The 144,179-nt window shown below is 38.6% G+C and overlaps 1 protein-coding gene across 1 annotated transcript; it reads left to right on the plus strand.

The window, feature by feature from the left end:
• The first annotated feature begins 10,658 nt into the window (after positions 1-10,658).
• On the plus strand, positions 10,659-82,209 carry LOC122806363 (lectin-like). The gene is made up of 6 exons (XM_044076714.1): positions 10,659-10,755; positions 19,124-19,193; positions 30,638-30,738; positions 43,493-43,624; positions 60,598-60,715; positions 81,518-82,209. The coding sequence occupies exons 2-6, from the start codon at positions 19,136-19,138 to the stop codon at positions 81,577-81,579; spliced, it is 471 nt and encodes a 156-aa protein (XP_043932649.1). The 5' UTR covers positions 10,659-10,755; positions 19,124-19,135; the 3' UTR covers positions 81,580-82,209.
• The last annotated feature ends 61,970 nt before the right edge of the window (positions 82,210-144,179 follow it).

Genomic DNA, 144,179 nt, shown 5'->3' on the forward strand with positions numbered 1-144,179 from the left:
TTTTAGGCTTTTTCCAAATATCTTGAGCTATGAGGTGGAGAGGTTTGCAGACCACTTAATTGCTGCTCCTCCTGCCATTGCTCGATCACCCTTAGTCTTCCCAACCACACACACACACACACACACACACACACACACACACACACACACACACACACACACACACATAGCAAGCATGCATACACTCACACAGACAGAAACATAAACAATACACAAACACACACACACACACACACACATATATACTTTTCTTTCTTTTTAATGCTTATTTTACTTTTAGCAAACCCGTACAAGTCACCCTGGAAGCCAAAAAAAGAAGAAAAAGATGTTCTGTGGCTAAAACCACAGTATTAACAAAATATTTTGCTAATTAATACTGTGGTTTTAGCCTCGGAGCATCGTTTTCTTCATTTTTTGGCTTCCCGAGTGACTTCTACATGTTTGCTTTTGGTCTGGAGGTTCACCTGTTATTCCTCCTTATTGCTTATTTTACTTTTACACTCACTAAACAGCAAAAGCACTGCTTATTGAGTGCAAAATAATGACTTGATTGATCTCACTCGCACTCTTATGCACACATACACTCACACACAGACATAAGCAGACACACACACTATTCTATTTTTTTATTAAATTTCTTTTTTTATTTTACACTCACTAAAGAGCAAAACTGCTGCTTAGCCAGCCTAAAATAATGGCAACCTTTAAGTTACTTTTAGTCCGAGCTCCATGACAGCTTAACATGTAGACTAATAGGCATTATGCGCAAGTAAAACCCTGCTGGCACAGCTCCACACTGTACAGAGCTTTGCAGAATGTCCGGATTTTTGCTTCATGTATTAGATCTGTTCTTCATAAAATTTGTGGTTTGCTGGCAAGTAACTACTGATTGAAGTCTCTAAATAATGACATACATTTGAGTTTCAGACTTAATGTCTTTCTGGGAATGCATGCTGACAAATATTATTAATCTGGCAACTAAATTTATAAGAGCAATATTTAAAATTTGCCCGTTTTTTAGGCCTTTGTCCAATTGTTTTTGGCTTTGTCCAGATTCTTGACCTAAGAGGTTGAGAGGTATGCCGGCTGGAGAATGTTTGTTCATCAAAAAAGAGCCATGAAACACACGTGATAACAACAAAAAAAAAAAAAATGGCCAAGCTACTGAATTTTGAAAGTTTGCCGTGTAACTATTGATAGGATTAGTGCAAGGACAATTGTAATACATAACTGTGACTACGATCAAAGCACATTAAATATCTACCAGTAGAACGTGTTATCTAAAAAGGTTAATTGCATATGTAATTAAAGGTAATTGCAAGCAATCACATTAGGGAAGATTAAATAGTCACAAAAGTAGGCACGCATAACTGTATGTAGTAGAAAGGTGATACAACTACCATATCACAGAAAAAGTATTTCTTACTTTAGAACACTGGCTCCATGATAAGCAGGTACAAAATGTAATCCTTCAAGAAAATAGATGTGTCCGGCAACTACACTTAGGAGAATAATTCCCATACTTGTTCAGAATCTCATTTTTATCTGACGCTGAAGGCAAATTAACATATCTAATGCATAGATAATTAATGGAGGCATTTCCTAGGCAAAAGGATTGAAACAAAGCATTTTGTTGGTGGTCTTTTGGCAGTAACAGAGGAAAAAGTGGGAAATAACAAAACATATTATTACTAAGCCATTCCAGTGCCCTTAGAGTTTCTGCTCTTCTGCGAGATTGTTATAAGCTTAAAGATGGCTCACTGTACCAGAGCTGTAAGAATGGGATATGAAAGAAACATTCAAAATGAGGATTTAGTGTAGCAGTCTGACTATTCTACATTAGTACAATCAAAACATATGTAAGAAAAGCATTTTGGAAATAAGGAAACAAGCAAAGAAGGATGTAGTGGTCCTTTAATGGCAAATGTGGGGGGCTACCCTGATCCCAGTATTAACCTTTGAAAGCTGTGTGAGTTAAACCAGTCTGCCTTAGATAACTTCTATCTGTGTTTATAACAGAATTACATTTGTACTTGAGGCATCACTCAAAACACATGACTGTAGGATTCTCAGTACTTTATACTGTGTGAGTTAAACCAGTCTGCCTTAGATGACTTCTATCTGTTTATAACAGAATTGCAACATTTATACTTGGGGCATCACCCAAAACACATGATATTTTGGAAGATACCCTGCCAATACAATACTAAATCCAGGCTCTATTCCAGTTTCTTTCCACTATGCTGCTATTATATATTCCTCTGCATGAAGTCTGAGATACAGTGCAACTCTACTACTAATTAATCCAGCTATGGCCTCTAGATCTGGGGATAGGGCTTATAATAACTACACACCTCTTCTTTGGATCAAACTACTTAAATTCAGTAGTTTTCCTCTCACATCTATTCTATATCTACTATCCACTGCCACTGAATTTGAATAATCATCAGTACCTTTGTTACCATGTTGTATATAAAATCAGTAAACTTTAGTTTCTAAATAAACTTGCAGTGGGCACTAGTTACCAACACCCTATGTGCCTCCTATGCTTCTATTAATCATTAATCACACATTTAATTTGCAATCTGTTAATTACAGGCAGTGAAACTGGTGACATTCATCCTTGCACTCTCCTCAAATATTTACTAACATGGAATGAGTAATACATAAAGAAGGTAGGGAGAACCCTTCTCTCAATATTATTAATACGCATTAATTAATTTGCATTAATATCATGCATGTATGTCATGACAATGAATCAATTGTTTATTTGTTGCAGATGAAGCCATTTACACCAAACTCAATGAGAATTAATCCTTTGGTATCCGCTTCTGCTTCCCATTTTTGACCTATAGACAGCTTGACAGTGACTGTATAATCAGTGAGGGATAGTCTGTCATGGAAGTGTCATGGGAGCAGATGCAAACTTAAATATTAGACAAGGTAAATTAAACATTGGATCATGGGTCCTGTGTAGTGCCCAATTTCTAGGGGTGGTAAGTGTAACATCATACAGGGTTTTTGTTGGATGGCTACAGATTCCATGTTCCTTTAAGCTTAGGGTTATGAATACTGAGCTCACCTACTCTGTTGCCACATTTGCCCCAGGGTTATTTCAACAGACACAATAGCACTAGTATACATGTATATCTGTAATGTTAGGCAGTCACAGCAGAGTTGTAGTAGGAGTTGTCATTACTAGTGAGCATGTACAGGCCAGCTTCAACCATACAAATTTACAAATGTTCAGAACTGATTATATAAATGACAGTCTATGTACTAGAACATTATACTGCATGTGATTCAAGAGTAATTAGGTTTTACACAGAACAGACCACTTTACCATATAGAATACTATGGTGGCAATTATTGTAGAGAGTAATGAAACTTAAAATAATGGAGGCACAGCATGCTTAAACTTAAATTACTGAACGCGTAATATCTAGCTCTGTATATAAAGAAGATAGAAATGTCAACCTAATTCCACAGTCACACAACACTGAGGGTAAAGGACAACCACAATACATGCACATACACATGCAACATGTCTTCCCAGAAATAAGGAGTCCATGGGACCACAAACCTAAAACACCAGCACTACAGAGAATTATGAAAAGGTCTCCTTCCACAACCAACTTATTATGAGGTCATGATATGGATGCCAAGAAAATGATCAGAAGGATAATGATAGGTTCAGTAGATACTTGGCCAAGGAGAGGACCTGAGACTAGATGATGGTCAGCTCTGGTAAGCCAAAAGGTAGGGCAGAAATGTACTTGTTCTCTTATAAATTCAGGACCCTCTTCTGTATCCTCACAATTTCCTCATCTTACAGCTTATCAAATTGTCTCTTTTTTGACCTCTGGTTCTAAGAATCTATTGTAAAATTTGCATCAGCCACATCTCATCTTCAAATAGTGTAATGTCTTCATTTTCCTGTTCTTACTTCCCACACAGGTTCCACTAACTTAACAAATACACTTTTATACAAATTAAGACTTAGATCATTACCTACTGATATTCTTCCCTGCATTTCCTGAGAGTTACTGAGTCATAAGCTCAGTCTTCCTTGTAATTCCTGAACATTTCTGACAGTCATAAACTCAGTTTTCCCTGTAATTACTGAGTTTCTGATAGCTATAAGCTCATTCTATTTCAATTCTTATTTGTCAGTCTAAGGAAAAAAATATTGTTTTATGTTCTGTGTTATTAAACTATTGCTGTACTTCTCCTTCCCAGATATGATTTTGGAAAATGTATTCATTTCCTTTCTCATTCGCTCGGCATGGTTTCTTACTAGTTATGGGACTGAAGTGTGTTGGGAGATATTAAGTATAATTAGTCTATTAAAACAATAGCAAGGTTGAAAAATATTGTCTACCAGCCTATCCAAAGCATTGGACAGCATTGTCCATGACCTTCTGTTTGATCACTTTGCTAGTTATTGGTTGTGTTGATAGATTATCTATTAGCTATAATGGAAACTGGGTTTAGTTTTTCATATGGGACAATGCTGTCCTCTCTCTGCCAGTAACTCATGGTGCACTGCAGAATTTAGTTTTTGGTTGCCTTGTTTTTTACATCTCTTGCCTGCAAGATAACATATTGCATCAATGCCAAGTTAGCACAATATGCAAATGATTTTACCACCTTGCTAGAGTCTGACAAAGTCTCCTTTGTGCCATCTGATTTAAATCAAACATAGTATGTTTCTGATATGGTTACACTCTGAATAGCAACAGTTAAGAGCAAACTACAAAAAAGTTAGTGTAAGAGGTAAATAGCAATCCATACATAAATAGAAAAATAAAAAATGATCTGTTGACAATAAGCAATATTTGAAAAAAAATGAGTTTTATTATTCAAGACAAATCTAGTAAGCATTTTCACTCTCAAAGGCATTTTTATCAGATTAACACAGGTCTCTTGACACCCCACAAATATTTATACAAAAATCATTACAGTGTAAAAATAGTACAGTTGTGTAAGTTGAACTTACCATAGCAGTAGATGTTTGAATGATCACTCCTGCAGTAATCATACCTATATGGGTTATATCCTGCCAAGGATGTAACAGTTGGCCAGCTTTCAAAGCTTCAGGGCTCCTTCCACACACCCAAACTGATAAGTGGGTTGAACTAAGCTGACTAAAAGACAGGTTTAGGTGCGAAGCTCTTCATAGCTTTCCTGCCAGCAGAGAGAGGGAGGCTGAAATAACAAAAAAAAACAAAAAAACAAAAGTCCACACCCTGGCATAAAAAAAAAAAAAAAAAAAAACACAAGGGGGATGGAGGGAGGAGTAGACAAATTTAAACTGGACTGACAAGTTGCACATATCTTAACAACCCATTCAAATTTATTTTTTAAGTATAAACAGCAGCAAACCCCTAAGGCCAACATCAACAGTTTGTATTACCATAAACTTCATCACTATCATTATCTTTAACATGTTTAGCCAAGGGATTGTGTTTCTTTATTGATTTAGTAAACGTTAATTTATCTGTTCTTTAATTAGACACAAAGAGTGTAAACTTGTTCATTTATACTCTAAAGCAGGGGTGGGCAAACTTTTTGATTCGTGGGCCACATTGAGTTCTAACATTTGACAAAGGGGCCGGAACAGGAGCAGATAGATGGCATGCTTTGAAAACATCACCTCATTGGGGGAAAAATACACATCTTGGGATATGGAGAAAACATGTGCTTTAATTTCCAATGAAAATGAAGAAAAGCATTACAATAAAATCTCTGACTTCGAAATGAGTCTTTAAACACTGAAAATCAAATAAATGACCATTTTATTTTAAAGCACTGAAAGTTCTGTTATCCTTCAGGATATCACCATCACTCTCCTCCTGACTGTCTTTTTTTTCAAAAACGGTAGGAGATGCAGATGTACTTGTCCTGTTCCTTTTATTCAATTTGTTTCCCCGGTGCCAAAAGTCAACAACGACCAGTGAAGGACGAAACAGTTGCAGCAAGTCAGTCTGTGAAGCGTTATATTTGATCTGCACGCACTGTTTATTTTAACAACGTGCGTATCACGGAGACGCACACATTTTAATGGGAGCAGTGTTGTTGGTCTCCTTTTTTAGCCAGCGCATCAAAGTCTGGAGTTAGTTTTGTTGTGGCGATTCTCAGGATGGATCTGAGGTGTAGGTCTGTTAACTTGGATCTGTGGCTGGCTTTGTTGATGTTCATGACGCTGAAGGTCTGTTCACACACGAAGGTAGAGCCGAACAAAGCCAACATCATCTGTGCTTTTCGTCTTAGATTTGGAAACGCGGCATCATTGAGTGAAGCATAGAAGTCATTTAGTTTCAGAGAGCTGAACTTCTCTTTTAAGGCAGGGTCGGACTGAAGGTCGATCAGTTCGAGCTGAAGCTCCTCTGGAGCTGTTTCGGGGTCTTGTGACAGAGGAAAGGCCACCAATTGAAGTTACTTGTCAATTTTGTCGAAATCCAAAAACCGGCGGCAGATTTCTCCATGCAGTGCATCCAGTGACTCACTGTATTTCTTTACTTTTGCTCCGGCCTCTTTCAGCGTGGCTAGTTTAGGAAAATGAGTGAATGACTTGTTCAAAATCTGCCTGGAGAATAAAGCCAGCTTGGATTTGAAGGCTTTCATGTTTGTGTACATGTCATGCACAAACTGCTCCTTCCCCTGCAGTTTCACGTTGAGCTCATTCAAGTGTGAAAATACGTCCGTAGCAAACGCAAAGTCACACATCCAGCTCTTGTTGCTCAGCTCAGGAAATTCATCAGTCTTCCCCTGCCGCTCCAAAAACATGCCAATCTCCTCTTTGAGCTCCCACACTCGTTGAAACACTTTGCCCAAACTCAACCAGCGGACACGGGAGAGCTTGCTAGCATAATTAGCGTGCTTTGTGGCAAAGTGACGGCTAATATTATACTCTTTAAAAACCGCCACAGTTTCTTGGCATATCAGGCAAACAGATGATCGGTGTTCAGTGAAAAAATATTTAGTTGTCCACTCCTTATTGAACACTCGACATTCTCTGTCCACTTTCCTTTTCTTGGGTCGGCTCATCTTCATAGAGGGGCGGTGGGTCAAAGGGTAAAGTGCAAACATGGAGCAATAGGCCTACGCTTCACCTCAACAAAGCCAATATATCTTGAGTGCGCCATCTAGTGAGGAAACATCATAATTGCAGGGGAAATAAAACATTAACAAGGTTAATTTATTAAATTTTTTCAAGTTTGACGGGCCGAATCAAAACGTTTAACGGGCCGCATGTGGCCCCCGGGCCGTAGTTTGCCCATGCCTGCTCTAAAGAGTCACATTAGTTTTACCAACATAAAACCTGTCATAGTTGGCAATGTATACCAAATTCTGAGTGTAACAGATAGCGTAACGATTGGAAGTACACCACTTACACACATCAGGATATGCAAAACAGCAACTATTAACAGACAAGTACAGTAATGATAATCACACTTCGATTTCTGACATGGTTTTACTCTGAATGACTAAATCTCAAAGACAACGAAATTAAGACCATGGTATTCACTGTTAGCAACCCAAAGCCTGACTGCATATGTTTTAGTATTTACAATAACAATAGTTTATGGTTCCTCTTGGCAGCATTTTCGATTAAAAAGTCACTTTTTTGAAACTTCTTTGATTAATCTTGAGCAATCATCTTAAGTCTGATAAACATGCTAAAACTATAAATACACAAATTAATAAGCCAGGAAAGCTATACCCATACAAAATTCTATCTTTTTCCAAATGCAGGATTCTCTACTGAATCCACTTATCTAATGCCCTCTTTTTGTACTCCATCTATTTCATCATTAAAATGCAGTCGGTACTTTATTTCCAACTCGAAAAGGACAGCATATAAAATGTGAGGTTTAGTGCTATTTTCCAGTCTAGAACTCATCAGAGATTTGCCTTGTAGGCTTGCATAGTTTGAGACTGGTCAGCAATTCTCACTTCACATTTGTATGAGTGATACATTCCCTTAGTTGCAAAAAAATCTACAGTACAGACTCAGGTTGTCCTCTAGCTGCGTAACACAGTACTTATCCTAACAGTGCCAGCTTTCCTGTATTTTTGTGAGCCTTTCTTCCCCCTAAATCATTGCTTTCAGATCATCAGCAATCCCATAACCCAAGTGGCCCCTTATCCATGGCACAGTATCCAAGACAGATACTAAAAGCAGTCTAGCAAAGAAAACTGTCAAAAGAAGTCAAGAATAAAAATGTATTTTTTTAAATATATGCCCAGGCTATAACAGAATAAGTGTTTTCTCAAGTGCTGTAAACCTTCAAAATTAGATGAAATGCATAACAATTCCAAGTCACAACACAGAATTTAACAAATAAAGTTAAGACCTGTTGTACATACTAGATGGAACCTTAACATTTCAATAACCTTATTTTGAATGTATGTTTAAGAACACAGGCACAATTTAATCCAGGTGCTGGATTGATACTGAATACTATAATCTATTAATATTCTTATTTCCCAGTGAAAGTAATCAAATAACCACTCTTTTACATCTAATAACTTTTAGCACATTAAATAAAAAAAATCACGATTTGACCTGATTGCAACAATGTCATGCGGGTTCAGGAAAAAAAAACACTGCTGGAGATAAGAACTGTAGACAAAAAGAACTCTCCATGACGCAGGAAAATGTGATTCAGAGACATATTATTTACAATGAGGAAATACCTTATTATTGGCTAATTTACATATCTCTGAATCAGCCACAACTACTATGAGTACAGATTAGCACTTTTCTGCCATAGTCACCACTGGCAAGCCCGTGTATTGCGTTGTCAGAGGTACCATCATTTACTCTCCCACTCACATGCACACCTTCAAACACACACAGACACGCTGACATAACTCTGACATGTCCTTTAGTGCACCAGACATCTTATTTTTGTCGCTGCCAATGTAAATCACAGATCCTTAGTCAGTGAATAATGCCAGATAAAGTATCATTGTCTTAATGTTTGCAAAGTGCATTGTGATGCTAAACCTGTTGTTCTGTTAAAGTTTTCAGTGAGTCCATCTCTCCTTGGTGTCATATAGTGGTCCTCGCAGCTTTGTCTCAAAACTCCCCCCCCCCCCAACAGACAAAAAATGAGAAGAAAGATGGAAGGTGTGATTTAATGCAAGCAAATGCAAAGTACTGTACGTGGGTAACAAGTTAGTCATTAAATATTAGCTTATGGAAGGACAATGGATAAGCTACATTCCTGCATTACCTATTTATCTGAACCCTGTCAACTGAGACTGTTTGACTTGGGATAAATTCAACAGCAAATTTATTTAGGGGTAAAGCCTTGCATACCCTCCCCACATCATGCTGAGGGACTGTGACCCCTGATCCCACTGACTTTTACAAATATTGTCAAAGCCACCAAACACTGGGGCTAAATTAAAGTTTCACAACAAGTCCATTTCATTAGTCAGTATTGAGAAAATGAGGTTTGAGGGAGCAAATACTACTGCATTGTCCAAGTTATGACTGCAACCAACAGCAAGCAAGGAAGAAAAGAAGCAGGTGGTGTCTTACACCTGGAATTACCACAGAAGAAGGTCGAGAAAGCTGTGGCAGTAATGAACAGAATGCTGGTTTACATCATCAGGTTGTAAGATTTAAGAAACAAAGGTAGTAATATTCCCCCTCCTCATCTACCAGGCCTTAGTCAGATCATAGAAATACAGCACACAATGGTGTACAATAGGCCATACAAGGAGAGGCAACACCAAGCTTCAGGAAGGAGTTTAAGGAAAGTGATCAGCAGAAGGTTTGAAATGAGAGGAAAGGGTGCTATAAGAATCTAGTTTATCCGAAACTCTTCTTACAGCTCATAAGGGACAGGAGGATATGTGTGCTGTGCACATGATAATGTCACTTATATGTGAAGGACTTATCTTAAACAGGAAGGACATAAGTGAGGAAAGGGCACAAATCAGAAATTAAGGGCATATTCCTCAAATTATCTCTAAATGTACTTCTTTAGAAAAAAAAAAAACTTTAGAAAAAAAAGTTGTAGATCCATAGGAATAGACTATTAGAAGAGGGGAATATATGGAGTCATTTGAGAGGACCAGATCAGTTGAAAAGGAGTAAGGGGGAAGGAAGACCCCTAAATATACTAAAGGGCAAACTAGATAAGGAAACTCTTTCAATCTGATGTTAAGAAAATGCAATGTTGTGTTAACCTAAATTACTTGTGCATGCTTATAATCCAATAAAGGTTTCTTTCAAAGGAAATTAGTGGGTAGTTTTACTCTGTTTTTTGAAGTAAGATCAAAGGCTGTAAAGAAATTAATCATGATGTTAGAAGGATTTCACATTCCACAGAAAGAATATAAGGAATCTCACAGAACAGATATAAAATATACGAGTACAGCAAGCAGTACAGAAGCTGAAACTGTGATCTTTTGAGAGATACTGTAATGAAGAACTTGTGATAAAATTTATGTACTCTGTACCAGAATTTCAAATAATAGTCCTACACAATTATGTAAATGGATATCGTGTAACAGTACAATGTCAAAACACATATAACACTTTTATCAGATCTTGCAAATCAGATAACTGGACCAGATACATGAGGATGTAATATTGACGGTTTGTAGTCAGCTGTCTCACAGGTGTAACACTTCCCTAAATTAGCTCATAAAATCCCTCCAAAAAATAGAATCAAGCATTGGTTTCAGCAACAGACAGACACACACAGTGCAACTGAAGAGTGTAGGATACAGGTAAGATGCATTTTTTTTATTAATTATTCCATTGACTTTACTAGGACATCTGCTTCTAGAATGTGTACTACTCACCATTTCTTCAACTTCTGTTCCTGTTCCTTGTTTACCCACTTGGACTTCATGGGGGCCAGTCCCCAGTCTGAGTGGGCAACTTAGTATTTTAGTACAGCTCTGGGGACCACAGCAGAAGTTATTTCTAGAGTCTCTGTTACTGCACAGGGAGTTGACAGCTTAGACAGTTTATGGCCTAACTACATAGTGTGCTGGGTCACATGCTACAGGTCTACATACAATGACTACTGTGTTGCTATGGTGACACTCCTTTGTTTACCTACCTACTATGCTTTCCGGCTTATAACTTTGTTTAAGGTCCCCCTTGTCTCGCACAGAGACCATAAGTGGGACTAACACCCCCTTTACCTCTCCCTCCAAAGGAGACAAATAAGCACAACCTCATCTTTCTTCTTACACCCCACATCTGCCCCTCTAACACCAGAGCCACTAATCAAATCCAGATCATCAGGGTCATAGTCAGTGCTCCACCCATCGATCTATGTCATGGAGATGACAACAATGCTGGAACAGCTTTGTGTTGTAAGTGGTAGACCATAAATTACAAATAAAAACAGTATAAGTGTCATGGGAAAGCAGTCTTAGGCAATGGTCAACTGAGAATGAATGCAACCATATTGTAAGGTGCAGTTATTTTTGTCATATCCTTTTCAAAACTAAGTAAACTGTTTTATGAAAAGACTTGGAATAAATTGTGGAGCACACCTGAAATGGCAGTGGTGTACACACAACTTTCCTTCAACGTACACAATAGTCATACATGGAGCACACCTGAGACAGCACTGCTGAAGATGTGGCTTCCCTCACACATATACTAGTCAGTCTGTCTGCCAAAAGCTGATTGCAGGTTCATGCTGCACGTAAGGGGACTGCCATTGCAAGGGGGACAAATGTTGCCCTTCTCCCAAACAATTACAATGTGAATGGACGTAGAGAATGGCACTTTAGAAGTCATTACAACTTTAATGCTAACTAACCCTGCCTATTCAATAACATAAAAGAACATATATGAATTTCAAGCAAAGTAATTCACTTTTCTTGCTTGAAATAGTTAAATGTTATTTGAAAATAATATTTAGGATGGTCAGACAACCCCCCCCCCCCAAAAAAAAAAATAGCTGTCCATTCGTTGTTAGGAGATGGTAAATGGAAGCATATACAATATTGTAAGACAGGCTGTAAAAAAAAATACAGATTTAACCAAAATAATCCAAAACACAATCCCTTTCTTTGAAGCTGCCCAGTGAAAGTAATGCTCCATCTCTTTGTTCTCTGCACCCTCTGTTTCCAATATTACTGGTATTTGATATTCTTTACTCCTCAGATGAGGGTTGAACGAGGTGGCACCTATCAGCCTTTTTGATCCCTGTTCTTTCACAATCCATTTACGATCAGGTTTTGTTTTGGGAAGCCCCTAGAATGAGCTCAGGAGATGTAGTTTTCATCTGAGCAGTGCCTACCTTTCTTCAGGAAGTATAGTACATGGATACAGAAGTAATACATAACCCCAGGGGGGCTCCCAAATATATCTGCTAATTCTGTTGTATTTTCTACATGGCTGCATTAAAACCAGACTGGCTTTTACTGTGTCTCAAATGTGTGGCAGCCTTTCCTTCATATTCCTACAGAGAAGGAGACCTGGACATTTTCTGTTCAGTCCTAGAGTTTGTTAATCCACAGAAAGACCTTGCTTGTTTTGAAACATTGCTCTCCAAAATCACAGATAGACAGGATTATGCTACATGAATACACTCATTCAAAAGCTATTAGGCTAAGCTTGCAGAGTTTGAATGAACAACATTTCATATTATTATTAAAATGACAACATTCAGTCAACTTTAAATATAGAAGTACCATTATGTACCTTCACCTTGCAAAACTAAGCTTAGGAAACTGCAGTTTCACTACAGGAGGATAGACCAGTTTAAGTCTGTACATAATACAAATCATACTGCTTAAAGCCATTGTGATTCTTTTCTGTGAGAGAAAGAGGTGCGTGCATGTTTGTATGCATCTGCAGCACAATAAACTGGACTTGTAAAAAAAAATACATTTTTTTCAGATTTTACCAAGAGTATCAAAAATTAGATATACTCATCACACTTTTTCTTAACTAAACACTACTAGATTATTGCTGTGTATATGTGTGTGTGTGTGTGTGTGTGTGTGTGTGTGTGTGTGTGTGTGTGCACGTGCGTGCATGCGTATGTGTGTGTATACACACACACACACACACACATATATATATATATATATATATATATACACACATACATACACACACACACACACACACACACACACACACACACACACACACACACACACACACACACACACACACACACACACACACACTACATACATAAATAACACTCTGCAGTGTTAATCATTTTTCCTTCCACAGAGTTACTTATCTACAACACATTATGAGACAATATGACTTAATTATTTAACTATTTTTTTTTTTGGAGGGTAACTTAGTCACATAGATCTGATTAAATGATCCACTTGAATTCATACATTATGCACATAGCAGATGAAGGAATTGAACTTAAACCACCTCACCATCTAGCAGATCAGTGATGAGGAGATAACACTTTTTTAGAAAGCACTTTAGAATGAGTCAGATTTGAGCTCACAAATTTTAAATGAACCCTGATTAAATAATGGAGTTTCATTAAGACCCAGTAGAAGAACAAATGAATGAATGAACGAATGAATGAATAAATAAAGGAAATCATCTCTAAAAAGAACACTACCACCTGAAGCAAAAGCAATTCACAGAGTGAAGTCAGGCAAAAATAAACCTGTTCCAATTGTTGATGTACAATGTCTGTTTCCTTTGATATTCCTAGTGAGGCTATCTAGTGAAAAAAGTATTTTCATGAAAGGGGCATAAGCAGTTTATGTAGAACTTGAATAACCACACTATGCACAGAGGAAAGCAGACTCTAGAGGTGTCAAATGGTACAGAAAACTGATTATAGACAGATAATTTAAGCAGTAGTAACACTACTCCTCACAACAAAGGGGGGGGGGGCACTATGTAAATCTGTTGTTCAACACCACTGCTGTCTGAATGGTGAGTAGGATAAGCAAACCCCAGGAATAAGTTCTACTCATACCCTTCAAAAGGAATGTAAATATAATTCCAAAAAAATAAAGATTCAAGTACTGGAGGGTTGTAGTTCTACTATTTATTTATTTATTGGCATTTTGTGACTGGGAAACTATAACTGGGTCAAAAACTCATTTTCAGTGGAACCCTGGGGGAAAAAAGCTCCAATAATGTTTAATAATAACATTTTACATAGTAAAATATTACATACATATGTAGAATTGCAAAAATTGTTACAATAATATGTAACAATAATGAGTAACAATGGAGGTGCTGAAATAGCATGTAGAGTCAGAGATGTGATCTAACAAATATAAATGAAAGACATATGTAAAAATACATTCGCTTGTAGAGTATGAGCAGATTCAAGAATAAGTAATGTAATTAACGTTTGATATTAATTGGAGAAGGTGAAGGACATTAATAGTGGTAATGAAATGGAGGCCTAGAGGAGATAGTAAGGAAAATTTGGATGTTTGACAGATGAGTTAAGGATAAGTCAGTAGGAAAGTAGGCGAAATGGGGGCAAGAGGGAGTTTAAGATAAGAGTTAGTGGGGGTTACGAGGGATAAGAAGTATGTAGGTGGTAGTTGGAGGTGAGTGAGTAAAAATAAAAGAAAAGGGACATATGTGGATGATTGAATAAATGGGAGAATGATGACTATGAAAGGTTAAAAGGGAGAGGTGTGGGTTATATGTTTGTTTTACAGCATAGGCAAGTGTATGATTTAAGAAGATGTTTTTTACTGTAATCTTGAATTTCTTGGAATTATCAATACTAGTAATTTGTTCTGGTAAAACATTCCATAGTTTAGCTATAGCACAGGAAGAAAGACATTGGCCACCTCTCCTATTAGGTTTGTGTACACTTACTAGTTGTTTGTCTAATGAACAGAGAGTTCTGGCAGTAGTGTAGCTGTGCAGAGTAGATTTTAGGGTGGGACAGGAATCTGGTTATATTTTGTGTGTGATAGCTAGTTGCAGATAGTCAAGATGGTGTGAGAATTCAATGTTTACCATCATAAGGTCGACCGGTGGATGGTCGAGCGAGTATATCCAAAAGGATTGCGGCAACATCCCACAATTGCAAATGCAGATGTTGCGAATCGCAAACTCCCGTCCCTTTTTTGACCTATGTTAGCACTTGTTTTTGGGTGTAGAGTGGTTCAAAATGTTGACTTTGGTGTTTTTGCGACATTCCGACAGTTCGGCATGCTAGGACTTGCTAATAAAATTCACATATATACAGGTTTGAGCACCTTGTGCTCGATCTTATGATGGTAAACCGAATTCAAGCCAGTTTAGCTGTGTAAGTGCTTTGCAGTGGTGGAAGCGGTATGATAAGCCTTTGGCAAATTTGGTGATCTTGAAGTAGCAGGACTGAAGTGTATTTTTTAGGGATAAGTGCAGGTTGGTGAAAATAGGAGCGCCATATAGCAGACAGTGGATCAAGTAGGTATTAGCTAGTACTCTTCTGGTAGAAGGATCGATGAAATTTTAGTGTCTGCAGAGTGTCCCAAGTTTGAAGTGGATTTTTTAATTGTGTTGTGTATGTGTTGTTCAAATCTGAGCTTGTTGTCAATCGTAATACTTAGTAGCTTAACGTGTGTTACAACTTTAATCTCTGTTTTGTTTTGGGAGTAAATTTTAAATTCAGATAAGAATGTTTTTGGAGTTAAAAGCAGAAGTTTTGTTTTGTTGAGGTTAAGCAACATTTGTGCTTCATTTAAACAAGATTCTATTAAAGTAAAGGCATTTTGTGTTATTTGCAGAAGATCTGGTATGTTGTTAGATAAGGAGAAAATGGTGGAGCCGTCAGCATATTGGATTAATGTGCTATGCAGGGAAGTATTGTGTAGGTTGTTGATGAAGTTATTGAACAGAAGGGGGTCCAAGTGTGGATCCTTGCAGGACTCCTGTTTTGTTAGTCTGGTATTGTGATAGGTAACCTTGCCATTTAACACATTGCTGTCTATTGTTTAGATAACTGTTAAACCATTATTGTGAGGGTTGTGAATATCCTAGTGAAGAGAGTTGCTGTAGAAGGTTGTCATGTGATACTGTGTCAATGGCCTTTGATAGGTGTAGTAGTATTACTGAGGTTAACTGTCCAGAGTCTCCAGCTTTGTGTACTAGATCACTAAAGAAAATGAGGGCTGTTGTTGTGCTGTGTGCAGGCCTAAATTCCTGTTGAGTGGGTGTAAGAAGGGTGTTATGGATAAGGTAGTTTAGTACTTGCAAGTGTATACACTTTTCAACTAGTTTTGATAGAGGGGATAATGTAGAAATGGGGCTGTAGTTTATTAGTTCATTTGATTCATCTCCTTTGTGAAGAGGGGATATTATAGATTGTGTCCAGAGGTTTGGGACTTGGGATTCACTGATAGATTGATTGATATGTATGCTGACATATAAGCAATAGATTCAGCACCAAGTTTTAAGTATCTTAATGGGAGATCATCCGAGGAAGAAGAAGAAGAAAGTTTTAGTTTGAGAAGGAGTTTGTGTATTAATGCAGTGGATACAGGTTGTAGAGAAAAGGGAGGAGACTAAGTGTTAGGTGGTGATGTCACCACAATGAATTAGGTTGAGGAGATGAGGGGAGTATTGGTTGTTGTTGGTGAGTGTTTTACACAAAAGTAATGAATGATAAAATTGTGAAATGTGTTCTATGGAGGAAGATAGAATTTTTGCTTAGAAAAGTGTAGAATGTTTGACTCAGGCTAGATGATATTTTTGAAAAGCTATTGGCATGTTTTGCATAGTGAGTCAGAAGAGTGGGTGACTTTGGGGGCTACATTGATTTGTGAGTGTTTGAGGGAAGTAATATGTTTTAGTAGTATAAGGGCTGCAGACACAAATATGGTGAGGCTAGTAATAATTTTTAGTTATGACATTTTGTGGTGTTTAAGATAAGGGAATAATAAAGAAAAAAATTAAGTTGGGTGTGTGAAGAAAGACTGAAAAGTGTGGGGGAGTGTGGGACTAGAGATATGTGGCTTTTATCTAAAAAAATGTGTCCTGTAAGAGCTACGATTATTAGGTGGAGGATTGTTACTACAAAATGGGAGATAGATTAGGATTGGTCAGGGAGGAGGAGCTTTTGAATGCATAAATGTAATTAAAGTGAGGGTGAGTGGAAATGGGGGTGGGGTAGGGGAGCAGAATGAGCCCGAGTGAAGCAAGGGCGAATGGAGCGGGTTGGACCTGGACCCTGTTCACAGTAATCTTCAAGCAACAATCAGTAGTATGAAGCTAAGAGAAAATGCTGTAACTTAAATTATTTCAAACTCTAAGCTGCTGAGATTGAGTTGTAAAGTATTAGCTGTAAAAATGTAAACTAGAGGGAGAAAATACAAGAAACATGTGCTAAGTATTAGACTGCAACTGTTGTTTGATGACTGTAAGTAGTCTCCTGAGATGGGAAAATACCGTTGGCAACTGGAATCAAATGAGCTGTAGTTACAGAACCATGGGACTGGCTAAAAGCCAATAGTTTTATTTTAATAGGTGATTAATAGTTAACAAATATTAAAAAAGCACTACTTTGGGAAGGACATGCTAGTGGAAGAATACAGAGAAATATTGGGAGGAGTGGGGGATACCAGAAACATCCCAATGATGTGCAGAAATTGAATACAGGACACACAGTTAGTGTTAAAAAGCAAACATACATTAAACTACTATGACAGCTGTAGCTATGTCAAGGTGCCGCAGAGTACTTCAATTCACACAAAAATTCTCTCACACAGTCAGGGAGCTTTGCAGGAAAAGAAAAAGTTAACTGGCTTCAGACCTGTAGATAAAATAGGCGCAGGTATCCAGTACTAACACGGGGTTGCAAAGATCTGAAGATCTTATTTCTGAAAGTGGGTGTGTAAATTAAAAGTGGGAATGGAGGGTCCTTAGCATAACATTAGCAGAAATAACTTTGAGTTATATGGTCAGCATGGCAGGCATTTTGGGGTAGGACCCTTAAATGATGAAAACATGATAAACAACATTTCTAAGGAAGCCCAAGAACTCAGGAGGAAGAGTTAATCATCAGACTGTTTTAAAATGATTTCTCTCTGTTTCTAAGAGGAGCAACTTTTAAATCAGAGAGGGTGGACTGCTGCTCTGCAACTGGAATGCTAGAAAGACTACACTGCAGTCAAATGCCCTTTGAGTGGACTCATCAACTTCTGTGATGGGGTGGATATGTACCCCACATTCCCAATGAATCACCCTGCTTATGTTGTAACATATACTGCATGGCAGGGAATGACACATCCAGAACTGCATTGCAATGCATGCTACCTCACTGACATTTATTACTGGTCTCACTTCTTACTAGTGACATCTGAGATAGAGGCATTTACATCTGCCAACTATCTGATATCCTGTATGTTAGTAAAAGGCCAAGAGTAGTAGCAAAACTCATTGGTGCATTGAATTCTAACAATTCTGTGTCTTTCATTTAGTTGAACTTAAGTAACAGATTATGTTCTTTATTTACCTTAATAAACTGCTACAATAATGAACACTTAATTTATCTGTTGATTATCAACTGGTGAGCAATAAATTCAGCAAGTGTTATAGATTATATGAAGAAAACTTCAAAATCCAGAAGGAAACCAGTGGTGTAGGATTGGAGTTCAATCAATGCAAGCTGTGCAACAGCAACATAAAAATACACACATACATGCATTTACCATATATGTACGTATACATACTTACAAACACATAGATTTATATTATACATTATACATTGTACAAATATATATATATATATATATATATATATATATATATATATACACACACACACACACACACACACACACACACACACACACACACACACACACACACACACACACACACACACACACACACCTATGAACCTATGAACCTATTGGTGTGCTTTCCAACATTTTTTTACCACCACCACTTATAAATAACAAAAGAAGGAAGTCCCTATCAGTATGCTGGAAAGTTCATGTATGGATTGTATGGGATACACTTAACACCATTCACAGAAAGAATTTCAAGAAATTATACAAACATTTGAGCTATTTTTAAAATGGTCCACAGAATAAATGATATTCGTTAAGACAAAGCTGTCACCTTATGAAAGACCTGATTTTTACAAGACAAAACACACATTTTTAACTTTCTTCTTTCTTTCAGCTGAGAGTCAACATGAATTGTGTGCTTCTCCTTCTACCACTCCTAGCTGTTGCATGCTGTCATTCTACAGGTATGGTCACTGCACTGTCCACTAATGCTGCCCACAAGGTGTTTGCTGCATGTACTGGCCCTATGCTAATATATTACAGTTTTACTGTAGAGCATAGTCATTGTACAGATTAATGAATGTTAAAGTGTTGTAATTACACTGCTCGATTAATACTGTTGTAAAGATACAGTCACCATACTCATTCATTGATAAGGTGTCTGCCATTTTACTGAAGGTATTAGAAACAGAACACCACATAAACACATAGTTAACCAGTGGTATGCACAAAATTAATCTGCATTGCACTATATGCGTGCATGTGTGAATGCAGGAGTGTCAATGTGGAATTCCAAAAACACCAATTCTCTTGTCAGTGGCCAACAGTGCTCCTTTATATTTTATAACATATGATCATTGATTTACTAGTATTTATTCATTTGCCACAAGTCTCTTATCAGAGTTGACCTGGAAGCACTGTCTGCTTAGATGACATACATAGAATCATACTATAGGCAAATGAGGTTAAAGGAATCAAACCCTGGACTGTGGAATGAAGTGCATTAAGGCTTAGTTTTCTGTACTGAATTGGTAGAGTTGATGTTACTTTTTTATCTTTCTCATTATGTCTGGAAAAAAAGATTGTGTGGTTTAGAAGGCTAGCCCGAGTGATTAAATAAAGCCAATCATGGGTAAATCTTAATATACCACACCACAAAGTCGGTTATTGCTATTATACAATGACATTATTTAAGAAAAAAATACTTTTATTAAATAATGTCTTTATATAATGGTGCCATGGTGTCCTTCTGCTTCTGGTACATATCCTGTTGCCTTTTTTGATGTACTGCACATGCATATGGGACTTACGTCCCCATGGAGAAAAGAAGGTCTCTGTTGCTCCTTTTTTCTTTCTCTTCTTTTTTTTTTAAATAATAAAAAAAAAATGTTTTGGACAGTTAGGGGTAGGAGAGAGACAGAATGGAGGAAAGACAAGGAAAACCAGGTATGTGTCTTTAGTTTTGAATAACGCTCCTGATTTTCGTAGTATTTTCTCCATCCTGTCTCTCTGGTATGTCCAGAGTCTGGATTTCTGGTTGTATTTATTTATTTTTGTTAAAAAAAAGAAAAGTTACATCATATACCAATGGAAAAAAGTCCAGGTGACCAGACCTTTTTCCATTGGTATATGATTGGATTTACAACAGGCAGCCTGAGTGGGATGACCAATCAGCGTGCTCGTTTTCGAATATTAATGGACAGTCATTGCATAAGATAAAACAGTAAGGCAAATAAGCAACCCTTCATGCCAATTTAAAAGATTTGTTTTCTCATATTTATACTTACTATGACTCAAAGCTACAGACAGTTGCTGTCTAGCCTGACAGCAAACAAAAATTTGACACCTAATAAAAAAGCTTGAATTTCAGTGGTACAGTGCCTTATTAACATGTGTACAGTTTTCCTGGTAGTACAGGCTTAAAAATATTTACAATATGAATCAATTTGATGGCAATTCCAAGAACTAAAAGACAACATATCTAATCAATAATGCTTTACCCTCATGTATTATTTTTCTTGAGCTGACTTGGCAGTGGCATACTTGCCTCTCTTTAATCAGGTTTCTGTGGTAATATTTATAGGGTTTATTGCAATTTTTAATATGGATATGTCTTCAGAGACACAGCTAGCAATTATGGGAACTATGGCAAATGGAAAAGATGACACCCTGTATAATTCCCCAATCTGAGGCTCCCTTCAACTTTTTATGTTGGGGCAAAAACAAACAAACAAACAAATAAATAAATAAACAAATAATAATAAAAAAAACCCAGCAACTGTCTTGTACAGTTTGCACCACAAAAGGAACGCTAAATTACTTTAATTCTGTCAGCAAATGCACTACCAGCATTAATTTCTGATAATGCTGGTAATGCACTAAAACTGATCAATATAACTCTCCCTACTTGCAGTTTATGGTAGTCACTGTCTGATACAGTCTTGTTCTCCTTCTTTTGGCATTTTGCTAGTTATGCAGGAAGCCTGCTGTTATGGTTTAGTTCTTGACTAAATCAAGAAACAGACTTTAAACTGGAAAGAACACAATGAATTCAGTATCTGGCAGAAACACTTTAATACAAAAAACAAAAAAATAAAAAATACAAGGATGAGCGCTTTCGCAACCCGTGTTGCTTCTTCAGATCTAGTATTAAATATAAAGTCACAGCATTTATACTTAGACCAATCAAGCCTAATAATGAAAGTCAATCAACGCTTTAAAGCCCTAGTTCTCAGGGACGGTTTTAAGGGGACATTACTATTTAGCTCCATGCCTCTATTTGCAACAAGTGTATATATCCATTTAATCTCTAAACATTCAATATAGGTCTTGACATTCCCACTTCTCTTTTACAGCCTATCTATTTTTAAAACCATAAATTTGAAAGTGTGTGAGCCTCCCTCTTTGGCCACATGTCTGGCCACAGCATTCCTAGTGTCTCCTTTATTAATTTCATAAATGTGTTTCTTAATACGATCTCTAAAGTGTCTAGTAGTCATACCCACATAATAGGGAGCACATATATCACACACAGCCAAATACACCAGATTATTACTATTACAGTCTGCAGACACTTTAAAAGTAAACAGACGTTCACTCAAAGAATATATAAAGGTATTATCTGTCCTAATATAGCTGCAGACATTACAATCCCCACAAGCATAGGTCCCGCATCTGTCCCTCATTACATCCTCATTTGACTTGTTATCAGCAAAGGATTTATAACAGAGCAACTTCTTAAAAGATGTATAATTTTTAAAAACAAATCATGGTTGCCCATCAAGGACATTTCTATACTTCGGTCCGACATTAAAACCTTCCAATGTTTTCTAATAATATCACAATAAGAGTTCACGTCAGTTGAATATGTAATGGAGATCCTAAGATAATTATAGACAGCATCCCTCTCATTCACAGTAGTATCAATAAATCAAAGTAGGGTCTAGCCCTGTCATGCCTGTGAGAAATATCATTCTGTACAAGTCCAATGTCTAAGTCTGAGTATCCCCGTTGCTTATACTCAGCAGACAAAACATCAAAGGAGGTATGCATATCACTATCCTTATTGTGCAGGCTTCCTGACCTAAAAAAAGTCCCTTCATGACATTCATCTTAGTCCTTTTAGGATGCATGCTGTGAGCATGTAACTTATTATTTACCTTATAAGACTTCTTAAAAAAAGTAGTAGTCAATGTGTCCCCATTCCTGTTAATGTGTACACCCAAATACTCAATGCAGTTGTTAGATTGGTTATACGTAAACGTCAAGACATCAGTAGTACCTTCTAAATACCTAACAAAAAGGGCAAGTTCATCTACTGTACCACCCCAGGTAAAAAACACGTCATCTGCAAAACGATTATAGTACAAAATCTTATCCTTAAACGGATTACATGTATTAAAAACATAGGAGGATTCCCTTTGAGTGAGCATCATGTTCACATAGCTGTTTGCTCACACGGTGCCCATGGCAACACCCGCTTTCTGAATAAAACAACTACCATTGAACATAAAAACATTATTTGTTAATATAAGTTCCAGTAAAAAGCACAATAGTTCAATCTTATGAGCGTCAAACCCTGAACGTACCAGCAGGAATTGTCTAATAAAATCAACTCCAACATCATTCAGAATTACTGTAAATAATGACACTATATCCATAGTCACTAAAATAAAATCCATCCCATTACTGGCTTCGGACCTATTAGCTCACCTCTTCAGAAAATGTTTTGTATGTAATAGAATGGTATCAACCTTTTCAATGAGGGTTTGAAGTTGGTTCTCAACATAAATTGAGATGGGTTCCATGGCCCAACCTCTTCCTGAAACAATTGGTCTCATGGGCGGATTTCTAAGGGCTTTGTGCACTTTCAGAAGCCCATATATAACAGGTATCCTGGGATGTTGGACTATAAAATAGTCATACATCTCTTTAGTAACACTTCCTTCTAACAATAGATCATACAAATCTGTATTCAACCTATTCACTATAGAAAATATGTCATCTTTGTTACATACAGTATAAGTATCTGGATCATCTAACATAGTATGCATATTCATGACATAGTCCGCTGTGTCCATTACAACAATGGATCCACCTTTATCAGCAGGATGTATGTATAAATCATTATGCTGAACCAAGTTATTCAATACAGTAAATGTCTCTCATCTCAAATTATAGTACGATTTATTTGTACTTCTTTCACATGTTAAATAATTCATATATTTCATCTTCACACAATTTAGAAAATGCTTCAACTAAGGGAGGGATTATAGGTATAAACTGACTGGGTTTTCTAAAAGGAACCTGCATGTTCACTGATTTCCCAAATATCAGTTTCATCAAACACTTTAAACTAGACTGTTTCAGAGATACACACATACGGGGGATATATCAGCTTCTATTTATTGACATGGTTTGAAATTACTAACCTACTAAAACAAAAATAAGCCACCGTTCTTTCTCAGAGTTTGAAAATGATATTTGACATATTTAACAATGCATTTTGTACTACTGCCTGTTGAAGTAAGAGAAAATGATGATTTTAAAGACTTTCTACTTGCTATACCTACATACACACAAGAATAACCAATAAGCGATTAAAACACTACAGCTCTTCTTTCATGTATAAAATGCAGCGAGTGGCTTGTACAGTTTATACCACATGTATGGAGTGAAAAAGCAAATACAATGCTGATATTCAGAAATCCAAGCATTTTATGCACTAAATACAGACTGGGATTTGCCGACTGTGTCCCCTAACACTTTGCACCTGAGGTGGCAGCTGCTTTTGCCTCACCTTAGCTACTACTCTGTATGTATGTAGTTGTAGTGTATTAGTTTTTGTACACCAGGTTTAAATGTATATCTTAAGGTCAGTGTGAATGATTTTCTGCTTTCTGATGAGATGAAGTCTGCTGCTTTTTTATACTTTATTTACTCTCTTCCTTTCTGCCCAGCTTCATTTCCAGTGTGTGTGTGTGTGTGTGTGTGTGTGTGTGTGTGTGTGTGTGTGTGTGTGTGTGTGTGTGTGTGTGGAGGGCTTTGCTTTTATTTTCATAAAGTTTTTTTCCTTTGTATGTCTTTTACTGTTGATCAGGTAATGTTCTTAAATTTGTGTGTGTGTTTGTTGCTTTTGCTCTAAAGTGTATTTCATAAACTTGATTTTTGTTGCATTTCATTTTTTATTTTTAATACAGATTTAGTAATGCATTTGTCATGGTACGTATTGCTTCTGTTTTATGTTTTTTCTTCATTTATTTACTTTTTGTGGAGCATTTCTGTGTTGGGTAATTTCTGTTAAAAAGACCTTTCAAAATGGCAGCAGTTGTTCTGTGAGGATTCTGTGTGGAAGGCCCTGTGATGTCCTACTATAATTTGTATTTCTGAGAAGAATCATATTTCTTAGAGGGTTTATACAGAAATAACCAACCCAGATTTTACTTTAGTAAGTCCAGTTAGGAATGGTGTTCTGGTCATTTTCTAAAATGCTACTATAGGAATGAAACTGAAGTTTGTCTATGACACAGCTATCTAAGTGTTCCAAGAATGTTACATTTTGATGAGTAACAGAAGGCGTTGCTATAATATGAAACAATATCTTATCAAATTTTTATTTTTGTACTGCATTATGGAATTATTTTGGCTGTTGTGCAAGTATTGGAAGTTATTACCTTAATTACAGTGTTATAAAAATTAACAGTTATTATCTAACTATTTCTCAGAACTCAACAATTCATCAGTTTCACAAAGATACTAGTTCTATTAAAGGTTTACACATGGTGTTGTGTTCTATACTTATCACTAATATATAAACCACAAAAACATCCACAATTCAAATGTTTACTATTATCACTATTGTCTGTAATGTAATAAAATGAGGCAAATGATTTTCTCACGTTTAATACTCAGATATTTAAAATATTTCATTTTGACATTTATATTTGAGTATTTTGAGCTCATGTGTTTAACATAAAAGACAATGTGCGTGCTTGTGTTGCAACAAACAAAAGCATTTACAAAATAAGTTTCTCCAGTGTGTACCAAGTAATTGTGAACAGGTGTAAAATCAAAAGTTGCAACAGAAGGCTAGTATATCCTGAACACCTGCATCTCTTCCTTAGATAATTCATAAGTCATGCTTTAAAGGATGCCATAATTTAAATGGTTATCCGCTAGGTAAAAGGTTTCCTCTATGGGTGAGGACAATACCTAATACCTCTCACATAAAGCTCAGCTACTGATTTCATAATTTGCTTCCTTTTGATAATGTTCACTAAAAGCGCAATTATGCACTACATTCTCCGTGAAATTTTCATTTTATCCTAAAGGAACTCAGAAGATAAATATTTCTGTTCTTTATGAGGAATCTTAACAGAAAACTGGCACTGTTTAGGCCCACTTACTACACGGATATGTTGCTTTGTCTCTTCTGGTTGGTAACTAAAACCTCACAGTCACCCAAAGGAAATCTCTCTATGTAATCCTTATTCATTTTATCTTATCCAACAACATGTTCCGGGCTTCTAGTTGGGCTTGGCTACCACTAGTGCTACACGGATGTAGTCTGGAGGAGTCCGAATGTGGTTCTGTACTGCTGCAATATATATCTCATATAAACATAAAGCACTGTTGTATTTCTTGGCGTTAATGAATTCTTCAGCTGCAGCACTGAACAGGTTTTTTGGAAGAGTGACTGCCCTTTATTTTCTGTGACACTTCTATATGAAATCAGGTGGCAGTAGTGACTCAGGTAATGTTAGACGTGGGTAGTTTACTGGCATGCTTTAAATTTCATGAAGGACATGAGTGACAAGTGTGCAAGTGCTATAAATCTGGGAAAAACTCAAACAAGTATCTGTTTTCATTTTTTGTGCTCAACTGAGAAACATTTCTTCATGCAATGCATATTTACAGATACATACTAAGTAAAGGCATGCATTAAAATGTTCCCATTTACTTGAATTGGTGTAACCACATTAGTACAGTCTCTGATTTAATTGAAGTCCCTGCAGATCAATGCTCACTGCTACCTTACTTAATAACTACTTATTGCAACATGTGCCATTGGAGAGTATGCATTCCTAGTTCCTATAAAAACAGTGTATAAATCTTAAAGTGTTAGCTGTTACATCAAGGAGCTAATTAACTGGATACCTTCTGTTACTCATCTCGCACTAAATGACGAGGTGCTAACCCTTCCCATTATTACATACCGTGGCATTCTGGTTTATATAACCTGAGTCCTAAAATTATTCATGGAAATAGTACAGTCACAGACTTCCTCAGTCACTCATGTGTGTAACTCTATGTCCAAGTAATGCCTTATTCCTTAGAGAGCTAGTTCCATCAGTGATATTATAAAACACTGTGAAATAAAGAAATGAAACAAATGTCAGTCTTCTGAGAGTCCATATGGTTATCAGTCTTAAAATGTCATTCTATTGGATAGCTCTGACATATACTTCACCTACATACTGTAATAATCAATATATGTATTCTAACCATAAATAGCAGACTGAGGGGATAATTTTTATGAAGCTTCCGAATCACAGTGACTCTCTCTCTTTTTATCCTGCAGGATGCTTCTGTCTCCAACCCTGTTCTTTATATTTCTCAGCCCACTGACAACAGAAAAGTATGTCTGTTTATGCAATGAAAAACAGCTGACAGAGCTAAAGGCAGGAAAGGAGGACTTCATAAATTCCTTGGCATGTGCTAATGTTTTTCTTGAGATCCCCATTTTACCACAGTCTTCACAAGTCTCTCTTGGCAGCTACATTTTTAAATATAGAGCAGAGCTGACTCCAGCCTACACAACTCTATAGCTGCTGTGCCTTGCTGACTTGAGACACGGGCCTCTGTTACTAATAGTCAACTTCTTTCTGATACCTACCTTCATACCTCTCAACTGTCCAGATTTTCACAGAATATTCAGATTTGTGTGTCTTATTTTTGCTTTACTCCTCATAAAATGTGTGGTTTTCTGGCAAATTACTAAGGATTGAAGTTGCTAAACAATGATATTCATTTGAGTTTCAGACGTCATATCCTTCTGAAAATGCATGCTAACACAAATCCTGTTAATCTAGCAACTTTTTGAAATGATTAGAGCAATATTTAAAACCTGTCTCTATTTCTGTGGCTTTGTTTCCCCCATTATTTTTGGTTTTGTCCAGAGTTTTTGTGCTAAGTGGCTGAGAAATATGCCTATGTTATCATCAGTAGAATGGCAGTGCTTGACTTCCTCAATCACAAACATTCTCAGCTCGATCAGGAATAATTAGCAGATGGCATCATAACTGATCCAAAAGCCTGAACAAACTAATCAATGTATCCTTATTTGATTCAAAATACTTAACAATGTAAACCACTCTAGCTTTTATGGCTTTTATTGAACACGCTCTGTCTCTGCCCTTAAGCTCTGACTTTGTTTCAGAATGCACATCTCTGTATACAAATATTTAGGTACGACTCTCTTTCTTCTTGCATTATAAGTTTGTGTCCTATGCCCATTGGTTTATTCCCACTGCTTAATGAACTGCTGAAACTTTAAGTTTTAGCCATATTCAGAAATGATATGAGCTTTTTAAATATCGGCTTGGCTTGGGAAGTGCCTTCTGTGTGGAGTCTGCATGTCCTCCCCGCGGTTGGGTAGCATTCGAAAGACATGCGTGCGTAAATGGGTGTGCCTTTGTTGAAGGTTGGGCATCAAGCTGGCACCTCGGCGTTTCGTAAAAATCTACTGCCAATCATTAGCGGACCGGAGTTCCGCTGTGGCGACCCCTTACCGGGAAAAAGCCAAAAGACAAACATAAACATTTGACATGCATTCTTCAATTCATTAATGAGTTTACCTTATGCAAATTATTTCCTTTGAAATTACAACTAAAAATCATGCCACTGTTTGGTATTCTGATTTTGCAGTACTCCCCTGTAAGTCAAGGAGCTGACTGGCCAATACATTTACACAGGTAACTACATTTAAATTTACAGATGTACTGGACAGTTAACCTCAGCTCTGTAGTCTCAGCTATGATGCCAAACAGTACCATTGGGACAGTCAACCTCTGCACTGTAGTCTCTGCTATGATACCTAACAGTATCGTTAGGACAGTCAACCTCTGCCCTGTAGTGTCAGCTATGTTACCAAACAGTACCATTGGGACAGTCAACCTCTGCTCTGTAGTCTCAGCTATGTTGCCAAACAGTACCATTGGGACAGTCAACCTCTGCTCAGTAGTGTCAGCTATGATACCAAACAGTACCACTGGGACAGTCAACCTCTGCTCTGTAGTCTCAGCTATGTTACCAAACAGTACCATTGGGGACAGTCAACCTCTGCCCTGTAGTCTCAGGTATGATACCAAACAGTACCATCGGGACAGTCAACCTCTGCCCTGTAGTCTCAGCTATAATACCAAACGGTACCATTGGGACAGTCAACCTCTGCTCTGTAGTCTCAACTGTGATACCAAACTGTGCCAGCGGGACAGACAACCTCTGCCCTGTAGTCTCAGCTATGATACCAAACAGTACCATTGGGACAGTCAACCTCTGCTCTGTAGTCTCAGCCATGATACCAAACAGTACCATTGGGACAGTCAACCTCTGCTCTGTAGTCTCAGCTATGTTACCAAACAGTACCATTGGGGACAGTCAACCTCTGCCCTGTAGTCTCAGGTATGATACCAAACAGTACCTTCGGGACAGTCAACCTCTGCCCTGTAGTCTCAGGTATGATTCCAAACAGTACCTTTGGGACAGTCAACCTCTGCCCTGTAGTCTCAGCTATAATACCAAACAGTACCATTGGGACAGTCAACCTCTGCTCTGTAGTCTCAACTATGATACCAAACAGTGCCAGCGGGACAGACAACCTCTGCCCTGTAGTCTCAGCTATGAAACCAAACAGTATCGTTGGGACAGTCAACCTCTGCTCTGTAGTCTCAGCTATGATACTGAACAGTACTATTGGGACAGACAACCTCTGCCCTGTAGTCTCAGCTATGATGCCAAACAGTACAATTGGGACAGTCAGCCTCTGCCCTGTAGTCTCAGCTATGTCAACAAACAGTACCATTGGCTCAGATCTGATCTGCTGAACTAATTCCCTTGAATGACAATCACTTCGAAGTCTCTGGAAATTTTGTGTTGCTATAGTTTGGTTTTACATTTATAGTACCCCTCTGCCTACACCTCTTAATCTGCTGCCCATTTGCTTTAAGGGAACATATTTCCTAACTGTCAAACTCAAATTTAGCCACACATTTATGAACGTACATGTATCACAATACTTAATGTACCAGACTGGTTCAGTGCCAAAAATAAAAGTAAAAGCTGCACTTGGTTGCTCCCCCAGAAATATTTCTTTGGCAGGTACCCAATACAAGTAAACATGGCATTCATATCCTCAGTTTTGCTACTGACAGCACATTCTTGTACTTTTTACAGCTAGATCCATCTGTCTCAAAGGCTTTTTATTCCATTCAGTCTTTTATTTATTTAACATTTGTTTAACAGGAAATTCCGACTTAGAACGAAGCCAATTTTCAGCAGAGTCCTGGGGAGAAATGCTCCATATGCATGTCTTTGTAATGTGGGAGGAAACTGGAGCACCCAGATGAAACCCACACGAATGCAGGGAGGACATGCAGACTCCGCACAGAAGGCACCCCAGCTGAGAATCAAACCACAGAACCTCTTGCGGTGAGGCAGCAATGCAACCGCTGCACCACTGCACTGTCTTCTTACAATTAACTTTTTAACTCTTAATATCACAATGCTAACTCTTTTGAATAACTACTTTTGTTACAGCTCCAGCATTTGTGAGTTCCCATGTGCTATTATTGCTTAGACTGCAATCTGTAGAAGAGTCCAAACCTAACAATCAGCTCTCCCTCTTTCTATGCCATCTTTACTCATTCACTGTGTGTCATTGTGTACAAGTCATTTTATTGGTGAACTAGATAATTATTTTCACAGTCATTATATACATATTAAGAATAAGGTTATTTTAATTTAATTAAGTACTCTAGAGTGAGCACTCCACCCATGACTCAATCTACAGGGGTAAAATTATCCATCCAATGACAAATATCATATTTTGTAAGGTAGGTTAAAACTTGAACACCCTGACAAACCTCATATGGACATGGGAAAAATATGAAGACAGGTGGTGAATGGTAATGTGCAATGAACCTCTGACTTTTGGGAGTTATAGCAAAAGTGTATTTATGTTATTTTTTTTTCATCAGTACAACTTGGTATCTTTTAAAGAAAATGTGTTTGCTAGGGAAACTTGAGTCAGTATTTGACACACAAATTGAAAAACAGGAAAATATAAGCATACACCAGAAAAATAAAATTTGTATTTTGTTTTTAACTTTTGAAACAAATCCCCTCTTAGATGAGACTCTTGGAAATGACCGAGACATGGGATCCACAATGACCCATAGAGGAGGGAGATACCAATATGTGAGCAAGCAAATGACCTTTCTGGATGCTGAGGTAAGCAGCTGAATATGACATACTCTTTAGCATTTTACTGGTTCTTTATTATACCAAAAAGGAACAATTTAAGATTCCTATTTGATTTCTGGTTTATTTTTTATTATTCTTTTATATTCTGCTATATCACTCCCTTACTTTCTATCAGTCTTCGGTGGTTGTCTCCTCTACAAATCCTTGGCTCAGTGGATTTAAGGGAACCAAATGTCTTAAAGGCATTATTTTTTAACATTAATAAGACCAGTTACAGAGTATAATTTAACATTTTCCACTTTATCCATGGAAGATATTATAACTATCAGATTGATACAAAGGAGATATACCAAAAGAAAGTTATGAAAAAGTTTAACGTATGAAGAAAGATTAAAACATCTAAATCTTTAAAGGTAATTTGTGCCGGGTACTTAAGGCTTCTGGAGAAGAAGTGTTAAGGGAATATTGATTTCTTTCATTCAAAGATCAGCCAGTAGGAATGACAAAAAGGGGAATTTTGTTCAGAACAAATATTAACGGAACTAAAAAAAGAGAGATGATTTTATTACCAAAAGTATAGAGAGATTGTGGAACATTCTTAATCTTCACCCAAGAATTAAGGAATCAGAAACTTTGAATATTTTTGAAAGGCAATATGACTGTTATATTGGGCAGAACAAGTACTTATATATTATGCAGGAGATTGTCATATTAATGGTCTAGTCTTCCGATGGTGACAAGGTATTAACTATGTAACTATATGCAATAATGCAACACTCTCGTTTTTTCTTGTTTCATCTTCCTGGTCATCTTTTAATGTTATATCATGTCCTCACATTTTTTTAATATTTTCTTAGAAGATACTGCATTTACAACTGTTTTTGACAATATCTTTTCTGTGAATGGGGTTTACATTCTGACTTTTGAATCAGAAACTGTATCACCTTTGTCATCTAGCTTTTGAATTACTCACACACTGCTTTAATAGTTAATACATGGTTTGTTGTGCAGAACAACGTATTTTAAAATAGGATCAGACCATTGTCTCCCCCCACCAACTTTCAATATGCAGCATACATTCTACCAAATTCTCTACCAGTCCCAAACCATAGATTGTTTTTATGCTACTAAAAATCAGTAGTACAGAGTCTTTTTTGCAATGTTCCCACGGTGGTGGTGCTGCGGTAGCATTGTCGTCTCACAGTCAGACGCTGTCTGGTTCTATCCTCAGCTAGAGCGTCTTCTGCGTGGAGACATGCATGAATGGGCATACCTTCATTGAAGGTTGTGCATCACTTATACACCAGCATTAAAGTCTGTCACAAAAGCACTTTCATGACTGTTTACTTCATTATTCATTTTTCTGTTTTCTCCATTTAAATTGATAGGTGACTGAACTTCAAAACATAAAATGGGTGCAAATCTATCTTTCCTACCTACTAAGAACTCTCTTTGTATTTCTTCTATTAAATTCTTAAGGTATCCTCTCTCAATAAACATACTTTCCAAAATTTTGCACTCAGTCTGGTAATCCTTGTCTTCTTTCATCCTGCATCCCCTAACAAATTGTCCTTTTATTATACCTTTCTTTTGTTAATGTGGGTGTGCACTAGTAAAGTACAGATAAGAATTAGAATATGTCACCTAACAATGTAAATGGAGAAAACCGAGTAGTAAATAATGAAGTAAACAGTTATGAAAGTGCTTTTGTGACAGACTTTAATGGGGATGCACAAGTAATTAAAAATATTATTGAGAACGAGTGGGCAAAATTTGCTAGTTTGGATGAGTTTACTAATTATTAAAACAAAAAAAAAGCCGTTTGTGCACTACTTACTATGAATAAGTAAATTTAATCTTTAATAAAACACAAACCACGTTTACATGAAGCACTTTTCATTTAGCTGATCAGGTACATTTCGCTTGTGTCTCTGGTGTTTAAATAAAGGTCATATGACCCACCATAATCAATACCTACTAATTAACAAGCTGTTCAATTGCATTTCATAAATATTAAAAATAAAATGATATACATAATTTGTGCTAAAACCAAAAAACTCAAAAAACTCTCTTAAATCCAACAATACAATTACTTTGAAATTTGTGAAATAAGTTAAACTCTCAAACACTTATGGTTAGAAAAAATGAATGATCCATAAAACATTTAAAATCCATGTGTTAGGCTACATACAAGAAATTTAACTAGTTTCCAGGTATTATCTCAATAAACTTTTCAATTTTAAGATACAAGTAATAGAACAAGTTTAATTTAAGCCTGGGTACTGGCAGGCATTTAATCTTAACTGCCATAATAACTCCAACCTTTCAAGTAGTAAAGAAATAGTTCCATCCCTAATGTCTGTACTTGCTCTGAACTTAAATTTATGATCTGGGAACAGGCTGCAATGTTTTGCTAATGCATTGTCTAGTTTTTCCCCTACTAATATTGAAAGTATGCTCATACACTCTCTCTTTAAGTTTGCGGTCGGTTTTACTGACGTAGAATGCTGAACAATGTTGACATGCTGCTAAGCTTGGAATTACAGTTGAATTTATTCTTTAACCAATAGGTCTTGTCCCTAATTGTAAACCTAGAACCTGTCTCTATGTGTTTACATTGATTACATGCATCACATCTATACATCCCTGGATTCCTATTGGGAGTTGGTTGTACCAACTCCATTATGTTCGCAAACTTAAAGAGAGAGTGTATGAACATACTTACAATATTAGTAGGAAGAAAATAGACAATGCATTAGCAAAACATTGCAGCGAGTTCCCAGATCATAAATTTAAGTTCAGAGAGTACAAACAGACATTATGGGTGGACCTACTTCTTTACTATTTGAAAGGTTGGAGTTATTATGGTTGTTAAAATTAAATGCCTGCCAGTACCCAGGCTTAAATGAAACTTGTTATATTACTTGTATCTTACAATTGAAAAGTTTATTGAGATAATAGCTGCTAACTAGTTAAATTTCCTGTATTTAGCCTAACACATGGGTTTTAAATGTTTTATGGATCATTCAGTTTTTCTAACCATAAGTGTCTGAGAGTTTAACTTATTTCACAAATTTCAAAGTAATTGTATTGTTGGATTTAAGAGAGTTTTTTGAGTTTTTCGGTTTTAGTACGAATTATGTATATCATTTTATTTTTAATATTTATGAAATGCAATTGAACAGCTCGTTAATTAGTAGGTGTTGATTATGGTGGGTAATATGACCTTTATTTAAACACCAGAGACACAAGCAAAATTTATCTGATGAGGTTTAGCTATCAGCTAAATGAAAAGTGCTTCATGTAAACGTGGTTTGTGTTTGATTAAAGTTTAAAGTGACTTATTCATAGTGAGTAGTGCATGAACGGCTCTTTTTTTGTTTTCATAAGTTGCCCATTTGCTGTTTATTTCATGATTTGGAAATTACTTTTGGCAAGCCATAAAAATGTATATTATTAAAGATCTAATTGAAAACTATCGGAGTAAATTAAGCAACAATAGAAAGAAAAAAGTAGGAACTTTCAACTGTGGCTCTTGTCCACAGTGCCCCTTTATTTCTAACACAGAGGATATTTATATAGGTAGCAGGGACAGGTACATAAGTGGTAGGTCTTATAACGCATGTGATACAAAAGTGGTTGTATATATTGTTTTGTGTGATAAATGCAATGCATTTGATGTAGGTAAAACTGAAAGGAAACTTAAGAAAATAATTTATAGACATGTTCATGATATTAGAAAAGAGAACCAAAAGTATGCCATTTATAAACAGACACTTTTATGCCAAGCTACAAAGTTTTTGTTCTTTGTATTAGAAGAAATAACTACTGATATTAGGGGTAGTTTTTGGGAGACTAAGATTGAATATGAAGAAGTTTACTGGCAAATTATTTTGGAAGCTAATAAATGGCCAGGTTTGAATGATACAGTTTCCCTGGCCCCTGAGTTAAAATTAAGATCAGCTAGGTTGTAAGGAAGTTTTATACATATTTTAGCATTTTTTAAAAATCTATAAATGTTTATACATATATATATATATATATATATATATATATATATATATATAAAGTTAAAAAACATATAGCTTTTAGAAGGATTTGAATTTATTTATTTATTCATTGTTATTATATTCATTCATTTATTGTTGATTATTTATTTATAATTGTATAATCAAACATATCCTCCTTAACATAATTTTAGGGATACTGTTAGTAGGGTGGTTCATAATTGGTAGTATGATTTAAATATTTAATTAAGCAATGAGAGGTTAGTTAATGATTTGGTATATAGTGAGACATTTAATTGTTGTGGTTCATCTGATGAAGTCTAACTGTGGTGGATGAAAACACGGTGATACTTTAAAGCGTTAATGGTTTTATTTGTGTTTGTGATTATTCTTAGTGATTTTACTGTATTTAATAAAGACTCAGTGCAGCATGGGAAGCAGCCTTTCCGATTGCCTTTTTTGGTTTATTTGTCTTGTTTGGCACGTTCTCCTTCTTATTTTGTTTAAAAATACACTTGAGTGGTTTGACATAACCTCAATGAGGATCCATGCCAGCTTGGACTCCACTTCAGTAGATTCCAGGCAGACAGATGTCTCTGTATATTTGTTTCATGCTTAATGCCTTCTGAGATGGTCCTGACTCACCTGTAGTGTCCATTCTCTGGGTTATTTCCACCTTCTGAGACACATCTGCTCTTTTCCAGACACCTGTAGTTTTCCGAATATTCTTTAAATCATTCCATCTGATTATACTTGTTTCTTTAATTTGATTCCCTTTTCATATTTTGAAAAGGGATTTCTTATCCAAACCTGTAAGCAGACAATATTTATTCACAGATAGTCCTCAAAAATGAGAGTAAAAGAATCAACAGTCACTTCATCAAAAGAAATATCGAAGCGCACACATCAATTAGCCTACTCATCTTAACACAACAAGATCACAAATGCACCAACAGGTTCACAAAAAATTCCATTCAGCAGCTATATGGTCAGATATAGCTAACTGCCATGCACCCACCTCAAAATTTATATAGCACCAAGACTGCATGTAACTCAAGTTAAGGTGCCACTCAGGACACTGAATTGCACAAACACTCATATTGTATCACACTCATAACTGAACTCTGATCTTACACACACAACACAAGCAGCCTACACATCCACACACTCGCACATCCAAATCTGTCAAAACTCTGGTTGTTCATGCACTCATTCACTAAATCTGATTCCACACACTCTTCATACAGCTGCATAACAATGCTTACGCTGACAAACCTCCATATGATCACTCAAAAGCCACAGGAAGGCAATCTTTCTTGATCATAAACAAAAGACAAACCATACAAACCTGTGACTGCTCACTTAAATGTATGTGTATACACATGCACACTGACATATCTAAAGACACAACACCCTGTCAATCACACATCAAACATACCCCTGCAACTCAACTGTTAAACCCTACAACTCCCCAACAGACAAACACAACCATCTCCACTCCTAAGTAGTTAATAGGCTTGCAGTCAGGGGACCACTGAGGAGCCTAGCCAAAATTCTCAGTTGCTTCAAAGCACAGTCCAGTTAAATGAATTGTTCAAAGTCACACAGTAGTCAAATGAGGGCTGGGAAAATCAGATTCTGTACCACAGGAACTATAGCTCACAGCCTTTACCTTCTGTGCCAACTGTATTAAACCCTACTGACAGTATAGAAAACATTGACATACATGCAACTCACCTTCAAGCCCTGTACCAGTCATACACAAACCCATGCAGTCCATCCCATGTAAGAATATTACATTTCCTATGTAAGACAAAATTCCTTTACATGGAGGCATCCATACTCATTGCAAATATTTTCACTCATGTGTACACTCTAAATGTATCTATTTATCTGTCTGTACATCTATCTCAGTGCACATACTCTAAAACATATATTTAGGCAGTGACTTATGTAAGCCAGCACTTGACCAGCAGGTATATGACAAAGCTGATGATACTCATTTATTTGGTGAATATTCTTTTACTGTTCCTCTCCTATGCATTTATTATTTTATATAATGTGTTAGACAACTAACGCAGTCCAACTGAAACTTTCCAGATTTTCCCTGTTACATTATCTCCACCGTCTACTCATGCCATGCAATTCCTCTTAGGTTCATAGGTTCATAGGTAGATACTGGGCTATCTGCCCTAGGGCATTTATAAGCCTAGCCAGAGTGTATTTGGCTTCCGCCTCCCTATTAGATTAGCCTACTGTGCCTCTGTAAAGTAGGTCACAGAAGGTACCCTTTTAAGATTAGTTTAGTGTGCCTGTGTCTAGCAGGGACACAGAAGAGATCCCAGGGGTGAATTTGCGATTTCCCACCCACGCGTCAAGATTTCGCTTGAAGAGGGTCAGCGAGGGGCTATGTCTAACATGACTTGGGATTCTATTCCAGAGTGAGGGGAGCCTCTGGGAAATGAATCTGTCCCTCCAGCATGTCCTATTTATTTTTGTGCTGAGGTTTAGGTCCCTGGAACGTGTAGCTCTAAGGGACTTGGATTTTTTGAGGTGGAGCATGTCCATTAATTCTGGGTTTGACATGGCTTTGTACGCCAGGCATAGATCACCTCTGAGTAGGCGGTAAGCAAGTGAATAGAGCTGGAGTTTCTTTAGTCGAGCTGCATATGACATCTGTTTGTAGCCCATGATCCTCTTGGTGAGGTACTTTTGGGGTCTCTCCAGTTGCTGCAGGTGTCGGGTAAGGTACATCCCAAAAGGGGCATTGTATTCAATTATGGGCCTGATGAGTGATGAGTAGAGGGGCACAATGACCTCTCTTGATCTAGATGCAAACCCTTTTGTGATAAGGTGGGCTATATAGAAGGTCTTTCTAACCACTTAGGCAATGTGATTATCAAAGGAGAGATTACTATCTACGTTGGTCCCCAAATCTCTAATTACTTCTTCCATACTTAATGGATTACCACCTATGTGGTAATTTGTGGGCATCTTGTTTTTCCCAAAGGGGATGACTATGCACTTTTTAGCATTTAGCTTGAGGCCGTGGCTCTGGCACCAAGCATCCGTCTCTGTGAGACCCTTTTGGAGGATGCTTATGTCAGCTGGAGATTCGATTATGGCCCCCAGTTTGCAGTCATCTGCAAACTTTGTCAGCCATAATCCCCGCGTGTTAGCCTGAACCTCAGAGAAATATATACCGAAAAAGAGAGGTCCCAGAACTGAGCCCTGTGGAACACCACTTGTAACTGGTTTGGATTCGGACATGGCACCTGCAATTCTGACCATGTGGGTTCTATCTCTGAGCCAGTTTGCAACCCATCTTGTGATATAGGGGTTGATATTTAAGCTGGTAAGCTTATTTATGATGCCCAAGTGGGGAATTGTGTCGAAGGCTTTTGCGAGGTCCAGGTAGGCTGTGTGGACTACCTTGCCCTCATCTATGGCTTTGGTAACTGTTTCAAAGAAATCAACTAGGTTTAAGAGGCAAGATCTGCCCTTAACAAAGCCAAATTGGGTAGGGTCCAGTGTCTGGAGGCTCCCAATGTCTTTGTTTATGAGTTCCATGATAATACGCTCCATAGCTTTACAGACCAGACTAGTCAGGCTTATGGGGCGATAGTTTCCGGGGTCCATTGTGGCACCACCTTTGTGGAGTGGGACCACTGTAGCTGTACACCATTCTTTGGGTACATATCCTGTAGTAAGGCTAAGTTTGAACAGTGACTTAATGTGAGGGTTCAGTTCTTCTTGGAGCTCGTTTATACACAGCCTGGGACACCGTCCGGTCCCACAGATGCTGTGTTTTTTGCTTTGGAGAGGGCAGCTTTCACCTGTGCATCTGTGATGCCAGGGAGGATACATTCAGTTGGGATAGGCATTTGCTCCTTTGGGAGGGGGAAGGGGGGGAGAAGTTTGCGCTGAATCTGTCTGCCAGGATGTTGGCTATGTCTGTAGGTTCGGTATATTTTGTACCGATATGCAACAATTCAGAGCATATCTGGGAGTTTCCGCCCATGTTCCTGACATAACTAAAGAAGGCCTTGTGATTATCTTTAGTGTCTAGGGCAATTTTTCTTTCGAAACTGGCCTTTGATGATTTTATGAGGGATCAAAGTTTCTTGCTAATACTGATCAGAGATGCCTTCCCTTTTTGGGATTTTGCTCTGTCATGTAGTAGCTTCCTCCTTCTGTTGTATAGCTTATTTATGGCCGGGGTCCACCAGACTGTTTTTGGAGGAGTGAGTCTTGGTTTTATTTGGGATAGCATGATCCATGCATTCCTGCAGGTGCTCATAGAATGCATTTGTAAAGGATTCTGCGGATTGGGCTGTATTATCCTCTGGCCCAGGGGCTTTGAAGGATTCCATCTCAGTCTTGAGAAGTGCAAAGTTGGCTTTTGAGAAATTCTTTACAGTGATTTCCTTGGCTGGGGGTGGGGACGGGATATGGATGTCCAGGGAAATTGGTTTATGGTCTGATCTTACCAATGAGGGGTTTACCTCTGGTCTGGAACATAGAATCCCCATGTTGGTGATGACCAGGTCCAATATGTTGTTCCCTCTTGTGGGAGTGGTGACCAGTTGTTCCATTGCATTAGAGTTTATAAATTCAAGGAACCGTTGGGCGAGGGTGTTTGGGCTTGAGTAGTTTTCCCAGTCAATGTTTGGGTAGTTGAAGTCACCCAATAACATAGTGTTTGGAGACCTTCATATTCTCCAGTGTTCTCAGGAATGCCAAGTGGGGTTCCTGTAATAGGGAGGGTGTTCTGTAGCAGTCTACAAACTGAAAGGCAGTTTTGCCCGCTGTTAGTTGCACATGGATGGTTTCCGATGCTTCGTGCAGTGCCACTAACCTGGAGGTGTAGGTATCTTTGATGAATATAGATACTCCCCCTCCTTTTGTGCTTCAGTCCGAGTTTTGGGGCTGAAACGCACGGTATGAGTTATAACCTGGTAGTGCTGAGGTGCTCTCAGGAGCCTTGAACCAGGTTTCTGTTACTGCACAGACATCGATTTTCTCCATACTGAGGAGAGCCTCGAGTGTGTGCATCTTGAGGTTTAGACTTCTGGCATAGAGTAGCATTACCTTTAGTTTTTTTATCCTTGGGTTGTCTATGGAGGTGGGTTTGTCCTTTGAACCTTGCCTAAAAAAGGCACTATGGGGGTGGCAAGAGCCTTGGCCAGTATACGAAAGCCTAAGGGTGACAGGTGTGACTTGTGCCAAACATTTTATTTATAGAAAATTCGTCATCCATTACCTTTAATTTATTCAGGAAACCTCTTTTCATTCTTCTAGTAGGACATTTACATCAGCGTTTTTTGATCTGTAAGTTACATTTCTCACACTTTTTTTGAAGATTTATCTTTCTTTGAGACTAAACAGTGTTCCTGCCTCAACTCTGAAAAGGCAAAAGTCTTGTTGGTTACCTGGTTAACAGATATAATGGATTCTTTGCTCTCTTGCAAGCCTGTTAAAAATTCCTAAATTAAAAAAAAAAAGTTTCCTATTTTTCATTCAACAATGGCTCTATATGTCAGAATTAAAACTTTCACTTTGCAGTCACATGATTAAAATTAGAGTAAGTGTGAAGAAAGCCCTGCCTGCCAGCAAATTATAGAGTGCCATTTACAATGCATGGTCTGAGTCTTTGTTCTCCTTATTATTTTCAGAACTTGCCCTCCTACTATACAACAATGGTTTCTGCTCAAAGATACTATATACATTCTCCTACGATATTTAACATGAATGATTTCCCTTTGCCAATTTTTATATTTAACTATTTAACACATTCCGCATAGGATTTTTTTTCAGCTTTTAACAAAGCTGATATAATATTTTATAATTTAGTCTGAAAGGCGCTTTACCAACCATTGTACAATAAAGTCTTATTTAGTATCATCTCTGAGCTCTTCAATAAACACACTTATATATCTGTCTGTTCATGTGTGTTGACCTTGGTAGAGTGCTGATCCAGTTAGACCATTTTCAGATTCAGCCTAGGAGTAAAACCTCAGCAGAAACAAGAATCATCATGTATAAATGTTTACAAATTACATTATAGCTATAAAAATATTTACCATATCGACTGTAAATACTGAAATAAAAACAATCCTTCTGTCCTTTTGGAAGGTGGACATAGTTTCCATACGCACATTGCATGTACATAGAGGGCTAATATTCGGATTATGACCCAGAAAGCACAAGTTCAAATAGCAGCTTCAGAGCTAGAACATCTGCTTAGCAGAGAGTAGGAATACGCAACTTATGCTGACTCACCATTCCTCATGGGTGAAGGTTTACATGAGAACAGTGACCATAGACTAGGGGATGTGAGTGTTGTGATCCCAAGACAGTCATGGTAGCCTTCATGTCAGGGTGAAGATATAAGATGTTTCATGGTGAAGCAATTTTCATATCAACCACCCATGGTGTGGGATTAGGTTTAAATAGATACTTCACCAAATCCAATGTCATCGAAAACAAGAGTTGCAGAGCAGGGAACCATGCTCATAGTTTCCTGTATGGGCGATAATCAGGGTCTGTCTTGGATTACAAGCAGCTGTCATAAGGGGGGAGAGTTAAGTCAGAACCTCAGCTCACTCAGATAAGAACACTGTCCCTTGGCAGTTAATGTTTAGGGACTTGAACAGGGATAAACTCCTAAATAGTTTTCTGGATGATGGCCCCCTTTGTACTGCCTTTGCTAGGGTGAGATAGGTCCCTCCCTACATTAGAGAACAGATGCATTCAAGATCTAATGGAGAACCTTCATTTTAGCTCAAGAACAGGGTAATCTTATGTGTTATGTTTTCCTCCTAAAAAATCACCAGTTTAAATTTCCAAACAAACCACTTTCCTGGACTTTACAACCTCCACCAGAACAAAGTTACATTCAGTTATTGAATGCTTCACTAACAAAGGTTAATCATGATCTGTCCCCACAAAGTGTTGTACAGTGTTAACTTTTCAATCTATTCATACAGCAATAGCCTCTCATGTTTAATTATACCTTTGTTTTATCTTCGCTTGACTCTTATTTCTCTAATGTATATCTAGGATACATAAATTAGATATCTAATCAGCTTTATCAATATATTTGTTGCATTGTCACTGTTGTAATTTATATGTACTCCTTATGCATAGGCTGCAATGTAATATATTTGTTGCATTATCACTGCTGTAATTTATATGTACTCTTTATGCATAGGCTGTAATGTAATGATATTTGCTTTTGGTCTAGGGTAGGACTGGAAGGGATCACTAGAATTAATCTTGTACCCAGCTATACTTAAATAAATTGATTAATCTTCACTATTCCCAGGTGATCATATTTTAAAATACAAGTTATTAAAACAAGGGTATTAAATTAAATGTATTTCTCTATATGGACATTTCTACCATCAACTATCACTAAAGGCTTATTAGACAACAATGTAATGCAAGAATTAACATTTCTTTCTCCAGACATGAACTTATTTATGAAATTCTGACAATCATCCTTCACCCATGTTAAATGACTGCAAAAAGAATATTCAACTGCCTCTCAGATTTGCAGTTTATTGCAAGTTATTCCCCAAGGCTATTTCACACCATGAATGATGGAACGATCAAATTTATGTTCTGATTTCTGCCGTAACTGTGATAATGGTAACTCAAGCTAACGTGACTGAAACTCGCTTGGCACCATTTCATAGGAACAATCCCTAAATGCCTTATTTTCTCAAAACTGTGAATCTGTATTAAATTGCAGCTAGAGCACATATAATTTTTTTTACCTAAATCAATCATTTACTTCCAGCTATGTATGTTGCTATGAAATGCCTAAATATTAAATGTGAAGAATCTTGATGTCCACCCATTTCCCATTCATAAAAAATAATGGCTCTTTCCTGATTATTTAGATTTTAAAAACATTGCTAATACTTATTATATAATGAATTACTTAGTCTATAAACCCCATCACTGGGATAGGGGAGGATAGGACAGAATTGCAGCTACATTAATAGCGCCAAATTTTTGGTAAAGTATTTTTCCACAAATAAGATACCTCATCTTGCTCATCTTGCTCTAAATATGGGACTCAAAGGTCCACCTCCTCATTAGACAAATGTCATTGCCTCTCATCCAGCCATATCATATAACCTGAACGTCACTCTCTGCTTCTCCTGCAAGTAACGCTCCTATTCCCCCTCATATGGTACATTCTATTGCACCAACCTACACTGCTCACTCAGATCTTTTGTTTAACATAACTTCTCCTTCCAGCTACTCACAAACTTGTCTTAACATCCTTTACTTATCTGTCCTATCATTCGCACTTAGACAACACACAGCCGTAATTATCATACAAGCACCTCACTTTCTGAGTTTTGTCTTGATTTATCACAAATAATGCATATTATGACTGTATATACTCACTTCATTTTTGTTAGCTAATACTGGTACACTATAGATGTGTATTTTCATGATACTCTTGCTGTTATTAAATGTAGTATCGAGTTTCAGTTTATTCCTGGGCTGACACTGAAATTGCTCACTTGTGCAGTTCCATGGTGAAGAAATTATTTATGTGTGTATCTGTGTGCCTGTGCATTTATGTGCACGCGTGTGTATGTATGCATGTATGTATATTAGATATATATAGTATCTAAAACATCCTGCTCAAATGTACTGCACATTTCCTTTCATTTCTCTGAGATTTGAACAGCAGCAAACCAATTGAAATCAACATGAGAATGTTTCTAATATGATCAAACTTCCTTTTTTAGCTTCACTGTAAAAGTCTTGGAGAGCAAGGCCATCTGGCATGTATCCATTCAAAAGAGATTAACGACCTGATACTTCAACTTGGTGAGAGCAGTGGCGGTCCTGTTTGGATTGGAGGCCACCGACTTTTGAAGGTAATTACTGTATTTATAGTTTTTGCAATGCAAAAATTCTATACAAATAGTTGGTCTACAATATCTCCCCAATCATTGGACATCTAAAGATCAGTGGGAATGAAATGGAGAAGGGGTTACTGAGATTGTCAGCAATACTGCAGCTTGAAAAAACAAACAGAAGTCTGCAATAGATGCCTAATAGAATACTAAGCTCTCAGTGAAGGCTAGCAAGCTGCAGACTTCATGTTTTGTTTTTGTTTTTTTTGTTCTAAATGCTTAAGCCACTGTGGAGATAGGTCACTCTGATTCAATAGAAATGGTGAATAAGCATCAGTGACTTTCAATATTAAAAGGATGCAATTTTTGCAAGAATAGTAAAGAATGTACTAGCACAAACGTTTTGTTATGCATAAATACTACTTAAATGTAACAGAATGATGTAAATCCAGAAAATGTTATTCTATGACTGCACTTGGCAAACAACAGAAAGGCATAAGAGTACAGGTCATTGTGGAGGATGCAACTAAAGCAAGCCACCCACATGGCCCACAAAGAGAATCCCATAATTCCACAGAACACAAGGTTCTTGGAACACGTGTGAGATATAGCATGGAACACTAACTCCCACAATCAAGTCGTAGGGTAGAATGATGCAACAGATATCACAACTAAAGGCATGTATTTCAGTGCACAGCCTTAAATTCAGTCTCCAAAATGAAATGTGACAGGCACTGGCTATGTCTACAGGTCCATGGACAATTGCAAGAAAGTTAGGTCAGCAGCATACAAGCTGGAAAGCAGGATGAGAGAATAAAGACCAGTAGTGCAATACACAGTATGTTCACAGAAAAGATACAGCCTGCACAAGGTATGATGCACAGATATACTGGGAAACAAAGCAAGCAGCTGGAGCAATGAAGTGGTGGGGTCACTGGGGTAACTGTGATGAAGATGGCACGTGGCATTTTTTAATAGCTTGACATTCTTATTTTTTAATGATATAAGGTTGTCACATAAGCAGGGAGACAAAAACAGTACCGGACACATTCACAGGGAAAATACAGTGATGGTTAAATAAAAGTAATAATACAAATGATAAAAAAAGTTTTGGGTGCTAGGTAAGGGTAACAGCACAAATAATTGTACATAAATTACACACATTTACTCCTGCTTCTTCACTTCACTGTTCAAGTATGACCCCGATGTTCCTGTAATCCCCAAATCATTTCAAGGTGCAGGATTATTGAACTTGTTCTCTGGCTACAGGCTACAAATTCAAGGTTTCTCACACATCTGCTAGGAGTCATACATCCCAAGGAAGCCTTCTGCAGTGATTCACCTTTATTTTCTCACCAGATCATGACCTTTGCTGCAGTATCTTGATAAACTTTATACTGCAGAGTTGGGCCACAATCCCACTGATTTACTTGGACCTCCTGCCCTGTCACCACAATAATCTGCTGTTCCATTGTTAACACTTTCCCATTACAGTTGTCTTGGACTGGAAGTATGGCCAGTCACCACCATGCCAGTGGGCTAACACTGAAAGCTAATAAAGAAATTGAACTGGACAGCTCTGCTATACAGTAGCAGGATGAATGGGGCAACAGAACAATAGCCAATAAATAAATAGGTGTAACACAATATTGTCATAGCCAGTGCTACTGAAACCTGTACTAGTAACTGTCCTCATTGATGTGAACTCTTTCTGTGAAACAACAAAAATAAGGATAGTATTGTGCAAAGTAATGTGCCACTGTTATGCTCCCTATGCAGACAGACAGGCAGGCACACACACACACACACACACACACACACACACACACACACACACACACACACACACACACACACACACACACACACACACACACACACATATGAGCACACACACACACACACACACACACACACACACACACACACACACACACACACACACACACACACACACACACACTGTAATGTCCAAAAGGTGTAACAGGGCAGGAAATGGTAGCAAAATATATAAGAAGAAATCCTGTAACCAGCCTGTAGAATATAGAAGTATACAAACCATAGACTATGAACATTACCATACAGTAAGCCTGTACATTGCATATACATCCAAGGCCACAGCTAAACCTGTGATACTCATCTTAATGGCACAGTATTCCAGGGACAGAACACAGATAAGAGCTTGATGACTCTCCAGTGTAATTTTTATTGCATCGATATCTGATGAATCCTTCAGAATATCAGAAACACCCCAACAAAGTGCAAACTATCCCATATCTCAGACTTGGATTTATTTCATTGGTTGGTTCTTCCTCTATTCCATTGCTGAGAAGTCATGGTGCCCTCTATCTAAGCTCTTGGTAAAGAAAGATACTGAATGTTTTTTGCAAATATCACAATTAGAGGAATCTAATTTTATAGACTGTAGTGGACCCAGCAGATATAAAATGTACAAGGTCAATGCAAACAGTATGGATAAACATATCCAGTAGCACGTAATGATAAAATAAAACAAAACTGATACATCATAGGTCCCATTACCACCACTGGGATCATTTATCTATGCATTGTGTGATGGCAATCCTTTACTAAATATCAATAACATTCAGCAAAGTAGTACAAATAGATCAGCAAAGTCAGTATAATTACTTTTGGAAAAGCAGTGTGGAGAGATAAGTAGTCACAGGTGGGGAGACTGCACATGTACTGTATATGATAGGCCAGACAAGGTGATAGTGAAATACATTAAACGCAGATCATCATGCAGTTGGCACAGAACCTGTTATACAGGGGACTACAAAAAGTAAAGCTTAGCCAGCAAACTTGGTGTAAGTATCAACACAATAAAAGAGTGTACAAGTTCCGTTACACTGTTAAGCACCAGTAGCCACAATGCTATGTACTCTGCAGTAAGGGCCATCACAACTGCAGCCATTACTTAAATAAATAGGACTAAAACAGCATACAGAGGGAGACAAAAAAAAATCAAGATCCCCCAAATGATATGTCTAAGTGTTTACAGGGCTCAGTATCACAACTCAGAAACTGAGAGTGTGAGTCTTGACACTGAAAAATTGATGGCAATTCAAACAGAAAGTTTAACAAAACTCATTTTTAAAACTTTAAGCATTTTTACACTCAGTGAACTTGCCCCCTGCACTCTTCAACAAAACCTTGTCCTCCATGTATCCCCAATACTTAGTCTTAGATGGCTGTACCATGCAGTAGAAGGAATACTCCGGGGTAAGTCAGGCAGACAGAGCAGAGGATTAAGGCCCCAAATTGTTAATGAGTTGCTTTTTGTAAACAAGGGGTGCAGAGTTTAATTTCTTCTACCTTCATTAGCCTATGGTATGACTCTGAACAAGTCACTTAACCAGACAACTGGACTTAGTTCTGCCTCCAATCCAGTGCAGAAAAATTGTGGGTCCAGTAGACTTAACCAGTTTGTAGATGCATTAAAAATATATATGTACACAAATAAATACTTTATGGCTGGACAGACTACTACAGTTTTTGCCAGTACATGTCAATAGAACAGGAAGCAAGAAAACAAATGTGGAAAATGGATAATGTGTTCTCTGAGGGCCAGAATACCAGATAGTCACACAGTATATATTGCCATTCAGTCACAGAAATAAAACAGTGTAATGCAATAATAATATGCATAAAGGCAGTTAATACCTCCACTGGTAGTTTACAATTTTCATTCACATAGTGTTCGGTACAATATAATGTATACGTATACATTGCCACGTTACCTTAAATCATGCCATAGACTTCAACAAGGGAACTATCACAACAAAATGAAACACTGCAGAGCAAAAAAAAAAAAAATCTGCCTGGGCTTTACAATAGATGCACAAAGTGATACTGGTGGGTTTTGCTTTACTTATGCTGTAGCTCCGCCAAGAGATTACAATGCCTCCAAAAACAGCAACAATCAAAGTATAAAAAAAATCAGGAAGTCAAAATACACAAGTTTATTCTCCTGGTAACTTGGTACCTCGGCCTTTCTCATTCAAGGGATAACATCTTACATACCCATTATTCCTTAAATAATCATATTATAATAAATTAATTAAAGAATTAAACAGTTAGACAGTCCCTCATTGATACAAAATTGTTTAGCCCTTTCAATACATACACAAATTTCAATTCTCTTCTAATACATGAATAAATAAATAAATAACATCCCCCACCAAAAATACACCAGGACCCACATAAAATCCAACATTTTGTTCCAGTTTTCAAAAATTTAAACATGCTTCTTTATTAAGTCCCCCAGGGGAGAGGGTACCATAACTGAAAATATATGTTGTTTCCTAATTGATTTAAGCTCAAATGAAAGTCCTCCCCATTCCTATAGGTTGTGCCAAAATACTAAAAAACAAAGAAGCCCCATCCCCACAGTGCTCAGATAAAAAATGTTGAGCTACAGGACTTTCCTTTTTATATATACCCTCATATAAATGTTGTCAGGAATGTGGCTATCATCCTTTAAATGAGCATAAAACTGCAGCTATCTGAAATACCCCAATACAACACACGTACAGCTTGACACAACTATATATATTTTAATAATGATGTAACCAAGCATTCCTGGCAGCCCCACTGTGATGCAGGAGTGGCACCCACATCCAGAACATATTGGCACAAGGATGACTGGGAGCTGTCCTGTGTGTAGATGTGTGCCTGTTATCCCTCTGTGGCAGTTAAAGGACCTGAACACTGCAGCTATCTCACTTACACCTCACCAATAAAGCAACATGTCACACATTAAAACTATATACAATATTACAGACTGGCTGCAAATGTATTCTACTGATGGTTTAACACAGCCTACCTGGACACTACTCTTAAGTAGTAGGATTGGCATCCACATCAAGGACAAATTGGCTGTTGCACTGCTGGGAGCTTTCCTGAAGCAATATTTGCCAGGAATTCTTCGGTGACGCTGAGGGTTTCTACTGCTGCAGGCCCACCACATGTGATGTCACAATCATGTGCCACTTTAGCTGCATGCCTCCTCACTGCATGGATCATGTCAGTAGCTCTGTGACACACCTGCTCATACGTGTGACGCTGTCTGCCCACCCTGTTGATATTTCAGACAAGGTCATCCCAGAGTTCCACATGCTCAGTCATTCTTGCCCTCCCTCTTGGCAGCAGCACCTCATGGTGTCTGAATGCATCAATAATCAGCTCATTTTCTGCCTCAGAGAATGGGAGGGTCTACGTCTTGGGTGCATACCATTTACTGAAAGACAAAATAATGATAACACATATACGGATTACATAATTACAAATTGTTATACAGATTATGCAGTAAAGGAAGGCTCCCAATGTTCAAAAGTGGATTAAACTGTACAGATTCAACATTGTGCAGTAAATAGCAAGGGTGGTTACAAAACTAAGACAGTAACAAGCAGAATATTATTTATTGTGTACTAACAGATACTGAACTATGTCCCCACCCAACATAGCATTCCACTCTAGTTTGTTCCATAGCAGGACTTCATCTCTCCCCCCAGCCCCCATAACATAACAAATATCAGGGTCAGGAACAATGTTAAGCAAACAATGGCGCAATGTTAAAAGTACTATCAAAGGATTTTTCCATGGAGCATGTGGACATAATTAGCACACAGCATTATACTTTATGCCTACCCTACAGCCTCTGTACCTCTGACATTACTGCTAAAGAAGTACATGTAATGAGTATATTTCTAAGAAATGCAAACACATTTATTTGTTATCTACATTCCAACACAGACATTATTTAGGTTGCATGATGAATGCATACCTGATGGAGTGCAATACTCCTCTGTTGAGATACAGTAAATTCGAAGAAATGTATATCTCAGTTACAATCATGTACTAACTCTCATCCACATCAATTTACCCAGCTACTCATTTGCCTTTTTATAATGGAGTACATCAATAATTGATTGCATGTGTCCTACTCTGTGCTTCAGAGATGTTGGGCGGCACAGTGGTGCAGCGGTTAACGTTGTCACCTCACAGCAAGAGGGTCTCCGGTTCGATTCTCGGCTGGGGTACCTTCTGTGTGGAGTTTGCATATTCTGCCTGTGTTCGCATGGGTCTTCTCCCACATTCCAAAGACATGCATCTGGAGTATTTCTCCCTGGGCCTCCACTGAAAACAGGCTCTGTGGAACCTAGTTGGACTTTCCTGGTCAACAAATGTTAAATTAAATAAATAAAAATAAATAAATAATTACAGCATACACAGCAGAATTGCATGGTGATCAGCCAATCCCGCGGAGCTAGTCCACAAGATATAAAAGCATTCATGCTATCTCCATTTCCTTTTTTTTGTTGACTGAGATAATACTGTAGTACAAACACAAGGTGGGCACAGCTAGATTGCCATTATCTGCTGCTTTTTGAATACATCTATCTGTAATACACTGCTGCTGTTGCTGGCAATAGCCCTACACAGAGAAGGTGAACATTTTCCAGGGCACATAGACCCTGGAGGAACCCAACAAAGTCTCTCAGCATTGACTCATAGACAGAGATGAGTGCAGGAAAACATCCCAGTGGAAAGTAAGGTATGTGTTTAAATGCTATTTGAAATCACTGTGACATTTCACAGAGTAGCAGGGGGCATACTTGGTACGTTACAGACATTACCATCCATGATCTTTAAAACATCACTGCATGATATGGTGTAACATGGCAAATGTAAACATTATTTCTGAGTATATATTCAGAGGAATGCTACAACTGTATCATGTATTGCATTATCCTAAATTAATGTGTGCCTTACATTTGTGTGATGTACACATGACAGCAAGAAATGGGGAACAGGATAGGGCCTACAATAACCATGAGGTATACAACTATAACTGCCAAGGCATGTCGAACAGCATGTGCATCATATGCTACATGTGATGGCAAACTTACCAGTTAACATGAATCCCATATGTGCCCCTCTCCCAAATGCTCAAAATGTGTGCTCTGGGGGTATCTCGCAGGCTGACATAGGGGTGGATGCCTTGGATCCACACCCAAAAAATAACAGTCAATGCTTGTTCATGCTAGCCAACATGGCTTTACTGATTTAGCAACTGAATAACATATTGCCATATAATATACTTAAACATTGTAAAGGCAATACTATAGAATTGTTTTAACACACGTTCGGTACAACAGTGCTGGTCAGATGATTGTTGACTGACCAAGAAACACAGCATGTTAGGACAGTGTTTCATATTTGGAAACAAGAATCATAACAGCCTGTGTAAAGAGGAAGTGAATTATATTCCATGTTGAATGTTTAACTACGTGTACTTCTAACATATATTACTTCAAAATAAATGTAAATTCCCTGTTGAAGTTGCTTGTGTGTTGAATGACTGTTACTGCTTGTTACAGTGGTATATGAGAGAACAACAGCTTTAAGGCAACCATGCAGTCCTCTGAATCTGCATTGCATGTTCATCTGGATTGCACATGTATGGAGGCATATTCCCTGAGTACTAACAAACTGGACTGTATATATCATAAATTATTTTTCTGCATGTTATCACTTCATTTTCTTATATTGAGCCTGTATGAACCTTAGAATGAATACAAATATAGCCACAGGCTATGTAACTTCTCCTGTGCTGCAAGGAGTTAATGTCACTTACAAGTTCAGAGGGTCCTGGGTTCGAAAGTAATGCAGCCTTGTTTTTTTTTGTAATGTGTCCTTGTTGTAGCTAGCAATGCAATGAATCCTTGACATGTATATTTACGTTCCTATTGTGAGAACACCTGTGTTTGTAGGACTGTCATAGCTAAGGTTCAGGGTCGTAATACCACAGAATCCTGTCATTTTTAATGGTGTCCCACTTCACATGATAAATGTTAGTAGTTGAGCTAGTATTTCCTATCTAATACTTATTGTCATGATGGATGAGGCAGTTTTCATAATGATATCTATATTATTTCACATATTTTGAGTAATTAGCTGTGTGCAAACACATTGTCTGTGTTTGCGCAACAGTTATCAGTCCACACCATTTTCAAATGTTGCAGATTGAAATGTCCCCCATTCTTAGTATCTGTTGTAACTGTAATTGGTGGGAAAACACATTATACATTAGTGTTCGCCCGCATTAAAGATGTCTGGCATTCAGGGAGAAGGACTGAGATTTTGTTCTCAAAGGTGGGGTATGCAGGAGTCCAAAGTGTTTGTTGGACTCCTAATGAGTGATCTTGGTCCCCAAATGTTGCAGGAGCACTATAGTGGATCAGAGTACAAATTGGATGCATGGAATAGTTTGGAACAGGATTTGTCCACTGTTACTGGCATCCCCTACACTGGTGAACAGTGTAGAAATCACTATCAAGACCTGAGGATGAGGAAGAGGGATACCCTTGAACACTGGATGGATGAATGTAGGACTGATGGCACTCCACAGATGTGTGAGTATCATTTACAGGCACTGTTTGAATGATGAAGCAGCTGCATCTGTTTCTGATTTCTGATCTTAATGCATTTTATGTCCCCCACAGCTAATGTGGAGAGAATACTAAATGTGCAGGCTTAAGAGGGAAGACTGAGAAAGATGAGAGCTTCAAATGGTATGTAAGCTTCAACAAAGGACTGGTATTTTACCATTAGGAGGAAATTCAGCTTATTGTGCTAAACACTTTTATCACTATGAGTATGCATTTGTCCACTGTAATGCAATAGTGGGCATGCATTAGTATGTTTATGAAAATAGTCCGGTATTACAGAGTAGATAGGGGTTGTTATTTAGGAAACTACACTTCCAAACCATACAGGACATGTTTCAGTTGACATACATATTGCAATGTAAATCATTACATTTACAACAGGGCCAGCGAGAGCATCTGCAGATTACCGTTATTACAGTGAACCTGTATGTATAACAGGATAAAAGGAAAGCGTGCTGGCATTCTGCTGTATTCCAAATGGAAAATACACTACTATTACATTGGTCACTGCTTGTGTTTCAGATAACACACTCCACAAATGTAAGGGCAGCTCTTTGTAATAATGTTTTAGGTTGTCTACAGTAACATTGAGTACTGCTACATATTCATAATGATAGCAGTGGAGGTGCGGACCTATATACCTGTGTCCTAGATGGCCTGCTATCAGCTGTAAACATTGTACATGCAACATGCATATGATCAAGATATGCAAACATGAATGATTGCTGGATGCAATCAGATCTGTAGTATAGTGTGTCTGTGTTAGCAACAGGGTAGTATTTAATGTAATAAAGTTATTGATTAGCATTTGGTCTTGTTATAAGTGAAATGAAATGTAACATAATATAGCACATTACTTGTAGAAAGCTTAGTATATTATCTGTGCAGTCATTAATGTTCTCTTCTTTTTTCTCTCACCCCACCCCACCCACCCCGTCTCTTATTTTTTTATTTTGTTTTATTATATTATTATTATATTATGTTTGTAATCATATTTACCATTATACTATTTATTTTGCATTTTTTTATGTAAATGTTACTTTGTACATTATTCTATGTTATATTTACTTATTTTTTTTATTTTTATTTTCATTTCATATTACTACAGCATGGCAGGGTAGGACAGTTCCCACTGGAATGCCTATATTCCCTCCACTGGCTACAGCATCTAGGCCCAGCACTTCTGAGGTGTAGCCTGGCAGCACCCCCCTGCAGCACCTGCCCCACCTGCACCCTCAGGTAGTTCTGCCCCAGATGATAGGCCTATGATTCCCTCTGGGGAACAAAGGCAGGGAAGGTGATCTTGTCACCCGAGCTGAACTGCCAGGTTTGGTGAGTACAGTTGTGCATCATACACTTGGTGCACAGCTATGCTGAGTAGAGACACTGCTCTCCATCATGATAATGAATAACACAAGGAGATGCAGATGTCAGACACAGTAGCCACTGGCACAGTGAGGTGACAGTGATGACAGTCCACTGGGTGGGGCCTTGAATCTCACTGTCACTAAACATGATGTTCATAGGCTCGCAATTCCCCCACTCCCATCCCAACCAAGGTGTTCATCCCCCCACTTGTGTCCTTCACTGACCCTGTCCATGTCATGTATGTCATCTGTCTGTAAATGCTTCCTCACCTTCCTAACCTGCCTGCACCAGACCTGCCTATGTCCTTCACCCAACATTCCACTCTCTCTTTAAAAAAAAAAAAAAAAGAGGGGACCTGTTCCAAAAAAATGTCATCCCATACATGGCTCTCCTTTTTGCAGATGTGTCTACTTGACACACCTAATTTGGTCCAATTGGCTTCACAAAGCAATTATGTTGTTGTCACCCCTCTCTCTGGAGGTGACGGTCCAAATTCAGCTTAAAATGTGCACATGTGCCCAGTTGTTACTGTTGAAGAAATGGATAGCTATAGTTCTGCCCTACTCCCCTGTTGCAGATTCCTACTTTCCTGGATACATCCCTATATTACTTGGACAACATGTACAGTGCTTACATGTGAAAGCAGGCCATTACAGGCACAGGTCTGGAGGTCCGCACTTCAAATGCTATAATGATGTTTACATAACAGAGCTATATTTCTATTCATGAAAAGCTAACACAGTATTGTAATCACTGGATTTTTATATTTGGGGAGTGTGATATTACAAGCCATAAGCAGTGTCTACTGTAATATTTTACTTTCCATTGGAATACAACATAATGCAAACTCTCTTTCATTTTACATGTTATAGACTCATGAGCACTGTTATCTGGCAATGTGCAATGGTTGCTTTGCATGTCAGACCACACCTCTCCAGCTTTTAGAGCAGGATATCTGGACATATCATTAAATATTGGGTGTACAAGGACCCATAATTAGGAACGTATTGTAAATGTTGTTATTAACCACATAGATAATTGCATAGTATTTGTATTAACATAACTTTTCAACACTCATTTATTTATTGACATCTACATAAAGTACTTGCCAGACAACCATCAACCCTACAATGACCAGGGCAAAGCAGTGATTCTTAAATCTGGATTTTCAGCAGATATTAGTAGTATTGAATGGTACTGTACAGTTATGCATTTCCAAAATCATAAAGCATGACACAGCTATTAATCCATCCATAACTCTTAAGGCTGCAGTAAGAGTGCTTTATATAATTATTCTTACTTATCACATACTTGTTTCATTGTCTCCAGTCACCTAGCATGGGACCTCACATTTGAGGCCCTCTGTTCTGTAGCTGTAAAAAAAGGGATAAGAAAAAGCAATTATGAATACCAGTGTTTACCAGAGCCAGCGGTGGTGCAGCAGTAGCATTGTTGCCTCACAGCAAGAGGTTCTCCCATTTGATTCTCAGCTGGAGTGCGGGAAGTGCCTTCTGTGTGGAGTCTGCATGTCCCCCCCGCGGTTGGGTGGGCATTCGAAAGACATGAGTGGGCATACCTTCGTTGAAGGTTGAACGTTGAGCTGGCACCTCAGAGTTCGTCAAAATCTACTGCCAATCATTAGCGGACTGGAGTTCCACTGTGGTGACCCCTAATCGGGAAAAGCCAAAAGACAACAACAACCAGAGCCAGCTTGAGTATTTTCAGGTAATACATGTAAATCATACTTACACATCCCTGAGGCGTTCTCCGCCTGACAATTCCTGATCCACTTATCAAGAATATCCCTCTTTCTCCTACAGAGGTTGTCGTAGTGGTGATGACACTGTTCACTGGTGTCGGGGATACCAGTCACATTGGTGAGTGCCCTAGCCAAACTATCCCAGTCTTCTGCTTTGTATTGGGTGCCAATATATTCATTCTGCAACAGGCATGGGCCGTGATCCCTAACCAGGAACCCAATAAAAACCTTGGACTCCTAGACACCGCAGCACTCTGCTCTAAAGTGCACGCCTTTGCCTGCTCTAGCCATTGCTGCGCAAGTCAAACTTCAGTGTATAAAGTGCAGTTCCTGTTATTTCCCCTTTAAATACCATGGTTTCCCACCACTTGTGCTTACTGAGAGTAGACACTGTGTGCAATTTGATACATTTGAAAATGGTGCACACCGTTTATTATCGCAAAACGCAATAGTGTATAAATATATGTAAAATAACAAACTAATATTAGCGTAATGCTAAGTACTACACACCTTTTTTCAAAAATACTGGTAGAAACCATCACCAAGACACTTCCACAGTTATTTCCTTACATTACTAGTTTATTTGGATATGCTGCAATGTCAAACCATCATATAAAAAAATATGCAGTCACTGGATTAGAACCCAGGACCATCTGCAATTTAGTCCAACACTTAACCTATGTTTCTATGAGGGTAGTGACATCATCAATGTAGTTTTACTAGTTGTTATGCATTCCAAGTTATGAGCATAATGCAGCTCCGCTTAATGGGTTTTGCACGTCGCACAGCATTGTACACTCATATTTATTGAAAGCATCCTGTTTCTATTTTTAGATGTCTGGGTCATGTCTGATACATGGGTGGTCCCACTACGTAAACCCAATAAGCAGTAAGTGCCACAGCATGTCATGCAAACATGCAGGAAGAGTAAAAAAATAAATAAAAGGACACAAGATGGAATAAGATGTGTGGATTTCAGATAGTCATTCGGGAAGACTGGATTGACTGCATGCTCTTCTGGTGGTGTGTAATGAGGGTGGACCATTGGGGTTTACGCGGATTCATTATCTGTGCTGTTCTGAAAAGTTTTGCAGCCAATGTTACTGGTACATGCTGTGCAACCTCACTTAGGCACAATGCGCATCATGAATATACAATAAGGGCTACCAATGATACTTCACAGCCGTGTACATGGGTACAGTCCATGTAGGCCCTACACAAAGCCTATATGGAGTTTATTGAATCCAGGGGACTGTTTTGTCAGCATATTTTGTCCTATTGCACCTTTTTATAACATTAACTGTTACTTGCATACTTTTCAATGCTACAGCCCTGTAGAAACTATATAAAAAACAGCTGCTTATGTTGAATGTGTATTGTTTGTGCATGCCTATGACATACATTTGCAGGAGTTTTTTCATTTTAAAAGATACTAGTAAAGTAGGTTTTTAGTGCACATATGAAATGGTTCAAAGTTTCAAGTAGTTAACCCATACCAGAGATGGTGTTAACTGCTTTGCCTGGGTGCCAGGCTTACATTCAACAAATTAGAGATTAAAATCCGATTATTAATGCACAGCTCCTGTGTTTTGGCCTTAAACCGCTAGATCATGATATTGTGGAGATTTCGCCATTCTCTGAAACACAGATCCCCACATCGGGGAATGCAGGAGGCAAAGAAACCCTGCAAAATACAGTGTAAATAATTTATACTTGTAAATGTTATTTTGTTTTGAAAATGCTACTTCTGTGTGATTGCAATTATGTATGTCATATCAACATGACAGTTGCTTTCTACTGTGAAGCCCTTTATGCCTCTTTCATACATCAAAATAATGTGCATTTCACTCCCTGTAAACTCTACTAGATAGAGGGACAGTGTTGTGCCAACTGCTAGAACATATACTAATATTTTTTTTTGCTTCTTCATTCCTTCACTAACAGGTAAGGATTCTAACACCTCATTAGTGTAGACCAGATTGAAATAATCTGTGATTCTGGTAGGGAGTTAATTTGTGTGCTGAGTAAATGATAGCATGGTACCATCCAAACACCAAATATTTAAATGTGTGTTACCTGTTGGACAAATAAAGACTTCTGGATATTTTATTTTGAAAAGATTAGCATCTGTATTAGTAGATGACCTGCAATACTTCCATACGGATGTCCATTGTAACATATTACAGGACAACATTTAATACACCATCAGTAAGTAACATTGTGAATAGTGTGTAGGTCTGCATTTATATCTCCCACAATAACATTGTATGTAGCATATGTTAAATATTAATTGTATCCTGGATCTCCATATACCAATTGGGCATGTTTATGCAACTCTGTCTTATTGGAGAATGCCTGGCACAAGTTGTTCATTTGTTATTTCTCAGAGTCCTAGGCCAATTCAAGTATGTCTTAGATGTCTGTAATACTGTCATATACACTGTATATGAGGTGGCAATAATCTCCTGGTAACTTAGAATCATTCACGCACACACCTACTTGCATGTCTTTAAACGTAACTCATAACCAACTCTACTAGAAACCAAATATGTAAAATATTAAACAAATTAATTTTAAAAACAAATAAAAATATGTATAACCTATGTCTAAATAATTTAACCTACCAGTAAATAAACCAAAGAAAAATACTAAAACAGCTAAAATATCATACATACCCCTTCAGTTAATTTCAGCTTTCTGTTTTAAAATATGGTTAATATTAACCATTTCATTAATACCAGGGGATTTACATGCATCTAACCAAAGTTGCCACCACAGTTTCCTACACTCCAAAAGGTTTTCCCTGACGTCCACTCAAAGGAAATATAGTTATCTTTTCCAACACAGTAAAAGGGAATTTGGAAAACTCCCTACATGTTATAGAATGCTGAGCTAGGGCAGTTTTGCCATTCTTACCTCTGATAGCATAGTCATGTTCATATATTGTTCTCCTCAATATAAGCTCAGTTTTCCTTATATAGAAGATACTACATGAGGATGAAGAAGCTACATACATCACTGCCCTACTACCACAATTCACTTTGGAAAGGGTGGCTATCTGATGTATTGTCTTAAATATTTACCCTTGTACATTAGTGTTAATAAAGGGACAATGGTTGCATGAAATGTATCTAGAGGTCCCAGGGCTGATCATATTGTGAAAGCCCTCTCTTTCAAATTTGCTCTCCATATTTACACCCCACCCAAAAATATAGGAGGAGAGAGGTCCGACGATATCCTTGATGATATCAAAATGGGTATCGCAATGTGTACTTATAATATTCTTAACCGCATTGTGCGGATATGTAAATATCAACCTGTCATTGGTACTACAAGACTTCATCTCACCTCCCTTTAAAACAGCAAATTTATCAGAACTATCAGATGTAACTTTGTTATTTTACTCCTATAAAATACCATTTGGGTACCCCGCTCTTCTGAAAAAGGTCACCAGATTTTCCACTTGATCCAAAAAAGGATGAACCTTCTCTAACCAGTCTAGAAACATGGACCATCTCACCCTTCACAACACTAAACACTAATCTTTTGCTCGTATAGGTGACAACTTTGTCAATGAAAATAACTATTAGAGAAAGTACTCTTTCTGTAAATATTGGATGAAAAACATTTTCTATTTGGATCCTTACCCTGTGTTACATCCATAACATCTATACTATCTAACACTGTAAAATAAGTAAGCCTGAGGAAATAATTTAAAAACTGTAAAACTTATCAAATAAATCCTGTGTCCCCTTCCAAATAAAATAAAAATGTCACTCGGGTATCCAGCTGCAGTTCCCAGCATTTAACATACTCCAATGAAAACACAGCATTCAATTCCCTATGTTGTAAAACAAGACTGACATATAATGAGGCACAAGAAGCCCCCATGGCAACTTCTTCAATTTGATGGCAATATTCACCTTCAAATACAATGTTTGCCTTTTAAAACAATCTCAGGAGCATCTTTAATAAGGCCTAACTATGAATTGGAGTCTAGTATAATGACCTCAAACCAGGACAAACCAATTTCACTGGGAATGACTGAGAACAAATCCTTAATGTCAATGGTGACAAAAAAAATACTTGAGAGGAACGGGCATCTGTAATGTTTTCAAGCAAGTGCCAAGAATCTTGGCACTTGCTTGAATGATATGCATGGTGATATTTGCTTGCTTGCATGGTGATATTTTTCCAAAATTCCTTTTAAATGACCATCCACAAACTTGGCCAAAGGTTCACTCTTTGAACCACAAGATCATATTATTGGTCTATCACCTCCGGTTTCACTTTGTGATGATTTATATTGTATGGCGTAGCCTTATATGGAACAAAATGTCTTTTTCTAAATTCAAACTATTTCCATGATTTCAGCGCAAAAGTACATTAGCAATTTGCAACTGGCTAATTCATTTTTTTGTCCTTATAACATACAAGTTTACTATGTGACCCTTAGTAATAATTATTTCTGTGAACAATAACATGAACACATACAAAATAGTGACACTTCTCATACCTCATGTCCTGCTGCTATGAGTAGAAACTTTAGTTAGGGATATAATTTTCCTTTAAAGCCAAATTATACGCAAACAAATATATTTACAATTATCTTTCAAAAACTTTCAGCTTGAATGCATACACTTGCAATCAGAAGGTCATGAACAGACACTTGTCTACAATTAATATTTTACTTGTGGTAAAGCCCTCTACCACTTGCTCTGAATGAGATTCTGTGCTCCTCAGGATTCTGCTACTTAATATTCTCACCTCCAAAGTCACCAAACAATGTATTTTCCATTCTGCTGTGTTCATCAAACTTGTATGAATTCAGAACTGATCAATTAATTAGTAATACATCTCCTGCTAAAACACAAAACACCCATTTCATAACAGAGCAGGTAGACAAAATTCTTTGCTGTCCTGTGCTACACCACCATTAAGCTGAACAGCTCAACTTTATTACAATATGTTGTGTGGGATCTTGAAATTAACCATCATTGCAATATGTTACATTTGTCTTTTTCTACAGTGCATGTATACATACATATATGTATGTATGGATGGATATGTGTGTGTGTGTGTGTGTGTGTGTGTGTGTGTGTGTGTGTGTGTTTGTGGGGGGGGGGGGCGAGCGTGAGTGTGTGTGACTGTGTGTGTATCCCAAAAACAGAACTAAAAGGGAATATTAAAGTAAAGCTCAGCATTTAGTCAGCCTTTACCCAGGACTTCTTAAATGTGAATAAACCATCTTGCGTTCTGTTTTACAGTGAGTATAATTGCCCTCACCATTCTTACTCCTTGAACAACTATAATGCTTGCTCCCGTTTAAAAGTTTCATGTCATTGTAAAGGTTTCATTCAGCTTTAGCTTCTTTCCTATTGTTTCCTTTATAGTCCGAACACTTTATATGGATTGATGGATCCAGCTGGAATTATAACAACTGGGCACCAGGAGAACCTAACTTTGTGGGAGGTGCAGAAGAATGTACAGAAATGTATACATCTCAACAAAGTAAGTAGAAACATTGTTTACATTTTCACTAAGTGCTCTTTTATCTTTGTTCACACAAAATATAATACACTATACATTTAATACACCACCTGGTTTGTACTCTGATTGCCTCAAACCACTGTCTCTTTGCTCTATATTATTCTTCTGAGAGATAATTGCCTGGCATACAGGGCATTCCCAGACCTTGTCTTGATGAAACTTTTGCACATCTGCAAAACAAACAGTATCAGAACTACTATTTTAAAATACCTACATTTTCCTTGCGACATAAAATAGGACATGTTGGAGAGAGAGAAAGAGAGAGAGAGAGAGAGAGAGAGGTGTTTCTCTGAGAATTCCCATTCTCTGGAACATGCTCCCAATCCATGTGAAGCAGAGTTGTTTGCTAACAATTTTTAAGTGCAATTTGGACAAATGGATGGGTAATTGGAAATTCATCCCTGGTCTGGTGCAGACGCAGTCAGTAAATCACCTCCTATACAAGTCATATTTGTGGGTCACATTGGGGTTGCATGGCTAGGCTTACAAGGGCCGTAGTGGTCATTAGTCTAGTATTCACCTATTAACCTAATTAATTATGAAGAAGTCCCAAAGCTTCTGAGCACTATCAGCTTATGGGCTCAAAGCAGTTGGTATAATTACAGACATCTCTGGTATCTTTTGGGATCACTCAGAGAGTTGCAGTAGTAGTGTGCTCTGAAAGCACTGATTCACTCGCTTCTAGAAAACTGTTTCACCTGCACCTCACTCAAAGGTGAAAAACAATTACACGGAAATAAATATTTGAATAAGTTATATACATGAAATGTATCCTAAAATGTGCATTAATAACTGATCACCAAGCCAATAAACATGAACAGGAGGAAGCTCAGTGAAGTACTCTGCAAAAATGTAGCCTTAATAGGCATTTTCTGTTCTCCTATAGGGATGGTACAGAGGTGAGCAAGTTTTACACACTGCTAGATAAGGCAGGGTATTGCCTCTTTTATTAAAATAAAAAAACACCAGGTTGCCAGCAACAAAGAAAAAACCACCAGCTAGTAGACAAACGAGTTTTATTCTCTCTCTCTAATGTCTTGACTATAACAATCTTCAAGGAATAATAACATCTCAAAAAATACACCTGCTTTAAATACATACATCACTTAAATACATAATTAACTAATTAAGACAATAAAAATGTACATCCAATAAAAACCTCCAGTTCATTTCAGCATTTAACCCACAAGGGGCTAGAGTGTCAAACTTTAAAATATATACAGATTCTTTATATAACAGTGCATTTTTAATGTTACATTCTTCAAATGGGGAATATACACTTTCTCTAATATAGATCCACACAAACCTTCACTATTACCTCCATGAATTTGTTTAAAATGCATAGCTATTGCCCCTTTCATGCTGGTATTAAGTAGTGAGATGCTAATAGGGGCATCCAGTATACAGATTTTGTATGGTTAAAATGTCAGGACCCCCCATCCTCACAACTTTAGCCTTTTCAACATTCTGATCTCATCATAACTGTCTCTACATCACTGAAACACAAAGGGATTGTATGGAAAAAATAAAGGTATCTTAGTGTGTTTTCAGCAAAGGATGCAGTCTCCTAAGGTGCTCATGTTTAGAAAACACCCCTTTGTTATCTCCAGTTTGTAGAGATCATCCTTCTTGGCCATTGGTGTGAGGAGAGAAAGATAAATAAAGGTACCAGAGGCATCAGTTGCAATAAACATCCCACTGCTAGTGTAGTGGCATAATGTGTGGCCATATAACTGGGGGTACTTATACAAACATGGCAATCTACCACATAGCACATCTATCCTTAATCCCAAAAAAATGATCCGGAAATGAACACAATGAGCTGCTTCTCATTGTCATATGCCACAAGCCTCACTGAATTTACAGGTAGCTGCACTGGTGGTGTAGCTTTGTGGAGATGGCATCTGATACAACATGTCAATTATGTAAATTGTGGAGCCATGCAGCTGCAAAGTCATTCATCTACTGGATAATACCAAGAAGAAATGTCATTGAAGACCACTCTTATAGCACATTAACTTTGCACTTTACTCCATTGTTGTGTGACTGTGGAGTTAGCATATATGTATGTTAGAAAGGTATGTGAGGTTCCCCCACAGAGGAGTATAGGGCGCTTGCCTTAAAAGTTATTTTATGATTTGCTTAAATTTTTTTTTGTTAGCTATATTTATTCTGGTTATTGCCCACTAAAGATTAATACCTGTGGTGGTGGTGCTGCGGTAGCGTTGTCGCCTCACAGTAAGACGCTGTCCGGTTTGATTCTCAGCTACAGTGTCTTCTGCGTGGAGACATGAGTGAATGGGCGTACCTTCGTTGAAGGTTGTGCATCAGGGCTGGTAACTCGGCACGTAAAAATCAACTACCAATCATTAGCGGACCGGAGTTCCACTGTGGCGACCCCTAACCGGGAAAAGCCAAAAGGCACAACAACAACATTGCCCACTAAAGATTAATGGATTATCACTAACCCCATACATTAGATGTTACTGAAACTGAAGTCAGTTGAAAAGAATCTCAGTCTTTCCTTTTTATATATCTTCTATGTTAAATATATTTTTGCTGATATGATTTATAGGGTGGTACTGTGGTTTGCACTGCTGTTTTAGACTTCTGGAATCCCTAGTTCAGTTCTTGGTTGGGGTGTCTTCTGTGTGCAGTATACATATCACTCAAGTATTTACATAGGCTTTTGCTGGGTTCTCTGGAATTTCAGAATAACATTTAACATTTTGTTTTATAAACACTCTAATTAAAATACATTTTTATAAACACCACAAAATTATATGGACTACCAGACTGTAGAGCAACAAGACACAAAGGTACAGCATTCCTATTAAGCCAATGGAAAGTCAAGTCTCGATTGCAACAAATATCAAACTGAATGTGTTATACCATGCTACGCTGAGACTGAAAAATAAGGGAAATTATTAAGGGAAATTATTTAATAATTACAATTATTTTTAAAGTCACTTATTAATGAATGATTTTCATTTAAACTGTTGGGGAAACCAAATTATGATGCTTCTGGGATTTCCTAATGATGGAATTTAAGCAAAGAAATGCAGCCTGATAAAGACTTGCTGAAGATATTACTTTGCAAAGGCAACTTATTGAATAGGGAAGCCAATCAGTGTCTGCTGTATACCCATTTGAGTGCACCTTCATTTGTAAAGTAAATTCCTTTTTATTACTCAGTAGTGCTATAACTCAGTTTCATTAAACTATAAATATGTTTATTGACAGAAAAGGGCTACAGTAAAGAGGAGAATGTACAAGTTCCTTTTTATCTTTATCACATGCTTTCAAGTATTGGAATATATATAAAGTACTGAAAAGGACAAAACAATCCAACTGAAAGATCTGTAACAATAATGAAAAAAACACATATTGGTGTTACCACTAAAATTACACAGTATATAAAATGTCAAAATAAAATACATCAGGTTTAATCACCGAGCGTACATTAGTTATTATAGCAATAACCCACGCCTGGGTGTGGGTAATGCTAAATTTACCCACGGTTGGCGTGGTTTGGTCCCGAGGCGCCGAGGACCAAACAAAGCCAACCGTGGTAATTTAGCATTACCCACACCCAGGCGTGTTATTATATATGACATTATTTAAGAAAAGAAACTATTACTTTTCTTAAATAATGGCATAGTATAATGCCTGTTTGCTGCCCTTCCGCAGATGTCTGGCATCCGCGGCAGTTCTGATGTACTGCGCCTGCGGTACATCAGAGCTGTGGGCAAAAGCAATGGAGAAAGCAAGATCTCCGTTGCTTTTTAGTGTCTCGCTATGTTAAATGAGTTTAACATAGCGAGACAGTTTAAAATAAGCAACAGACATCTCCGTTGCTTATTTTAAAACTGTCTCGCTATGTTAAATTCATTTAACATAGCGAGACATAAAAGCAACGGAGATCTTGCTTTCTCCGTTGCTTTTTAGCATCTCGCTATGTTAAATGGGTTTAACATGGCGAGACAGCTTTAAAATAAGCAACGGAGATCTCCGTTGCTTATTTTAAAGCTGTCTCGCTATGTTAAACCCATTTAACATAGCAGACAGTTTAAAACGAGTTATACTAATGGAAAAAGTCCGGGCGACCGGACCTTTTTCCATTAGTATAACTCGATTTACAACGGGCACGCTGGCCAATCAGCGTGCACGTTTTGGGGGGGTCATGGTATAATGGAATATAAACTATTCTTCAAGGCATGCAAAATTTTATTCTAATTGTAATGCTGTATATTAGTATACAGAGCATACTACAAACATGCAAATAAAATAATGTTTTCACGATTACCAAGTGTTACTTGAAAACATTATTTTTTCACTTTTATTTTCTCTTCATATTTACATGAATTTCTAATACCTAGCCCAAATAAATACATGGGTAATTTGCTTAACCTAATCAGAGGTTCATCATATACCAAAGAATGAGAAAGACAGAGAGCTACAATATAAACTTGAAATGAAAATAGAACAACCATATCCATCAGTTATTTCCCACATATTTTTAATCAAGCAATCCTACTAGGCATTAATACCTTCTTAAGGTGGTAAACTGAAAGCATAGTCTGGTTCAGTGACTTGTTCAGTCACAGGTAAGCAAAGAGAAACTGAAGGATTCAAACCCATGCCAGTCATATGTAGGCTATAACTTTCACGTTCCTTACATACACCATTACCAAGACATCATCTGGAACTTAGAATACTTAGTAATACCATTCTATATTTTTATCAATCGATTAATAGTTTTACAAATATGAAAGTAATTGTTCTACTTAGATAGTCCACTATCATGGTATAAAGCCCCTGTAACAAGGAAACAGCATGCAATCTGACTCACATGTCCAAAAGCCAAATTAATTTTCCTGAAATAGTGAAACACCAGCTCTGAGCCATACAGAGTTAAAGCCTTGCCTATTAACCAGGTGACATGGAATTAGCTAGTGATCTGGTTGCCGGATGAGTTGGTGGGGGTGGGTAGGAATGACTGACTGTCACAGATCTGCCATTCTAGGAGGAGAGAGGTGGCATGACCCACTGAAGTGCTGATATCCAGTTACAGAAGCAGGCAGTGTAAGAGCTGGGGACATGTGATTTGTTCTGTCAAATGATGTGTGGTACTGAAACCATATTCATTTCATGCACTGATGTACATATACCCTAGTGACCCAGTATGGTAGCTCTTGTCTTGGTAGAACACATCTCAAGCAACCAGGAAATACAGTAAAGGACCAAAAATCCCACAATCTGACTTGATAAGGAACCCTCTGCAAACCAGCTCTTGCCCCAACAGTGAACAAATACACCTAGGAGAAAGTAAGGAAATGGGTATTTGTAGGTGGTGGTCGGCAGCATAAAAGCAGAAAAACTTGCTTATTAAAAAATACCTACTGTTACAGCATCCATCCTCTCAGCAATCCTACTCCTTAACTTAATATCCCAACTCCAAGAATGTAGCACTTTGTTCTATGTCATATTTTGCTAACTGGAGTTTCAAGAAAATGCAGTTTCAAGCCTTCTGCTTTCAGTGATAATGTATAAATGTAAATTATTTGCAGGGTACATATATTGCATTCCCAAGGTCTTAGGCATATATCAGTCTATCACTATTTATAGATACTATTTTAGGTCATATCTGCTTGCTAACCAATATATGTCCATGTGCTAAATGTGTTCCTTCTTATTGCTGCTCGTACTATGTTAATATATTCCTGTACAAATATCATATGTTCTCAGTTAGCAGCTGTGGAAGTATATGCCCATTCAGTCTTGTGGATAATCACCTTGCATGTAACAAACATTTATCTCATCTGCATTCTTCCTCTATATCACCACTTACAGCTTTTTTGCTTTTTGGTCTGCCAGTACTGGGTTCTTCCCAAATGGAGTTTAACCTGGATGACCTATTAGTAGGTGTATCATGCAGCAACTTATATGATAAGCATATTTGAAAGTATCTAAATGCCATTTAAGAGTAAAGAGAATAAAACAATATTGTACCCACCCCATGTCCACTGACGACAAAGCTAGACACCAAATTTCATGCCATACCAATCTTGGCATTTATACTTTGAATGAACATAGAGAAAATGACATCTCCAAAAAGGAGAAATTACATTAGTGTGGCCCTGGTAACCAAACTGACTTCATTATCAAGATAAGTTTTTATTCTGTTCAGTAGCACCATTACTTGTTTACCATACCAGATAATTTCTTCACATAATATAAGGAGGATATATACAAATTAAGATAAAAATGAAAATATTTTATTGTGGACCTCCTTGCCTAGAGTTTTGCCACTAGTAGTTGGGAATCTTTTTCCTACCAAAAAAAGCTGTTCTGGATTTGTAGGACTGTGAATGAGTTAGCTGCATTTTTTACACCACAGAATAGAGATTTTCGCTAAGGACTTTGGCTAAAAAGGAAAATATCAATGAGCATAGCCTGATCGCACTGATTTTACATCCTATTTATGAAGACAGAGAGGGATGAAGAGCCTATCAGGTACCCGGGAGTGTTTTGGTTACTGTCATATTGGGTTATGGTGTAGCTGCTTTCCAAATGCCCCTTTGCAATCTATCATGTAGAAACTGACTGAATACATTTGTGTGCAGAGACTTTCCCTTTGCCTACCTGGCAGGTGATTAAAATGAGTGACAGTACAAAGTTTGCTAAGTAGCCAGGAAGAAGAATACTCCTGTATGGCTCACCTCATCAGTACATTCAGGATAACATCCACTATGTTTTCTAAGCCGATACCAGCATCATGCTCCAGGTAAAGTATACATTGTATAATGGAAAGAAAATTGTTCTGTAAGAGGTAGGTAAGCAGTGATTAGATGCTTTTCTAGCACCTTAAATAATAATCGAGAAAGGTAAGAGAATTGTAATTGATGATTCAGGATGGTTCGACATTTGTGAAAAGGGTAACCATTTCTTCCTTCCTGAAACTATGGATATTTGAGTTTTGCTGAGCAGAAAATTAACTTGTCTGGCAGCATATGAGGCTTGTTTGTACTGAGCTGAACTGAGATGGGCTAGCAGCCATAACTAAGTTGCCTGTTTTTTTGCTTATTTATTCTATTTACTGCATTTTTATTGGCTGCCGCCTACTTTAATACTGTATTTATATTCTGTATACTGATCTGCACTGTTATACTGCCTGCCTCCCTGCGCTTGTTAAATCGAATGTTATGGCTGTTTCACTGTTTACTAAGCTGCTCTTTTTGCTATTTCCACTGTTAAATATCTGCTGGTGTTTTATACTGTTGCAAAGCAATCTGTTCTGTTTGTTCTGGGTTCCTGCCAAGCAGAGTTTTAACAAATGATTTGTTAGCTGTTTAAAACATTCTTTACAACCACCTTGCTGATTTTCTGCTATTTTAAATGGGTTTTTTTTGTTTTTTTTTTTAAGTGTCTCACTGCTATTTTTCTGCTGTGTTTAACATTCCCTAGTTGTTCCCACAAAAACTAGGGCAGCTAGTAGCTGTAGCATAGTCCAGATACAGGTTTGCTGCATCTGGGTCTGTTTATAGTGGCTGTTTGTTCTGAGCACATTTTACAGGCCCATCTTGGATTGGAAGGGGCCTTTCAGCACTCTAGTGAGAGGATTGTACTGATTGGAACCTGTCTGTTGAAGGGTGGTTTGTCTGCGGCTTGGAATAAGCATCCTCATTTGTCCTTTTGGACCTTTTTAAAGTTCTTTCAAGTTTTTAGCTTCTAGTATTCAAGCCTTGCATTTGAGCAGGTTTCTGCACGTTTGCACATAGTGCACTACCTCACAATTGTGCGCTATAACTAAATTCAACAGTTTTTCCCTTAGTTACAGCTATAGCATATCAGTGTAGCCCTCGTTCTTAGTAATTTCCCAGTCCAAGAAATACTGCTAGTGAGCTGAAACCTATTAAAGTAAAAAAAAAAAAAACAGGCAGAAATATCCATCTACTGAACTCCTCCTTGATCAATCCCGAAAAGCCCCCACCCAGTGACAATAATCTTCAACCTAAGTATTATGGACAGTTAGAACACCCTTGTTTCTCCTGCCAGCCTTGTTGACTTGGGTTTCTTGAAGCAGTGTAGCAATTGCCTCATGTACACCGACAACCCATTACTAATAAATCACTCTAGTACAGAGTGTGAGAGATGTAGCTACACCAAGAATGTTAAATCCATGCTCTCTTGCACTCAAAACAGTAACATGGAAGAGGTTGTCAACCCACCCACCACTACACATGCACAAAATACTACTACTCATACACATAGTAAGCATCCAACACAAAAATGTACATATGTGGAGGTTCTCTGAAAAAAAGTACCAAGACACCAGAGACTTCCAAAACACAAGACTGCTATAACTAACACAGTTCCAATAGCACCCATGACACACAGCAGCACCGGTGTCTCACCTACCAAGACCTTGAGGCATAACACTCAAAAAACACATTTTCTAGACATTGGAGACTCAGTAATGAGACACATGGATGTCCCACTCATCAGGTTGGACAAGGAGAAAGTCACAGTCAGCTGCCTGTCCGATGCCAAGATTCATCAGATCATGCATGCACTTGGGTATCTCAGCAACAAGTACCATTATGACTCTGTCATAGTTCATGTTGGAGTGAATGACCCGAGACATGCCTCACTGGACTATATGAAAAGATACATCATTGTGCTCTCTGAGTAGGTGTTACAGGCGGGTATGTTCCTAGCATTGAGCAGCATACTATCCTCACCTAGAATGATGCCACAGTATAAACAAAAAATAATTCATTTCAATAATTGGCTTAGATTTTTGTGTCATTCAAAGGGGATCCAGTTCCTCTCAGCCTGGGAAACAATGGTTGACAAACCCTGCTGCTTTGCCAGAGGCAATTTGCACCTGGCACCTCTAGGCTTTCAGCTGCTGGCGAAGGCTTTTCCCTCCCCATACTGCCTTTTTTAGGCAAAGTCTTGAAAACAAACTTAACAACATGAAATTTTCCAAACACAACAAAACAAGGGACATGCTAAACTCTAGGAGCTTAAACCAAAAACTAAAAACCCTGTAAGCACTTCTGTCACTGGAAGATGCAGATGTTTGTGCAGTCACAGAAACCTGGTTCCCCCATTCAAGTCATAGTCAGTTATAGATCCCACCCCATGGGTCATGATGTGCATGAAGCCTACTTAACCAAACTGGAGACAATCCAATTAGTACCAAACACTCAGGTTATGGGGGATTTAAGTTAACCCACCATCAACTGGGAAACCTATGTTAACCCTAACCTGCTAGCACAAAAGTTTCTTGACTTTGTTAAGTCAAATGCCCTGGAACAAATTTTTCATACTCCAAGAGGAACAAGCATACTAGATCTGGTCCTCAATAACATGTCAAATGGATGCACTACCACAACTGTCAGACCTTCATTAGTTAAATCTGACTACAAATCAGTCACCTTCAAGCTGACACTAACACTAGAACTTACAAAGGTCGAAATCAGACTAAAAAACTCCACCAAGGCAAACTATATATTCTCCTAAGAGAAGGTATAAATGCATACCAAGCCCCACCCCCAGATGGAAGTGTTAACTACCCCAAAGCTTACACTAAAGTCCTGTACAATCAACTGCATAAGTGTATAGACTCAGCGGTGCCAGAAAGAATCAAAGCCAAAGTCCCAAATGAAAACAAACTGCCATGGTGGACATCCAGCATCAACAAGCTTTACAGTAAATGCAAAAAGTTGCTGTCCATGAAAACAAAGACGAGACCCCAACAGTGGAAAAGCACCCTTCTCAATCTCAACAGGCAAGTTAGACAACTTGTCAAATCCTCTAAGGGCATCTTTGAGAAAAACTTAGCTAGCACAGCCAAGGATAACCATATGGCCTTTTACAGCTACGTACATAGGCTTAAAGGTAGGACCCAAACATATGAAGCACTAGTGACCAACAGTATCACACACTGACCCCACAGAGACAGCAAACCTGCTAGCGGATAGGTTTGGTGAAAATTTTACCCCCCATCCCCTCCTAATCTATTACAAACTTTGTCTGAATCTGCCCCACCCACCCTACATATCTGAAGAACAGATCATCAAAGCCTTGTCCAAGACAAAAAACACAGCCTCTATGGGACCAGGTGGCATCCCAGGCTGTCTTCTAGGCAGACTAAAACATGAGCTACCATTATGTACCCTTTTCAATTGTCATCTTCTGGAATGGAGAACAGCAACAGTTATCCCTCTCCACAAAGTTGGCCTAGCAACAGAGCCGGGGAATTACAGACCCATAAGCCTGACCAGCCTCACCTGTAAGGCCATGGAACGTATCATTATGGACCTCATAAACAAAGACAACCCCTTTGTTGTAAGATGGGTTGCTAACTGGCTCACAAACCAGACACACGCTATCAATGTGGGTGACTCCACATCACCCAGCAGACCTGGTACTAGCTGGGTGCCACATGGGTTAGTGCTGGGCCCCTAATGTTTGGTATATACATCTCAGAAGTTCAGGTCAAAACTAAGGGGTTGTGGCTGACCGACTGCAAACTGGGTGCAATTATTGCATTCCCAAATGATGTCAGTATACTCCAGGAAGGACTTACGCATACCAACGACTGGTGTCTTAGTCACAGTCTCAAACTGAATGCAAAGAAATGCATCATCATTCCCTTCAGCACACACAATACCCCTTCACACTATCAAATCAACAACAATAACTTAAGTACCCACTAAGTGGAAAGGGACTTGGGTTCACAAGTTGACTGCAACCTTAACTTTGAGCACCATATGTCTGTTGTGGTAAGGAAGGCTTTCTACATAGCACACTTGATTAGTAAAGGCATTGCCTTGAGAACAAAAGAAGTTATAATCTCTCTATTCTCGGCACTAATCCAGCCCATAGTTGAGTATAACGCCTCATTTGGCATGGACTGTACAAAGCCCTTGCAGCAGTTGGACAGACCTCAGAGGTTTCTAAGAAAGAAGATCAAGGGACTCCAGCATGTGCCATACACAGACCGACTAAAGTCCCTGTCAATTTACTCTGTAATATAATGACTTCTTAGGGCAGACTCATGCCTGGCTTACAGAGCAATCTCAGACCCAAACCTAATGAACTTGCTGCATATCTGTAAATCAAATGGGACTAGGGCCACCCATTCCGGGGACCTAACTATGGCCTGTGACTTGAATAGGACATGCTGGAGGGACAGATTTATCTCCCAGTGACTGCCATGTCTTTGGAATAGGCTGCCTATTCATGTGAAATAGAGCACCTCTATGACTGTTCAAATGGAACCTGGACAAGTGGATGGGGCACCATAAATTCTTACCAGGAATAGAACCCTCCTGGACATGGGCAGTCATGACTAAATGCAATCTTGGGTATTAACTAACATTTTTATGATATTACATTGGGCTGAAATGGCTAGGTTTACAATGACCTCTGGGTTGATAGCCTAGTAACTTCCTATGGTCCTATGATCCTATATCTGACAGTGAGTTATATGATAGCTGTAGAGAAGCAGTTACCTTATGGACAGATAGACTGTCTCTGAAGCACTTTCTTAAGCATAGCCTCCAAAATGGGATTCAGATAGAAAGGATTATATGAGTGGCAGTTGTATATATCAGATGCATATAAGTTACTTGCAACCTGGGAGCATATTGATAGTTTATCAAAAGCACCTGAGAAACAGATGTTTCACACCTCAGCCACATACAGATTTGTCATCACAATCATCAAGGAGGAAGTTCAGCAAGGGTAGTTGCTCTGACCATACAATTTCTGAGATACCTCTCCAGAAGAATATTGAATCCATAAGTATGGATGCTTGTAGTATGCTGAAGTAGCATCACAGATAAGATTAATGCAATGCATTTACGAAGCAGATACCTATATTACTGGTGAACAACTCCTATGTTTCTATAAAGAGAGTCTGGTTATGCTGACAACTGTTGGAATTAACTTAGCAGCTGCTTAACAGAAGTTATGCAGGAAAGTCAGAGGTTTCAATGGATACAGAGCATGATGGGATTTATCAGTCATTTTAAAGCTGGCTGAGCTAAGACATTTAGTGGAGTTGTATGGCTAGATAATCAAGTCATTAGGACAGAAAGGGGTTACTGAAGTGACCCCCTTATTCTTTATTCACACAATACAGTAGCAATAAAAAAAGATGTATTGTGACCAAGAATGGTAGCATGGGTGACTGCATAGGTTACAAGAGGAAACCCTGGGACATGGCTAATGAAGTCCAATCAGGTGAAAGGAGGATGTTGTAACGTATACACTTCAGGTCACTCCGGACTCTACATCAGAAGAGGCTTAGACACGAGTTGGACCCATAGTCAAGGCTTTGTTGTTATGGTGTGTGCCTGTAACCTTAAAATCATATGACATTCAACCTTTAAAATATAATCTCTATGAGAGGCAGTAAATTCACCATCTGCTTTAAGTCTGACAAGTTCCTCATTTTCTGCAGAATACGTAGGTGTCTTCTTGAGTGGTCTGGTATCATGTCGAGATGTCTTCCAAGTTTAGGATATATTTCTGAATTTATGTCTTCCACATAGTAAGATTCCAAAATAATACTAGGTGTTAAAGAACTCCTATTTTCTCTTGTCAGACCATTTGAATTTGCTGGCATTTGCATTTGCATTTGCACCCAGTCACTTTTCTTTGAGGAAAAAAGTGCCCTTGCCTGTCTGTCACAATATATTCTTTCATATTTGCTGATTCCTCTGACCCATTCTTACCTACTGACTGTGGAATGTTGTACCTTCAGCAGCCTGCATGCATTATTAGATTCCTGGACATTTTCTGAAAAATTAAGTTATAGAGCATACAGCAAAAAAGTAAATATCTTGTGAGCAGTAAATGTTACTAAAAAGGTGCATTCTGTAGTGTGCTCAACAAAACTTCTTTACGACAGAAGTGAAATTACAGTCTTTACATCAGTACTGGAATATACTGTAATGTAGACACAGCCAGCATATTTTTCTCAAAATGTTTACAAAAAACTTTCTATATCTTGGAAACTGTATAAACTAAACATAGCATCAGCTGCACTTTTTTCACTAGACTTGGGCTTTCTTTTGATAGCAAGAAATAGCTGCTTATTGAAATACTGGCAATTGTGGAGATCACTTGACCTTGCATAAGTTTAGGTCCAGAATAGTAAGTGACATGATTAGGCAATCATATAAAGTTGTCTCGTGTTCAATAATGACACCATCATTTTTCACGCACAATGTCCTGCATTATTTTATTTGGATTAACAATTAGATAGATCACAAAGACAGGCAACTAGATAGATCAGATGAATTAAAAACAAAGATACAGACGTATAAACAGTTCATTACTGTCATTTGTGTGTGTGTGTGTGGGGGGGGCTGCCACATCCCTTAATCCCTTGTGCTCACGTTTTTGACAGTGGGGGTTGTGTGGCTACCACCTCACCTTATAAATGGAATCGTCTTAAAAAATATAAGCACACAAGTGGCTCAGCTCCTGTGAAACCCAATGCACATTGATTGTTTCCTTCTAACTGCTTCTCATGTTTACTGAGCTGTCAGACTACAAAAAAAAGGTGACTGTCAAACTGCAGTAACTGTGGTGACACACTGTTAGTTATGCAAAATCCTTTCCAAGGTCCACTGTTCTCCTTTAACACCAAAATATTCACAGAAATGTGAAAGTTATACCTGTTTAACTAGTTCACAGAATAAATAACACTCACCATCTCGCTTTACAAATTGCCATGAAATTATCAATGGTATTTTTTTTTCCATCATCATCTAAGGTTTCATCTGATGTTATGCTATAATTTGTAATTAGTTGGTTTTGGAAACATTAATTTACATGCAGACACTTTGCATATCATAATTATTAACACTTAGAAATTCCTCCAGCATTATATATAAACAGTGACGAGGTATATTCTGTTTTTTTGCCATGACATTTCATACCTTGCCTCTCAATAACATGCAGCTTACTCAGTTATGAAAATATGAACAAGTGTCAAATAGTGGTTAACATCTCCACTGTAGTGCATCCTTCTTTGTGCGATTTTGTCTACACCTTGCCCTTTCAAATGCTAACAATTAACTGGCAAATCACTCAGTTAAGGACTCCAATATGCCAAAATGTTGTGATAGCAAACAAAAGGGGTGGCATATATGGGAAATGAGTCAACATGTATACAACATTACATCTATTGTCTTGCTCAAGTAATAAATATGAATTAGCTGGACTCACTTTTGTCCGTCTACTTATAAGAAGACAGTGAAAGAGACCTATCTTTTGTAATACTTAATTCTTACAGTCAAGGACTAGGAAGCAGTTGACTGCACTTGTAGAAATAAAACAGTTACTCTTCATGAGTTTGTTATTTTCTTTTTATGCTGTTATACCCACTTAACCACTGTTTGTAAGTGATGGGGATTTCTGGTTTTATGCTTGAATTCCCATTTAGGCAAAGTTATGAAATTCTGTACTCAAATTGTGTACCATTGCCATCTGCAATATAAAGAGCCCTGGTTGAAAACAAAGACAACTAATGTTATAGGAGGACCAACAGAGTGGCACTTTTGCTGGCTCACCAGTCCTGGGAAAAGCAGGGTTTGCAACAAAGGTCTAGCAGTTCTGGGTGAAGACCAAGCATGTTGATCTAAAGGTGTGTTTCATTTCTGTCTGTCTGCCTGTCAATCTATAAACTGGTGTACTGGGAAATGTGATCTCCACACACTTTCTCTGGCCAGTAAGGTCCCCCCCCCCGTAAGGACTCTAATCCAAATGGGTAATTCAAGCAGATGTAGGGGGAAGTATTGAAAAAGCTACAGGTCATAGATGATAGCAAACAGCTGGTGCTTAGCCTGTCTCATATCGTGTATTTTTTTTTTTTGGTAGAACCCCATACAAGTAAACAGTCTACTTTATTCACCAAACCTTCTAGATCTTGAATTATTGTAGCCAAAACATTTTGGGATAGCCTTGCAATTAGCGCATAGGATTAAGGCAATGAGCTGCTTTGTCAGGACCAGGGTTTGATTCCCTAGGTCATCATTTGCCCGTTGTGTGACATTGAGCAAATCACTTAACTAGACAGTGATATGGGCATCTGGGAAATTTGGCTAGGTTCCTTAATAGTTTCTGGGCTACATACCTAGTAACTAACCTTAAACACCTGCTGCTCAGGATTTATAGAAAGGAAATCTGAGGAATCTGTAGTTGCTTAACAGAGTGCTTGTCAGAAACATTGATTTGTATATACAACTGTCAAAATACTTAACACCTGACATATCAAAAATACTTTCTCAATAGTCTACCGTGTGTAGTGCTCTCTTTTAATCCACTTATCCAGACTTCAGGCTTTATGCATATCCCTAGTTTCTCTGGCTTCTAAATGTTGTCATGCAGTTCACTGAATCTTTCAGCTCGTGTGTGTTTATTTAGTTTGTTTGTTAGACAACAGGGCTAGGCCGAGTGAGACAAAGACACAAGTGTTTTCATTTTACTGGAAACCTGGGGGAAACCTGCAAAAAGTGGGATACAATCAGAAGCACATACTTTGTATAATTATGTATAACAAACATAAGTAGAATATATGACAACATTAACATTTGTATCTATGCTCATCGAAGTATAATATAGAATACATGTATATGGAGCTTATGGTTATTGATAAATGTGGAGCTTTTCTACCCGGGCCTCCTCTGAAAAAGGACATTTTGTCCAGTCAGACTTTCCCGGTAAACAAATGTAAAATAAATAAATAATGTGATGTTACAATGTATTATATACAGAGTATCTGCAGAAGAAAATACTTTTTCCTTTCATTCAGCAATAAGAAAATGTTGATTGACAGAAGAAATGATAACTTATAAGGGTATTTAGAGAAGTATATAAAAAAGAAGAAATCACAGAAGACAAACTACTAGTTATGATAGTAGATATTAAATTAATAAGTCTGGAAATTAATTAGTAAGTAGTGCTAGTAGACCAAGATATGGTAAGATGGAAGTGAAGGATGGACAGATGGACTTACTACTTAAAATGGAGTAAAAAGGGGGGAGGGGATAAAAAATAGAAAATCCCAATTATTGTTGCTAATAGTTAAGCAAATGTTGCTGCTTTGTCAATGCTGTGTACAAGTAGGTTTTGTTTGGATGTTATAGCGCTTGGGTGAGATCTTATATTTACTGGCAAAGTGCTCTAAAGTTTGGCCATATGGATTGAGTAAAGTATGTCTTCTGGGTGACTATGACATTTAGGGGCACATAGCTACTTTTACTGAACATTAAACGGTCTAGGGGACCCTAAGTTTTAACATGCCTGAGTACACACACTTCACATACAACAGCACAAATGCACAATGTTAAATGCATCCCCTTCTCTAGTCATCTAACCTTACCCAAAACATTTACACACACAGTCTCAGCTCTTAATGCCAAAACTTTCAGTATATCTAAAACGTTTGGTATCATCTGAAACTCCCACTTACCTTGAATGCAAGTACATCCCAGACAGAAAAAGGAAGATTCAATGTTCCCCACTTTCATAAACTCTTCCACTTCACAATAAGTCCTTTTATCAAAACAGACATCAATAAACTCTTTTGAGGAAGTGAGCAAGAGGAAGTGAGCATTTGACAGACTGTACTGCAACTATATCTATATCTATATATCTATATATATATATATATATATATATATATATATATATATATATCTATATATAAGTTGAAAATCCAGACGCTGAGAACACCGACATGTTAAGGTAAGTGTGTGATAGTGACGGACTGTAGGGTTAGGGGTGGATTAAGTGAGTTAGGGTTAGGGCGCAGGTCAGGTGAGTGTGCGATAGTGACAGACTTTAGGGTTAGGGGCAGGTTAAGTGAGTTAGGGTTAGGGCGTGGTTAGGTGAGTGTGCGATAGTGACAGACCTTAGGGTTAGGGTTTTGGTTAAGGTTAGTGCATAGATAGTTGTGTATGTAAGGTTTAGTGTAGGTTTGTAAGGTTTTTGGTGTGCTTGTGTTGTGTGTGTACTTTTTGGACAGGGGATTTGTTTTGTTTGTTGACTGTTGGAATTGTGGTTTGTTGGGCATGTGAAGTTTCGTGTTTTTGAACTTTTGGTTTTATGGTGTCAGTTTTTTCGCTGTTGGTGTTTTCAGGTAGACCCATATATATATATATATATATATATATATATATATATATATATATATATATATATATATATATATTTACTGTATACATATATAATTTTATATATATATATATATATATATCCACACACACACACACATAAAGGGGGTTATATACACATATACATACACAGAAAGAAAGGGTTTTTATATATAAAATATATAGCCATACCCAAAAGAACCAAGACTCTCTTCTTCAAAAAAAGGAAGCCAATCTGGTTGTCCCCTGCCATTAATAAACTTTACAACAGAAGGAAGAAACTGTTGCAGAAAAAGATGAAGTCTCAAAACTGGGAAAACTCCCTTATTAGCCTCAACAAAAAGTTTAGATCCCTCATCAAAACTTCTAAAGCCAGATATGAAGGCAGAATTGCAGCAGTCACTAAAAACAACCACAAAGCCTTCTATAGTTATATCAGGAATCTCCATGGCAATATCCAGATTTGCACTGGGTTACTGCACAATGGTATCTCCTATACTGAGCCAACAGATATTGCCAACATACTGGCCGACAGATTCAGTGCCAACTTTACCCTTCTCCCCCCCAAAGGACCAATCGCAATACCAGAGGAATGCCAGGTACCCAGCATTACTGCAGCACAGGTTAAAGCTGCATTGTTCAAGGCCAAGAATACAGCTTCCATGGGACTAGACAATATCCCTGGATGTGTTCTACATGAATTACAAAGTGAACTGGCACCACATCTGTGTGCCTGTTCAGTCACAGCCTCACCTCAGGCTTTGTCCCTATCAAATGGCACAGTGCTACAGTCATCTGTCTCCATAAAGGAGGAGTAACTACAGACCCTGGGAATTATCGTGCCATTATTCTGATGAGTCTGATATGTAAGGCTATGGAGCGCACCATCATGGACCTAATTAACAAGGATATAGGGAATCTCCAAACTCTAGATCCCATGCAATTTGGTTTTGTGAAAGGCAGATCACGCCTGGTCAACCTGGTTGACTTCTTTGAGCCAGTCACCAGAGCTGTGGATGAGAGCAATGCAGTTCATACAGCATACCCCGATCTGTTCAAGGCCTTTGATACCATTCCCCAGTCAGGAATTAATGATAAATTCACCAAACTAGCCATCACCCCCTATATCCTTAGGTGGGTTGCAAACTGGCTCACAGATAGAACCCACAGTGTGAAAGTAGTGGACTCCAAGTCAGACTGCCGACCAGTCATGAGTGGAGCCCCACAGGGGCCCCAAGTGATGTAGACAGCCTATAGAAAGGCCTCATTGAGACCGATGACTGGCGTTGAAACCAAGGCCTTAAGTTTAATGCTAAAAATTACGTTGTCATCCCCTTTGGGGAAACCTCAGTTCCCACTAATTGCCACATCGATGGGAGCCCACTGAATACTGAAGGCGTTAAAAAAGATCTGGGGACACAGGTTGACAGCAACCTCTCCTTCGACCACCACATTGCCACTGTGGTCAGAAAGTCCTTCTATGTGGTACATCTCATTACCAATGACTTTGCATCCAGGAAGAAAGAGGTCATCATCTCTCTATACTCTTCCCTCATTAGGCCAGTCATCGAGTATAATGCCCCATTTGGCATGTACCTCACTAGACACATGCAACAGCTGGAAAGGCCACAAAAGTACCTCACAAAGAGGATCCTAGGCCTTAAACACGTGTCCTACATGGACAGACTCAAAAAACTCCAGCTATATTGAGCTATTCTCTGTCTCATATAGTCTACTAAGAGGTGATCTCTGTTTGACTTACAAAGCCATGTCTAATCAAGCTCTGTTAGAAATGTTACATCTAAAGAAATCCCAATCCCTCTGCACCACACATTCCAAAGACCTCAACCTCATTACCACAATTAACAGAACATGCTGGAGGGACAGGTTCATAACCCAGAGACTGCCCATGCTCTGGAATAGACTTCCCATACATGCCAAGCAGAGTACCTCACTGGCTGTCTTCAAGAGAAATCTTGATAAGTGGATGAGAAATAGAAAGTTCACCCCAGGGATCACTCTAGTCTCCTGATAGAAGCACTGGGAACTAATGTCGGTTGCACGATGCCAGGGCACTTCTATAGGCTAGACTTGTAAATGCTCCAGGGCCATTAGCTTTGTACACACCTATCAACCTATGTAGAGATAGATTAGATAGATGATAGATTAGATAGATGATAGATAGATAGATGATGATAGATAGATGATGATAGATGATAGATATATGATAGACGATAGATAGATAGATAGATAGATAGATAGATAGATAGATAGATAGATAGATAGATAGATAGATAGATAGATAGATAGATAGATAGATAGATAGATGATAGATGATGATAGATAGATGATAGATATATGATAGATAGATGATAGATAGATAGATGAAAGATAGATAGATAGATAGATAGATAGATAGATAGATAGATAGATAGATGATGATAGATAGATGATAGATAGATGATAGACAGATGATAGATAGATAGATGATAGATAGATAGATAGATAGATAGATAGATAGATAGATAGATAGATAGATACTGATACATAAACACACTTCTGGCAAAATGCAGTCTAGAACGGTTTGAAATGAAGAAGCTTCGAGACAAAGCGTATCAACATCAAAAACTTTATTGACAGAGACTACTGCAAGGTTAAGATCGCATGGCCTGCATAAGCAACACACAATACAACTAATAACAGAGTATGATAGACACAAAGAACTGCAAAAGTTGTCACTGGGGCCAGTACTGAATCTGCTCACTTTCAATGTTTTTCATGTGAGAGTACAGAAGTTCTGGAAGGAAAATCTTAAGGTACACAAAAGGTGAGATAAAACCTATGGCTAAAGGAATAAGACATGTCAGCTTAGCTTCAGTGCAAAAAGTTCTTTCAAACCAAAAAGTTAATAAAAACTACACATTTGGAACTGAAAACAGTTACAACAAATGAGGAAATTAACATAAGATTGATTAAGCTTGGACTATCTGATATAAATAATCTATGTGAGGTAAAATATAAGGCTAGAAGAGCAATGGGGTGCAAAGGTAAATGTGACCCTAGCAGAAAAGAAATGTTGACCTAAATATATTGCACAATGTTGTTAGTAATGTTGTGTGTAGTTCTCACACATTAATAAGGATACAGAAAACAGGTAAACTGTTAAATGAAGGGTGGAATGAATAAATTAATACATACCTTTCAGTATCCTACAAATATGATGTAATGGACAGAAGTGGTTCATATGATTGGACAAAAATGTAGGGCTGTGATACACATGGTACATATTATATGGAAAATGTTTCCATACGAAATAAGCTAAGAGCTCATGGAAAGATTCTGTGTGAACTGTAGAATAAATATACTTACTAGTTTATTATGGCGGAAAATATTTTATTTTCTATTCTGAATGGTTCTATATGCATAGTGTTTTTTTTTTAAATTTTTATAATTATACTTGAAAAGGATGTGGCATTCCATTGTGCTGTGGCAGTTTGTACTTAAACTAAAAGTCACTAGCAAGATGTCAAATCATTTGCATCAGAAAAAGTAGTAATTCATTTTTAATCTTTCATTTCAGGAGCCGGTAGCTGGAACGATATCTCCTGCTCAGTTACCAGGTCATTCATCTGCGAATACTGACCTGCTGTGGAACTTATCAGATATTTTTCAAAACATCATTTGGTCTCAGACTCATAATAGAATGGAATTATTCTGGGTGATAGAATTTAAATGCCTTTCTTAATGTCTGGCCATCTTTGTTTTTATATAGCTGGATGTATATATTTTTTTCTTTTGTGGGAGGAGCAAGCCCTCCCTTCACAGCCTTACTTTTATTACCATTCATAAGTGAAACAATCCTGGGGAAGGTGAATAATCTCAGGGAAGATGTGTTTTCCTTCTTCTCTAAAGCTATGCAGCCTATGAATGGTAATATTTAAGTAATGAGGGCTGCAGGAGGACTTGCCATCCCTCGTGTAAAAACACCATATATTTTTTCATATCCTTGTAATGACCATGCATTCAAAATGGCAATTAAATGTGCTCATTTTGGTACTGTATTACCATGAAGTACAATTATAATTATTATTTTTTTTTCTTCTGAAACTGTACAATCCAGCCACAAGTTTGTGGTGCACTTAACGCATTCAGGCTTACATTGGCATTTACATCCAGGGCTTTATGCTTGCTGAAATATGGCCCTGCGTGCTTCTTTCTGTTTGCTTTAGAACTACTGATTACAATGAAATAAAATATTGCATGAGCATCATATACAAACTGTGTCACTTATTACCTTCAGTGTCTGAATTAAACCAGGCTGAGGAAAGACAAAACTATCTAGAGAGTTTAGTGGATCAAATTTTGCTTTCATAAAACAACTATGGATCAAAATAAATGCAATCTTCTTATGAAAACAAATCACCACGCCACAAAATATCTCTATTTAAAGAGCGAGAGAATCTATTAGCATCTTCTATTGTCACTTTCCCTTCTAATGTAGTTTTGGTCATTCATTATATAACTAGTCTCTGTATTATGGGGAAGATATTTAATAGCAAGACAGCAATGTTGCAGTTTTTTTATTTTTTTAAACCTCCCTTTACATGACATACCTGGAAATAAGACAGCACTGGAAATCAACACTATAAGAGAGACCTGCTACATCTAAAAAAAAACAAAAAAAAACAAACAAAAAAAAAAACAGTTGGACATGAAAAGGAACACAACCAAAAGACAAGAAAAAACAATTTAGCTTTATTGTAACCAGAGAGATGGAAGTCTCCATCTGAGTGACATAATACAAGTGAGAACCACTGCCTCAACAAATTGACAGAGAGGACACCAGATACTTGAGGAATGATTAAGGACTGGAATTTAGAAAGTATTGCTGTAATTGAGAAGACTTAACACCAGCAGCTTTCCACTTGTAGTAACCTTTCTCATTCAGAGACCACCCTACCACTACGATTTCTCACTAGTGGTAGCATCAGCATACAGGGCAGTCAACTAGCCATGGTGCATGTGACTGAAGCAATCCATGGGAGTGGTGAATGCTAATTATCTATATGCTGTCCCCAGAAATACCTGTAGCTCCTGATTTACTCTGTCAACAAATTTAGAGAATCAATTAGCACAGTAAATTACTACAATGTGAGGAAAAATTTAACATCACCAAAAGATGGTGCTGACCTATTAACTTGAAGATGCTGTGCAGGTTAAGTTCAGCAAAGTTCAGAACAGACATATAGGTGGGTGGTGTGTCAAAATGTGTGTACATGCATACATCTGTAAGTGCATTAATGAAGCTGGATGAAGGCCACAGTAGGGAGTTAGGTAGTGAAGTGTGAGTGTGTGTGTGTCTCTCAGAATGTGCGTGGGGGTAAATGGGTGATAATGTCTGATGAAGTGTGCTAGGGAGGTTGTTTGATATTGTGTGTGTGTGTGTGTGTGTGTGTGTGTGTGTGTGTGTGTGTGTGTGTGTGTGTGTGTATGTGTGTGTACGTGCATGTGCAGTTACATGAATGTTTGTCACTGTAAGTGAGTGTGTATGTGCCCATATGCATGTGCATTAATTGTGTGTGTGTGAGTGTGTGTGTGTGTGTGTGTGTGTGTGTGTGTGTGTGTGTGTGTGTGTGTGTGTGCGCATAATCATGAATGTCTTATGTGTGCAGGTTGTGCTTGTGTCAATGTTATGCATGGGCAACAATGCAAACACTACCACTGTCAGAGGTCTGACAGTCCTAGTGGTAAAAAATAAAATGTGATTCAAAGACATGCTGTTGTTGTTGTCTTTTGTCTTTTCCCAGTTAGGGGTCACCACAGCAGAACTCCAGTCCGCTAATGATTGGCAGTAGATTTTCATGAACGCTGAGGTGCCAGCTCAACGTTCAACCTTCAATGAAGGCACGCCCATTTACGCATGTCTTTCGAACACCCACCCAACCACAGGGAGGACATGCAGACTCCACACAGAAGGCACTCCCCGCACTCCAGCCGAGAATCGAACGGGAGAACCTCTTGGTGTGAGGCAACAATGCTACCACTGCACCACCGCGGAAGTACTGATTCAAAGACATGTTATGAACCAATAATGAGGTCTTGTTATTGTAGCCAAAGCTCTCTTAGAATCATATTTTTCAACCTACACTTGGCAGTTTACAGAAACAGTAGGATTTTTTTTGGAACTCAGTGGAATCTGTTATTAGAAGAAAATTTACCTATGATGTTACTTCCTTATTAATGGCACATGTGTATTAGGTCTTCTGCAGTACCAGGTGACAAACTGGTGGAAGCAAGCAGCATCCATGGTGATGAGGAATGCATATGTACCTACTGGGTTGCTTCTTTGCCAGTTCCAGCAGGCAAAATTAAAGAGTAAGTGACTCCAAAAACTATAGCTGTTTTAGGAGAGGTGCACATTGCAGATCCAAATATAGAAATGAATGGAAATGCACAGCATGTGAATGATGTCACCTACAGTGCTGCCTACTTAAAACATGTCTGACTATAATTACATAATTTTTTGCACACGGGAGGATAGTCCCCCTGCTGTAGATGATAGTAGTAGTCCACAAAAACTGACAGGTCAAAAAAGAGCCATAAAGATGATAGACTGGGTTACTGAGAGTAAGAAAGGAATTATGTATTGTTACTATTATGCAAGAAGCCCAGAACTTCTAGATAGAAAATATTAAAAAAGATTAAGAGAGAAATTAGAGGAAGGAAAAAATACTTGCACAAGAAAAACTGTCTACAGCTTCAAAATAGCAATCTCTCATTTGACAACCACGTGGCCAAAGTGGTTAGAAAAACATTTTATATAGCCAACCTAATCATGAAGGGATTCACATCTAGATCAGGGGAGGTGATCGTGCCTCTTTACTTATCCCTCATCAGGCCCATAATTGAGTACAATGCCCCTTTTGGGATGTACCTTACCAGACACCTGCAGCAACTGGAAAGACCCCAAAAGTACCTCACCAAGTGGATCAAAGGGCTCAAACAGATTCCATATGCTGCCCGGTTAAAGAAACTCCAGCTCTACTTAGTGGCATACCACCTGCTCAGAGGCGATCTGTGCCTGACGTATAAAGCCATGTCCAACCCATAATTAATGGACATGCTGCACCTCAGAAAATCCAAATCCCATCGAGCTACACGCTTGAGAGACTTGAACCTCAGCACTGAAATAAATAGGACATGCTGGAGGGACAGATTCATAACCCAGAGGCTCCCTTCACTCTGGAATAAAATCCCAGTCCAGGTTAGGCAGAGTCCCACATTGACTCTCTTCAAGAGGAATCTTGATGAGTGGATGGGAGATCGTAGGTTTACCCTGGGTATCACTTCTGTGTCACTGTTAGACAGAGGCACAGTATACTAACCTCGAAAAAGGGCATAGCAAAATTAATTTAAAATGGGTGGCAAAAGCCAAACACACTCTGGCTAGGCTTATAAATGCCCTAGGGCAGATAGCCTAGTATGAACCTATGAACCTATATGCAAACTTGTGTTCATTAAAACAGTGGATTCATGAAAATCATCAAAAAAGAATGGCTGGGTTGCTGGAAAAAGAAGTGACAGCGGAAGAGCAAAAATATAAAGAACAAAACCTAGAGATTTTTGAAAGATATAAAAAGGAAACATGGACATAGGAAAGAAAAAGAGATCTGATATGGTGAAATATTTATGCAAAGGAGAAAGCCAAACTAATTAATTCAAAAACAGCAGCACCAAATATATTTGAAGAGAAATATAGGCTAAGGCACCCAGATATGGAAAATTTCACAGTACCAAAAATAAGATCACAAAGGAGGCATATAGAACAGAAGGGTAGTAAAGTAGAAGTTAAACAAATAGAAACTGAAGTTATGGAATACCTACAAAGTGAAGGATTTTGTGTAGAAAGGCTACCACAGGTTATGTCACAGTATGATGGAACAGAGTCCCCAAAGTCAGGAGAACAGGTGGAGTGAGAGGTATCTAAAGAAGAAGTATGGACATGGGAAACAAAAAGATTTAACGCAGTGAAATATGTATGCAAAGGAGAAAGCCAAACTAATCAATACAAAAAAGCAACATGAAAGGTATTTGAAGAGAAATTCAGACAAAGGCATCCAGTTAGTGAAAATTTCACCATACAAAAAATAAGAAATGAAAGGGGAGAAAAGAGAGAAGATGATTAGTGATGGAGGAGATAAAGAAATGAAAAGTGAGGTAACGGAGTACCTGCGAAGGAAAGGATTCAGTGTAGACAACTCAACTCTGGTGATATCACAGCATGATGAAGTCGCCAAATTAAGGAGAAACAGCTGAAACTAGAAGCATCTGATCACGTCTCATATGAAGATAATCTGGGGCCTTAAGTGGAACCAGTGCAAAAGTTCATTTGGAGTTGCACAGAAAAGGAAGGAATAGGAAACAGTGGCAACTCTGATGCAGTCAATGCTGTGGATTGATAGGGCAGGGAGTTCACATATGAAAGAGCAATAGATGACGCAGGATGCAACTGAAGAGAGTATGTCACAGGAAGATGTTCTGGAACTTTCTGCACAATGCCCACAGGAAACAGAAAGAATGTGCCTCAGTTTAGAAGAAAATGATCTAAGAGAAGATTTGCTTGATTTAATAGAGATGGATAGACATATTAAGACTGAGAAAAGAAATAGATTCCAGAAAATCAGTAACACCCAAAATGTTAGAAGTCTGATAAAACAGATGAGCACAGTAGTCAAAACTATTAATGGAAATTCATTTGATATAACAGAAGTTCATAGGATATAGTAATGTGCAGCTAAATTAATAGCAGATACAATCTTACCACAAAAATTGCAGAGCAATAACAGAAAGGAAGAGAAGAAGTCAAAAGCCATCATGTATTGAATATAGAAAGCTATAAAGCAACTAAAACAAGTGGTGTCACTGTTAGTAGAATATAGAAGAGGGAATAAATCAGCAAAACTACTTACAATGATAGATGTGATAAAAGCTATGCACTGACTCAGGACAGACCAGGATCTATCATAGACTATTTCAAATAATAAACTAAAGATATCAGCACAAGCAAAAAAAAAAAAAAAAAAAGATCTGCAGATAAATATAAAGAAATGGTACAAAATAAGAAATTCATTAATAACCTAAAAGGTTTGATAGAGAATTGAGAAACAAACCAAAAAAAAAAAAAAAAAAAGAAAAAAATAGACACATTTTGGAGAAATATCTTTGAACACCCTGTGGAACAAAACAAAGACAATGAATGGATAAAACTAGTAAAATAAATGGTAAGAAGTTTGAATGTACAGGATATGAAATGGGATGAAATAACAGCCAGAGAAATTGAAACAAAATTAAGAAAAGCTCAAACTGAAAAATCCCAGACCCAGATGCTGTACCTAACTTCCAAGCAAAAGTACTTCATCTTTGCACGAAGATTTAGCCATGAGTACGAACTATTTATATGCACATCCCAAACAGTCACCAACCTGGTTAACAGGAAAAAAGATATTCCTCCTTAAGAGTGAACCTGCTATCTACTGTAAAAAATATAGACCAATAACTTGCCTTCCCATGATGTATAAACTATATGCTGGAATTTATGCTGACAGAGCTTCTAGTTATTTGGATAAAAACTCAGTCATGGCAATAGAATAAAAGGGTAAGAAAATACACTCACATTTGCTGTTAAAGTCATAATGGAGAATTGTAAAGGGGAAGAATCTAAGTATGACATGGATAGATTACAAGAAAGCATTTGACAGCATCCCACATTCATGGATAAAGGAGTGCGTACAGATATATAATATATACCCTACATCAGGCATGGGCAAACTATGGCCCGGGGGCCACATGCGGCCCGTTAAACGTTTTGATTCGGCCCGCCAAACTTGAAAAAATTTAATAAATTAACCTTGTTAATGTTTTATTTCCCCTGCAATTCTGATGTTTCCTCACTAGATGGCGCACTCTAGATATATTGGCTTTGTTGAGGTGAAGCGTAGGCCTATTACTCCACGTTTGCACTTTACCCTTTGACCCACCGCCCCTCTATGAAGATGAGCGGACCCAAGACTCCAGAGGAGCTTCAGCTCGAACTGATCGACCTTCAGTCCGACCCTGCCTTAAAAGAGAAGTTCAGCTCTCTGAAACTAAATGACTTCTATGCTTCACTCAATGATGCCGCGTTTCCAAATCTAAGGCGAAAAGCGCAGATGATGTTGGCTTTGTTCGGCTCTACCTTCGTGTGTGAACAGACCTTCAGCGTCATGAACATCAACAAAGCCAGCCACAGATCCAAGTTAACAGACCTACACCTCAGATCCATCCTGAGAATTGCCACAACAAAACTAACTCCAGACTTTGATGCGCTGGCTAAAAAAGGAGACCAACAACACTGCTCCCATTAAAATCTGTGTCTCTCCGTGATACGCACGTTGTTAAAATAAAAAGTGCGCGCAGATCAAATATAACGCTTCACAGACTGACTTGCTGCAACTGTTTCGTCCTTGCACTGGTTGTTGTTGACTTTTGGCACCGGGGAAACAAATTGAATAAAAGGAACAGGACAAGTACATCTGCATCTCCTACCGTTTTTGAAAAAAAAGACAGTCAGGAGGAGAGTGATGGTGATATCCTGAAGGATAACAGAACTTTCAGTGCTTTAAAATAAAGTGGTCATTTATTTGATTTTCAGTGTTTAAAGACTCATTTCGAAGTCAGAGATTTTATTGTAATGCTTTTCTTCATTTTCATTGGAAATTAAAGCACATGTTTTCTCCATATCCCAAGATGTGTATTTTTCCCCCAATGAGGTGATGTTTTCAAAGCATGCCATCTATCTGCTCCTGTTCCGGCCTCTTTGTCAAATGTTAGAACTCAATGTGGCCCACGAATCAAAAAGTTTGCCCACCCCTGCCCTACATTGATCAATTACATTACAGTGACTATGAAACAGTGGCAAACCACTATGCAGCTGAATCATGATAAAGGACAAATTATTATCCCAAAGATAAAAATTCAAAGGGGATACTCCAGGTTGTCTCTGTCCCCGCTGCTTGTGTCACTGCTGCTCGTTTGTCATGCCCTTAACCCATTGAGATGTCTACTTAACAGATTAGGTCATGGTTACAATTTGGCTCCCAGAAAACACCAAGTGTAACGACATCTCATCTTCTTTTAGCAGATGATTTAAAACCGTATAGTTCATCAGATAATGAGCTTAAAGCACAACTGCAAGTGGTTAAAACTTTCTCCAATGATAACAAGAATGTCATTTGGTCTTGATAAATATTCAAAAGCACCATATAAAGCAGGAAAACTGCTGCACCAAGAAAATATCAGTCTGGGATAGGAATGGGATATCAAGGAACTTAAGCAGAAGGGAGTGTATAAATATTTGGAAACTGATGAAGAACTGACAATAAAACATGAACAATGCTCAGTAAGGAATATTTTAGAAGACTAAAATTAATACTGAAAACCACTCTGACATCTAGGAACAAAGTCCAAACTATAAACCAATTTGATCTTCCTGTTTTAACTTACAGTTTTGGGATTACTGATTGGCTTCAAGAGGTATTGGATCAATTGGACAAGAAAACAAGAGAAATACTCTATGCTTATCAAATGATATAAAAAAATCAGTGTTTACCAAGATTATATATTCCCCGTACTGAAGGCGGTATAGTCCTCCTTGAAACTAATCTCATGTATAGATCTGTAACTGGAGGACTGCATACATATCTGCTGACGTCACCAGATCCAAATATAGTGAAAGCTTTAAAACATGAGAGAACAAGTCTAAGATGACTTTCCTGCTTAGTTTAGCAGAAGTATATCAGTGTCAAGTGGGAATGGAAATCAAACCAGAAGTAGACAAAAATCAGGCAGCAACTAAATCTGCTAAAAAATAAAAGAAAGAATATAATGAGAAGGATCAGATGAGAAGGCAAAAATGTGGAAAATGCATAAATATAGTTGCAAGTACAGAAAAGTCCTGGAACAACCTCATGTCGATCAGGATCTGACACAAGAATAGTTAAGGAGAGGAATTTAAACCAAAAGATGAAGGGTTAATACTGGCGGCCCAGGACAGTGGACTATGTAAACAATGGTTTACAAAATTGAACATGTGGGAGAAACAGACAAATGTGTGCAAAACAGAAGTGGAAACAGTCACACATCTTGTTGCTGGGTATGATGCACTAATGGCAGAGGGCCTGTATACTGAAATGCATAATAATGACTGCTGCTTTGGGTATATTGCAAACATTAGAATATTGAAGTAGCTGAGAAACATTGGAAACATCAGCCACAAAGCATTATAGAGAATGATTAAATTTATATCACATGGGATCACTCATTATTGACCGTTCAAAAAAATAGATGCGAGAAAACCAGATATAGTAGTCCATGCGAAGAAGACAAAAGTAGCACTAATCATTGAAATTGCTATACCCAGTGATTTCAGTGTCTTACGTACAAAGAGACACAAAGTCATAAAATACATGTGTTGTTCCCAGGGGAAATGAAGTCAGTGTGGAAGAAGAATACCGAAACAGTTCCAATAGTAGTAGGAGCGATGGGTCTCATAAAAAAGAATTTACAGTCATATTTAGATATGCTACCAATATGCATTGCAGGAGTAATTTCTGGGCACATTGTGGGTACTGCAAAGAGCACTTTTGGCTAACATCAAAGGCTGAAACAATCTTAGGAATGGGGTCCATTCCTATCCTGGTACTAGAAACTCAAAAGACTTGGAGAAATTAAACCAAAGTAGACCAGTACTGTGGAAGATAAAAAAGCTGGCTGTGTATATTTTTACATTTTAGAAACATATGTATAGTATTTCTTATTTGCCTCCACTGCCTTCTTTTTCCCAGCTCACATTGGAAGCCTTCCAAAAGGGATTTGACCTAGGTTCAGGTATAAGTACTCCTTTAGTTACATGAGCCAGATTCATACTAAGCTCAGTGCTGCAGAGCTGTGGAGAAGCTTTGTCACATCACCTTTTTAAATGGCAATGACAGATGACTTTCCTTTTATATAGGAGATCATTACCTTTAATGCCAGACATGAATTTACAGTTCTCAAGCCTGTTATTCAGGTCTGCTTTAAAGGTTTTCAAGGAGGTACTCTGCTTGATGTGTAGAAAGAATCCATTCCAAATGTGTGCATAACAAAGGGGGGGGGGGTAATTATTACCTTGAAATGTAATGATGTTAAATGAATAAATACTCTTTAAATCATGGACAGTTGCTCTTGGTTTGTCACACAAATTCTTGTCACAGGTTTTTATGATACTATTTTTCATGTAGGTTGCTCCACCCATCCATCACTTTCTTCTGTGACATAATACCTGCCTCTATCTTCCAGGAGCTGTTCATCTTGTATCTTTAAATGTTCTCATCGTGTTTCCATACACCACTTTTTCTATACTCTATTGGCCATGCAAATCCCAGTTGTAGCTTTTGCACTATAAAGTGATTTTAATTTTGCATCTCTCAGCATTGCTCCATTAAAATATGACTGTTAAGTTCTTGTAGCCTCTTTTTTTCTGCCTTTGTGTAGTCCATGTATATTTTGGATTGACATTTTCAAATTGCCCTCTGCACCTTTTTCATTATATTGATGAGGTCTCACACCTATGTAAAACCATATATCTCAACATCTGAGCATTAACAATCATTGCAATGTCTTTTAAAGCCCTAACAGAGGTTCACAATGAGAAAAACTGTATTTCTCAAAACAATATACCTACAGATACAGAGCGTCCTGCAGTTAAGGATTTTTTGTAGATGTTCCACATGGACTTTATCCAGTCAGTTAATAATGTATGCACCTGCAAACAGCTCTAACTTTAATAAAATCCGTAACTGTAGAACAGACAAAGATATCTCTGAGAACAGATGTCATAGTGCTATGCCTAAATTATGGCACTGGGGAGATATGAATAAAATGTTCCTTATGTTTTTTACCCATTTTTGTAGAGATGATCACTCTTCAGATAAGTCCCAATGTTCATACCCCTCTGCCCTGTTACTACTTTCATCACCAGGTAGGTTCTGGATTCAAATGGATGCGGCCCAAAGCCAGAGATTAGTGATGGTGACTTACTTTGTTACAGCTGTACATAAAGGCTACATGACTATCATACAGTGAGCAGTATAAGCACTTGCAATTTTATTAATTCTTAAACGTGAACAAACACTTACTAAAACACATCAGTGGTATACAAAAAGGCTCTTATGCAATGTACAAGTGCATAAAAGTGACCAAACAGGTAGCCCCGGCCACCCCCAACCTGTAAAATTACATAGATTTTGTAGATTCAAAATCTTCAATTAGTCACAAAAAGTTGTCTGCAGATTCACTTTTCAAGTGAAATGTCAGCTATGTAGACAATCTCATGTTTCAGATATTCAGCTTCAATGTCACCTATTTGCTGTGACAAATGCTTGCAACTTTCATTCAGTCTGCTTTAACAATGGTCTACATCTCCTTAGTGTTAGCCAAAGAGACTGAAAACATACTTCGGTACGAAATGCGTGGGATAACAGAAGTCTCGTGAGTATTTGCTTACGATTTTGTGCAGTTTCATCATGGTGCTTGAAATCAGGCATAGGATTCCTGTTTTGCGCACTTTGTAAGATACTTCATTTTCAATATTTTCTGCCATGTTATTCTGCAAACGAATGTGCTGCTGGAAACCCCTTGTCTTTATTTATATACAGAAATCTGACGACTGCATCTAACCTGGTTTATTTATTTTTAAGTACCACTGTTTCACAATTAGGCTGCTGAAATAGCCTGCTTACATGACTGATGTGGAATAATCAATCATAACATACACCAAGGTACACAAGAAAGTCTCATGAGAAGCCTGCACAATTGGGACGCTGCTTCTCTTGATAGTGTTTTCTCCATTTAACACAGTAGATTTATTTAACCTGAAGACAACATTAGCTACTCCAACAGAGAACAACATCCCCCTTTCCAAATCAAAAGTATTCTAGAACCTTCTTAACAATTTAATAGGACAGAATATTAAAAATATATAATTTTTTTCACCCCAAGACCTAGTAATGGAATTCACTAACTATGCTATTACTCCATCCTCAACCTCTAGCCTCTCTAACCACCCACCAAAATGCTACTTTCTATACCCTACGATACTGCTGCAATTAAATTTCAAGGATACGGAAGAACAGCTAATTTCACTCAATGAGCCCTCAGGCTCTGGCAATCTACATCCCTTCTGTCTTTATAAAGGACACCTAATGGATGTACAGCACATTTATAGTTTGTGAAAACTGTGTTCACTCTTTCAGGAAATAAACTCTTATAACGTCAGTCAGCAAGATTCCTAATTCCCACTACCCATCTGACTTCAGACCCACATCTGTTTTTCAAGCTTTCGGAAAGGCCTTAGAAGAATAGGTAGGAGTATACAACTCCTATTTTTACATTTGCTTATATGCTACTAAACAGTGGCAAAGGTCAACTAACCAGAGCAGTCTTTATAGAGCTAACCAAAAGTTGACTTATTGAATATTATACCTCAACAACTGAAACAGTCCTGCAATCCTCAGGACTGGAGATCTGAACTTGGTACACAAATAAACAAATCACAGTACAAAAACATTCACCACACGATGACTACCACTTGTCTGGAAAAAACTTCCACTCCAGATCAATCAAGCTCACCCTACACTCATGGAAACTACTGCAGCCAAAAGTAACAGTTTATGTGACTGCAAGAAATGTAGTTGATAGACATGTTAAGCTGTATTGAGGAAAGGGGTTTACATTGAATGACCGAAATTACCAAACTTCAAACTCATATGGTTAGGACCATATGATCGAAGTTTTGTAATCTCGAACATTCAAAAAAAAAAAAAAAAAAAAAAAACAGCAAGCCCCCCTGCACCTCCCATACCTCCCATTATTAAAATATACCAACTCCGAGATCGCACTACAGCGAGGAAAAGGGAATATTCCCGTTCCGCCCAAACTTTGATCATTTAACTAGGACCCGAGGAAAGACCTCACTGCCCACAAATGTGCATGTCTCTGAATCACATGGTATTACTGTTAGAGCTAATCATCACTTTCCTGTGTTAATTACCTTTTTTTATTGCACACAGGGTTTAACATGCAAAACAATGAGAAGAAGTAATCATAATGTATTAACAACAATAACATCAAAAACTCTTAACGAACTATCATATTTATACTGTATACACTGGATCAGGTAAACTAAAAACTACATACATCCAAGAAAGGGAACAATAGGGCTCCCATATGAAATCTTGGCACTCCAAGTGGAGAGTGCTGACACTCCAAAAGAAAAAAAAGACAGAAAATGCAGAAGAGTGAATCTCAAACATCTCCTTTCTACTTTTTTTTGCAGGTGGGCAAGCCCTCTAACCCTGCATCCCCAAAGAGAAGATAAACCCTCCCACAGTCACTACCTCAGAGAAAAGGGAATATCCTAAGAAATGGTCAACTCAGACATAGTATATAAAGTCTGTGTTTTGGCCATTCAGTCTTAGTGTTTTGGGCTCTGTCTAGAGGGTCCCAACATTTCAGTTGGTTACTGAACAGCAGTCATGCAGACAAAGAGGTATAAGCTAAACATTATACAGTTCAACTTAGGATATATTCAGGATTATAAGCAGTAAATGAAGACAAGCTGTCACGTGTTTTGCTATAACAGTAAAATATCAGGACTGAAATGATCCCAAACCATTTCATGAGGGGAAATAAAATGAATCTGACCATGCAATAGATGTAAAAAGTGAAGAATATTTCCTGATAAATGCCTATAGTTGCAGGTAAGACAATATGTGTGGGGCTTTCCATTGGGAGAGAATGTAAAGTGTTGTTATACGAATAGCTAGAGGAGCCACATTTTTTGACGTGCTTGTAAAGACAGGTTCATGGTAATCACCTTTGGCAGCCCATGCATCACATTAGCACAGGTCCCCCTTATGCATTCTCCCACATGTATGCACACACTGAAACACACACACAGACACATCACCACCCCCTTTTATCTTGTTTGCAGAATATTCCTGATGTTTTTCCTTAACTCTTATAAATGACAGATGATTAAGTCAGTCAGCAATGCCAGGCATTAGAGTTCCATTCTTACTGTTCCGAAACTACGGATAGACTGGTTGCTCTATTAACTTAAGTGAGTCAGAGTAAGATTTAAATAATCTCTCTGGTGTCATCTAGTGCTCATCCTGACTTTATCCAGAAGTCCAGAACATGAATGCCGACAGCTATGGCATCCATCCACCCACCTGGAAATCAGTGGCGGCTGGTGACTTCAAATCAAAGGGGGCTGCAGGAGACAGCTGAATGGTTGGGGTCAATAGGAAGGGGTGTGGCCAACTAGAAAGGGGAGGAGCTATGCTCAAAACCACAAAAACTAACTAAATATACTGCCCTGGGTGCCAAACCGTCATTATGAGAGTCTAATCAAGACAAAATGAAGTGTGGAAGAATAAAAATATTTCAATGCATTGGCTGCATGACAGCTTACTTAATATCTAGATGGAAACAAAAAGGTTGTGAGGCATGAAAAAATAAATTACTTTTTAAATACATTAATGGAATGCCAGTCAAAATCAAGTATAAGAAAAACAAGCAGCACTCAACTCAAACCACTTCTTGCACTGCAGTTCTAATTATAATTTATATTCAGCTTTATTAAAGTACCAAGTAACATGCTGAAAGTAGAAATCTCTGATGCCCCCACTTGTAAAAATGTTTTTTATCCAAAAAAAGACCTGCTGCCTGACAACTATCTACTTGTTTCATGGGGAAAACATGATCAAAGTAAAAATGAAAAGCAAACAAGAAATAAGCTCAAGATACATTGCTTAAAAGGATTACCGTACAGGTTATGGACCACACGATTGGCATTCTGTTTAGTTTACGGGTAAAGCCTGCAGAGATGACTGGAAGTCTCCAAGTGTAATGAGCTTCTTAAAATAATGTAATCTGTCCTTTATTACAAATACTGTCATCTGCATTTTAATACCCAAGGCTTATACATTATCTAGTTAAGCATTCTCTACATGGCAACAACAGAAAGGCTTTCAATGCTGGAAATTCTTTAACAGTATGCTTATTAAAGCTTACTTGCATCTTACGATCTCAGCAAAGCTTATCTGATGGTCATTAAAGTATTGCTACTTAAACACAGAGCAACAGGCACTTTGAGTAATAAGTATAACTCAACGGTACAAAAAATATGACAGAAACCAGACCATTTTGCAAAAATCAAGGACAGATGAAAAGCCACTCTAGTACTTGTGTCTACCTTGGATGGGGGGGATACTCTGCACATTTACACTGCATAACTACTCCTTGCCTTGCTTCAACACATCCAGAGTCACTACATGGAGGAGTGGGGTGCAACAAGTATGTCACAATTTGAAATGTCTCTGGCTGACTGTGATGGCCCTGACACATTTGTCATACCTCTCAACCTCAGAGCAAGAAATGGACAAAGCCATACAAAGAAGTAGGACAAAGGCCCAAAAATAAGGACAATTTTTAAATATTGCTCTTATAAACTTAGAAAGATAATAGAATAGGTCTTGCATTAGTATGAATTTTCTGAATGGTATGAAATCTGAAACTCAAATGTCTGTCATTATTTTCTGACTTCATTTTTTAATGATTTGTCACTAATTTCCCAAAAAACCCCACAATTTTATGAAAAATGGACCAAAAATGTGATGTAAAAATATAAAATAGCCACACAATACAGCTGGGAACCTGTCAAAGAAGGGACACTTTAATATTAGTACTGCTAACTTGAGCAGCTGACAAAATAAAAGAATCTACATGCATTTCTGAAATAAAAGTAATCTATAACTCTGATTATTACAGTTATTTCTTAATTGCAAACCCTCCATTTTTTCTTCCAAAATTGCTATTTTGCGGAGGGATTATTAGGGGGTAGAGCAACATTTTGAGCCAAAATCAGGGACAGTTGAGAGGTTTGGCTATGCCTAATTCTATAAAGCAATTTATTTGCATGTACCTCTCAACCTGTTAATGCAATAAATCTGGACAAGGCCAAATATATTGGGGGAACATATAAACAGTACTAAAAATTGCTCTTGTATAAACTGAGACAGTTGATAGAACAACAGGTCTTACTTTAGCATGCATTTTTCTGAAGGTTGTGAAGTCTGAAACTCAGTGTTTCATTATTTAGTGACTTAATTCCTAAATGATTTGCCAGAAAACCACAATTTTTATGAGGAACAAACCAAAAATAAGAAGTAAAAATCTATTCATTCTTTGAAAATCTGGACAGTTGGGAGGTATAGTTCAGCTGGGGCTGTCTTTAAGTTTGCCACCCTTCCCCCTCACAAAATCATGGTCGAATGGAGCCTCCCCCTGCAGCCATTCCAATGATCCATTACTTGGCTATTTCACTCCATTTACCATTAGTAAAAATCTATTCATTCTTTGAAAATCTGGACAGTTGGGAGGTATAGTTCAGCTGGGGCTGTCTTTGTTTGCCGCCCTTCCCCCTCACAAAAATCATGGTCAAATGGAGCCTCCTCCTGCAGCCATTCCAATGATCCATTACTTGGCTATTTCACTCCATTTACCATAAACACTAATGTGCATACTGATTTACTTCTATGATGGTTTGGACTTCATTTGAAAGTTTTATTTTGCATTTTACAGCACAAACACTAAGACATCTGCTAAACAAACTAGCATTAAAACTTCTCTGCCCTTGAAACTCACATTCATTGAAACAGCATTGAAACCCACATTCAAAGAAAATACATTTTACCAGTGGCAGAACTGCCCAGCTCAAAACATCTTTCCAGTAAACAATGAAACAAAATGCATGCACCCGTAATGACAAAACTGCCCAGTTCAGAACATTTCCGTCAAAAAAGTCTACTCAAACTTGTACAGTCCACCATTATCAGTAAATATGCACAATTCTACAGTCCACCATTATCAGTAAATATGCACAATTATACAGTCCACTATTATCAGTAAATATGCACAATCTCTGAAGAAGTAAAAAAGTCATCTAAATAATTACACATGAAATAAACATGTAACTAATGAAGAGGTTGCTGCTAGCAAACACCTTTATATTTCATGGATTCATCGAAAATAAAGTGTCTGATGCTCCTGAGGAATAAATTGCGTATATTACATTAAAAATGATAAGCTAGTAATATTGCAATAGGAAATTGATAGCAAACTGATAACAGGCTCATAGGTAGTATCTTAACTTTTTCAGTACGGCAGCATTCACCCCTTGTGGGAGTAGAACCAACAACCTTCTGCATCAAAAGCAAGTACACAACCTGTTGTGCTATTAACAATGCAAGCTGACTTAGCATAAGCAGCACTAAACTTCTCTTCCCCTGCAGCTCTCAGCTCCTTGTAAAATCTACTCAATACTCAACTGCATCTCAACTTCGCAGCACAAGAAATCTGGAAAAAGCCAAATTTATTGGGGGGGGGGGGTCAAAAGCCCAAAAACCAGGGACACACTAAACATTGCTTGTATAATCTTGGAAAGTTGTTAGAATAAAATGCTGTGTTACCACCATAAAGTTTACTGCCAAGGTCCCTGTGCAAAACAGTCAGAGCAACATACCACTACGCCAAATCAGCTGCTTTGTGAAAGAGCGGAAGACTGAAACTTAAATGGCTATCATTTAATGAATTCAGTTCTCACCATAGCTGTCAACCTCTTAGCACAAAACACCTGGACAAACCCAGTAATGAGGGAATACAACCCTCAAACATATTCAGTGAATTCAGTTCTTGCCATAGGTGCCAACCTTAGCACAAAAAACCTGGACAAAGCCAATAATGGGGTAATACAGTCCCAAAAATAAGGACAAATTTCAAATATTCATCTTATAAACTTAGAAAATTGCTAGAATAAAAAGTTGTGTTACTATGTATTTCCTGAAGAATATGAAGTCTGAAATTCAAATGCCTGTCAATTTTACTTCTGACGGAACAAAAACAATTTTCAGCAGAGGCCCAGGGAGAAATACTGCAGACACATGTCTTTGTAAAATGGCAGGACACCAGAGCAAATCCACACAAACACAGGGATGAGATGCAGACTCCACACAGAAGGCACCCCAGCCAAGAATCAAACCAGAAAACCTATAGCTGTGAGGCAACAATGCTACCACTGCACCATTAAATATGTAAGGAATTACACATTCAGAAACCTGAAGTCTGAAATTCAAATGCCTGTCAATTTTATTTAACATTTGTTAATCAGGACAGTCTGACTTGGAACAAAAAAACAATTTTCAGCAGAGGCCCAGGAAGAAATAATGGAGACATGTCTTTGTAACATGGGAGGAGGACACAAACGCAAACCCACACAAACACAGGGAGAAGATGCAGACCCCACACAGAAGGCAACCCAGCCAAGAATCAAACCTGAGAACCTGCAACTGTGAGGTAACAATGCTACCGCTGCACCATCAAATATCAAGCATTGCAACATTTAGAACCCACAGATATTATGAGGAGCAGATCAGATCAAATAGGAGGCAAAAATCTGCAATTTTTTTACAAATGGTGGTGGGTAGGGAATTCAGGTCCTTAACACCTGCATACAAGGTACAGGGTTCAAGACTGAGGTATTCCCTACCACACCACCATGAGTTTGTTCTAGCCACCAGTATATAACAACTGGGGCATTTACACACACACACACACACACACACACACACACCCACACCCACCCTTTCCATAGCGTGATGTAGATCCCATCACCCTTACCTTCCATAGCTGTCTGTGATCCATATAGCTGGGCCATTAAATCCATCGCTGGTGTGTCTGAGCACATATGTGAGATCCCTGACGAGACTCCTGGAGCACATCCACCACGCGAGATCCCGAACGAGACTCCAGCCTGCCAACGTCGCAGTCCGAGTCTGATCTGTTCCCAGTGACAGTCTATGCAGTTAAAACTGCATAGACTTCTGGGAGCTCTGCTCTTACATGTTTCCCAGTCTGAACTGTTGCTGAAACAGTCTGCGCATTCTCCAGACTGTCTCAGCAGCAGTCCAGACTAGTGCGCATGCGCGAAAGTCCATGATTTTTGAAATTTTTTTTATCATTTATTTTTCTTTTATTTTCTTTATTTTACAGCTGGGGGAAACTGCAGTTCAGCAGTCCAATAGCATGGGCCACCCCTGCTGGAAATCTGTAAAAAAATTCAAACCCCATAGCCTTAGCACAGAAAGGAGCCCACAAATCTGAGGTTTAGTTCTGCATGTCACTGGAAGATGTACTGTGACAGGTGTTACATTGTGATGTATTTGCTGAAAACATCTTATTATTAAGAAGATAGATCACGATACAAGACATCCTGCTCGGCCAAGTCCTCTCTTACTGTAAAAGACTGAAGTTCTGACTTGTTAATGAGTTACTTTCTCTCCCTAGAGTACAGAGTTTGAATCATTATACATTTCAGAGATATGTTCCCTTTCTTAAATATGTGTGCACAATGAATTATTTAAATTACTCAGCTTAGTATCATAATAATGTGTCCAAAGATGTCTTTTTAGAGAGCGTTACATTTTTTCCATATCGAAAGAACTGCACCATGTCTGAAGACATAACAATACTTGTGGACTATGCAGAAATAACTAAAATTAAATCTTCTCCAAGCAGTTGGCTAAACAATATTCTTGCCCTTAGTACAGTAATGACAGCTAGTGCATTTTCTTCATTTAACAGTACCTTGAAGTTTGTTGACCCCAGTGTTCTCTTTATTAGGCATATAACTTACAGTGGTGCCCCACCTGAAAACCAGTCTCAGCTCTTCCCAAAGTACTATTACTGCAATCACATGGCTCAGTGGAAGGACACTAACTTACCCATCCTGGCAGGAGGGAGGCTGTCTGGGATTATTGTAATAACAATGTTAAGGGCTGGGTGACCTCCATGTTGCAAGTAGATATTACATGGTCAGTAGACTGCGCATAAAAACAAGTGCACATGTACGTTACATAGACAGCAATTGTGGAACTTCCAAGAGTGACATCGGATAAAAGGGGGTAGGACAAACTCCCTGGCAGCAGTATGTCCTCAGTCTCCTCATCTACCTGAATGTGGATCACGTTGACCACTGGGGAAGCTAAGGCGGGTCCAGTAAACTTGGTGCACAAGCAGAGGAACTGGTCACCTGTGGGGAGGAGGAGCAAAAATAAATCTGTATTTTTTTCTAATCTCTGAATCCTCGGATACAGACGTATGTAACTGAATCCCTTCTTTCTTCAATCTACTAAGCACTCTACCTCAACACTGTCTATGTTAGACAACTGTCTGCACATCCATTTCCTTAAAAGCTTTTACTAATAAGTCAGTTGGAAAACATGAAGCTAGAACATGATTACTGATAAGTCAGTTGGAAAACATGAAGCTAGACCATGAGCCTGTCCTTTTCAGAGGTGTTCCTACTCACTCCCAGTTACAGTCTTTAAAGCAAGCTGTTTTTATTATGTGCTCGTTGTGCAGTTTTATAATGCAATCAGTTCTTTTCCACATTGTTTTATAAATACAAGTCAGACATTTATAATTATGCCGGTAAATCATTACATCTAAATATAAAACCTGAAACCTACTCATACTAAAGTAAAAAACAAAACCACTGTCATTATTTATGAAGCCAGAAAACACTGTCTGTTAATCCTCATGTCCCAGAAAAACATGCCATCACTAAATCATTTAAAAAACAGCAAACAAAATGAAATAAAGCAAAACAACACAAAAAAAATACTCCTATTTCCATTGTGCTATAAATATGTTTCAGAAAATAAGTGCTAGCTTGGCCTCCTCCATTGTGCTTGTAATGTGCTGAAACCCCATCCCCTTAAAAATATCAAATTCTAAAATTGCCTAAAATAATAATAACAAAATCACTTGGTTTCCACCATCCAACCATTCAGAAAAAAAGTTAATTAATACTGAATGGCTTCCAGTCCTTTCATACTAATTGTAATATATAAAGTAGTTTCAATCACAGGAAAATATTAAAAATAGCAGAGATGGAAAGGTTCACACAGATACAGAAAAACAATACTTAACTAATCTCACTATATTTTCCTGACTGATCTAAAGAATTACTATTTCCTAGTTCACTTACTAGAGCAAGGCATGATGATGTAGGTGAGGGGTCCTTCTTTGTCAGGTTTCAAAAACAGACTGCTCTGAGACTTCTTTCTCATCTAGTATTAAAATATCATTTCAGTGCTGGATTACAGAATGACATCACATACATCTGGTCATCTAACTCCGGTTCCCACACTACCCCCTTTACTAGAAACTGAACCAGAATTTAGTACATATGTGTTATCATACACACAGAGCTTTGCTAAATGTGTTATAGCATCTAGAAGCTATAAAACCATTTCAAAAACATCCACCCTTCCAGGGTAGCAATTAGTTCACCCCTAAGGATAATACAGTAGGATTCCTAGTCCTGGTTTTCACAGACATTTTGTCTCTGGCTGCAATCAGAACTGCAAAATACACTCTTTATGGCCTAAACCAGGTAATTTTTCTGAGCTAGTTTGACTGAGATGAACCTCTTATCTTCCAGTATACTCTGTTACAATATATTCATTTCAACAATTACAATACAGTCTGACATATATTTCTTTTTTGTCCAGCAGAACCCACTGTTGGTACATTTTAAAACAAGCAGCTTTACAAATATATTTTCGACACAAGCACTGGCACAAACCAGTTTGATATACAAATTACATATAATTCTTTACAAAACCCCAGCTAGCTATGCTGGCATATGTTAGACTGCCTTACTTCTCCTGGCATAGCTGGCAATACCTCACATCATCATATATCTCCCCCCTTTGAAGATTCAAGCTAGATTTTCAAGTGACCCTTGAGAGAAGTGGCTTGAGGGACATGAGCATGTCTGGGAACACATTAACCAATACCCTGTCTTGAGAACCCATCTGCATTGTCATTGCTGACTCCACTCCAGTGCTACGCTGTCATGCCATATGCCTACAACCCTAGAATCCACCTTAGGAACTTGGCGTTTTGCTGGCTGGCTCGATGTAGCCATAGATACCCCTCAGACTCCTCCTACCATCCACTGCAAATACTCAGCACTAGGGCCTTCCTATCATGGTAAGACTTTATCATGTTAACATGGTGCAATTTGTGCCACTGCCTCCTCTCTAGCAGGTTTACCATGTAGTTAACATTACTGACATGACTTACCACTTTGAAGAGTCCCTCCCAAGCTTCCTGCAGCTTACTGTGTCTGACAGGAATGAAAGAATAACCTGCTGTCCCACAGCATACACCCGGGGTCAAGCATTCCTGTCATGCCAGACTTTTTTCTGCTGTTGGGCTCCTGCCAGGTTCTCCTGAGCCAAGCCCATGAGATCCTTATGCCTAGTCCTGGTTTTCACAGACATTTTGTCTGTGGTTGCAATCAGAACTGCAAGATACAATATTTATGGCCTAAACCAGGTAATTTAATTTTGGACTTGTTTTCAAAGTTAGCTGGACTGAGATTACCCTCTTCTCTTCCAGTATCCTCCGTTACAATATATTCATTTCAACAGTTGCAATATACTGTGACATACAGGTTTATCTAATTTCTGTCCAGCAGGACCCATTGTTGGTACATTTTAACACAAGCAGCTTTACAAATACATTTTCAGTACAAGCACCTGTACAAATCAGTTCGATATACAAATGACATATAATTCTTTACAAAACTTCAGCTAGTTATGTTGGCATATGTTACACATCCACTGCCTTAATTCTCCTGGCATAGCTGTCAATACCTCACTTCATCACAACATGTTAATCTGTGTAGGTCAAAAGCCAGTTCCTTATTCAAAGCAGATAGTCCCTCCCTCCTCTCTTTGATTGCTATTGTCTGTTGCATAACCTAGTTAAGTACTTTCCTACCCATTGTTTTCCATATATCCATAACAAGTGTTCATCCAGCAAACCAGTACTACACTTGAGTAAACCTCTCTTACTACAAATTGTCTCCTGCTCATTTTCCCAGAGCGCTCATCTGCTTGGTGCCCTAGCCTCACTCTGATGGGGTTCTGAGTTAATCTTGTTTCGTACTTGGCAGATAAGAGACTTATTTTATTGTTTTGCACTTCATTTAACTTTTTAGAGTGCTATTGCTTTATTTGTTGATGTTGCCTTTAAATCTTTCTAAATGTCCCTAATACCTGAAATTGCCTTGTTTAAGTTTTGTTGTAGCATTACAGTTGCAATCAATCTTTTTTGGTGTTATTATATCAAGAAGTTAACAGTGCCCTGTTCAAACACAAATGGTCAAAAAGAAAATTTTATATATAAGACTTCTCTTAGAACTGAAACCTGTAATTTAGTGTGACTAAAACAAAGCCATTGAATATAAACAAGCTTACAGAAGCTAGTTTGCACATTAAACAGCACTACTATTAAATCTTAGCACAATATAATCTAGTCTGATGCCAAAGACCACCCAAGAACCTCTGTATAACCCAGTCCACAACCTACTGTAGCCTACCTAAATAAAAGTCCAGGCAATATGGTTATGCAATTTCCAAATGTTTCCATAGCCAGCTTGGTAGATATGCGAATCCTGAGACAATGTAGCAAATGTCTCAGGTTCACAGATAACCATTACATCCTTAAAGAAACATAGTACACAAGAGATGTACATACACAATTTCACTGCAGACAAAACAATGGCATTCAAAGTTAAGAACACACACACTACATCCACCACACAGTGTCTACCACACACACAGAAAACTTATGATGAGGCATTAGAACGCAATCTTCCCAAACCTCAAAGACCTCCTAAGCCTATAAACAGCAATGCCTATCCTCAGCAATCTTTAAAGCACTCACCAAAAGCAACAGCAAACACCACACACACACACACACACACACACACACACACACACACACACACACACACACACACACACACACACACACACACACACACACTTATACCCAGTACAGCCACAAGAACAAAGCCCATAGGATAAGCAAACACATTACCCAAGACTGTTGTCATGGGGGATTTCAATGTATGACACTCAGATGCCCCACTCACCAGACTGGACAAGGAGAAGTTGCTTATCGGGGGTCAGGATCTACCAAGTTATGCATATACTCAAATCACTATGACACAGGTACCAGTATGAATCTATCATAGCCCATGTGGGCATTAATGATCTGAGACATACTACCCTGGAGTATACACTGAGAGACATTGTTGATCTCTCTGAATATATGTCAGACAGGTATGCACCTTGCATTAAGCAGCATTCTACCTTCAATGTTGATGCTACAGTATCAACAAAAGATGATGACTGACTTCAATAATTGGCTTAGTTTCTGGTGTCTTTCTGGGGGGATTGAATTTTTGGCAGCATGGGAATACATGGTTAAGAAACCACGTTGCTATGCAAAGGATGGTCTGCATCTGTCTTCCCTAGACTTCTGAATATTATCTAAAACGTTATCCACAACCTTAGAGCCTTTTTTCAGGTAATGCCAAATTGACAAATCTACTGACATAGCAAATAAAACACAAAGAAACCTAAAGGTGCTCCTGCTCAATGATAGGAGCCTAAACAAGAAACTCCACACCCTACAAGCTCTCGTCACTTGGGTGAATGTAGATATCTGTGCTGTTAGTGGGACAGGGCTTAAATACAGCAAAAGATACTCCAGCAGTGCAAGGCTTCAGTGCCTTCCACACATTTAAACCATCAGCTGCACAGTCAGGGACAAAAGGTGGAGGACTCAATATATCTTGGCAACAAGGATAACTCTGTGTTATTTAAACAGGAGGACAATGGCCTGGAATTTATCCACAGGCAAATCACCATAGACAAAGTCCATTACCATATCCTAGTAAGCTATAGGTCACCTCTATGCCTCTAGAATTCCATAGCTCATACCTAGACCCACTGGAGACACACACACCATTAAAACAAATACCCTATTCATGGAGAGATTTAACTACCTCTCTATAGACAGATAAACATACACTGCCTCATACTCACAGGCACAATGATTCCTGGACTTTACAACACAAATACCCTTGACCAGATAGTGCACACACCCACCAGAGATTCCAGCATACTGGACCTGGTACTCACCAATATGGGAGAGTGCTGCACCCTTCCCAGTGTCATCTCATCATTGGTGAGCAAAGCTGTTTCTTTCAAAATAAAAATCAGCTTGTTAACCCCAGCAAACCTTGTAACAGTCAGGAACTCCTCTAAAGCAAACTACATCCTAGTAAGTGATAGTTTGTCAAAATATAGTGCCCCTCCATCCCCAAGTTCACAGCAACCTAAGCAAAATTGTTCACAGATACCATGTGCAACTGTGTAAATTGCTTTACAGGGGCTGCTGTACTTGCTAGAAGTAATCCCAAAACAAAGTCTGAAAACAAACCACACTGATGCAATCCTAACCTTAATAGGGTATATAACAAAAGGGGAAAAGTCATGACTAAAATCAGGAAGAGCAACTCCCATAATGATAGGAACTCTCTAATTAAACTAAACAGGAAACTAAGAGGACTAATTAAGTACAACAAGGGCAATTACAAGGTCAAGACAGCCTCACAGGCTAAAGACCACCACATGGCTTTATATAACTATATTCAAACCCTCAAAGGCAGCACACATCCATATTAGTGGTCACTGTTGCCACTATCACTGAGCAGAGAAACACAGTGAATATGTTGGCTGACAAATTCAGCTCAAACTTCACTCCCCCCTGCCTCCCACATGAAATACCTACTAGTATGACCCCCATCTATTAGCAGAAAGCAAGTCCTGGTGGTGTTCACTGAGGTCAAACACAGAGCCAACAGGACTTATCAGGATCCCTTGAGTCATTTTTCAACTATAGTATCAGAATAGCCTTTGTACCCTGAGAATGGAGGACTGCAACACTTATCCCACTTCACAAAGCTGGACCATCATCTGACTCTGGAAACTACTATTAGTCTGCCTAGTCTAATGTGTAAAACCATTTAATAAATTATCATGGAAATTATCAACAAAGACATAGGTGGCCTTCAGACACTGAAGTCAACCCAGTTTGGCTATGCCAAGGGAAGGTCATGCCTACTGAAGCTGGTGGACTTCTTTGAGAAGGTTACAAAGGCAATGGATGGGGTGAGCAATATGCATACTCCCTACTTGGACATGGCTAAGGCATTCGATAGAATACCCCACTTAGATATTGTTGACAACTGGGTATAAAGCCCCTACATAATTCACTGGATTGCCAGCTTGCTCAAAGACAGGATCCAGGAAGTCAGACTCAGTGAGACCACCTCCATTAAGAGCCTGGTCACCAGTGGGGTACCACAGGGCTCCATGCTGGGACCACTTCCATTTGACATCTACTTCACAGAGGTAAAGGCTAATGTCAAGAGCCTTCGGCTAACTAAGTTCACAGATGATTGCAAATTGGGAGTTATCACAGATTCCCCCATGACACAAACATCTTAAAAGAATGTCTAACACAGAAATGGCTGGTGCCAAACTCATGGATTTAAACTCAATGCCAAGAAATACATTGTAGTGCCTTTTGGGAAAACTGCCGTCCAGGCTCTTATGCCATTCATACAACACCCCTAAGAGCTGACCTGATAGTCAGGGGTCTGGGAACATATGTAGACATTAATCTGGCCTTTGACCAACATGTGGCCAAGGTAGTAAGAAAATCAATCCATGTCATTCAACTTATAAGTAACAGCATTGCATCTAGAGCCAAAGAAGTCATAGTGCCACTTTATGCTGTCCTTATCAGACCCTTCATTGAGTATAATTCCCTCTTTGCCATGCACCCAACCAGATATATGCAACAGATGGAATGCCCACAAAGGTTCCTTACCAGGACAATCCAGGCTATAAACACATTATTCTATACAGATTTCCCTAAAGTCCTATCTCTATATCCAGTCTTCTATGGGTTACTGAGAGGCAATCTATGCCTGGCATATAAGGCATCCTCAGATTTAGTTCTGATTTGCCTTGTACATCTGCAAAATGAATAGCATCAGAGCCACTAGATCCAAGCATTTCAGTTTTGCTTGTGACATAAATAAGATATGTTGGTGAGACAGATACATGCCTCAGAGGGTCACCATGCTTTGGAACAGGCCCTCCATTCAAGAGAAGTAGAGTCTATCCCTAATGCTATGTAAGCATTACCTTGACCAATGGATGGGAAATCAAAAATTCACTCCAGGTCTGGTCTCCTTGTCTCTGATAGACAGAGGCAGACAGTAAAACCCAAACTAACATACCTCTCCCCACATAATCTGTAGTAACTTAACTACCAAACCCCCCCCCCCCTTAATAAACACCCATGATACATAGGGACACAATGGTGTTGGATTGCACAGCTAAGCTTGTAAAGGCCCTGGTGGTCATAGCCTAGTATGTACCTATGTTACTTGGTTCATAATATTTACTGTCCACATCCTCACAGAGTACAGACACATCTCAAATGATTTATCAGACACATAGATAATCACGCATTTTCTGACAACATACACTTAAAGTGATAAAGCCAGTCTTTGACTTTATTTGGTTTGTTAACTTTATCACTCAGCCATACATTTTTATATATGGCTCCATTCCTTTGGGCTCTTTCCTACACTGCTCAGGTCACTGCCTTTTCTTTCATGAAACAGTATTTTAAGGGGAGCAAAGACAGTTAAACTGATTAGCTATACATTCATTATCTGCATCAGTGTAATTTATATAAGCCTGTCTCTTGCCCCCTTCTTTGGAAAATAAACATTATTCACTTTCCCAGTTATTTTTTGACATTTTGTAGGTGAAAGCCTTGTTTTCATAAACCTAACAGCTTCTACCATACTTATTAATTTTCTTAACTTCATGTTTTCATCATTTTTGTTGATAGCATTATCACACGTGACCTTTTACAATGTGTACATACTCACCTTTTCTCCAACTAAAAACTTTGAGAGACACTATGACTCTAGACGAATTCAGTTTGAGCATGCTGTGTACCTGGGAATCAGTTTCATAAGATCCAGCTCAGATTGTTTTCCCTTTTATGCTGGAATCTGGGTCTGCCTCTAGCACAGGTATTACTTTTATAAACACAGAACAAAGAAGGAAACACTCCTTGATGAATATACACAAGAACTTATATCACTGGCAGAATAAAGTGACGAGGAGAGCCAGGTCACCCAGTTCAAGATTTTCAAATCCACAGCCATATTAAAGGTGAAGCCATCAACTACTTCCAGACCACATGAAACAGTCAGTCCTCTACACATCAAATTCATTACCAGAATAATAAGAACAATTGGCCATGAGGTCATGCTCAAAAATAACTCAACAGCACCAGTAAAAATCTCATGTACACACAAAAAAGGCAACAAACCAGCTTGAAAAACAAAAATGTTATGTCAAAAATCACAGAAAATACTAAGTATTGTAACTTCATAACGTACGTTTACCTCTTTTCTTATTTTTTGCTCTTGCTGCCTGTTGACCTTCAAACCTTGTCTCAGTCAACTCTCTTATTCATTATCTGTCTATAGCACTGTGCTGGCTGCAGCAACAATTTGAGAAAACAGGACTGTAAAACACACTCTTCTGGAGGCCATATAACCAATGTAGTATATAGGTGCAAGAAGAAATTCAGAGAAAAGCTGCCAGAAATATCCATGGGAAGAGAAAAATATTACCAAAAGCTGGAGGAGAAGCTCTTCCTGACACCAGAATACACTGTGACAACATGATACTAGTTTGCAAGAATATGTCAAGCAGATGTGAAGGGGTCATTCTGAACAGAAGGAAAGGTCACAGGCCGGAGATTAGGGACTAACTGTTCCCTGCATTTCTGAACGTGCTTTTTCATGGGGATGGTTCTGCAAACATGCACTGGCCTACCAGAATGGGTGGCAGAGAGGGACTCCACAAAGGCATTCAGTAGATGTTGGGAGAGATGGAAAAGAGTAAGGGGAACATAGGAATGGGAGGTAGGTAGAACATTGAGACACATAAGAATGCAAACTAGATAGGCTGACTGTTCTTTAGTTACGTAAATGTAATGCAACACTGATCAGCAGCTTAGCACCAGTCACATGCAGGAAAAGGTAGGATAAATATCTACAAGATTTAGTGGTGAAAGTGTCCCCTCTGAGGAGCAGGCACATACCTTAGCAAATGTGAATCAAATAACTCAGAAGCATCAGAAAGAACACCTGGTACCCAACAAAAGCATTTTTTTATAGGCAGGCAAATTTCTGTGCAGCACACTCCCTTATATATACATATTCTACAATCAAACAATCATAGTGAAAAGATCAACACCCTGCAAGGATGCTGAAGCTACTTTTACTATTGCAATATGATTGTACAATGGATTAATGTAAAAATATTCAGTCTAGGATTGGGGAAACTGAATTCCAGCACAGTATTCACAAAATGGTTGCACTTCTATTGTTGTTGTTGTTGTTTGTCTTTAGGCTTTTCCCTGTTAGGGGTTGCCACAGTGGAACTCCTGTCCGCTAATGATTGGCAGTAGATTTTCACGGTGTTGAGTTGCCAGCTCAACGTCCAACCTTCAACAAAGGCACGCCCATTTACCCATGTCTTTCAGAATGCCACTCGACCTGCGGGGAGGACATGCAGACTCCACACAGAAGGCACTCCCCGCACTCCAGCCTATAAAAAAAAAAATCTCTCTCTCTCTCTCTCTCTCTATATATATATATATATATATATATATACATATCTATACATATCTATATATATATAAATATATATATATATATATATATATATATATATATATATATATATATATATATATATATAAATATATATACATATATATAGACACACACACACACACACACACACACACATATATATATATATATATATATATATATATATATATATATATATATATATATTCCTCAAAAACACTACTTTTCTTCAAGCAAGGAGCAGATGATACAAGTACATTTCAAGAGAAGCTAGGCCATTTATTTCTAGAAGTGATGAGGAGATTGATATTTAGAGCTTTTCCAAACTGTTTTATGGTTACCTGCAAATGTGGAGCTATTATGTAAATCAAAGAGCTAGTTCCCTAAAAGAAAGATTATTAGAACATTTATTAAAATTGTGACGTCCCTGTACTGGCCCAGTAATCAAGGATCCTCAATCTTCACCACTAGCACCAGTGAGTGACATCCACATTGGGAGGATGACAAGTACACACAGTAAAGTACAATTTCCCTTAAGAGCATACAGAGATTACAGTAAGTCTGAGATTGTTTTTCCCTCTTTCTCCAGATCCCCTACTGGCACAGCTATAGAGTTGAGTCCTTAGTCAAGGTTCCAAGCCAAGTCCTCCCAGCACTCTCTCTGTTCAACCAGTGCTTTGTGTCCCTGTCCAAGTAGCTGACACACACACACACACACACACACACACACACACACACACACACACACACACACACACACACACACACACACACTTACTTTGTGATTTGATTTATACACAAACACACACATGGGAAAGGCTGGCACAGGTTTACTAACTATGGCCCCTTCTGCCCAGACCAGAAGGTACTTATCACTGCCACTAGAATGCCTTATCAGCTACTTTAAAGCCCTTCTCAAAGAGTGACCAATCTTACTGTGTAATGTTACTATTATAAAGAATAAACATCAAATAAAACACAGTGCAGCAATCAGGGCAAATGGCATAATAACAAAGAGGTCCATAAAAACAATTAATGATGCAATGGTCTAGATTCCAAAGCAGGTTTTAAAGGTATAGTATAGTTTAAACCAGGTAACCTATGAACCTGGACTGTTGCTATCCATTGCATTTCTAATAACTCTGTTTTGTTAACAATATCCTCCCTATAGCAGACTCACTAACAATGCGAATAACAATAAACTTAAAAGAATAACCCACATTGTCTCTAATGTGTTTATACAAAGCATTCAAACAACTCATTCTTCTAATATCACCCAGGTGCTGCAACGCTCAATCTTTCAACCTCTGGGACAGGAATCTATCCCTCCAGCATGTCCTGTTTATTATGGTGATGAGGTTTAGGTCCCTAGAGCATGTTACTCAGAGGGATTGGGATTTCTTTAGGTGTAGCATGTCCAGCAGCTCTGGATTTGACATAGCTTTATATGTTAGGCAGAGATCACCTCGGAGTAGGCGATATGCTACGGAGTAAAGCTGGAGTTTTTTGAGGCTCTCAGTGTAGTGCATTTGTTTGAGGCCAGTAATCCTCTTTGTGAGGTACTTCTGTGGCTTTTCCAGCTGCTATAGTCACTTCAGAGTACAGAATCACAGGAAATATTTTAAAACTACATTGCAGGACAGTCTCAAACAAACACAGAAAACATCTAAACTAATCTTCAGTATATTCCTCTCTATATCTAAAATATACTTTTCCCTAGTTACTTACTATTAGCAAGGCAGAAGTGCTGAAGATGGATGTTTCCAGGTCCAAAGACAAATACAAAATGCACAGTCTCTGAGAGCATTCCCAAATTAATATCAAAACATTACTGCTGGGTCAGCTGGATGGCATCACTATTTGTCACCTGCCTTCAGTTCCCAGGCTAACAGATACCAACAGAATTCTTAGCATCTCTGTTTGTAAAGTACATATCTCTGAGAAGTTTGCCTTGAACTAGAAGTCGTAAAACAGTTAAACACTTTTACATTTTAAACCTAGTAATTATTTATGTTTCAAGACAATAGAAAGAAACCTCAAGCTGTAGACTTCCTGTCTCCTTCAGTGAAACCGAGAGATAAACACAATCTTAAAACAATTCACTTATTTTCTTAGTGTTTGCAAGTTAACTCTGTTTTTTTCAAGTAGGGCACACTGTGGTTACATTCGTGAAGCTCAGTACAGAACACACAGTTCAACATATACTTCTGCACCAGTTGTTTAATATGCACATAACATGTAGTTCTCTTACATTTGTAAGACAATCATATAAATCATATTAATATTTACAAATGACATATGATTATTTAAAAAATTCAAGATAGCTGGGCTGGCAGTGTCATATTTCTATATAAATCATATTAATATTTTCAAGTGACATATAATTATTTACAAAAGTCCAGCTAGCTGGGCTGGCAGCATTTCGATTTGTCACAAAAACCAAGAACAATATTACAAAATACTGTCACTGATTGATGTTCCATGTGCTGTAATTCTATTAGAGTCGTATTTGTTGTTTCTGAAACAGAGTCTGGCCAGGGCATGGGTATGTGAAACAAAACAGAAAAGGCAAGAAAGGAGTCATTCTAGATTTATCACATGGAAATGTGTGAATTATGTGAATTCTGCACCTAACCTATTCCTCTGCCCAGAATCTAAATCATTAAGGCTTATCAGACCATGAATACAACTTTATACTGCTTTCAAACTAATTGTATCACTGCACCTGCTTCTACAATGTCAACAGGTTCCTCGTCAAAGAGCATGCTAACCTCCTTCTTACTTTCATATTATTCAAAGTTCTTACATCTGACGGCTCTACCATCTCATTTCTAAAATCCATTCCATCCCCAGTGTTACCTCACAAGACTAACTTGGATCTCAGTGAAACAATGCTCCTCTACTCCTCAGACCCTCAACTTGTTTTTCTTTCTGAGACCTAAGTTGCAGTGCCCTCAAATGTTAGAGTCTCTCCAACTTTAAATTTTGCTCCATACTAAAAGATTTCTGAAGGAAAATCCCCCTTGGTCTTGCTTCTTCCATGCCCTACACTCTGACCCCATCACTTTATCCTAACCCTTTGTTGTCATTCCCATTGCTATAGCCCAACAACCCTTCCCATTGCTTACCCTTCCTCTCCACTTCAGCCATTTCACACCTAATTGACGCATAATTATTTGCTCTATATCAAACCTGCATTTAAATTATTTAAAAAAATTGCAGCAACTGCAGTTCATTAATTTCCAGACATTCATGGTTGTCTTCTTGTTTTATTTTTTAGTTTAAGTGATGTTTATTGGTTATCCATGTGACTCATTTGTAATGTTGTTTACCTTTTTAATTATGTTTTTTCTATAAAGTGTCTGTCATGAGTCTTAATGTTCTGCATAGTAACTGGGCTGTGTCTGAAATGAAACATTCTTGGATTAGTCCAGTACCCCAATTAACAAAAAAAGCAAATAAATGACTTAAATGGCATTGAAAAGAGCAGACACACACACACACACACACACACACACACACACACATATATATATATATATATATATATATATATATATATATATATATATATATATATATGGATTTGTATCACTTCACTGAAAGACCATTTCACTGAGACCAAATCACCTAAAGTTCATTTCACTGCAAGTTCATCTCACCTAAAACTCATGTCACTGACAAGGAGTACTCTAAGGCAAGTCAAAGGTATATGTCCTTTTCCCCACTGTAGTGTGATCCTACTGTTAGTATATATAGTTAGGGGGTTGTGGGGGCATTGACTCCCCACTTAATTTGGTTTTCTGTTGTCTGATTTTGTTTTACATTATTTGGTAAAACCCGACTAGGTGGGGGGCTATGCCCCCCCACCCCAATGCAGGGGGTGTGCCCCCCACACACCCCTAACTATATGTACTAACACCAGGATCACACTTCAATGGGGAAAAGGACACATAACTTTGACTTGCCTTAGAGTACTACTTGTCAGTGAAATGAGTTTTAGGTGAAATGAACTTTAGGTGATTTGGTCTCAGTGAAATGGGTGTCAGTGAAATGGTCTTTCAATGAAGTGATACGAATCCATATATATATCTATCTATATATATATATATATATATATATATATATATATATATATATATATATATGGTTTACTATCAGAAGTGCGAACGGCACTCCGTCGACTGTCATATACTCGAACATGGAAGGTCGTAATCTGTAATGTCGAAGACAAAATAATCAATCTAGGAATGTTAACATGGGTGGAGGTAGGTGTTCAGTATTATTCCAAACTACAAACATTTCCCCTACCTCGACCCATGTTAAAACCATTCCTAGCTTGATTATTTTGTCTTCGACATTACCGATTACGACCTTCCATGTTCGAGTATATGACAGTCGACGGAGTGCCGTTCGCACTTCTGATAGTAAACCTATATATATATATATATATATATATATATATATATATATATTTGGTATGCTGCACTGAATTCAGCTTTGACTCCTCATAAATAATCCTTTTTTAAGAAATACTGAATGTAAGTAGATAAGTAATGCTTGTCATTAAATATAAGGATATCTTTTTATTCTGCTCAGAGCCTATCCCAGTAATGAGGGATAGAAACCATGGAAGCAATCTTTACTGGGACACCAATCTAGCACAGGAAGTGTACATACTTTGTAAGATGATCAGCTCAGCAGGCCTTTAGGATGTGAAAAAAAAACAAATGCCCCACCAAAAACTATAGAGACACAGAAAAGGTATACAGACTCCATATAGAAAGTACTGTATCCAGAAACCAAACCAAAGATTCTAGAACAGTGAGGTAGCAGTATTAACTAATGCAACATTATGCTGCCTTTAAACATTTTTGTTCTTGATTCAGTAAAAGAAAAGCTGCAACAAAATATGGCAGACAGTGCAGTGCAAATTTTTCAGGCATATGACTTTTGTACTATTTACTTGATTTAATGGATGATTTTGTCTTACTAGCAATGATTCAAAATTTTAAATGTTATGTGCCATTAACATCTTAAATACTTCATACCACAAGATGGCACCCTTATTATATTTATTACAGAGTACAAAGGCCTGCTCTGGTGGCGCTGTGGTAGCATTGTCGCCTCACAGTAAGACGTTGTCCTGTTCGATTCTCAGCTAGAGCGTCTTCTGTGTGGAGACATACGTGAATGGGAGTACCTTCGTTGAAGGTTGTGCGTCAGGGCTGGCAACTCGGCATATAAAAATCTACTGCCAATCATTAGTGGACCAGAGTTCCGCTGTGGTGACCCCTAACCTGGAAAAGCCAAAAGACACAACAACAGAGTACAAAGGCCTAGTCCAGATACAATCACTTTAGCTAGCATATCTAGGAAACTCCTATACCTTCCCTGTGGGAGGAATAAAGATGTCTTGTTAAAGGTTAAAAAGTCATTTTTTTCAAATAGTTCATTCAGTTAACTAGGAAGATATGGACTATTATGATATTTTTTGGTTTAAATCATGTGTTACAGTATGCATCTACAGTATTACTAAATGATATATAGGATATCCACAGTAAAAGTCTTTCGGCTTTTCCCAGTTAGGGGTCACCACAGTGGAACTCCGGTCTGCTCATGATTGGCAGTGGATTTTTACGGTGCTGAGTTACAAGCCCGAGGCCCAACCTTCAAAGAAGTCATGCCCATTCACACTCACACCTACCTGCATGTCTTTAGCATCACTCAACCGCTGGGAGGACATGCAGACTCCACACAGAAGGCACTCCAGCCAAGAAAGGGAGAACCTCTTGCTGTGAAGCGACAATGCTAACCGCTGCACCACAGCGGCAGTATAGGATATCCACATTAATACTGCATAATGTATGAAGTAAAAATCTTAAATGTACAGTATACTTTCTGTGTTGTGACGATGATTTATAATTATCAGGGTTTAAGAAAGGAGCACAGCAACTACTTTAATGACTGCATTAATAAATGCCATCATAAAATAAAGTTGGAACAGATGCATGTATTCGAAGGGAAGAGTTGTGTTTGTCAAAGGCACCAGATAAATTGCACCAGTCATTTCATTACATTTCTCATAAATCGTTTTATATATATATATATATATATATATATATATATATATATATATATGGTTCTCCGGTTCGATTCTCGGCTGGGGTGCCTTCTGTGTGGAGTTTGCATGTTCTCCCTGTGTTCGCGTGGGTTTCCTCCGGGTACTCCAGTTTCCTCCCACATTCCAAAGACATGCATCTGGAGCATTTCTCCCCAGGCCTCCGCTGAAAACAGGCTCTGTGGAACCTAGTCGGACATTCCCGGTCAACAAATGATAAATAAATAAATATATATATATATCTATATCTGTATCTATCTATACAGATATCATATATATCCCTGTGTGGACTTTTTTTTTGACCATTGGGGTAACACATAGCCAGTGCTTAATATGGTCATTTCAATGTGCTATAAAGCAGTAATGCAGAAGGTCTGGAAAGATGCTTGCAAAATGGCTGATACGCATGAATGAGTAGAAAGGATGGAGAAAGAGAGAGAGTGAGAGAGGGGGGGTAAAGGCTGAGTACTCTAAAACATGACAACTTTAATTTAATTGAAGAAATGTAAAATAATGCATTTAGGAAGCAAAAATATGAGAAACAAGATCCTGATTTGAGGGTAGATAGTGACAAGCAGAACAGAAGAAAGACCCATTTTATCAGACCTATGACTTTAAAAGGCATGAAAGCCTTTGTAAGAGAATGACAGCAGATGAAGTACTTCCTGAAATGAATAAGAGAAGATAAAACTAGCAGAAAATGAGACATCCTGATACTTTGTATTAACAGCAGGCCTTACACGGAATACAATATTCCCCATTTCCTCTCCTCTTCCCTCCTTTATAATTTTTTCATGGCACAACTCTTCATTCCTCCCTATTTTATATAGCACCAGCTTAGGAAATGTACAGACCCCCTAAGCAGAGACATTACAGAAATTACAAATACAATTTATGAATACAGTGTCTTGTTACCAAATCCACTCCTGTATTTCTATACATGGTAAGAGGAAATGCAGATAGAAAATGCCTCAGTAAAGTTTGATATATAGTATAAAAGGATAGAATGTCAGGACCCTCTAAACAAACATTATACAATCAGGTCCACAGTTAAATCTTGCTCTTGGCACATTTTAAATGAAGGGCTGAAACAGATAAGGCAGTTGTGAGAAAGTCATAATAATGAAGTTTGTCTTAGGTGAAAATTAGCTCTCAATAAAGGGTAACTGAAGAAAAGCCATGTAGTGGCAAGTCGATTAACAAGCTGATTCTGAAAATCAGTACCTGAAACAGCAGTAGAAATGTCAGCTCACATGAAGGAAAAGTCTGTAATGCCTGTAAGCAGTGTCATAACATCTAAGGGATTAATATTTATTTAAACCAGAATTTAAGTCTGTTAAATTTGACTCCTTATAGGACCTGACAAGGAATTCCATGTTTGCACAGCTTTAAGTCACATGCGCCATGCAATAAACCAGTAATTCCATACACAAGTCATTGTAATCGTGACAAGTCATTATAATAGTTCACTGCACATCACATGCAAACATATGGTGCTTAGCAGGTAGGGAGCACTGCAGATAGAGAGAGTATCAGACTTACAGTTGTGAACATCTTAGAAGGGTCTCAGTGAGGGTTGTAGTCCCTTTTATGACTGAGCAGCTTTGCAGACCAAGAGACATTCAGAAAGGAGAGAAACTAAGGACTCATAGCATCAGAGGCTTCTACCTGTGCTATAAATTGCACAAGAAGTACTCAGATGGGTGGGTCATGGAACACACTATTACTATCAGAGGAAATCAATGAACATCGTCTGGAAGTGATCAGCTCAGCATCATCCTGTATGCAAGACATAACAGATGTACGTAGCATATATCTACAGCTGATATAATGGTTAAAGTCTTTGTCTTCCATGCACAAGGTACAAAGTTCAGTCCTGACTTCTGTCTAATGCCTGTATGGAGTTTGCATGTTTTTCCTGTGGGGTTTCTCCCACCTCCCAAAAGCATGCTGAGTATTTCTACCTCAAACTTACCCAAGAAAGGAATTGTGGGCAGCAGCACAGACTCTAGATGGTGCCTACTGGGGAGAAGAGTTGTACAGACCCACTGCATTGTGCATCAGTAGTTGTTGGTGTGCAGTATCCTCTAGATAGGTCAATATGGATCACAGATTATGTGCCATGTCATGGTTAGTCACTCAATGGTATAAAAAATGGCTCTAGGTGATTTGATCCTGTTGAGTAATGTCACCATAAATGGGCATGGGTATTTGTTGGTGAAAAAGGGGCTGAGGACTCCAACCTACAACAGGGACACATGGTAATGGTTGGAGGGGTCTATGTGCCCACCATAAATCCCAGCAGCTCTTGGTCAATAAGCTACTTGCTGGCAAGTGTCCAGTTGCCCAGCAGGTGACCTGGAATAACACTGTTGAGTGAAGGCTGGACATTCTATGTATCCAAGAGACAAGATGGTTGGGTAGTGCAGCAAAGCCAGTTGGCTTGGGATCCAGAGTCTACTATTTAGGAGGAATAAAGACTAGAAATTGTGTGGGAATTGTGGGGAGGGATAGACTTCAGAAAATATAGTGATGTCATCAGAATTAGTGACTGACCCATGGCAGTCCATAATCTCAGCCTATGCCCACAGCAGGTTTGTGATAGAGAGAAAAAGTGTGCATTCAGGCAGCAGTTGGAGGACCTACAAGATAAACCAAGACAAGAGTTGGTGTTGCTAATGGGGGATCCAAATGCATATATTGGGACAGACAGACAAAACAGGATATGAGGACTGCCTGGGTCCATATGGGTGGGGCAACAGGAATAAAGGAGGAGAGTCCATTATAGACTTCTGATTGGCAAATGGCTTGATGGTGAGCAACACATGGTCGATCAAGAGAGAGAGAGAGAGAGAGAGAGAGAGAGAGAGAGAGAGTGTCACAACATTGAGCAAGAACCATTGAACAAGAGTGACTAACATGCAACTCAGGAGACATTCTGTTAGTGAGGGAAAGGCAATGAGGTAGAATCAGTGATTGCAAAGTCATTCCCAGTGAAATTCTCAGCCCACAGCATAAACCACTGGGTGCCACAATCGTTTGCAAACAGTGCTTAGAGAAGGCTTTGAGGTAAAGAGAAACTAGTCTGAAGACCTGGAAGTTGACTCGAGGGAAAGCACAAGAGTTCAAGGAAATACTCAGGGCTTTAGTATCACAGGAAGAGGAGGAAATAGGTGAAGCTGAAGAAGAATGGCAGCACTACAGAGCAGCATGCGTGAGAACTATAGAAAGATCTGAGCCTGAGCCAGGCGTGGAAATAAGATAAATAAGGAAAGTTGTTGGTGGTGATGGAATGCAGAAGTCCAGGCAGCCATCGATATAAAGGAGTACAGGAAAACGTGGCAACCTGTAAAGAGAGACTAGGCTAAGAGAGAAGTTGCAATAGTGAAGAGCAATGCATCACAGACAATCTACCAGTTTCTAGAAAGTGGCTCAATAGATAGCAAAAGAAACTATCAGGGTTGCAAGGCAAAGACACAAAGACAGTCATCAGAGACTCTTCATAAGGGTTTCTAGCAACAACCTGCTCACCAGTCCACAGGAAATCAGAGGCAGCCAGAAGGAATACTTCCAGCAGCTTCTCAATGAAGAGAACCCCAGATAAGCTGCACTACCCCAGATATAGCCTATGATGAAAGAAGAGAAGCCCACCCTAGTTGTAGTAAGAACAGTATTAAGGGAAATAAAATCAGGTAAAGCATCAAGCTCAGATGAGGTCACAGCAGATATGATCAAGATGTTGGGTGAGACAGGGGAGAAATGGCTCCTGAGGGTACTCACAGCAGTATGCAGAGAAATGTGCAACTTGGATGACATGAGAATAGGCATACTAGTGCTAGTGTACAAGAATACACTGGACATTGCTAACTGTGGGCATGGGTATTTGTTGGTGAAAAAGGGGCTGAGGACTCCAACCTACAACAGGGACACATGGTAATGGTTGGAGGGGTCTATGTGCCCACCATAAATCCCAGCAGCTCTTGGTCAATAAGCTACTTGCTGGCAAGTGTCCAGTTGCCCAGCAGGTGACCTGGAATAACACTGTTGAGTGAAGGCTGGACATTCTATGTATCCAAGAGACAAGATGGTTGGGTAGTGCAGCAAAGCCAGTTGGCTTGGGATCCAGAGTCTACTATTTAGGAGGAATAAAGACTAGAAATTGTGTGGGAATTGTGGGGAGGGATAGACTTCAGAAAATATAGTGATGTCATCAGAATTAGTGACTGACCCATGGCAGTCCATAATCTCAGCCTATGCCCACAGCAGGTTTGTGATAGAGAGAAAAAGTGTGCATTCAGGCAGCAGTTGGAGGACCTACAAGATAAACCAAGACAAGAGTTGGTGTTGCTAATGGGGGATCCAAATGCATATATTGGGACAGACAGACAAAACAGGATATGAGGACTGCCTGGGTCCATATGGGTGGGGCAACAGGAATAAAGGAGGAGAGTCCATTATAGACTTCTGATTGGCAAATGGCTTGATGGTGAGCAACACATGGTCGATCAAGAGAGAGAGAGAGAGAAAGAGAGAGAGAGAGAAAGAGAGAGAGAGTGTCACAACATTGAGCAAGAACCATTGAACAAGAGTGACTAACATGCAACTCAGGAGACATTCTGTTAGTGAGGGAAAGGCAATGAGGTAGAATCAGTGATTGCAAAGTCATTCCCAGTGAAATTCTCAGCCCACAGCATAAACCACTGGGTGCCACAATCGTTTGCAAACAGTGCTTAGAGAAGGCTTTGAGGTAAAGAGAAACTAGTCTGAAGACCTGGAAGTTGACTCGAGGGAAAGCACAAGAGTTCAAGGAAATACTCAGGGCTTTAGTATCACAGGAAGAGGAGGAAATAGGTGAAGCTGAAGAAGAATGGCAGCACTACAGAGCAGCATGCGTGAGAACTATAGAAAAGATACGAGCCTGAGCCAGGCGTGGAAATAAGATAAATAAGGAAAGTTGTTGGTGGTGATGGAATGCAGAAGTCCAGGCAGCCATCGATATAAAGGAGTACAGGAAAACGTGGCAACCTGTAAAGAGAGACTAGGCTAAGAGAGAAGTTGCAATAGTGAAGAGCAATGCATCACAGACAATCTACCAGTTTCTAGAAAGTGGCTCAATAGATAGCAAAAAGAAACTATCAGGGTTGCAAGGCAAAGACACAAAGACAGTCATCAGAGACTCTTCATAAGGGTTTCTAGCAACAACCTGCTCACCAGTCCACAGGAAATCAGAGGCAGCCAGAAGGAATACTTCCAGCAGCTTCTCAATGAAGAGAACCCCAGATAAGCTGCACTACCCCAGATATAGCCTATGATGAAAGAAGAGAAGCCCACCCTAGTTGTAGTAAGAACAGTATTAAGGGAAATAAAATCAGGTAAAGCATCAAGCTCAGATGAGGTCACAGCAGATATGATCAAGATGTTGGGTGAGACAGGGGAGAAATGGCTCCTGAGGGTACTCACAGCAGTATGCAGAGAAATGTGCAACTTGGATGACATGAGAATAGGCATACTAGTGCTAGTGTACAAGAATACACTGGACATTGCTAACTGTGGACAGTACAGTGGTGTCAAACGCTTGTTGTATTGCATGAAAGTTCTGAATAGGATGATTGGTAAATGAATATGCAGAGAACAAGAAAGTTAGATGGGAGACAAGCAGTTCAGATTTGGATCAGGAGGCATGATATTTGCAGTGAGACAGATAGTTGAGAAGAAGCTAGAAATGAGGAAGGAGTCTAATTGGGAATTCCTAGACTTGGAGAAAGCATATGACAATGGCTCAAGAAAGCTAGTTTGGCCAATCTTGAGAGAGTTTGAGTTCCCAGAGGCACTGGTAGAATTAGAGCAGGCTATGTCCAAGAACCCTATGACTGAAGTCGGAACAGTGTTTGGTCTCAGAGATGGCTCCCAGTAGGAACCCCTACTAGTAGTAGGGGTGCATTAGGGTTCAGCTCTGAGCCCACTGCTCTGTCATACTGGTGATGGATTACACTAGCAAACAGGTCAGAGGAGACAGATCCACAAAGTTGCTGTATGCAGATGATGTGGCATTATAGGCAGACTCTGAGCAAAGACTTCAACAAAGGATAGTGGAATGGAAAGCAAAACTAAAGGCACATGGGATGAAACAGAGTACAAATATGATGGTGGCAATGGCAGCAAATGGGGGAAATCAGAAGAAGCTGAGAACTGAGATAGAAGGGAAACTAGTGGAACAGGTTAATAGCTTCAAGTATCTGGGAGGGGTGGTTAAGGAGAAGGATAGTCTGAATGAGGAGATCAAAGTTAACATCAGAGTGATATAGCCAACTGGCACAGTGTCGGTAGTGTGTAACAGAAGAATGCTAAAGAAGTTGAAAAGTAAGGTGTACAAAACAGTAAGATTATTACTATTGTATGGTACAGGAACTTGGGCACTAAAGGCAGAGCAGGTGAGGAACCTAGAAGTGGTGGAGATAAAGTGCCTGAGATGGATGGTAGGATCTACACTGTGGGACAGATGAAGACATGAGGACATCACAGCAGTATCCAAGTAGCCCCAACTGCAGAGAAGGTCAAAGAGAACTGATTATGGTGGTTCGGGCACATGTGCAGAATAGCAGAAGACAATCCGAGAAGAAGATTTGGGACAGACAAGAAGAAGGCAAGATGAAATGAGGATGACTTGCAAAGAGGTGGATGGATTGTGTGAGAGAAGAACTACAACAGTGAGGCATGAGTGCTAAAGAAGGCATGAGAATGGCAATGAATCAAGAGGGATAGTGACAGTTGTTAAACTTCTCGGGACACCATTTTCAGTGCAGAAAATGGGAAAAGGGGGTTAAGGGGAATCCAGAAAGTAGAAAAATTCTCATGGAAGGTGGGAGCTGCATACATTTCAGTACACATACACACACACTAAATGACTTGGTAGAGGAACTGTAACAAATGTACAGGAGAGGGTACAAGTAATGACCAGAGTAAGAAAAGAGGATGGGTTTTGTTTGTTCAAAAGTTCTACCAGTGCCACCTGCTGGCAGAACAACTTAAGACAAGATAAAAAAATAAATGGCTTAGAAGGTGGACTTCTGGGCAGGAATTTGTAATAACTGCCAACTCCATTGTAAAGGGATAAAGTCCTGAATATGATCCAGCAGACTATAGGCTCAGGGAGGAAAAGCATGATGATGTTTGGCCTGCTCACCTGTCTTCAAGTGGAGGGGGGGTATGCATGGTTGTGGTACACCCAGTGTGGTAAAATTCTCAGGGCAGACTGAGAATCACATGGAGGTGTTTATAGCCAGCTGATCATATCACACAGAAAGATGGTATGGATTGCACAATTCCATTGCATGGCTATGCCTCCTACACTCAGCTGATGGGGTGTATGGTCTCCCACACCCCCCAAGCTTTATATATACTGATCACACCAAGTTGCTAGAAAGGGAAAATATGCATTCTTTTTATCTATTAACAAGTGTGATCTTTGCCTTAGTTGTGGTACTTTTAAAGATGGGACAGAAGATCTCATGAATTATGGATACATGGAAGTACAAAATGTTAACATTGCAATTTAATTTAGCATCCACTCGGTGGAAGTATCATCATCTGTGGTAGGATGCGCTTGATACATCACCCTTCAATAAGTTGTAAACCCAGAAAAAAACATGGTGAAAGCTGGTGGATAGAAAAAAAATATCACCCCCAGATGGTCAGAGAGAGGATGAGGAACAGGTGAAGGAATGAAAATGTTTGTAGAGGGTGGAAAACAGTTTTGCTATTTTTTGGGAAAAACTAATATTCCAAGAAATAGTTTAATGCATTCCGGCATCCACTTCGCTGGTACAGGTTGTAACACTGGTGGCAGCAGATTAAGGAGGATTCGTTCAGCTAGTTTGGGAAAGTACAAGGAAAACCTAGAAAAAAGCTTCCCGGAATAATAGTGATTGTGCAACAATCACCATGAGTGAAGAGAACAGCAAATAAAAAACAACACAATTCATCCCTACAGAAGGGGTAGGGAAAGTGGTGTCAGCAATAGGCAGCACAGGGTTGCAGCGGATAGTATTGTCACCTTGCAGCAAGAGGTTTCTCGGTTTGTTTCTCAGCTGGGGTGCCTTCTGTGTGGAGTTTCCTTACACATGCCAAAGACATTCAGTAGGTGGACTGGACATACTAAACTGGCCATAAGAGTGAGTGTAAGAGTGCGTGCAAGTGTGTGCATGAAAGAACTACCATGTCAGGGCTAGCCACCTGATGTGAGAGTGTGTGTGAGTGTGTGGTGTGGAAGAACTACCATGTCAGGGCTAGCCATCTGATGGTGTAAACTTTGGCTCAAGATGATTGTCACTGTTGAACTGACACCCTAACCCCATTTGCAAAAATGGGAAAAAGGGGTTGTGGATGGATGGATGATATGGGAACTTTATAAAACAGGAAGTTGGAAACAAAGGAACAAACAACACTTTAACTATTTTATATTGTATACATCTGTAATTTTAATTTCCTTGTATTACAGAATACTGTGCTGAGAACTGCATCTTGTATCTTTATTTTATGTGCTTGCACATTAGACCAATTATGTATTTGTTTTATCTTTTGTATGACTTTTAATTGTCTGGAGCTTTTCTCTTCAGGTCTCTACTGAAAATGGGCCCTTGGCTCAATTGGACTAACCCGGTTAACAAATCTCAAATAAAAATAAATAAAAATATAAATAATTTGTATAAAAATAAAGAGGAGAATATAAATAATAAAGGGACTAAGAAAAAAGAAAGAGGCATGAAAAATAACTAATGTAGCTCAACAAGGTGATAAGAAGGCGTTCCATTTAATGAAAACAGAACAGTGTAGGTACAACTACAAGGACACTAGTAAAGGCCTATATTAGCAGTAAGAAACGGAAATGCATATCTGGAGAAGCTACTAGTAGAATGAATAAAAACAGGGAAGCAAGTATTGCTCAAATACAAACTGTAAAGAAAAGAGTCTAAGCCTGAATTGAGGGACTGGTCAAGAATGGATGTGGAAAAGACAGCAATTCCTGGTGAATTCTTCAGTTCCATCTTGACACGAGAGAAGGAAAGAGGAATGTGAGGTTGGGAGGATGAAAGGAAGAAAAATAGGAAAACATCTGACAGCTTACTAAGGGAAAATGTAGGAAGGAAACTCAAAAGTAGAGCAAGGCAAGACACTGGTTCCTGACAGAATATTCCCTAGAATTCCAATCATCTGGTGAGTATATAAAGGGAGAGAAATAGGAAAACATCTAACAGCTTATTAAGGGAAAATGTAAGAAGGCAACTCAGATGTAAAACAAGGCAAGGCATGGGTTCATGGCAGTATATTCTTTAGAGTTCTAATCATTTTGATAGTATATAAAGGGAGAGAAATAAGAAAATGTCTGACAGCTTACTAAGGGAAAATGTAGGAAAGAAACTCAGAGATAAAACAAGGCAAGACACTGGTTCCTGACAGTATATTCCCTAGAATTCCAATCATTTTGATAGTATATAAAGGGAGAGAAATAAGAAAATTTCTGACAGCTTACTAAGGGAAAATGTAGGAAGGAAACTCAGATGTAAAACAAGGCAAGACATGGGCTCCTGACAGTATATTCCATAGAATTCCGATCATCTGGACAGTATATAATGGGAGAGAAATAGGAAAACATCTGACAGCTTACTAAGGGAAAATGTAGGAAGACAACTCAAAGGTAGAACAAGGCAAGACACTGGTTCCTGACAGTATATTCCCTAGAATTCCAATCATCTGAAGAGTATATAAAGGGAGAGAAATAGGAAAACATCTGAAAGCTTACTAAGAAAAGATGTAGGAAGGCAACTCAGATGTAAAACAAGATAATACATGGGTCCTTGACAGTATATTCCCTAGAATTCCAGTTGTCTGGATAGTACATTTTCATATCTTTGACAAAAATCTTTAAACAATCAGCCAGCTTCAGCAAGAGTTTGGAAGACTGGAGGATGACACAGAAAATACAGACCTGTAAGCCTGACCTTTGAGAGCAGAGATGTGACACTGATGGAAAGATAAACTATTTTCCTGGAGAACATTAGAGTAAGCACCAATAAGTATGTAAAAAAAGAAACCGTGAAAATCCAATCTAATCTAATTTTATAACTATGACTGACTTAGAACTCAACAAAGGAAATGCAGACAATCTGGATACTTAAAATTTAGTAAATAATGGTTTTGACTCATTCCCTTAAAGGAAGTCTTGAAATAAGACAGAAGGTAACTAATGGATAGGATGGTAATTGGGTGGCAGGAATCAAATAAGATTAGTTACAGAGGTCTTTTTTCCAATATAAGAGAAGGGGATAGTAGGACCCAAGAGTGGCAAGTCCTGGGACCAGTGATTTGTGGCATCTTTGCATCATATCACAATGAGCTTCAGAACATTCATTTTTATTTTATTTCAGGTTGCAGAGCAGTCAGAGCCTATTCTAACACTCACATGGCACATGGCAGGGAATTAATCCTGGATTTGATGTCAGTCTAGTATCAACACTTTACCTACTTGCATGTCTTTGGCATATGGCAGGAAACAAGAACAAATATCAAACACTGACTCAGGCATACAGATGTCGTGAAGACTTTACACAGAAAGTATCCAAATTAGGAACCGAACTGGAATTCAAAGTGTTGTGAGTCAGCAATGCTAAATACCATACAACTGTGCTTCCCCACAGGCTCAGCATCTTTATAGATGACACTAAGATGAAATAGTCAGTGAAATGTGGGACAGAAAGCCTTCAAAGGGACCTGACAGAGTGGGCCGAGATGTGGTATCTAAAGTTTAATGTGATCTGGGCTCTAATAATCTCAAAGCTGAATATCAGCTGGGAGAAATGACCCTAGTAAAGTGGATATTTATAAAAATAAAACCTTGCCGTGGTAGTAACACTATTAATAAACCATCAAGTACTATATGAGAAAGTTGTATCAATGATCAACAGAATGCTGTGTTTTTTGTGGGAGTAGCTTCCTAAAGCAATGAGATCATATTACCTCTGCACATATCTTTAACCAGGTCCCAGAAGTAGTACTCTATGTTGTTCTGATGAGCACACAAGGAGGTACACAGAAAGCCTATTAGGAAAACTAAGAGGTTAAGGGATATTAAAAGAATTTATGGAGCTAAATTCATTCTCACATGAGGAACTCACCTGGCCTCCAGTTCAGCTGACAGGCCCATTTTATCCCAAACACTGGGGTGAGGGTTGACAGCCTTCAATAATTCCGTTTCTGATTTCCATTTCCTATCAATTGCTTTTTTGACAGCCAAGAACACTGAATTTAGTAGGGCCTTACTATGTCTAGGTAATTCATTTTGAGTATAGCAGCTCAAATATCATTTCCTCAGTTAAAATAATTTGCTCCCCAACATTTCTGACAAAGTAAACTGTACAGAATACCTAAAATCTTTCAACTTGTTACATCCTCCAAAAAACATGCTCCAAGGTTACCTTCACAAACTGGTGTAAGAAAATGGTCAGACAACAGCACTCCAGTGTACCCATGATGACCCACTTAAACAAACGATCTGACGTATGCTGGGAACCACCTCTGGAGCCACAGTTGGTTATGGCATTCCCCAGTGAATGCTTAGTGGCTGGGTTCAAACTGACAAACTTGCCTAAAAGTAACAAATGAGCATATCATCCACAAGGCAAAGGGTGTGGGTTAAATGTGATGTCAATCAGGTTTCAGACAGCACCAGAAATGGTCAAGATGGACTGTATCCTGGCACTGAATGCTCACTCTTTGTAAATATAATTCCTCCTTACTACTAGAGAATTAGGCAGAGCTTTTGCTGAAAGATGAAAAGTACTTACTAGATTTTGTTGGTCTTGTCTCTACACACAGTATTGATTCTGAAACCAAAATTCTCACATGTGGGTGGCATTTCTCTTGTTCTGATGCTGATACCCAGGAGAGGCCATTGGTGGGTATGTGACACTTAAGACCCCATCTGATTGCTCTTCATTTCAGATACAGTTTGTGCCAATTAATATATTTTCATGTATTATTTCTAACTCTCTTGTTGAAAAATATCTTCAAATGAATAACAACTTGGAGTTTGGTCGAGGCCTAAGCAAACCAGAATGGTTGAGTGGCAGTCCTAGTTGTAGGTTCTTGTCAAAAAGACATCATTGGTACCTGCATATCTGTACAATAAAGAAATCATTTATAGAATAAATAAAGAAATAAGCCATTGTGGCTACCTGAAACAGAAGATTACATTTAGATCCAATACTCCATTCAGTGAAAAAAAAAGAACTGTTATTAGGGACTGTTTACCTTGCTGCAGTGAGCTAGTCAGACAAATGATATATGTTAAAGGACCACTACGGGCAAATAATGAAAAAACATATATTTTTTATCTTGCCATGATTTACTGCACCTCCTAAAGCTGCCTGCAGCAAAATAAGTACTCATTCCTAATTTTATTTTTTTTTACTCTTGTCTGCCCTCATGGGGTCAGACATTGTGATTCCTTTGGAAAGCTAAATCTGTCTCAATGCAGTGTGAGAACAAATAGCCCTTTTTTTGTTTTGAAATCGGTTTTGTTTGTTGTCAGACTAGACTTCCATTCACTTAGAATGGACCACCTGAAAAAAATGCCAAGTTTGAGAGTCTGCAGCTCATGTGTCATTGACTGGTATGTGCTGAGTTTCACAAATGTTGTTCCTATTGATGTACTACACATTCTCTGAAAGAAACTTGCAAAACTGTCAACAAATTACTGAGATAAAAAAGACTTTTCACAAGTAGCAATTTTGCAAGTTTCAATTCCTGGCCAAGTTACTCCTCCCATCTCAGTGGGCTACAGTCTCACATTTCCAGCTTGGGTAGATTCAACTATTTTGTCAGCTTTGCATGACAATAGACATCAAAAAATCACAGCCTGGTGTGCCACTAAAACTGTTCCCTTATATATCTCTTCACTTCTGAATAGCATTTCCCCAGGAATAAAAAAAAAAAACAAAAACAAAGCACACACATCAGTCCAGAGTTTGGGCCAATCTATCCATTTCTTAATGTGCACAGTAAAACATTCAGTTTATAATGCATTCTAGCTGCTGACTTGGTTATCTTTACATAGTTATTCTCTTATAGCATAACCTGAACTTATGGTATTCAATGCCAAGCTTTACAACAGTTCTCAATTTCTTAACAATGACCTCCCAAGGCTCTGATGTGACGTAGTACTTTGTCAATATACTGTAAATACACAGATTAATACAAATATTTGTGCACATATGACACATACAATAATACACATATACCATCATTAAAACAAGATAAATGCAAAATAAATCATATCAATATAGTTATGATTTCTAGTTTATGACTCTGTCTATGGAAACTTTTCTGAATTTATGTTCAAGCAATTCTATATTTGTTGTATAATATCGTTTGTTTCACAATATTCTAACCACTGAATGCTGCATCAGTTGTAAAACTCTGATTGTACTCCTTTTATATTTTCTATGCTCTTTGTGCAAAATAGCTATGTTTGTATAATTTATTTTTATTATTTTTTATAATTGTTTACTATGTATCTGGAGCTTTTCTCCCCAAGCCTCCGCTGAAAACGGTCACCTGTGTCCAGTTGGACTAACCTGGTAAACAAATGGAAAATAAATAAAAAATAAAATATACTAAGAAAATCAATCAATATGCCAAGAAAAATCCAAAATTTAAGAAAAAAAGCACAGAAGGAAGGAACATGTTTCCTTGATGCTGTCATGAAAATCCCACTCACTTATTCAGATATTATGGGCAAACATATAATCAGGCACACTGATGTCCCACTCACCAGGCTAAACAAGGAGAAGGTTACTGTCAGCTGCCTGTCCGGTGCCAGGATCCGCCACATAACCCATGCACTCAGGTCACTCCACAGCAAGTACAAATATGACTCTGTCATTGCCTGTGTTGGTGTGAATGATCTGAGACGTACCTCCCTGGACTACATGAAAAGAGACATGAAAGAGCTCTCCAATCTTGTAGCCCAAGCAGGTATGACCCTAGCCCTGAGTAGCATTCTAACATCACTCAGAATGATACCGCAGTACAAGGACAAAATGATTGACTTCAACAATTGGCTAAACTTCTGGTGTCATTCTAAGGGGATCCGGTATCTGTCTGCCTGGGACGACATGGTCGACAGACCACAATGCTTTGCCAGAGATGGCCTGCACCTGTCGCTCCTGGGATTCTGGATACTGGCTAAGGCTCTTGTTGCCCCTATAAAGTCGTTTTTAGACAAGGTTCAAATGACAAATTCACCAAAGTAACAGGAACAGGCAAGCAAAAACTCAGGGTAATGCTACTCAATGCTAGAAGTCTAAATCTCAAAATGCACTCACTCGATGCATTCCTTAAAATGGAGAACATCAATATCTGTGCAGTGACTGAGACCTGGTTCAAGGCTTCAGAGAGCACCCCTGCACTACCAGGCTATAACTCATACCACACTTTTCGGCCATGTAACCTGGACCGGAACACCAAAGGCAGAGGTGTGTCCATACTCATTAAGGATATCCAAACCTCCAGGCTAGTTGTGCAGCATAATGCATCAGAGGTTATCCAAGTGCAACTAACTCTGGGCAAAACTACAATCCAAATTGTAGCTTGCTACAGATTCCCCACCATGCCCCAGGATTACCACTCCTGTTTTCTTGATATACTGGAAAATATTAAGGTTCAGCCAAACACCCTAATAATGGGCGATTTCAACTACCCCACCATTAACTGAGAAAACTACTCATGTACCAACTCCTTCACTTAACGCTTTCTGGAATTCATAAATTCCAATGTCCTGGATCAACTTATCCACACCCCCACCAAGGGCAACTATATCCTAGACCTAGTCATTACCAACATGAGTGACCGGTGTTCCACACCTGAAGTCAACTCCTCATTGGTCAGATCTGACCATAAGCTAATCAACCTAGATATCCACATCCCGCCCCCACCCCCCATTAAGGAAACCACAGTCAAAAATTTCTCCAATGCCAACGTCATGCTTCTTAAGACAGAAGTGGTGAACTTCATGACACCCATGGAGATGGACAGTACAGTTATGACTGCTGAATCCTACAAAAATGCACTCTACAAGCACTTACACGAGGGCATGGATTTGGATGCACATATTATGGTGGCATCATCTGCATATTGCACTATTGAGGCTTTAGGAATACTGTTTGGGAGCTGATTGGTGAAGAGGGTAAAAAGTGGCCCCAGAATGGAGCCTTGGGGTACTCCTTCTTTCACTAGCAACTCTAAACCTTACCCCCCCCCCTGCCATCTCCTGGTTCAAAAACTACCTAGAGGGAAGGAAACAAGCTGTTATGTGGAAAAACCAACTCTCCCCCTCCCCATAACAGCTTGTTTCCTTCCCTCTAGGTAGTTTTTGAACCAGGAGATGGCAGGGGTGGTAAGGTTTAGAGTTGCTAGTGAAAGAAGGAGTTTATTGTGGTTAACCATATTGAATGCTTTGGACAAGTCAAGGAAGGTGGCAGATACAAGGAATCCATTGTTTCTGTGAGTATTGACAATGTTGGTGAATTCTGTTAGTGCGGTGGAGGTGTTATGGAAGGGTAGCAAGATATTTGCTCTGTTTTGGTGAGTTTTTTGGGTTAGTTATGTAGTTCAACATATATTTGTTTGTTCAATTGGAATTTACTGTTTAGGTAGTTGGTCCAGGCCTTGTTTCTTCTTTTGAGGAGGGATTTTGTGTCTGGGGCTAACCAGGGGGCAGATTTAGTTTTAATTCTTGTTGTTCTGGAGGGGGCGTGATGATTAAGGGTGTTTAAAAAGGTAGTATTGAAATATAGTAAAGCTTTATCAAGAGGTAGGTTTTTAGGGGGGGTCCAGTTGCACATTTTTAGGTTGTTTATAAAGTTGAAGCAGTTAAAGTGTTTTTTGTTTCTAATTAGGCATGTAGATATTTGGGTCAGTTGTGGTGATTTTGATCTGAGTAAGAATGTGGCTTGGTAACTACTTGGTGTCTGGTAGATACCCTGCTAGGGATATCAGTGATGGGTGGGATATGAGTATCCAATCTAGAGTGGATTGATGTTTGGTTCTCTTGTCTGTTCTTATGGGGGGAAGTGATGAGTTGGGTTAGGCCATGTAGGTTAATATGGGAGAGTGGCTTATGACTGGAACAGTTTTGCCAGTCAGTATTAAGGTCTCCTAATACTATGCTTTCCTGGGGGAGGGAGTTAGATATCCATTCTAGGAGTTTTTCTGTAATGGGGATATTGTTGCCTGGAGAGATGTAGCACCCTATGATGTTGATGCATTATTTATTTATTTATTTATTGACATTTGTTAACCGGGTTAGTCCAACTGGGCGTGTGGCCCATTTTCAGTGGAGACCCGAGGAGAAAAGCTCCAATAAAACAGAAAAATACAGTTTAAAAGATAAAATGCAAGCAGCAGTTTTATATATATATATATATATATATATATATATATATATATATATATATATAACTGTGCACTTGTACATTTAACATATGGAGATTATACAGAGATAAAAATTCTTAAGTCAAGGAAGAAAGATATTAATAGTTGAGCAGGATAACTAAGTATATACATTATTTACATCAATTCAAAAAACAACTTCAATTACTTCTGTTATTTGTTTACTGGCAAAGTCCAACTTGGAACAAAGCCAATTTTCAGCAGAGGCACAGGGAGAAACGCTCCAGATGCATGTCTTTGTAACGTTGGAGGAAACTGGAGCACACAGAGGAAACCCACACGAACATAGGGAGGACATACAGACTTTGCACAGAAGGCACCCCAGCCGAGAATCGAACCAGAGACCCTCTTGTGAGGTGACAATGCTACCAATGCACCACTGCACCATCCATATCCGTATATCCATCATATAGTTGCAATATTAAGTTCTGGAATCATATCAGCTTTAAAATAATGTATCCATTTATACTCAAACTTCTGTAAACAAAATTACATCATTGCTGTCAAATTATTAAATAGTTTTTGTATCACTCTAAATTTGAAAACATGGCTAGCACCTTTTCGATTGAAATGCTTAATGCATCAGTACAAAGTTTTTTTTTTATTATTTCAGAATTATGCTCTCATATTCTGTCTAATCATTAAGTTTTAGTTTTGTTAGAGTGAGTTCAACTTTATGAGGCCTAGGGTTATTATGTCTACTTTCTCAAGGATGATGTGAGATTTATACACTATAGCAACCCCCCCCCCCCCTTTTTTTTACCTATTCTATCACTATGAATTATATTGTAACCTGGTGGAGTGATTTCATTGTTGTGGTTGCCTGGTTTAAGCCAAGTCTCTGTTAGTATGACTATCTCAGGTTGATAAAAGGAGAGTAGTGCATGAAGGTCGTGGACTTTGTTTAGTATACTTAACATTTAAATTTAAAATGAGGAGCATGGATTTGTCTCGGTGGAGTAGGGTATCATTCAGGTTGAGGGTTGGGGCTCCTAGATTTTCTGGGCCTGGGTTTGGGTGTATATCACCACAGCTAATGAGTTAGGTTAGGTAGAGTCTGAGTAGTTTGTTTAGGGTCTTAAAGTTCTTTATAGTTGTTTGAGACTGGTAGTGTGATGGCTGTGATTTGTGTGCATAGTGGTGAATAAAGAAGGTTTGGTAGTGATGTGGGACTAGTTGAGTAAAAGGGTGTGTTGTAATAATGTCAGTGGAAGTAGTTTTTATTGGTATATGGATAAAATTAAGTTGTTTTTGGTGGTTGGTGATAGAAGTTAGCAGTGGGAGTGTGGATATACCTAGGAGCAATAGTAAGAGGTGTATGTATGTGGGTTTGGGTAGTTTGGGCATGGTTTGGTTGGGTTTGTTCATGAGTGAGAGATCTGCTTGGGATGGTGTGGGTGTGGTGGATGATGAGAGGTGTTGTTTGTGATTGTAAGGTAGTTAAGATGGAAGACTGTGCTCTACAGGATGTGGAATAGTGGAAGAGAAGGAAATGGGTAGAGGGGTGGGGCAGGTTCAGTGATTGGTGGTTAGCATGATGGGAGTGGCTAAGTTCAGTTGAAATGTAGCACTAGTGGGGGCGGGTGGGAATAGGAAGCAGGGAGGGGAGCGGAGTGAGCCCGAGCGCAGAGGGGCTAACACTAACTCCAATTATATTAATGGGCTTACTTGTTTCTTTTCTTTGTACAACAAATTAATCGTTCCAGTTGTTTCTGTTTACACCAAATGTGTCTGTTTGGCTGTATTGTACTAGTTTAATTTGCTTATACTGATGCAGTCACACTGAAAAAGGTCTGGGGAAGCTTCCTCACCACAAGCAGGCCAAAAGATAACTTTCAAAAGGTCGCCGCTCAAGGAAACCCACTAATATAGACTAGTTAATGTGCATGGGGGAGGAGGTAGTTAGAGGAGGGAGATACAAAATGGGGGAAGGTATAACCAGAAAAAGCAGGTTGAGATCTGGCCTGCCCCCTCACAGAAGACTGCAAAGAAAAGTAATCAGCATAAGAAGTGGAAGCCTTGGAGCTGTAATGTAAGTGTAAGCAAGGAAGAGGTTGAAGCAGTAAATTAGGAGTGTAAGCAGTTAGTTGCAGAAACACTACTTTAAGGTCTTGGTGTGCAAGTAATACAAAGGAAAGTAAATCTATCTGGGGGGCAAAATGCACCAAGTAAATGGTACTTGCCTTAATTTACAAGTATTCAGTGTGGAGGCAGATCTATTTGGGATAAGATACAGCAAGTATATTGTTAAGTTATGCCACCCAGTGGCAATAGACAAAGCTATAGTTGCCTAGGGGGTGGGCTTGCAGGTGTGCATGCCGGCCAAAACAATGTTTAAAAAATAACAAAAGTAACAAATGTGCTGTAAAAGGAAATGCAAATAACCAGTCACAATGTTTAAAACACAACTGTTAAGGACCACATCTGCTAATAACAAGAACTGTAAATATCCAGTCACCTATGCAGACTTGTCTGGTAAGTATCTTTATTAAAAAGTGTTATTCTTGGCTTGCAATAACTGTAGGGAGAAACCGGACCGTAGCAGTGGTTTTATCTGGCAATGTTGCAGTTGCTGGGGGGGTTTGAGCTGCGATGATGCAGGTAGACCAAGTGTGCTATGCAGACTTGTTTGGTAGGTATCCTTATTAAAAAGTGTTATTCTTGGCTTGCAATAACTGAAGGGAGAAACCGTAGCAGTTGTGTGGGTGTGGGTTGCTCTGTTTGTGGAAGGTGGAGGTGTGCCTTTGTAAGTGTGGTGCAAATGTTATGCATTATGAAATGGAGAAATTAAGAGTAAAATTTTGCTTAGTGAAGTTCCTAGCAATTTCATCACTGCTTGATTCAGACATATACATTCCCTTCTGTTTGTCAGTACTATGTTTGAGTGCATTGTTTTGGAGTGTGGTATTGCTGCTACAGCTGCTGGTACTCTTTCAATACAAGTATATGCTTCTCCAGGAGTCTGTTGCTGAGAGGATGAGAAACACACTACAAGTATACAACTAAGACAAACTACATAAAGCAATAGTAAGAAAGTATTCGGTTACATCAGAGGCTTGGGAAGTCATTGTTAAGAAACTGAGAACTGTTGTAAAATGTATCATGAAATACCATAAGTTCAGGTTATACTATAAGAGAATAACTATGTAAAGATAACCATGTCAGCAGCCAAATGCATTACAAGTTGAATATTTTACTGTGCACATTTAAAAAAATGGATAGACTAGCCTAAACTCTGAACTGATGAGTATGCTTTTTTTTTATTTTTGGGAAATGCTATTCATAAGTGAAGAGACATACAAGGGAACAGTTTTAGTGGCACAACAGGCTATTTTTCTATGCCTATTGTCATGCAAAGTTGACTAAATAGTTGAATCTAGCAAAGCTGGAAATGTGAGACTGTAGCCCCCTGAAGGAGGGGAGATGGGAGGAGTAACCTGGCCAGGAACTGAAACTTGCAAAACTGGTCCTTGTGAAAAGTCTTTTTATCTCAGTAATTTGTTGACACTTTTGCAAGTTTCTTTCAGTGAATGTGTAGTACATCAGTAGGAACAACATTTGTAAAACTCAGCGCATACCAGTCAATGACACATGAGCTGCAGACTCTCAAACTTGACAGTTTTTTTCAGGAGTTCCATTCTAAGTGAATGGAAGTCTAGTCTGACAACAAATGGTATGGCTATTTGTCCTCACAGTCTGCATTATGGGACAGATTTACCTTTCCAAAGGAATCACCATGTCTGCCCCCATGAGGGCAGACAAGAGTAAAAACAAAATAAAATTAGGAATGAGTACTTATTTTACTGAAGGTAGCTTTGGGAGGTGTAGTAAATCATGGCAAGATAAAAAATATATGTTTTCTTCATTATTTGCCCATAGTGGTCCTTTAAAACGTAGCCCAGTCTTAAAATGCTAGCTAGAAAGTGTCCATGGTTCTGTATTATCTGAACTCTTTTCATTTTAGATCCACCTATTTTACCTGCAGCAAGAGCTGTTTGTGATATAATTTGCATCCAAAGTAGTGATGGTGCTTACATGCTTACATTCTTACACATTTCTGTTCAAAAGGCATTATTTTAACATGCTAAGTAAAAAAAAAAAAAAACGATTGTGTAGTCCACTGCATTACTTTAACATACATAGAATTCAGTTTTCTTGAACAAGTTGAAGCAATGGACCACAAGGTCTCTTTTTCGGATACAGTCTAATTCCAATGGAAATTGACAATACTACTTACGAAAATATTCAAGGTTCAAATACTATAATGAAGGCAAACAGTATTGTGAATCTTACTGCAATGAACTTAGAGTAAAAAATAAAATAAATGTGCAGGACATTACAGTTATCCCTAAGCAATCAATGTAAGTGCAAACCTGCAACTTTGGTATAGAAATAATGAAAAATCCCAATACTACTGAGCTAATTCATTTAGTAATAGACACCAGCAGGTGACAACCAGACCCGGTGTTCCAAGGCATCTCTATTATCTAAAGGACTTGTTAGAAGATTTGTGAAGTTATGTTAGAAAGAGAGACCAAGTTATCTATCCCCTGCCCCACATACATTGTTCTTGAGAACATATATATATTTTTTGTGAGGATTAATAAAGATGAAAGTTGAGACAAGTTTGCTCAGTGACAGATGACAGCATGTTTCAGTGCAGTAACATTATGAAACTGGTTTAGTCCAGCTTAGCACAGAATGTGGAGGAATGTTTAGCTATTAAAAATTAGCAGCTCTGGGCACAGACAGTAATTATTTTTTAAGTGGCATTGTTCAATGTGACGTAATTCTTAAGTGTAGAAATCAGAAGACCTGGCCTTGAGATGGTAGAGTAGGCAGGATTTGAATGAGCCATATAATGCTTAACTGACAATGACTGGATGGTTTATAAGTGATGTATAATGCTTACAACAACATTTGTTTCAATGACATCTGTGACGTAAAGTGCTTGCAACTAAAGTGATATCATTTTGTATATTTTTCATTTATATAAATGTAAGATTTCCTTTGTCATATGTGTAAATTTAATAAAGATGTTTATAAAAAAAGATGGTAGAGTAGTCTGATTTCACTATGGCTTAGCAATTGGAGCTCTGTAACAAGAGTCTGCATTAAAAAAATAGCAACTCTCATTGAAGGAGAACTTGTTTGCTTGTGTTTTTCTAAGAGGTTGTTGCCTTTATTGGATTCGGCATGCCAGTACGCATGTCATGTGATCTGGTTACCTGTGTATAATGCTAAGGAACTGGCAGCACGTCTTCTTGTGTCTGTTATTTCATTACTTCTGGGCTCTTATATTACATCAAACCAAACACATAATCACACAAAAACATACTCGGAGGCTCTAAATAAAGATCTGCCTAAGCAGCAGAGACCTCCAAAGCAGACACCCAAGTAACCGCTACCCCAAAACAAAACACGTGCAACACATATCTCACAAAGCCAGTGTGCCGAACAGTCACAGCCCTTAAGACTAAACAACACACCTGATACACTTGTAATAGGTGACTCTATCGTCAGGCACACTGACGTCCCGCTCACCAGGCTGAACAAGGAGAGGGTCACGGTGAGCAGCCTGTCGGGTGCTAGGATCCGCCACATAACACAAGCACTCAGATCACTCCAAGGCAAGTACAAATATGACTCAGTCATTGTCCATGCTGGTGTGAATGACCTGAGACGTACCTCCCTGGACTACATGAAAAGAGACATAAAGGAGCTCTCTGAGCATGTAGCCCAGGCCGGTATGACCCTGACCTTTAGTAGCATCTTACCCTCACCAAGAATGATGCCACAATATGAAGACAAGATGATCAATTTCAACAGCTGGCTTAAGTACTGGTGTCATTCAAAGGGGATCCAATGCCTGTCAGCTTGGGATGATATGCTCAACAAGCCACGATGCTTCACTATTGACGGCTTGCACCTGTCACCACTGGGCTTTCGGATATTGGCAAAGGCTCTTGCTACCCCCATAGTGCCTTTTTTAGGCAAGGCTCAAAAGACAAACCCACCTCCATAGGTATCACAAGGGATAAGAAACTAAGAGTAATGCTACTCAACGCCAGAAGTCTAAACCTCAAGATGCACACACTCGAAACTGTCCTTAGCATGGAGAACATCGATATCTATGCAGTAACAGAAACCTGGTTCAGGGCTCCCGAGAGCACCCCAGCACTACCAGGTTATACCTCATACCATGCTTTTTGGTCCCAAAACTTGGACCGAACCACAAAAGGAGGGGGAGTATCGATATTCATCAAAGATACCCACACCTCCAGGTTGGTGGCAAAGCACAAAGCATCAGAGACTATCCATGTGCAACTAACAGTGGGTAAAACTGCCTTCCAGTTTATAGCCTGCTACAGACCACCCTCCCAAACCCAGGAACCCCACTCGGCCTTCCTGAGAACACTGGAAAATATGAAGGTCCCTCCAAACACCATTATATTGGGCGACTTCAACTACCCAAACATAGACTGGGAGCATTACTCTAGTTCCAACACCCTAGCCCAAAGGTTCCTAGAATTTCTAAACTCAAATGCTATGGAACAACTTGTTACCACTCCCACAAGAGGGGAAAACATACTGGACCTGATCATCACCAACATGGGGACTCTATGCTCCAGACCAGAAGTGTATCCCTCACTGGTAAGATCAGACCATAAACTAATCTCACTGGATATTCACATCCCGACCCCACCCCCTGCCCAGAAAACCACAGTGAAAAACTTCTCTAAAGCAAATTTCACACTCCTCAAAACCGAGGTGGAATCCTTCAAAGGCCTGTGGAAAATACGGCCCAGACCGCAGAATCCTTTATAAACACATTCTATGAACACCTTCAGGAATGCATGGATCATGCGATCCCAAATAAAACCAAGACCCAATCCTCCAAAGGCAGACGTCCTGTCTGGTGGACCCCAGCCATAAACAAACTATACAATAGAAGGAGGAAGCTACTAAATGACAGAGCAAAATCCCAAAAAGGGAAGGCATCACTGATCAGTATTAGCAAAAAACTACGGGCACTCATAAAATTGTCTAAGGCCAGCTTCGAGAGAAAAATTGCACAGGACACTAAGGATAATCACAAGGCTTTCTTTAGTTATGTTAGGAACCTGGGTGGTAATTCCCAGATATGCTCAGAATTAGTCCAAAATGACAAAAAATACACTGAACCCACAGACATTGCCAACATCCTAGCTGACAGGTTCAGTGCAAACTCCCTCCCCACCAAAGGGCAAATATCTAACCCAGCAGAGTGCTGCCCCTGACATCTCAGATGCCCAGGTAAGAGCCGCCCTCTCCAAAGCAAAAAGACAGGAGCAATGGGACCAGGCGGTGTCCTGGGCTGCGTCCTACATGAACTCCAAGAAGAGCTAAACCCAAACATAAAACTACTGTTCAATCTCAGCCTTACTACAGGATATGTGCCCAAAGAGTGGCGTACAGCAACAGTGGTCCCTCTCCATAAAGGTGGTGCCTCAACGGATCCTGGAAACTATCGCCCCATAAGCCTGACTAGCTTGGTCTGCAAAGCTATGGAAAGGATCATCATGGACCTCATAAATAAAGATATTGGGGACCTACAGACACTGGATCCTACCCAGTTCGGCTTTGTTAAGGGCAGATCCTGCCTCTTAAACCTGGTTGATTTCTTTGAAACAGTCACGAGGCCATTGACGAGGGAAGGTGGTCCACACAGCCTACCTTGACCTCGCAAAGCCTTCGATACAATACCCCACTCGGGCATTATAGATAAGCTCACCAGCTTAAATATAAACCCCTATGTCACTAGATGGATTGCAAACTGGCTCAAGGACAGAACCCACATGGTTAGAATTGCTGGAGCCATGTCAGACTCCAAACCAGTTACAAGTGGTGTCCCACAAGGCTCAGTCCTGGGACCTCTCTTGTTCGGTATATATTTCTCAGAGGTACAGGCCAACATGGAAGGACTGTGGCTGACCAAGTTCGCAGATGACTGCAAACTGGGCACCATAATCGACTCTCCAGCCGACACAAGCATCCTCCAAAAGGGCCTCATAGAAACAGACAACTGGTGCCAGAGCCATGGCCTCAAGCTAAATGCCAAAAAGTGTATAGTCATCCCCTTTGGCAAAAACAAAGTGCCCACAAATTACCACATAGGTGGTAATCCATTAAGTACAGAAGAAGTAATTAGGGACCTGGGGACCCAAGTTGATAGCAATCTCTCATTTGACAACCACGTGGCCAAAGTGGTTAGAAAAACATTTTATATAGCCCACCTAATCATGAAGGGATTCACATCTAGATCAGGGGAGGTCATCGTGCCTCTTTACTCATCCCTCATCAGGCCCATAATTGAGTACAATGCCCCTTTTGGGATGTACCTTACCAGACACCTGCAGCAACTGGAAAGACCCCAAAAGTACCTCACCAAGAGGATCAAAGGGCTCAAACAGATGCCATATGCTGCCTGGTTAAAGAAACTCCAGCTCTACTCAGTGGCATACCGCCTGTTCAGAGGCGATCTGTGCCTGACGTATATAGTCATGTCCAACCCGGAATTAATGGACATGCTGCACCTCAGAAAATCCAAATCCCATCGAGCTATGCGCTCGAGAGACTTGAACCTCAGCACTGAAATAAATAGGACATGCTGGAGGGACAGATTCATAACCCAGAGGCTCCCTTCACTCTGGAATAAAATCCCAGTCCAGGTTAGGCAGAGTCCCTCATTGACTCTCTTCAAGAGGAATCTTGATGAGTGGATGGGAGATCGTAGGTTTACCCCGGGTATCACTTCTGTGTCACTGTTAGACAGAGGCACAGTATACTAACCACGAAAAAGGGCATAGCAAAATAAATTTAAAATGGGTGGCGAAAGCCAAACACATTCTGGCTAGGCTTATAAATGCCCTAGGGCAGATAGCCTAGTATGAACCTATGAACCTATGATAAGAGTACCTAGTTGGAGTAACTGATGTAAAGCACAATCTACATTTGGCATGAAGGCTGGAGCATAGGCTGTGTTTTTTTAAGAGGTTGTTGCCTTTATCGGATTTGGCATGCCAGTACGCATGTCATGTGATCTGGTTTCCTGTGTATAATGCTAAGGAACTGGCAGCACGTCTTCTTGTGTCTGTTATTTCATTAATGCTGGGCTCTTATATTACATTTTAGCAGAAGGAAAATCAGAGAAGCAGAACAACTTTCATTTTGACTGACACATGTTGCTGTCTGTAGGAAAACTCTCTTCCACAGGACATCTTTTCTGAGACCTGTAAACATGGATGCAGTAATTTACCTTCTTCCTGCCTGTGACAGCAGAAGCTAAAAAGCCAGGGAGGGTACACTGTACAAGATTTATGCTTGTTGCAGGGGAAAACTACAAATGTAGGGGGAGGGCAGGGAGAAATAAGGAATACAGCAGTTATGAGGCAGTAATTATGGAATTTCTGTGAGCAAAGACAAAAAAACTGAATTTCTTTCACTTGATTTTTATGATGGCACAAGGTGCCATAGAAAGTATTTAAGCTTATCTTACTGAATTCAACAACCAAGCCAAGGACTATGAGAACAGATAATGCATGAAAAATGTGGGCGGTATTCAAAATGATCAAATGAGAAGCAGGCAGCTGTAAGAAGTACAAGTAACATTAAAACAAAGCAACATATGTATAGAGAGTGAATGAAATTACTTCATCTCAAATGAAAGAGCTGATTGGAAAAGCTGGAATGACAAAATTTAATCTGAAAGTAAAAGTAAAAAAGTTGATAAAAGCAGTGTAACAGGGAGTCATGACAGGCAAAGGCAAAAAAACGGTGTCAATATGTCACACACGAAGTGTGGTTAAAAGCATGTTTAAAGAAAATGTCAAGACTAGCTCTGTTATGGTAAAGCTGTGGCATAAGTAATCAGTTACAAAAATATGTAAAGTGGGAGAAAATATTTTGAAGCCAAAAGAAATGGGTGTGATTGACTCCCAACTGAAATGCTGGGACTTGCAACACTGAGTCCTAAAATACCAAATAAATAAATACAATGACTGAAAATACAGGAGAAGATATTTCTGGATGAATCTTAAATAGCATGAAGCACAATTCACCCACATCCCTAACAACACTGTTCAATCTTAGCCTCAATGCCGTTTTTTTTTTTTTTTTTTTTTTTTTTTTTTTTTTATTACGAAGTGAATTGATAACTACTACAATCATTCCTCTGCATAAGGGATGACCTTCCACAGACCCATAAGTCTGACCAAATTTATATGCAAAGCTATGGAATTAATCAGTCAGGACACACGCAACCTCCAAACACCAGACCTGTCTCAGTTTGGATTCATCATGGGCAGGGTGAATTTTTAAAAGGTCACTAAAGCGATGAATGCAAAATGGTTACACACTGAATAGCTCATCCTGGCCAGAGCTTTTGACTCAATTCTCCTCTCAGACATAGCAGGAAAGCTAAATAAACTGGGATAAACTCCTATATCATCCACTGGATTGCCACCTGGCTCACAGATAGGATACAGGAAATTAAAATAAGGAAATTACCTCCATAAAGTGACCAGTCACCAGTGGAGTCCTCCAGGGTTCTCCTGTATGGCGTCTACATTTCTGAAGTAAAAGTCAATACTAAAGGGCTCTAGCTAAGTTTGCAGATGACTGCAAGCTAGAAGCAGCCACTGAATCCTTAAATGGCTTAGCAATCCTGGAGGAAGGTTTGTCCCAAATAAATAACTGGTGCTAACATCATGGACTGAAACTACATGCAAAAAATACATTAGTGTATTCTTT

Source organism: Protopterus annectens, chromosome 7.part0 (assembly GCF_019279795.1).
Source record: "Protopterus annectens isolate FY-2018-M chromosome 7.part0, PAN1.0, whole genome shotgun sequence".
Taxonomy (NCBI): domain Eukaryota; kingdom Metazoa; phylum Chordata; order Ceratodontiformes; family Protopteridae; genus Protopterus; species Protopterus annectens.

Coding starts and splice junctions, on each gene's coding strand:
- LOC122806363 (XM_044076714.1), top strand. CDS start 19,136: ATGAATTGTGTGCTTCTCCTTCTACCACTCCTAGCTGTTGCATGCTGT. Junction 19,194..30,637: donor TGCATGCTGTCATTCTACAG/GTATGGTCACTG, acceptor ATCCCCTCTTAG/ATGAGACTCTTGGAAATGAC. Junction 60,716..81,517: donor AATGTATACATCTCAACAAA/GTAAGTAGAAAC, acceptor CTTTCATTTCAG/GAGCCGGTAGCTGGAACGAT.